The 134,497-nt window shown below is 38.8% G+C and overlaps 6 protein-coding genes, 3 long non-coding RNA genes and 1 pseudogene across 11 annotated transcripts; 2 read left to right on the plus strand and 8 right to left on the minus strand.

The window, feature by feature from the left end:
- The first annotated feature begins 428 nt into the window (after positions 1–428).
- On the plus strand, positions 429–7,368 carry LOC112431602 (uncharacterized). The gene is made up of 4 exons (XR_003022587.2): positions 429–559; positions 2,244–2,276; positions 6,324–6,483; positions 7,323–7,368. It is a non-coding gene; the product is annotated as an uncharacterized LOC112431602 (long non-coding RNA).
- Positions 7,369–8,855: 1,487 nt separating this feature from the next.
- LOC143416661 (uncharacterized) lies at positions 8,856–19,412 on the plus strand (annotated as a pseudogene).
- A 455-nt stretch (positions 19,413–19,867) lies between these two features.
- Positions 19,868–22,134, minus strand: LOC112431598 (low affinity immunoglobulin gamma Fc region receptor II-like). Its single transcript, XM_024800263.2, has 6 exons — positions 22,007–22,134; positions 21,631–21,906; positions 21,129–21,428; positions 20,645–20,860; positions 20,158–20,406; positions 19,868–20,010 (listed from the first exon to the last, which is right to left on the minus strand). The coding sequence occupies exons 2-6, from the start codon at positions 21,776–21,778 to the stop codon at positions 19,868–19,870; spliced, it is 1,056 nt and encodes a 351-aa protein (XP_024656031.2). The 5' UTR covers positions 21,779–21,906; positions 22,007–22,134.
- Positions 22,135–39,129: 16,995 nt separating this feature from the next.
- Positions 39,130–42,368, minus strand: LOC143416960 (uncharacterized). Its single transcript, XR_013097198.1, has 5 exons — positions 42,273–42,368; positions 41,073–41,186; positions 40,929–40,944; positions 40,766–40,845; positions 39,130–39,185 (listed from the first exon to the last, which is right to left on the minus strand). It is a non-coding gene; the product is annotated as an uncharacterized LOC143416960 (long non-coding RNA).
- Positions 42,369–49,334: 6,966 nt separating this feature from the next.
- Positions 49,335–55,041, minus strand: LOC112431603 (uncharacterized). Its single transcript, XM_076879545.1, has 10 exons — positions 54,932–55,041; positions 54,645–54,680; positions 54,008–54,310; positions 53,633–53,902; positions 51,580–51,822; positions 51,279–51,387; positions 50,990–51,081; positions 50,752–50,814; positions 50,551–50,620; positions 49,335–50,409 (listed from the first exon to the last, which is right to left on the minus strand). The coding sequence occupies exons 1-10, from the start codon at positions 54,966–54,968 to the stop codon at positions 50,403–50,405; spliced, it is 1,230 nt and encodes a 409-aa protein (XP_076735660.1). The 5' UTR covers positions 54,969–55,041; the 3' UTR covers positions 49,335–50,402.
- Positions 55,042–56,055: 1,014 nt separating this feature from the next.
- On the minus strand, positions 56,056–96,144 carry LOC112431599 (Fc receptor-like protein 5). Its single transcript, XM_076879540.1, has 19 exons — positions 95,900–96,144; positions 95,106–95,372; positions 87,088–87,351; positions 86,687–86,965; positions 83,152–83,415; positions 82,752–83,030; positions 79,185–79,451; positions 75,840–76,139; positions 75,204–75,461; positions 69,181–69,429; positions 68,879–68,998; positions 68,751–68,766; positions 68,581–68,648; positions 67,896–67,958; positions 67,741–67,800; positions 64,192–64,257; positions 63,041–63,103; positions 57,709–57,771; positions 56,056–57,289 (listed from the first exon to the last, which is right to left on the minus strand). Exons 4-19 carry the CDS (start codon positions 86,760–86,762, stop codon positions 57,282–57,284), a joined length of 2,220 nt encoding a protein of 739 aa, XP_076735655.1. The 5' UTR covers positions 86,763–86,965; positions 87,088–87,351; positions 95,106–95,372; positions 95,900–96,144; the 3' UTR covers positions 56,056–57,281.
- A 4,658-nt stretch (positions 96,145–100,802) lies between these two features.
- On the minus strand, positions 100,803–104,507 carry LOC112431600 (putative high affinity immunoglobulin gamma Fc receptor IC). Its single transcript, XM_076882110.1, has 5 exons — positions 104,423–104,507; positions 103,672–103,704; positions 102,144–102,401; positions 101,495–101,761; positions 100,803–101,089 (listed from the first exon to the last, which is right to left on the minus strand). Exons 1-5 carry the CDS (start codon positions 104,457–104,459, stop codon positions 100,803–100,805), a joined length of 882 nt encoding a protein of 293 aa, XP_076738225.1. The 5' UTR covers positions 104,460–104,507.
- A 4,780-nt stretch (positions 104,508–109,287) lies between these two features.
- Positions 109,288–111,104, minus strand: LOC143416961 (uncharacterized). Of its 3 annotated transcripts, none has more exons than XR_013097201.1 (5): positions 111,003–111,104; positions 110,688–110,750; positions 110,548–110,607; positions 110,157–110,219; positions 109,288–109,937 (listed from the first exon to the last, which is right to left on the minus strand). It is a non-coding gene; the product is annotated as an uncharacterized LOC143416961 (long non-coding RNA). The 3 variants fall into 3 exon arrangements; XR_013097200.1 differs by having other exon boundaries at positions 109,288–109,763; positions 109,875–109,937; positions 110,548–110,750; XR_013097199.1 differs by having other exon boundaries at positions 110,548–110,750.
- A 154-nt stretch (positions 111,105–111,258) lies between these two features.
- LOC143416662 (sialoadhesin-like) lies at positions 111,259–116,588 on the minus strand. The gene is made up of 7 exons (XM_076882111.1): positions 116,421–116,588; positions 116,146–116,178; positions 114,029–114,301; positions 112,810–113,091; positions 112,184–112,474; positions 111,781–112,041; positions 111,259–111,530 (listed from the first exon to the last, which is right to left on the minus strand). The coding sequence occupies exons 1-7, from the start codon at positions 116,458–116,460 to the stop codon at positions 111,259–111,261; spliced, it is 1,452 nt and encodes a 483-aa protein (XP_076738226.1). The 5' UTR covers positions 116,461–116,588.
- An 8,115-nt stretch (positions 116,589–124,703) lies between these two features.
- On the minus strand, positions 124,704–128,804 carry LOC101476424 (uncharacterized). Its single transcript, XM_076882112.1, has 7 exons — positions 128,726–128,804; positions 128,073–128,324; positions 126,328–126,444; positions 126,217–126,232; positions 126,046–126,137; positions 125,870–125,920; positions 124,704–125,409 (listed from the first exon to the last, which is right to left on the minus strand). The coding sequence occupies exons 1-7, from the start codon at positions 128,802–128,804 to the stop codon at positions 125,282–125,284; spliced, it is 735 nt and encodes a 244-aa protein (XP_076738227.1). The 3' UTR covers positions 124,704–125,281.
- Positions 128,805–134,497: the final 5,693 nt, after the last annotated feature.

A 134,497-nucleotide genomic window follows, 5' to 3' on the forward strand; every position in this document is an offset into this window, starting at 1 on the left:
AACCAGAAATAATTTATATTTTCTTTGAACTAGTGGAAAGGAGAGGGAATGGGGTCTTTCAAGCAGTCACACTTCAACTGTGAAACTCCCTTGTCCTTATGGTGTATTGACACTATTGAAACTTTTCAAAACCAGTCTAATGTTAGAAGAGCTTTTAGGTAAACTGTTATTCTTCTTCTTATCATTATTATATTTTTATTAATTATATTTTTATTATGATGTTGATTTGGGTGACACTTTTTGATAAATATTATATATTACTTTTTAAAACATATTAACCATCCCTATGCTTAAAAAACTTTTAAAAATAAAATTGTTATTTTAAACTTGTGCATTGTTTGACTTTTAAAATTTTTGTATCAGGTGTAAAACGACTTTTTAAATAAAGTTGTTTTTAATGTGAGCAGCTCCTATTGGCTCGTTTAAAAAGAGGGAGGAGCAGATTGCACCGCCTAGCGTCTAGTCTTCGCGGTCTTTCGTCTGTTGCGCCTTTTCTCTCCCTGGTGTTTAAGAACGTGGAGGACAAAAGGATACCAAAGAATCGAAAACTATGACAAAGGTAAATACTTAAAGTTTGATACGTTTTCATCAATGGTTATTTTAGTAACTTTCTATAGTCGTCCTAAACGGTATAAGGGGGAGAAGCATAACATCTTTAGCTAGCAGGTAGAACTGGGTTAATTTGCTGCATTGTCTTTGGCAAACATAATTTAAAGTTAATTAAAAAACTCTTACTGCCTATATTCTACTCAATAAAGTTCATCTTATCTAATTCTGTTTTCATTGCACCATTCTCTCTATACAGTTTTTGAATTTACACACTATAACGTACACGGCAGTTTTTTTCTGTGCTTCTGCAACTGTTTCTTGGGTTTTCCTATAAGGTTTTTGTAATTAATTTAAAAAATTTATATTATTTTTTTGGCTTTAGTGGATTCCTGCTCAGCTAACTCGGCCTTAAATGTCTGAACATGAGCTAGTCATCCCATGTTACGTAATATTCATGTGCAGTGTAGCAAGGTGATTGTTTAAATTACAGGAGTAGATGCCTGCAGCTGAAACGGTTTTCTGATCTGAATACGGTAATGTTACCAGATATGCATTGTACTATGGGAAAACGGTGGTGGATCAGTGTGTAAAAAGCCCCCAAAAGAAACACACAGCGTCTTTAGCTCAAACACTGTCTGATCACTCTCTTAGATACTGTGCTGTTCCATCTAGTTATTGGTTACTGAGAAATGTTAGGTCATTAATTAATTAAGAGAGTGCAGCTGTTCAGATCAGATGGTGAAGTAGGAAAATGCAGAACATGTTATTATAGCTGAATGCTGTGTAAAATACTAGTAATAAATCTAACTCCCATTTATGGCTTTTACTACTGTGGGGCTAAATAAAAAATTACAGACATAATGAAATCTGCTACAATTACAAAGCTTAAGTTTAAAACAATTATTATATATTAAGCATTTTTTTGCTCTTTTTTTTTTAAATTCTTTTTGCTAATAATGGACTCAATTTTATTATCAACTTCAAAGACCTATTAAACTTTTAAACCATTAAATCCAGGAAATTAGATGCCCGTAAATGTACGAGACCCTCTTTATGTCTAGTATCCCCAAATATTTAATAATCCTTTCTAAAAGTACACAAATTTTGTTCTTTTCAATTAAATATTGCATGTTCAATGTATTCTTGAGCAGGTAAAAATTCCACTAAATTAGTTTTTGCATATTTTTAAGTATAATCAAATTTTTATAGTTTGCGAGTACTTTTAATTTGGAGATTTTGCCACTTGATTTGAAGTTTGGATAGTGCTTTATAGTAATTTGTAAATGTTTTGAACTCATCTGGCTTCTTAATAATTTAATAAAAAATTAACAAGCCATGTAATAATTTGAAAACCACTAGGGACCACTTATAAAAAAGTAATTCCTTTTTTACTTAAAGGAATTTAGGATTTATGTCTGTCAAGTCATTTGTTCTGGCATAAGTCACCATTTTGATATATCTTCCTGTGACTTTAAAGTCTGTCAGCTAGTTAGATACATTTTTGCACTGCTAGTGTTTGCTGCTTGAATTAGTCAGTTTATCATATAAACACATGCAGTGCCTTTCAAACTTTTAATTACACTGTTCATTTTGTGCATTAGTAAGAGAATCTTTTTTTATTGAATTATCCTGGGAAAAAACAAAAATGTTTGTATTTTCTCATGCACTTTCTTTCATTTCCTTATCACATTTAGATTCTTCAAGATCACAAGCACCATCTTTGACATGTAAGTAACTTTCATATTATTTGTATTACTTATTATTATTATTATTATTATTTTTGAAAAGTGATGGTCTTTGGGGCATCCTTTTTTTTTATTGGTATTAAGTATATATATTTATTTAGGCACAGGAGGCAATGATCTATTTTAAAATTTAACATTTATTTAATTTTCATCTTTTATGCTAACAATAATGCCAACAGTGTTCTCTTCACTTGACCCACAACTCTGACAGTTTTGGTCCTCTGCTCTCCTCACAATTGGCTGATTTCCATCTGAGCTGCTACTGTCAACTGCATTAAACTGATTTTACATTGCCTTGTTATTCTAATCTTTATCTGCGTTTTGGACTCCAAACATTCACACCTGCTGTTAGTAACCAGAGCTCACAAGAGTGTAAGGCGTGTAGTTCAATAAAGTGATCGATGTGTTCACTAGCTGATTTCAATAAACCGGTAACTTATCAAATCCATATTTTATAGGAAGTACATTACTGATAAAAGTGGTAATAAACACGGTAACCAATAAAAATTTAAATTTCCTGTTATAAAAAAAAATACTGCAGTGAGCTCGGTTTTCTAACACCAGGTGTGAACATCTACAGTCTTTAAGCGCTGGTAAAGATTTAAAAATAAAAGCATTCAATAACATAACATTAAACAGTAAATTAGTTTGATGGTGTTGACTGCAGCAGCTCAATGTTAATCAGCTGATGGTGATGGAAGCAGATGAGCGTTTTTCATCATGGTTGTTAGTGATGTGTTGGTCAAAACGAAACGACTCTTTGAAGTGAACGACACAAGCGTGTTTTTTCTCTCTCTCTCACCCTCTCTCTCGCACTTTTTTTCCGCTTCACTCTGCACGCGAGCCTTGTGCTTTGCGCTGGGAAGAGGGGGGAGGGGCGGTTGTTACACACGCAGTAGCACAGTAACAGAGCAGGAGGGAGAGAGAGAGAAAGAGAGCCAGGGACAACAACGTGACATTAGAAAGGTATAGTAATCATCCACAACTATTTTCAATTGCGGATGATAAAGGATTCAGAAAGTTTATTCATGCAGGCCCATATGACAGAGAATGTGCATCTTCTGTTTGTTTTCATATTATAATTTATATTTAATTGTGTTGTGGTTTGCAGTGTTTTGTGTTGTTTCACTTTAAATTTGTTTAAAAGGAAAAAGCTGAAAATTTAAATAGTTAAAAGTTGAAATGTAAATAGTTGTTTTTTTTGTATTATATGATTTATTTATTACATTTTATGTGGAGAGAATAAATAAAAGTATATTTACGGTGGCTGCTAGAGACAAAGCACGTACAAACCCCAAAACACGTAAAAACTCCATAGCACGTACAAACTCCAAAGCACGTACAAAACACAACAGAAGTGCTCCAGGATGCTAGGCACAGTGTTGAGATTTTGTTACCTAGTGGCTACAGAAGCCAGGAAGTACCAACGACCGGATTTGGTGTGTGGTAGTAACAGGTAAATGAACAGCTTTTGGAATTTTTTATGAATATATATGAGTGCTTGTGTATAAATACACAAAAAATACACATATGATTTCAATTGTGTAAATTAAGTGATCTAGATAGCTCTGTTTTGGAAGTTCAGTTGACGCTAGAAATGGGTTTTGGAGTTTGTACATGCTTTGTCTCTAGGGGCCACCATATATATTTATATATAAACATATATAAATAAAACCACATTTCTTTTTTTACATTAGTAATTCCTTTTGTTCATAATTTTATATTGTTGTTAATAATAAATTAATTAAAGCAACAAAACAACCTGAAGAGCCGGTTGGGAGCCGAAAGAGCCGGCTTTCTAAAAAGAGACGAAAATCCCATCACTAGTTGTGTAATATGCTGGTATTGATATGATCAAAAATGAACTGAGTTGTTTCGTATTCTATAGAAATTGTACATCTAATTAATAACAAGGCTTTCTGCTGATGTTATTAATTAAAAATTTATTGTTTTATTTTTAAGCAACAACTTTTTAGCATGCAATCAGTCCATGCTGTACAGGACAGATTTGTAAACTGTGCATACAAAAATAGACTATTTTACAAAATTGCTCTTTCAACAAATGTAAATCACAGCAGATTTTTTTTGTTGTAGGTGCACTGTCACAACTAGAAATGTGGGGGGAAGTCCTCAAAGTTGAAGGCAGAACAGGAAAATACATGGAAATAACAATTTTCCTTTAAATGGTAAATGGCCTGCATTTTTATAGCGCTTTTCTAGTCCCTAAGGACCCCAAAGCGCTTCACACTACATTCAGTCATTCACCCATTCACACACACAATCACACACTGGCGATGGCAAGCTACATTGTAGCCACAGCTGCCCTGGGGCGCACTGACAGAGCACATCAGTAAAGGTCGATCTGGATACTTGATAACTGTTGGTATAGGTATGACATGAATTTGAATCTCCATTATCACAGGTTTTAATTGGGAGGGAACATGCAGATATACAGGAGGACTATAAACAGCAATTCCTATTGCATACAACTGTTTTAGAAAATACCAACAACACTGTTAATTTATCACTTGCTGGTCTATAGACTTTACAGTGTGGATGGATGGAAAATCCATCTGGCTCCACTCTGGCTGAATTGGTGCTACAAACAACTCTGCGCTCGGCTTTCCTGGCTGTGTGTGGATTTATACTTACACATCCAAATTTTGACCCTATTTTTCTTCCTTTCAGCTGATTGGTCAATTTCATGTCAATCACCAATTAAACAATCCAATCAGAGAACATCTCCAGAAGTTGATTCTGTTCATCTGGACGTAGCATTTTCAGTGGGAGAAAATGCTGCAAGCGCTACGTCCAGATGAACAGAATCAACTTTTGGAGATTTACTTACCTGGATGATTGAGCATGCATCAAGACAATCAGAGAACAGATAGGTTTGGCTGTTGGAGGGCTGCATTATGGAGCTTCAGGTCCTGGAAGAATAAATTCCCTTTTACATACCAGACCAGCATTTTTCTTCATTAGCACGAAGGAAAACAGTCTGTGCGTGTCAGAGTTCTGTGGTTTTTGTGTCACAGGGCTTATAATATGTGTAAAAATCTGGCCAGGGACCATCACATCACACTGCTATCATATTTTTCTGTTGCTATCATGTTTCTTTTCTGAGATGTTGTTACTTTTATGACAGATGTAACGAGAAATCTTCCAGAAAGTTAAATTTTTTATTCTAATCAAATATTTGATTCTGATAACAGATAAAGATTTTTTTTTTTTACTTTTGTTCTGCTATTTCATAGTTTATACAAATTTTGGCCAATTCCTATTTATTTTAACCCTTTAGCCCCCAAAAAGTCGCCAGCGACAGGTTTTTCCAAACCTGTCTCGTCAAACCTGAACTCTGCCAGGGGCCCAACACGCCTGGACTTTTAGAAGAAAAGAGATGTCCGAAAATAAACCACAGGGTCAAATACTTAATTTTGTTCAGTGTTTTAGAGTTATTAATTTGAATTGACTAATTTAAATATTTTATTCATGTACATTTTGATTGCCTTTAGTAAAAATGGCAAAATTTCAATTTCTTTTTTCTTTCTGTTATTAATCCTTGATTACATTCATATAGTATACAGTAGAGGAAAAAACCTACCAGACCTACCAGTTATCCTGCGTAACATTATTGGGGATAAAGGGTTAAGGAAGCGCAATTAATTTTTTTAGTTTAGCTTGTGTTTACTACCATTTTTTTTTTTATCACCACACAGTAAACATTAAGTAATATGTAAAGTGTCCATTTATCCTCCATTCCAGTCCATTATCTTAAGCTTAGGCTGCTGCCCCTCGACCCAATCCGGTACTAAGTAGAGAGGCCCAGACTTCGCTCTCTCCAGGCACTTGGCCCAGCTCTTCCGGGGGAATCCCAAGGCATTCCCAGGCCAGCTGAAAAACATAGTCCCTCCAGCATGTCCTGGGTGTTCTGGGTCTCTTCCTGGTGGGACGTGCCCAAAACACCTCACCAGGGAGGCATCCTAACCAGATGCCAGTATCTAATCTGTCCTTTTTGTATGTTCCCCTCAGGTTGCCATGGTAGCAGATACAGGGGAAACAAGTGTAGACGATGCCACAAGAAGGATGATGAAATTCCTCATATCACCTGAGCTGGCTGTGGAGTACAACATGCTTGGCCGACATGGGGAAAAAAAGTTCAGAGATTTGCGTCTTTTTAATGTTGTGTATGGTAAGTTAGTTTCACTTGAGACATTTGAACTTTAGAAAACTAAACTTTTTTAATAAAGTGTTTGAAAGTGTAACTGAGATTGGTTATCATGCAATTTGTATATATTTTTTGAGGCAATAAAGTAGGGGTGGGGGAAAAAATCGATACTGTGTAGTATCGTGATATTTTGTTTGCTAATAATGTATCGATACAGGGACAGCAGAAATCGATATTTTGTTACAAAAAAGTTTTTGTGGACTCTGACTTCAGAGCATGTTGATCCTTTTTCTGAGCAAGAACCCTGACATTCCTTCACTGTCCAAATGTGTTTAACTTTTTTTTGGCAGCAATAAACATGTTTTATTTTAATTAAGTTTAAAACTTTTTTATTTAATGTAAAATTATATTTCGTTTTAATTTACTTTCAAATTCTTCAGTTGCTGAAGGGGCTGCATAGTTTTCACAAATTGCATAGTTTAGAATAGCTATAATTGTACCAGATGGTTGCATTCAGTTAAGTTGGACTAGACTGTAATACAAACCGTTCAGTTTGTCAACAATAAAACTGACTGAAATGAGAGAAAGACTGAGTGTGAGACTTTGTTATTACATAAAATGAATATTGATAAAGTTTACCTTTATGTACAGAATCTGAATATTGCAAAATATTTTTAAAAAATTGCAATAATATCGTATCGTGCACTAAGTATTGTGATAATATCGTATCGTAGGATGTATGGTGATTCCCACCTCTACAATAAAGTGAAATAAACATTGTTCTTTGAAAATCATCACCAAATGAAGTAAGCTAAGATTAACTTTACTTTGGCTTGCCCGTTTTTCTTCTTCTTCATTTGCAGAGGCACTGAAGAATTATTTAACATCAAAAGTCAACTTGCAAGAAGCAAGGCTCTGTCCAAGTGGTTCAGTGGAGCTAAAGACAGAGGAGGACCGAGGGCTGCAAGGGTACAAAATAGACTTACGGCTCTGTAAAAAAACAAACCCTGCTGATTCAAGATGAGCTTTTGAGTTTTCCATCTGACTTTTCCCCCATGTTGCTACAGTTCCAAATATCTAAGGAATTTTGCTGTAGTTTGACATTTCTAGTTTTTAAACGTTTACGCACTTTGGAATACAGTTACGTAAAATCACAGTTGTTGGACAAAATAAATGTGAAAAATGTTGTTTTGTGTACCCTCATGATTTTTGAAATGGTTTTATTTACAAACTAGATTTTGTTTGCGGTCAGCTTTTTAATATATTTGGTGTCTTTGTGTCACAGAACCCGTATTAGCCGTCTGAAAAATAGATTTTGTGACTGTTTTACTACATGGGGCCCACTCAGTGCCAGAACTTAGTCAATTCAAACTAGAAATAAGATGCAAATACAGAACCCACTGCTAATGCCATTCCAACTTTTTAGCTCATGTTTTCCTCATGTTGTACCCACTAAGAACTTGAAAAATGGGGCCTAGGTGGGTTTCAGTGTACTTTGCCCAGTTGGGGTCCATTTAGTTCCCAGATTTTACCTATATAACACCGAGATGGGCTTATAAAATGGGGCCATTATGGAACCCGCGGACAATCCCACTTAAAACCCACTTTTTAGCCTATGTGGTACTCACATGGTACCCACAAAACAACTTGAAAGGTGGGGCCTGGGTGGGTTTCTTTGTACTTTGCCCAGTTGGGGTCCATTTAGTTCCCAGATTATACCAATATAACACCGAGATGGGCTTATAAAATGGGGCCATTACGGAACCCGCGGACAATCCCACTTAAAACCCACTTTTTAGCCTATGTGGTGCCCACATGGTACCCACAAAAACTTGAAAGATGGGGCCTAGGTGGGTTTCTGTGTACTTTGCCCAGTTGGGGTCCATTTAGTTCCCAGATTTTACCAATATAACACCGAGATGGGCTTATAAAATGGGGCCATTACGGAACCCGCGGACAATCCCACTTAAAACCCACTTTTTAGCCTATGTGGTGCCCACATGGTACCCACAAAAACTTGAAAGATGGGGCCTAGGTGGGTTTCTGTGTACTTTGCCCAGTTGGGGTCCATCTAGTTCCCAGATTTTACCAATATAATACCGAGATGGGCTTATAAAATGGGGCCATTACGGAACCCGCGGACAATCCCACTTAAAACCCACTTTTTAGCCTATGTGGTGCCCACATGGTACCCACAAAAAACTTGAAAGATGGGGCCCAGGTGGGTTTCTGTGTACTTTGCCCAGTTGGGGCACATTTAGTTCCCAGATTTTACCAATATAACACCGAGATGGGCTTATAAAATGGGGCCATTATGGAACCTGCGGACAATCCCACTTAAAACCCACTTTTTTAGCCTATGTGGTGCCTACATGGTACCCACAAAAACTTGAAAGATGGGGCCCAGGTGGGTTTCTGTGTACTTTTCCCAGTTGGGGCCCATTTAGTTCCCAGATTTTCCTAACATAACACCTATATGGGCATTTAATATGGGGCCATTACGGAACCCGCGGACAATCCTATATGGGGCCCATTTTTCAGCCCATTTCCAAACCATATGGGCCCCACATATAAATGTTGGCTGGGCAGTGATGGTCTTCATGCCCCTCCACACCTCTCTCATGCTGTTCTGCTGGAGTTTCCACTCCAGCTTCCTCCTGTAATTGTCCTTAGCCTCTCTGATCTTGTCCTTTAGTAACACCTGGATCTTCCTCACCTCCTCTTTGTTGCCCCCTCTGAAAGCCCTCTTCTTGTTGTTGAGGAGGGCTTTGATGTCCTTAGTCACCCACGGCTTGTTATTTGGGTAACAATGAACAGTCTGAGCTGGAACAATGGAGTCGGTGCAGAAAGTTATGTAGTCTGTGATACACTCAGTAAGCCCATTGATGTCCTCGGCGTGAGGCTCACAGAGTGTTTCCCAGTCGGTCACCTCGAAACAGCCCTGTAGTTCTGCTAAGGCCTCCTCTGACCACCTCCTGACAGTCCTGGTGGTCACAGGTTCCCTCCTCACAATTGGCACATAGCGGGGGGTGAGGTGAATCAGGTTATGATCTGACCTACCAAGTGGGGGGAGGGAGGAGGAGCTGTATGCATCCTTGACGTTAGCATACAGCAAGTCTAAAGTTTTCTCTCCCCTGGTGGGACAGTCCACATATTGTTTGAATGTTGGTAGTGTATTGTCCAGTGATACATGGTTGAAGTCACCCGAGATCACAATAAAGGCACTCGGGTGCTGAGTCTGTAACCGAGCTATGGCAGAGTGGATAGTGTCACATGCAGCTGTGGGGTTAGCAGAGGGGGGAACATAAACAGCCACCAAGATGACGTGAGAGAATTCCCTGGGTAAATAATACGGCCTGAGTCCAACAGCACACAGTTCAGTGTCCGGGCAACAAATCTTTTCTTTGATTGTTATGTTGGCAGGGTTACACCACCGGTTGTTAACTAAAACAGCAAGCCCACCTCCTTTACGCTTACCGCTAGCGATGCTGTCCCTGTCCGCCCGAACAGTGTGGAAGCCTTCCACGGAAGCATTCTCATCGGGAATGTCCTGGTGCAGCCATGATTCGGTGAAACACATCAGGCTACACTCTCGGTATTCCCTCTGACTCCGTACCAGTGCTGAGAGCTCGTCGATTTTAATTGCCAACGATCGCACATTACCCATCACGATAGACGGCAGACACGGTTTAAACCTCCTCCTTGCTTCGAGCCTCCGCTGTCTCACCGTCACCTTTTTTCTTCTCTTCTGTCCTTGACCTCTGCATCCCCGATGTGTTTTCCTCCAAATTTCAGCTGGTACTTCTGCGGGCCTGGCCAGCGAGCCGGCCGGCATCAGGGCGATCAGCTGATCTCTGGAGTAAACAGTCCGTGAGTGTAAGAGATGTGCCGCGGTCCCGTTCCTTGATAAAAGTAACAGTTCCACGGCCACCAGAAGAACAAAAACTCTCTCAATCCACATGATTGAGTAAGAGATAGAAAACGGAGGAAAATACAAGTCAGAAAAAAAAAGAATACGTAAGAAAAAAGAGCTAAACTAAGAGAAAAGCAGGAGCGACTGTAACAGGCTGCACGCTGGTTGGCGCATGCGCACTAATCACCCTGTGATTTTGCAACTTCTCTTACTTAGAAGTCATGGAGGGGTCTACAATTTTCAGCATAGGTGCATTTCCACTGTGAGAGACAGAATCTAAAAAGAAAAATCCGGTAATCACATTGTATGATTTTCGAACAATTTATTTGTGAATTACTGTGTCAAATAAGTATTTGATCACTTGCTTATCAGCCAGATTTCTGACCCTCAAAGACCTGTTATTTTGCTTTCAAATAGTCCAGCTACACTCTGCTCATGATTCTAAATAAGTAGCACCTGTTTGAGGTCGTTAGCTGTCATAAAGACACCTGTGCACCCCACAATCAACCAAGTCTAAGTAGCAACATAGGCAAAACCAAAGAGCTGTCAAAAGACACAAGAGACAAAACGGTAGACCTCGCTGGAAAGGGCTACGGGGCAATTGCTAAGCAGCTTGGTGAAAAAAGAACAACTGTTGGAGCAATTGTCAGGAAATGGAAGAGGCTAACGATGACTGTCAATGTCTGTCGGCCCCACGGAAGATCTCTCCTCGTGGGGTTTCAGTGATGCCAAGAATAGTGAAGAATCAGCCCAGAACTACATGGGAGGAGCTGGTCGTTTCCAAGGCTACTATCAGTAATACACTAAGACATCATGGTTTAAAATCTTGCATCGCACAGAAGATTCCCCTGCTTAAGTCAGCCCATGTCCAGGCCTGTCTGAAGTTTGCCAGGGATCATCTGGATGATCCAGAGGAGTCATGGGAGGAAGTCCTGTGGTCAGATGAGCCCAAAGTAGAATTTTTTGGTCTTAACTCCATTCACCATGTTTGGAGGGAGAAGAATGATGAGTATCATCCCAATAATACCATACGTACAGTGAAGCATGGGGCTGGAAGCATCATGCTCTGGGGGTGTTTTTCTGCATAGGGGACGGGACGACTGCACTGTATTAATGAGAGGATGAACGGGCCATGTATTGTGACATATTGGGCAAAAACCTCCTTCCCTCAGTTAGAGCATTAAAGATGGGTCCTGGCTGGGTCTTCCAACATGACAATGACCCAAAGCCCACAGCCAGGAAAACCAAGGAGTGGCTCCGTAAGGAGCATATTAAGGTTCTGGAGTGGCCTAGCCAGTCTCCAGACCTAAATCCAATAGAAAATCTTTGGCGGGAGCTGAAACTGTGTTGCTCAGCGACAACCCCGAAAGCTGACAGATGTAGAGAAGATCTGTATGGAGGAGTGGACCAAAATCCCTCCTGCAGTGTGTGCAAACCTGGTGAAGAACTACAGGAACCGTTTGACCTCTGTAATTGTTAACAAAGGCGTCTGTACCAAATATTAACATTTTTTGACTCAAGTGATCAAATACTTATTTGACACAGTAATTCACAAATAAATAGTTCAAAAGTCATACAATGTGATTTCCGGATTTTTCTTTTTAGATTCTGTCTCTCACTGTGTAAATGCACCTATGCTGAAAATTGTAGACCCCTTCATGATTTCTAAGTAAGAGGGGAAAAAATCACAGGGTGATCAAATACTTACTGACCTCACTGTAAATGCTGGAGCTGCAAGCTGTCGTCCTGGCACTCAAGTAAGTTCTGTTGTGTCTGCAGGGGCACCTTGTCATTGTCATAACAGACAGGGCAGAAGACAACCTTTTTCTTTTTTTCCAGGGAGTCAACATTTTCCATCTGTTTGTCTCCCTGCAGAACGATGTCCCTCCCCTTGTGTGTGACAACCTGGCAAACCCTTTTGCCTTCCCTCCATACTCCCTCCTCCAGTCATTCCTTTGCCAGGTCCAGACCAAAGAGGTGCGGTTGATCCTGGTGGCCCCACTTTGGCCCCACATGGCCTGGTTTCCAACTGACCCACCACTCAGAAAGGGACACCCTTTTCCGAAGGTCCTCCTGTCCCAGGTGAAGGGGGTCACTGTTCCACCTTTTCCCAGTAGGGCCATAGCTGGACTGGCCATCGGGCATACCGGGCATTTGCCCGGTGGGCTGCTGGCGATTTTTTGTTTTTATGGGCCGATGGATTTTTTTTTTTTTAGGAAGGGTATATATAATGAAAGGTGTTGGATTGGCCAATTGGTCATGATCGACTCTGGGCTGGACCAATTACAGCCGAGGAGGCTGGATGCACCCGCTCCCTTGTTTAGAAATCACGTGATTTTCGCGCATTGCATGCAGGGAACTCGTGGCAAAACAATCCAAGCACCGCATCAAATGCAAGCGTTTGCAGCACCGCAAAACTTTAATTCTCCGGTTCCAATACCTTCTTGTCTTTTCTTTGCCGCACAAAAAAGGAATGTACAAAACAAAAGGAGAACAATGCCAATCCATAAAAAGACAGACTCAACGAAAAGACAAAGAAAAGATACGAAGAAAAAATCAAAGGAGTGAAAGGGTCAGACCCTTAGGAGCACACAGAGTGGACAAAAGACGTCAGCGTGCTGCCCAACTTTCACCACGCTCAGATTTATAATTATACGGTTCTTGGAGTGAGTGCATACACTCATGAAGTTTAGTAACTTCAGGTCACTGCAACAAGCCCAGGTACAGTTTACTGACAGATGGGTGCAGGACCTTGAAATGCACCGTGTAGAACGAAAGACCATCGTACGAACAAAGGTAAGTTTACCAGTCTCACAAATTGTCGTCATAAATACACATTCGTTAACCGTTTATTAATATAACCTTTGAGCTCAACGGTAATTAATTAGTAGTGGAAATAATTTCTGGTAGCATTACAGAAATGTAGCAGTGACAATAATATTGTATGTTGTAATCGCACTGGACAATTAGTGATACAAAACAACTGTTTTATCCTGTGAATAAAAGTATATGTTTTTGTCAATGTACCATGGTAATAACAGAAGCGAAGCGCAGTATTGTGTCAGGACAATTCACTATTTATGCACAATAAATAAAGGAGCATAGCGCGACAATTTCTGTTCAGCGCCAGACTTGCTTGTAACCTATATCACCAATTATGTTAAGAAAAATGACGTATTAATACTACAAAACTCTGACCTTTGTGGGAATGCTTGGAGCAGACTAACCTGTGAGTTGGAGTGTTCTGAGACGTTATATTTGGTATATCCAGACCATCCGTCGGCTCTTACTTCGGAAACATGGCTTAAAAAATTCTCTTCAACGACGTAATCCGATTAAAAAAACAATCTCTCTACCCGTCGGCTTCCCGTGGCTGTCATGCGACCAGCTATTGCAGTTAATAATATAACAGCTTCTTGCCATTTTTTGGGTTTCTTTTTATCGCTGTGTAACTGAGTTCAATTGAACGCCTGCGTGCGCTAGTACCTCTTGCCACAAGTTCCCAGAATCCTTTGCGGTTTTACCCCTGAATGACGTCACATTTTCAATCTTTATCCTGGTGGGCCGGTCTCTAGTCAAAATGCCCGAGCCGATTTTTTGTCCCAGTCCCGCCCTGAGTAGGGCTCAGGCTGGCAGTCTGTTGTTAGGTGTAGCTATGGGTGGACTCAAGAGCAGAAAACACGGAAGTTCGGAGGTTGCAGTGAAGGAAGTTTATTTACAGTGAAAGGCTACAGGGAAGGAACGTATTTACATTACTGTAAATACTGTATTATCTGAATCTCCGTATAGACTCGGAGAAGATGATCTCCACAAGCTCCGGTAGGCGGGCGAACAGTTACACAGACACCCCTGAAAAGGACAATACTCTGACACTAGACGACCATCGTGCAGCTCCTTAGGAACGCTTCTGATGAAAGCGTCTGAGGCGTAGCAGGTGTGCCAGAGGCTCAGTGAATTGGTGCCCTGCCTACCTGTGCCATAAAAAAGGAGACAAAAAAAACAAAACAAAAAACACAACAATAATCCAGCTCCACAGTTGACATTATCCTGCAGTTTCTGTAGTCCCTGATCCAGCCTGATCCAGAAGTGAGAACACTACAGGAGTCTTTTACACCACCCACCAGGACTACTAATCCTTCTGCTGGTGGCTGTTGGCCTCCTGGTGTGGTCCACCAGCTGGACCCCCACAGTTGACATGATCCTGCAGTTTCTGCAGTCCCAGCTGGAGGTGATAAATGTGCAGTTACCCTGCGAGGCATGGTGGCAGCAATCAAGGCTGTTCTCTTGGGTCATTTAGCACTTAATGAGGCCGACTCCTCCTTAATTTCCCAGTTTCAGATGGACACCCAGTGACTTACAAGTAGAAGGACTGGAATATTTAACAGTCATCCAAGCAGACTAATTCATTGCAATAAATAACTAAATTGCGCCCTCTGTTGAATACCAGCTCTAAACACAACCCAGTGTTTATATTGGAGAGGTGTTTTTGCATGAGAAAGATGGAGAATGACAAGGATCTGACTGTCTGAAGTTACACAAAGATCTGGTTTTGTGGGCAGAGAGAGTGACAGATTCTCTTGAGATTTCTTATTTCAAATATAATTACACTGTTGCAGTGACATGATGTAACCCAGGGACAGGGACCCTAGAAACAGTACAACAGTAAATTATTTCATTTTTCTTTTTAATGAAAATTATTAACCTATGCCCATAAATGTGAAAGAGAGATCTATATGTGCATGCAGCTAAATTTGTGCAGGTCCACCACGACAAACAGTCACGTGTTAGAGAGCACAGCTCATGCAGTGAGAACCTTGTGCGCTGTCCATGGTGCTGAAATTGTAACAGTTTAATAAATTTAATATTTCACTATTTCTGGACGTGTGCAATAAGATGTGTGTGCAAGATTTGATATTAATCTGATACCAAGTAAAATACAAGGCCTGTATCACTGATACTGATACCAGTACCAATACTTTTTAAGTATTAACTACATCATCAGATTGCTAATCCTGAATGAAGGAGTTTTCATGCCCATTAAGTTTTTTTCTTTTGCCCTTTGGATTTTTAATTAGTTAAAACCTGGGACCAAAATAAAAAACAATAATCTAGCACATCTAATAGTATTTTAACTACAGTAATCAGACAGTATCTTTTTCACATTTAGCACAACAGGGTAATTATATTGAATTAAATCTGAGTCATACTATGTTTGGTATATTTGTTTCAATTCCTGTAATTGTTTTCATTTAAATGTTTCAGTCAGATAAATGTATTATATCAATGTTTTAGCATAAATGACACTTTATGAGTAAGAATCAGCCAGTCCCACTTTGAAAATTAAAGTAATATAACTGAAATATTACTATTACCACAGTTATCTACATAGATATTCTCTGCTTACTGCGTTGCTGGACGGTCCTGGTTAGCTGAGCACACTCGATTACTTGTTTGCCTGGCACTGCTGAGTCAGTGACAGTAAAACATAAAACACAAGAGAGGAGAAGCAAACTGTGGCTGCTCTGTGACACCTGAAAACAGCAGCATTTACACAGACAGCCAGGTTGCCTCTTTGATGAAACTGCAGCGGTGCACACAGGAGAACAGAAACTGAAGTATCAAGCTCATTACACTCGTATTGATCAACATTGATACAAATGCTGGTATCAAAATTATCAATATTTGGATCAATCCGCCCATGATTACTATTTATTTGAGTCCAATAAAACTTTATTAATGAAACTGTATTTTTAAAGTTTATTAATGTAAATGCTTTGATCACTATGACATCCATCCAAGGCCTGATTATTTTCATGATAGGGTCCAAAGTCAATATCATTCCTCTGTTCTGTCTGTTCTTCAGTCATATCAACTCTTCTCACTCCTTACAATAAATTATAAATGGATTAATGTCTCCCTCTATTGGCCACCAGCTGTAAGCACAGTCCAGTGATTGGACTTGGAAGCTGTGTTCAGAGTTTGACATGGGAAATATGGGACAAGGAGCTATAACTTTATATCCACACTGACACTTAAAGCCCGTCACAGGACCGACCTTGAACACTGATGTCTCTCTGATGTGGAGAATAGATGACTTCAAATGTTCTGTTCACAAGATTTTGGGTAGCAATGAAAACAGAATAACTAAATGAACATATAAATAATGATAAGAACAGCTGTTAGGAAGCTGGAGTTCATGGAGGAAACCCACACAGATGCAAACTAAAATGAATGTGCATCTAAAAAGTAAAATATGAGAACTTACATTAAACGACTTGATGGTTCTTTGATAATAAATAAATAGCTTCAAATGTTCGAGTAACACATGTAGCAGTAAAGTGAACACAGAAGCACTAAATGAACAGATCAAACAGCTGCTCATGAAATTCCCGCTGTGATCTTTGTCTGAACTCCTTGTTTCCTCTCTGCTGTGTGAAGTTTGATGAGAACATGAATCAATCATAAATCTGCTGAAAGGAAGACTTGTGGCTCAAACCACAGGCTGTGTTTCCTCTTCTCTATGTGGCTCAGTCAGAAATCAGGAGCTCCTTTAATTTCAGTGCATAAAAAAGTCATGAAGCAGGAGAGAAAGTTAGAAACTATATTTTAAGTAGTTTAAAAGCGATTTGATTTTGATTTATGTGTCACACAGAGTTATCATGGTCTTGCTGAACATGTGATTGACACTATCAAAATGAATCTGGAAAAACGGCTACACAGTAAAAAGGCTGCTGAGCATCATCAGAGCAGTTGTTACTTCCCATCACGTTGATAGCTTTAGTTCATTTTGGAGGGTTTGAAGCCGTTTTAAATGACAATGAGTGCTTTTAAATGAAAGCTCTCTTTCAGTGGATTCATGCACAACACTGAACAGCTGTAACATGTACTCTCAGTCTGACACACAACACACTTTATTTATATCACACTTTTATTAACAAAGTTGCAAAGTGCTTCACAGAAAGACATTTATAATATATTACAAAAATAAACAATTAAAAAGATAAAAAAAAAAAAGATCTACAGTACATTAAAGTAAATAAAAATTATTATCTAAGGGGAGAGAAACAAGTGAAACACACTAAACGATTCTTTCTGAAGGAAATATAAACTCAGGCATCAGGATCATTGCTTTGAATTCAAAACCTTCTCCTTTTCACTCAAAGTGACTTAAAGCATTTAAGAGACTTTAAAGAGAAACAGCTAAAGAGCTGCTGTTAAGACTTCAGAGCTGTGGCTGAATTTGGATTTTGTCACAATCTGTGGCTGCAGACTCTGTGGCTCTTTGTAAGGATCCAAATGCAGACAACGAGAGACAAAATCAAAATTTTAACAAAAAAACGTTTTTCATGGCCAACAAACATGAACCAAATCAGGTTAACCAAAAATAAATAAAGAAAAAAAATAAAGAAAAAAAACTAAGCTGGGAAAGCTAAAACTTAAACTAACAGAAAATGTGGAACACTGGGAATACCTTGAAACACCTTGGAAGGATTGAGAGATGATCAGTGAAGTGGAAACACATTGGAAAACAGCTCTGATGAATTGAATATAACGAGACAGGGAAGCCAAACCAAACACACTGAACACGGGATGAAATGCTGTCAAACTAAAACAGGAAGTACACGAACGCACGAGCTTGATGCAGAAATGGGGATAAACAAACAGAGAGACAAAACACACTGACACTACTAAGACACACGGAGGGCGAGTGAGCAGAGACATGGATGACACGACAGACTCTCACAAGCGACACAGGGATGAGGCAAACACACAAGTGGAACCTCACAGACAACAAACCATAAACTGGAAATACAAGAAAACTCAGAAACACAGAAAGAACTAAACTCCTGCTTAAACTGTATAAACTTAGACCATCTTCACACTTTCACAGAGAGACTCACAAAAGCAAAATAACCTCAGAATCTTTGGTCAACGACCCAGCACCCTGACAGATTGACATTATTGTAGTCAGAGCTCTCCTCTGCGTCACCACGTTGCCCTGTTGAGGTGATCAAATGAAAGCATTTCAAAACAAACACCTTCTGTTCTCTGCTTAAATACATTTATTATCAGTGAGAATAATTACCAATGTACATTTTGCATTTAAAATCTCACATTTTGTGCACTCACTTGTCTTGTTAATGACTTTGAGCTGAATCACAGATGCGACATTGGCAGCAATGAAATAATAATCTTACTGATGTTAATGTTCCCTTCCGTGAATCTCTAAATTATTATCTTGGAGGGGTTTGTGTGTCCCATGGATCCCAGGGGCTGTGTTGTTGTTGGAGGAGGGGGGGGGGGGCTCCTGGTAGGGTCACCCATGGCAAATTTTATCCGGTCCCTCACCCAGGACCAGACAAAGAATAAAAAAAAAAAAAAAAAACCTGAATGAAAGGAACAGTTCACTCTGCCCTTGAAAGGGTTAATGGGGTCCCATGAAGCAAGGCCTGGGGAGGGTGCCTAAGAGCAAGCACCTGGTGGCCAGGCATTGGTCCATGGAGCCCGGCTGGGCATAGCCCAAAAAAAGGACGTGGGTCCACCCTCCTATAGGCCCACCACTCACAGGAGGAGAGGGGAGTAGATTGGCGCTACGTCCACTGTACCGGTACGTCAAGATGAAGAGAGAACTGACCGTAAAAGTGAAGCTCTCAGTTTACATCTCTACCCTCACTTATGGTCACAAGCTCTGGGTTAGTGACCCCAAAGAACGAGATCGTGGATATAAGCAGTGGAAATCAGCTTACTTCGAAGTTTGGCTTGCTTCTCCTTTAGAGATAGCGTTAGGTGTTTGGCCATGTGGGAGGGGCTCAGAGTAGAACCACATTTGAGGTGGTTCAGGCATCTGACAAGGATGCCTCATGTGTGATGTTTTTCAGGCATGTCCCACTGTGAGGAGACCCTGGGGCAAAACAAGGAAATGCTGAAGAGATTATATCTCTCGGCTGGTGTGGGAAGCCTTGGTGTTCCCCCAGACAAGCTGGAGGATGTGGCCTCTCTGTTTAGGATGCTGCCCCCACGACCTGGTCCCCAAGTGTAAGAAAATAGTTGGACACATGGACTTCAATGTTAAACACAGTTATTATATAATCATCCAGCGTCCACAAGCTCAATATTAATGAAAGTTTATACTTTACCATTTTCAGAGTTTTCAGACCTTCTGATTATCTCATAGCCACAATGATCACCTGCAGGTCAGAGAAAATCAGTCACCTCATGTCTGTGATGCTATTTTAAAAAACAAATATTGAAAATAACATTTATATTAAAAGCTGCAGCAGATTTAATAAGTACAGTCTTGTTGCAAACATCAGGCAAAATATTATAACTGGATGAAAAACTAACCAGCAAGAAGAGAGGAGTACACTTGCTGCTGATGGTGTTGATTAAACATCTGCTCATTAACAGCACCTTTATTAAAAATGTAGAATAAGACTTTTGCTTTTAAATGAACCTCGTGATGGATTTGTGTCTTTGAAGGATAAAGAGTTTGTGTTAAGTAAAGGAAAAGGTCTCACTGTTGGTTGTTGTGCAGCGATACAACAAGAGCAGGAGAATAATAATGAGAGAGACTCCACAAACCAGTCGAACAATCAACCACACAGGAGACGAAGAGCTGTCAGCTCCTGACACAGTTACTGTGACAACAAACAATAAAGTTTAATTATACTTTATAATTCATAAAATCATTTTAGGAAAGTTCTCAGAAAATAAAGCGAGGTGACTTCAAGCCTTAAAACAAAACTCATTTATAAAAATCCATCAAATGTTTTGCTCCTGCTCACCTTTAACTGACATCCAGCTCTGTGCTGACTCTCTTCCTGAGTACTGACACTTGTAGAAACCTTCATCAGACTTTGACACTGCAGAGATCTTCAGCTCCCCTCGGGGATCATTTTGAAGAAGTTTGTCATTGTGATAGAAAAACACATTGGAAAGTATTTTTTGTGTTCTCAAACTGCAGCTCAGACTAACAGAAGCTCCCTCAGTCACAGGATGAACAGGACTCACCAGGATAGGACCATCACCATCATCTGTGACACAATCACACACACAATTGTTTCAGTCACATCAGCTGCTGCACACTTTTAGAAAGAGCTGACAGACAATAATAAGAACAGATTGTACAAATGTTTTTCATCATGAAGATCTGATCTTGTACACTTAAAGACTACGGTACAAATACTGTATGCCACAAAAAAAATAATGGGAGAAATACACATTTGATGTCTAACTCATTAAAATCCAAGTAGTAAATGTATAATAACATACTCTGTACAGTGATGTTGACTGCACTGCTGAACTCTCCTGATCCAGACTCACACCAGTACACTGCAGTATCTGACTTTGATGTGTTGATGTCACATGTGGATCCAGTCATTCTCCTACAGTCAGAGAGTCGGCCGTCCTCAGAGAACTTCCTCACTCTCCACTCAGTGAAGTTTCCCTCACAGGTCAGTGAGACAGAGTCAGAGGTGAAGTGTTGCACTGTCAGGACTCACTGTGAGAGACGCTGCTGAATGAACATCTGGAAACAACATGCAGTGAAGAGACAAAGCTCACAGATGTTAGCATTCAAAATATCACAGTGAAAATATTCCTTTGCTTTAATGTTTAAAGGTCAGTGCTAAAAGATGCAATGTTCGTATAATTTTCACCTTCAATGCTACCCCCCCCCCCCAAAAAAAAAAACCCATCAATTTACATTTTTTTGCTGTTGCATTACTTGAAAAAAGATAAACAGAATCACACTGACCTGCAGACCAGACAAACTTTGGTTGACTGTGATCAGTGTGATACTCTGGGTCTCCTCTTCCAGCTCTGCACACATATCCTGCTGTGTGTGTCTGTCCATGAATGATGTAGGAGTCCTGTGCAGTCCCACTGCCATCAGGTAGCAGCTCATAACTGGAGGATTTCTCTGATAGATCAGGAACAGCTTTATACCAGTAGAAGCTCCATCCTGCAGACGGAAGTTCAACCTCACAGTTCAGAGTTACTGAGGCTCCAGGACTCAGCCATGATGGAGACACAGTGAGGACAGGACGGGGTTCATCTGTTCAACAAAGATTTTCTCTCAATGTTTCGTCTCTTAACTCTGAATTCAATGTCACTAAAATGTTGACTCACAAATATTTATGATGAACTTTAAGAGTGAGACTATCTAAACATGTCAAATATCTCAACATGTACTAATAAAAACACATTTTTACAAACTGTTTCTATTTCCAGGTTAAATGAACTATGACTCTACTTACTGTCAGAAACTGTCAGTGTGACTGAATCACTCCACTCTGTTGTTTTATGCTGTGAACTTTTCATTCTGCCCTTACAGCGATAGTTTCCACTGTTGGATGATGAAGCAGATCTAATCCTGTATTCATTTTGATTTGGAGCTTTTATCATGCTGTTTGTTTCCCACTCACAATCCCACTCAGTGTCTCCTCCATGGATCTCACATCTGACAGTGATCGTCTCTCCTCTGTATATCTCAGACCAGTTTGGATACAGAGTCACAACAGGCCTGATTGGGACTGTATTCAGGAAATGAACAAGTGAATGAGAAAAGGGGTCAATTTCCATCAGATACTTTTCATCAGGTAGTGATTTGGGGTTCATTAAGTTTGAACTCACCAGTTTTCCGAATCCTGACTGACTGGCTGTCCTCTGTGTAGTAAACTGGGTTTCCTCTTCCTCCTCTGCACCTGTAGAGTCCTTCCTGTGAGACACTGATTTGTCCATTTGAGTGGAAAACTGTCACAGTCTGGCGAGAGCAGACTGTATGAATTGAGAAAAGGACCCAAAACGCAGACTCCAAGGAACAGGGAACAGAACTTGAAATGTTAACAAAAGGCGAGCCGTTTAATATGGCTGGTAGAAAAGGTACAAACAAAGGGCAAGGCAAACTGAAGCAAAATTAACACAAACCTAAACTGGGGAATCTAAACAAACAATAAGAAAAACCTAGACAAGAAACTTGGAAGCATGGCATGAACAACAGACGACCTGACAATCACACACTGAAAATAGAGGACTTAAATACACAGCAGGTGATTAGGGGAAGTGGGAACACATGGAGGAACAGCTGACTGACATGAGCCTAATGACAGGACAAGGGAAGTGAAACTAAATACAATGAACAAAGAACACACGACTCCTTCAAAATAAAACAGGAAACATGAGACAGACATGATAATACAAACTTGATAACATAAGACACGCAGCATGAAACACGAAGGTTGAGGGGAAACTTAAATACAGGGGAAGAAAACACAAGGAGTCTAATAACCAAATGAACTTAGATAACCTAATGAACAAAATAAACTCAAACTTAAAACGCTGGGTCAAAAGACCCAGGATCATGACAAAAACTGCATCATGTGTGGTCAGGGCTTCAGAGGATTTCTCATCTCTGTACCAGTAGTATTTCCATCCAGATGATGATGATGGGTTCACAGAGCAGGTCAGGGTCACACTGCCCCCTACTGGAACAGCTGTGTTATCAGCTCTCAGTTTGGCCTTTGGTTTATCTGCAGTTCAGTTTAGAAAAAGTTGCATTAAAGACAGCAATAAAAGTAAATGTTTATTTTTCCCTCCTTTAGATGAAACTTACATGACACAGTCAGTGTGATGATATCACTCCATCCTGTTAAGAGATAGTCACTGCTACCCCGACATCTGTAGTCTCCACTGTGGGACACTGAAACTCTGCTGATCCTGTATTCACTGGATGTTGGAGGGCTGTTTGTGTTGGGTGCTGTCCATTCATATTTCCACACCTTTCCTTCACCTCCCTGAATCTCACATCTGGGAGTGATTGTCTCACCAGTGAATATCTGAGACCAGCTGTGCTGCAGTTTCACAGCAGCCCAAACTGTTCAACAAACAAATAAACACAAATATTCATGAACAAACCAACAGTGAACGAAATAAAATCAAAGTTACAAAGTTCTACTTTAATTTAATCATGAATTTTTGTTTTACTGTGTTTCACAACAAAATTTCACCCTCACGTTGTTTCTGAATTGTAACTGGAGCACTGTACTCTGTGTAGAAAACTGGATCTCCTCTCCTTCCTCTGCAGTAATAGATGCCTCCTTCTGAAATACTGATAGTGTGCTCTGATGTTCCAGCTCCTATTTTCTGAGCTCCAGAAAACTCTGAATCACGTCTGAACCAGTCAAACTTCCAGCCAGCAGAGCCCTCCACAGAGCAGCTCAGTGTCACACTGCCCCCTGCTGGTATGACTGAACTTTGTGCTCTCAGTGTGGCTCTAGGTTTATTTGCTGTTGAGTTAAAAGAAATAAAATGAATGTTGCAGAATATCTCATCCAAATTAAAACATGACTCACACTAGAGTCATGAGATTACAACACATGGATGTATATGGAGGCTATAGTTTCACATATTAATCTAAACATTTTCATTTAAGTTTCAGAGACTTTTAAAAGTGAGTTTGTGAGATAATCACTACAAAGAAGAATATGAAACTGTCTGTGTTTGTGGTTGTTCTCATATTCTCAGCAGTGGCTTATTCTGGATTACTATTGGAATCTGCTGAGACAACCAGATGAATTCACAAAAAGAAAACTGATCTGCATGAAGTACAAAACCAGAGAATTAGCCTCATGGGTGAGTTTAACAACATGTATGTAATATCCCAATGTTACACACATAATTAAGTATATAAAACTATATAATTTTATCAAATATAAGAAAAAAAAGGAGCTGCAAAAAAGTAAGTACTAAACACATCACACAAATGGAAAACAAAGAAAACAATTTCTCACCTTCAGCATTTCCTGAGAAGAATGTACTGAACACTAGAATAAAGATTAATATCCACACTTTATCAATCATAAACAGATTTTTCAGATGCCCCATCAACATATTTGTACCCATATATTATGTGATAATAAACAGGCTCGAAACATCACAAAAACATAATTGACTTTTTGTAATTTGTAAAATAATGAAGAAGTAAAAGAAACTCAACTCAGAGTAACTTTAAAAAATGTTTAAATCAATAACAACAACAACAACAAAAAAAAAAACCCAACTGGATCTAATCAAACTCTCAAAGTAACAGAGAGATTTTTTTTTCTCAGTTAGTGGCACACAAACAGAGAAAATCAGTGTACTTACAGAATAATGCCAGCAAAGTATTCCCCATCATCACAGTCCTGCAGCTCTCTCATCCACAGATGTTCTACTTTGAAGAAAGAGAAATCACAGTTAATGTAAATTAAATTTGAGATCCCACTCCACTCTCACCTGCCAGCATGTCCTTGATGTAAAGTGAACAGTGTACCAAGGGTCCTGGAGTTATTGTCATGATCATGGGTCTGTGAACCAGTGTTATGGTTTTTAAAATATTGGAGTAAATGGAACTGGAAAATGGATTATTAATGAAATTAGTCTAAATAAGTTAAACATTTTGAAGCCTGCTCATTAAATTCTGTACATTAAGCATTTTGGGTGCTCAAGTCTAGCAGAGATGGCTGTACAACAATCAGTCCACATTGCATGTCATAATGACTCAGGCTACAAGTCAAATGTAAATGGTAAATGCATTGGTTCTTATAAAACTCTGCTCTATTCTACCTGAGGACTCAAAACACTTTATACAGCAAGTCTCAATTATTCAGACACAGTTGCAAATGACCAAGGAAGGTATGAAGTACATACCAGATGCCAGAAATGATTGAGCTAGGCGGCAGATCTAAATCTGTTAATAATGTTTCTTTAAATGTTTTCCATGACTGTTTTCATGTTGGCTTGAAATAAAATGTCTCCCTCTGCTGGCACTGCAGTTTACTGCAACCTATTACATCCATAAAACGTGTGACATCCACATGTAGAACTGTGTGTCTACTACATGCTTAGTCGTGTAACTGTGTTGCAAAGTGTTTTCAGTCTAACATTGACACAATGATGAAAGCATCAGGAGCAACTCTGGACCAGTATCTTGCCCAAGGATACTGGAACATGAAGCCTGGAGCAGCCAGGGATTGAACCAGCAACCTTGTATTAGTAGCTGACCCGCTCTAGATGACAGAAGCAAAAGGAACAGTGTGTCATTTATAACCCCTGTGAGACTGAGGTCACTATCTGTTTTTCAGCAGTGGAGTGAACTTTGATGGCATCATTTTAAAAGGACGGCTCTAATTAGCAGTACTAAAACTCATAATGTAGCCTGCTTTCTAATTACTGTAGAGTCTATTTCAGCTGACTTTTAGTTGGCGGTTGATCTGATTTCCAGCTTTTTAACATCACACTGTCAGATGTGCAGTCTGATCTTGCAGCTCAGCCTCAGCACAGAGCTATAAATAATCTTACTCTGTGGTTCTGAGCTTTGTCGTGAACACAGGCACAGGAAAAAACTACCTGTGATGGTTAAACTGCGAGGGATTTCTTTGTTTCACAAACTAGATGTTAGTAGTTAGCAGGAAGTTAGCTCGCTAGCTTCCACCAAAACATGATATCTAGACTTTAAGTGAAGACGTGATGAATCTTGCTTTCGGGCCCAAACTATTCTCCGTTTAATAAGGCTGTTGTGTTTTTAACTTGTTTTAATACTTTGTATCTTGTTCTGTTTAATCTCAACAAACAGTCAGTGATCATTGTCAGCCTCTCTCGGCAATGATGGTTTGGCTTTGGGATCTGCAGCAGAGTTTGGATCCAGACATGGCTAATGACGTCAGACTTAAGACCGGATGCCATGTTCTGACTGAGAGATTTCTGAAAAAACTAAAACGTACAACTCTGTTATCACTTCCAACATAAATTAAGACAGAAAACTAAACAGCAGTGACGTTGGTAGGGTTACTGAAGATGGGCTAGCTGGTATATATTGATGTCCTATGTGATCGCTAGCAAAACAGCTACGTAAGCATAAGATAAACACTAAAGCTCGAGGATGAATTCTAACTTTTTTCCACTCTATAAAAGTTAACTTGAGGTTTCCCGATGGTTAGGGACAAATGCAGTCGCATGGCAGGATGCTGTAAACAGACCAAACTTCAGTCAGAAGAACAACTGAGATAATCCATCCACAATATGAGGTTAGTCATTAATATACTGCAACAACATGGGAATAGAGCAGCTGTGAGAAAATTCATCATTATTGAATCAATGGTACAGAATTGGAGGAATTAAGAAGAATGAGTTGAGTAAAGTTTGACTTATCTGACTGTTTTGTTTCGCTTAATGCGCCTTATCATTCTGTGCACCTTATGTATGAAAACTGACCTGTTCATCGACAGTATGCCTTATGGTCCGAAAAAAAAAAGGTACATAAATGAGACACATCTACACCATCCTGCCGTCCTGCCCTGTGTTAGCAGATAACGCTGTAAAGCTCTGTAATGTCATAACTGACAGCTATTGAACTGTTTTGCAGTAACAGTTGTGAACCAGGGCTACTGCAGGATTCTTATACTTTAAGTTAATCTGCAAATGGACATAATTAATGATATGATTCATTAATAGATGTGAGGAAAAAGGCAGTTGATAATTCAGGTATTCATTCTATTCTGCTTGAATATTAAATAGTGACTACAGACTGGGTGTTGCAGCACTCACAGCAGTTTACAAACAGGAAGAACATGATGTAAAGTGAGACACTTAAACTGTTTATATAAGAAACAGAAGAAAAGTCAGACCTGCCTGATCCATATGTGTTAGCAGCAGCTGTACTTTGATTGATACTGAACAGGAAGCACATATTTTTTAAATATCATGAAGCACAAGACTGTGTCCACATACTGTGTATATGTCAAGTAATAATAATAATAATAATAATAATAATAATAATAATAATACAGACCAAATTACTCTGTGTTAATCACAGATAAATTACTAAGAGCACTCAAAACTTGTTCACAGCTTTCCTCTCTGACATTCACAAGCTGCAGTTCACCTATCTTTAGATCTATAGCGGTCAACCACTAAATGACTGTGCTACCACTGTTCGATTTTTTGCTCTGTGGCCACAGTAAAGGAGACAAAAGAGCGCAAAAGCATGCAAGCTAGTAGATATACTCTAGAAGTAGCTGTAAATTTACAATCAAATATAAACAGGTGGAAATTATCAACAGGATATTCAATAAGCATCAGAGGGGCTACAACGCAGCACAACATCAGATGCAGAATCCCCAGCAGCTGTTTGGAGGGGATTCTAACTTTCAGTGGTGTCTGATAACAGTAAAACTCACAGAAAGAAACCTTTATAGAAGTGGAAAGTAGAGCATTTAAAAATAAATCAATGGCTGACCTGTACAATGGTTTTGAAGCACCTCATTTATAAACAGTGTTAATTTAACCAAACCATGCGTAAAAAACAACAACCAGGTATTCAGAATAAAACACTGGAGCATCCTACCTTGTGATCATGATGTAGCTTTGAAGAGTTAGAAAAAGAAAAAAAGTTTTTAAAAGTCACTTTTGAGTTTTCCTTCTGCCCACATTCAGTTTCTGTTCACATCTGCTGAAGTTGTAAAGCTGAAAGATTTCACAGAAATGCATGCTGTTCACTTCTGATCAGAGAGCATATAGTCCACACAGCTGTCACATCCAGTGGGCAGGCAGAAGATAGTAAGGGCAAAACTCATTCAGTATAAAGAAGCATTGTAAAATTCATAAAAATCTGCATGTATATATATATATATATATATATATATATATATATATATATATATATATATACAATTATGGAGATGAATTATGAAAAAGTCACCACAGTAACACTTATATAAAAATAAAAGATTAGCCTTTAGGACACCATTCATCTGTAACATATATAAAGTAAAGTCAGAGCAGTTTATCAGGCTTGTCAATACAATATAGTTATTAATAGTTATATTGATGTGTAACTGCTGATTACTGATCAATTTAGATTTAGATTTTAGATTTAGACCTGACTAGAATCTAAACTAAAAGTGACAATAATGAAGGGACTCAAATACCTGAACTGCTATCACTGCTGCACAGTTTCATCAGCCAACAGCGCTGTGGTTTCACTGGTCTCTTGTCATGTTAATGTGACGGAAGTGAGAGAACACTAGCAATGTGAAACTCAGTGTGGTTTTTCTGAGCGAAACACCTGCGTGATGCATGTATGTTACCTACGTACACTGTTACTTTTTGTGTCTCTTATTTACTTAAAGGAACACCTCACAAAACTGTGACAGCCACATGGTTTGGTTGCCAATTCATAGAGACATCTATATTTTTTTAACTGAAATCTTAATCGACAAGTGAAGTGTTTCCATAGTTTATGTTTTTACATTCATCGTTAGCGTCATTTTAAACTTGATCCTTCAGCAAAACAAACTGTTTGACTGCTGAAACGATGAAATCTAAAACACGTTTGGTTATATTTACAAATAAGTGATGCAGTCCTGAGCAATTCTAACTGAGCAAAGCAATTCTGACCAGTCAGTCATTAAAGAAACAGAACCAAGACAGACTAGATATGCTTAATACGCACTCTGAAAATCCTTTTAAAGATAATGCTCCAGTGCAGAGTTGAATCATGTATATCAATATATCTTGCAATAAAGTTTCCACCAAGTTATATTTATTGTAATTATTGATTTCTGCAAAATGCGCTCACATTATCACAAAAAGACCAAAACAACACCTGCAAAGCATGTTTTTCGACTGATATGTTGCTATTCGCATTGTACCCATACATAGATTAATGGAGCACTCTTGCTTGCACTCACAGAAGCATCTACAATTATTATTTAGGTCAACAAACCACCAAGCAGAAAGTAACTAAAGTATAACCACAGGAAATCATCAGGACGTAAAAAAAAATGCAATCTGTTAAGTAAGCCGCTGGGAACTAAATACAATGAGAGGAGAAAATGCCCAGAACAAAAAACACAGTGAAGAAAGAACAATGTATAAAACTCAAATAAGAAACTCCACAAATATTACACTATTAAACCAAGACACCAATAACACAAACAAAAAGACAGGCAGGAACCCAATATGGAAATACCAAAAGACAAACAATACCACAAGTCTCAAAGACAACATTTAAAATTCCATACATTTCGAATGAAAACTTATATTTCCCAGTTGATGCCTAGACAGTAGAGGCAAAAACAGGAAGACACCACAGCCAAGGACAGTCAGAATGAATGGGTGAAGAACTTTTCAGACAGGAACCTCACTGAACCTGAAAAGAAGGTGCTGGCCAAAGGACTCAATGTTGCTATTTCTTTACAATAGCTGCCCATAGTGTCACAAGTTTTCATGTTAGTTTGGTTATAAGTTTGTGTGTTATTCTTATTTAGGGTTTAGTGGAGATTGAGGTTAGTGATTTTTTTATCATCTGTCTCCTTGGTTTCTGTGTTTGGTTCCTTGTCTAGTCTGTCATGTGTGTTAGGTCTGTTAAGCGTGTGTTGTCGTGTCTAAATCTTCATGTTTCCTGTTTTATTTTGGAAAGGGTCTTGTGTTCTGTGTTCGTGTGGTTAGCTTTACTCTCCCCTGTGTCATTATGTTTCATTCTAGTCAGCTGTGTCCTTATGTGTCTCCACTTCCCCTGATCACCTTATGTGTGTATTTAAGTCCTCAGTCTTCCTGTGTTCGGTGTTGCGTCATCTGTGTTATCTCTCCTACCCATTGTTACAGTTTCCCAGTCAGATCACAGTAACTCACAGTTGTTATCTTGGTTAATCGTAGTATAAATTCACTGTGAGTCCTAGTCATAGTTTCTGAGTTTATGTTCAGGTTTTCCTTCGGTTTTGCCTTTTTGTATTTTTGTGAGTTTTCTGCCCTAAATAAAGGCTCGCTTTTTGTTAAGTCCAGTTTTGTCTCCTTGCCTTTGTCTACGCTTGGGTCTGCCCCAGCAGCAGCAACAGCGATTAGGATAGGAACTAACAAATGAACACAACCTGTAGCAGAGCTATCAGGATAAAGATTTCGGCCACCCTCTCTAATGCAAAAAAAATTAAAAATCCTCCATCTAACCTCACAACACAAGAAAAGAAGCCCTTCAAATCCCTGAGCAAACACCAAAACACCGTAAATCACCATATCACCAGCTGATGACGGGGAGGTGCACTGTTGTCTAAACACAACTGAGAATCAAACAAAACTCCACATAGTTTGTTTTTGTTTTTGTTTTTTTCAGTGCGCATGCGCCAACCAGCGTGCAGCCTATTACAGTCGCTCCTGCTTTTCTCTTAGTTTAGCTTTTTTTTCTTACGTATTCTTTTTTTTTCTGACTTGTATTTTCCTCCATTTTCTATCTCTTACTCAATCATGTGGATTGAGAGAGTTTTTGTTCTTCTGGTGGCCGTGGAACTGTTACTTTTATCAAGGAACGGGACCGCGGCACATCTCCTACATGCACGGACTGTTTACTCCAGAGATCAGCTGATCGCCCTGATGCCGGCCTAGTTCGCTGGCCAGGCCCGCAGAAGTACCAGCTGAAATTTGGAGGAAAACACATCGGGGATGCAGAGGTCAAGGACAGAAGAGAAGAAAAAAGGTGACGGTGAGACAGCGGAGGCTCGAAGCGAGGAGGAGGTTTAAACCGTGTCTGCCGTCTATCGTGATGGGTAATGTGCGATCGTTGGCAATTAAAATCGACGAGCTCTCAGCACTGGTACGGAGTCAGAGGGAATACCAAGAGTGTAGCCTGATGTGTTTCACCGAATCATGGCTGCACCAGGACATTCCCGATGAGAATGCTTCCGTGGAAGGCTTCCACACTGTTCGGGCGGACAGGGACAGCATCGGAAAGCGGAAAGGAGGTGGGCTTGCTGTTTTAGTTAACAACCGGTGGTGTAACCCTGCCAACATAACAATCAAAGAAAGGATTTGTTGCCCGGACACTGAACTGTGTGCTGTTGGACTCAGGCCGTATTATTTACCCAGGGAATTCTCTCACGTCATCTTGGTGGCTGTTTATGTACCCCCCTCTGCTAACCCCACAGCTGCATGTGACACTATCCACTCTGCCATAGCTCGGCTACAGACTCAGCACCCGAGTGCCTTTATTGTGATCTCGGGTGACTTCAACCATGTATCACTGGACAATACACTATCAACATTCAAACAATATGTGGACTGTCCCACCAGGGGAGAGAAAACTTTAGACTTACTGTATGCTAACGTCAAGGATGCATACAGCTCCTCCTCCCTCCCCCCACTTGGTAGGTCAGATCATAACCTGATTCACCTCACCCCCTGCTATGTGCCAATTGTGAGGAGGGAACCTGTGACCACCAAGACTGTCAGGAGGTGGTCAGAGGAGGCCTTAGCAGAACTACAGGGCTGTTTCGAGGTGACCGACTGGGAAACACTCTGTGAGCCTCACGCCGAGGACATCAATGGGCTTACTGAGTGTATCACAGACTACATAACTTTCTGCACCGACTCCATTGTTCCAGCTCAGACTGTTCATTGTTACCCAAATAACAAGCCGTGGGTGACTAAGGACATCAAAGCCCTCCTCAACAACAAGAAGAGGGCTTTCAGAGGGGGCAACAAAGAGGAGGTGAGGAAGATCCAGGTGTTACTAAAGGACAAGATCAGAGAGGCTAAGGACAATTACAGGAGGAAGCTGGAGTGGAAACTCCAGCAGAACAGCATGAGAGAGGTGTGGAGGGGCATGAAGACCATCACTGGATTCAGGCCAACCAACAGCAGGGGAACTGAGGGAGGTGAGAATAGAGCCAATGAGTTGAATCTGTTTTTCAATAGATTCGACACCACAGTGTCTGCTCCCACCCCCACAACCTCACCTGTAGTCAGCCTGGAATCCAGAGCCACACCACTGTGCCAGCCTCTCTCTTCACATGTTGCCTCCTGTGAGATTCCTGACACCCCTCCCCCACCCATCACCTTCACTCAATACCAGGTTGAGATGCAAATGAGGAGACTTCACTCAGGCAAGTCTGCTGGACCAGACGGAGTGAGTCCCCTTGTCCTCAAGACCTGTGCCCCCCAGCTGTGTGGAGTCTTTCATAAACTGTTTATGCTGAGTCTGAGTCTGCAGAGGGTCCCGGTGATGTGGAAGACATCATGCCTCGTCCCTGTACCAAAGACACCACGTCCCAGTGGCCCCCAGGATTACAGGCCCGTGGCATTGACCTCCCACATCATGAAGACCCTGGAAAGGCTCATCCTGGACCAGCTGCGACCCATAGTAAGACCACACCTGGATCCCCTTCAGTTCGCTTATCAGCCTCGTCTCGGAACTGAGGACGCCATCATCTACCTGCTCAATCGTGTCTACACCCATCTGGACCAGCCGGCGAGCACTGTGAGGGTCATGTTTTTTGACTTTTTCAGTGCTTTCAACACCATCAGGCCGACCCTCCTGGGTGATAAGTTAGCAGCGATGCAGGTGGATGCTTCTCTGGTGTCCTGGATTGTTGATTACCTGACAGGAAGACCACAATATGTACGTCTCCCACAGTGTGTGTCTGACAAGGTGATCAGCAACACAGGGGCACCACAGGGGACTGTCCTCTCCCCCTTCCTCTTCACCCTCTACACCACAGACTTCAGCCACTGCACAGAGACCTGCCATCTTCAGAAGTTTTCTGATGACTCTGCGGTGGTTGGATGCATCAGCAGGGATGATGAGACAGAGTACCGGGCTGTGGTCGACTCCTTTGTCACGTGGTGTGAGCAGAATCATCTGCAGCTCAACGTGGCAAAGACCAAGGAACTGATCGTGGACTTCAGGAAGAACAGGAAACACTTGACCCCTGTTTCAATTCAGGGGGTCAGTGTTGACATTGTGGAGGACTATAAATACCTTGGAGTACACATTGACAATAAACTGGACTGGGCTAAAAACACCACAGCACTTTACAGGAAGGGCCAGAGTCGTCTCTATTTTTTGAGGCGACTGAGGTCCTTCAACATCTGCCAGAAAATGCTGAGGATTTTCTATGAGTCTGTTGTGGCCAGTGCGATCCTCTATGCTGTTGCATGCTGGGGGAGCAGGCTGAGGGTCGCAGATGCCAACAGACTTAATAAACTAATCCGTAAGGCCAGCAATGTTGTGGGGATGGAGCTGGACTCCCTCAAGGTGGTGTCGGAGAGGCGGATGCTGTCCAAGATAAAGACAATGTTGGATAACACCTCCCACCCACTCCATGACATGCTGGTCAGTCACAGGAGCACGTTCAGTGAGAGACTGAGATTACCAAAAAGCACCACTGAACGACACAGGAAATCATTCCTGCCTGTGGCCATCTCCCTGTACAACGCATCCACTTAACACACTGTTTGCTGCTACAACTACATATGTTTCTTTTCCAACTATTTATTTATGAGTGACTTATGTATGTATGTATGTATGTATGTATATATATGTATATATTGTACTATTCTTAGTTAGTGTATTGTCTGTCTTTTCTTAATGTTGGTTTAAAATGGAGCACTGTAACAAAAAATAATTTCCCCCAGGGATCAATAAAATATTCTGATTCTGATTCTGATTTTGTTGGTTTTTGGTTTTTGCCCTTTATCACCGTCCCTCTTCCCCGCTCTTTTCCTTTCCCTCTTTCTTTCTCCCCTTTCTTTTCCCCAGTCAAGTCTGTCCCGTATTTAACAAGTGAAAATAAAATAAACAATAAAAGCAAAGGTGAATCAAATAGACCAATACGGCAAGGCTGGGATGGTCCATTTGGTAAAGTAAATCTGTTGAGCATCTTTCTTTGCCTTTAGACAATAATTCTGATGGCAAAAGAACCATTGTTAGCAGCATAAACTCAGCAACCTAAAATATTGCCAAGAAGCTCACCAGCATCCTAGTGCCTCTTGTGGGGGACACACCACATCACATCTAAAACTGCCTTCACCAACAAGGTCCATAAACTATCCCTGGATCCAGATGAAACCGTAGTGTCCTTTTATCACTTCGCTTCCATACGTACAAGTGAGGCAGTAGATATTGTTGCAAAAATTTGTTGCATTGTATCATGTGCTGGTTCCACTCTTCACATTAGCTCTGAGTGAGTTTCTGTAATGCTGTCTTTCATTTGTTCCTTCTTAAATTGACCTGTGGACTCCTTCCCACTTGATGTGCCTTGAATTATTATTTTATTTTTTATTCTTTACTTCAATTTAAGCACAATATAAGAGCTGCTTTTAAGATTTTATAGCTGTGGCTGAATTTGGGTTTATATCAGGGGGGCGGCAACTCTGGGCATGCGTGCCACAGCTGGCATGCGAAGGGTTAACTGATGGCATGACCATAGCTGGACTGGCCCAGTGGGCCAATGGTGATTTTTCGTTTTTATGGGCCGATGATTTTTTTTTTTTTTTTGTAACGGTATAAACAATGAAAGGTGATGGATTGGCCAGATGCTGGCAGATGTGTAGAAATAACTCAGTTGTTTGGTGGTGGCTATGGCGGAGCTTCCACAGAGGCCAGCAGGTGGGTAAGGGAAAGGGGAGGCAGGAGGAGCAGAGACCCGAGGCGGTGAACTGAACTTCAGGTAAGAAGTTATGACCTGCAGTCTATCTGGGTCAGATATAAACCAAGTTTAGGTGGAGTTTATTTTCGTTGTGCTGACTTTTTACAGTCAGTTACAATAACTCCTACTGCGTACTAGCTAGCATGACGGAGTTTATATACAACTGGGTGGGTGCTATGATGTTACTGATAGTGAACTTTATTTTATTCATAAAGTTAGTTAGTAGAGTTGCCAACTGACCCGTAAAAATGGAGAGAAATATTACGCGTTTCGTATTGAGCTGAAAAGGAACACAGTTTGTCCCGTACTTCAGCTAGGATGGAAAAAGACACAAAGGTGGAGTTATTCTGTCTTTATGCTGTCAGCTGTCTCTTCTTCTCTCATTCAATCATGAAACTGATCAATGATCAGCTGATCGGCTTTTCTCTCTTGTTTGTTTATCGCCCACTTTGCGCCAGAAACAGGAAACAGGCGGATGTCGCGCTAAACAACAGCAGCACATTTAAGCTTGATCATGTGTTGTTAGAATTTATTTAATATTAATTTCTAGTATCAGCTGATGTTTGCTGGAGCCACAGATGTAAAACTGCTGGTCATGATATCGGTTTGGATATGTGGTGAGAGGGAAACATGAAGATGAAACCAGGAGATGTCCTTACTGAATCATCAGAGCTGAACAGGTGATGGAGAAACAGGTTTACCTTTTAGGTGACATGAATGAGTTGACGTTATGAACTGTTTCTGAGAGACAAATAACACCAGGATTTAGAACTAGATTTTAGATTCAGACTTAACTAGAATTTAAACTTAAAGTTACAATAATGAAGGTACTCAAATACCTGAATTGCTGTAAATGCTGCACAGTGTCATGTCATGTGAATGTGACAGACGAGTGAAAATGCTAGCAAACTGAAACTAAGTGTGGTTTATCTGTGTAAAACACATGTAGACTGCATGCACATGAATTTTACTTTTTGTTGCGTGTGTTTCTTATGAACTTCATGTGAAAGCCACAGCAGACTCGGGTGTGCATTCTTGCTGTACGCACTCAGCTGCAGCTATGCCACTGCCAGCCACACACATCAACAACAACCACAAACACAGAACCTTACACAGCTAGCGCGGCATGATTGTGATGCAGCACAGGTGCATCTGCCTTCCCTGCTGTGTCACCAGTGATCACGCCCCGCCAGAGTAATATTCCCAAATAAGTGATGCAAAGCAATTCTGACCAGTTTGTCTGTCTTTGAAGGTTCTCAGTCATCCGGGTCATTGAAGCTTAACGAGCTTGGAAATAAAAGAGTCTGGACTTCTTGAAGTTGCTTGAAGATGTTTCACCTCTCACCCAAGAAGCTTCTTCGGTTCTAGGGTCAAATGGTGGAGAGTCGACACAGAAAGTCATAAAGTCAAACATAACTTTTAAAAACACCAGCATAAGCTCATGAGGCCTTGATGGTAAAAAACTACATTTCCGCGAAAATGACGTCACTTCCGGTTTCGGGCAGGTCATGGCGGACATGCGATAGTTCGTGCTGATGGACGTAGGAAGTGTTATGAACAGCTGATCGGATCGGCAAAGCGTGTTTCTGGAATATTGTGTTTTTGTTGCTGCAAGCGGTTTTTATGCAGTTTTTGCAAAGCTATATGTGGAAGGAAACTGTGACCTAGGACAAGCTGATGGCATAAGATGTAAGTACAACTCCTCCGGTTTCATATGCAAAAAAAAATATTGCACTAGTTTACGTGGTTGCAGTGCTACCGGGATTTAAAAATAGTTACGCAAAACAAAGCGTGCCTGCTCCGACCGGCTTTACAGGGAGTGCAGAATTATTAGGCAAGTTGTATTTTTGAGGAATAATTTTATTATTGAACAACAACCATGTTCTCAATGAACCCAAAAAACTCATTAATATCAAAGCTGAATGTTTTTGGAAGTAGTTTTTAGTTTGTTTTTAGTTTTAGCTATTTTAGGGGGATATCTGTGTGTGCAGGTGACTATAACTGTGCATAATTATTAGGCAACTTAGGCAACAAAAACCAAATATATACCCATTTCAATTACTTATTTTTACCAGTGAAACCAATATAACATCTCCACATTCACAAATATACATTTCTGACCTTCAAAAACAAAACAAAAACAAATCAGCGACCAATATAGCCACCTTTCTTTGCAAGGACACTCAAAAGCCTGCCATCCATGGATTCTGTCAGTGTTTTGATCTGTTCACCATCAACATTGCGTGCAGCAGCAACCACAGCCTCCCAGACACTGTTCAGAGAGGTGTACTGTTTTCCCTCCTTGTAAATCTCACATTTGATGATGGACCACAGGTTCTCAATGGGGTTCAGATCAGGTGAACAAGGTGGCCATGTCATTAGTTTTTCTTCTTTTATACCCTTTCTTGCCAGCCACGCTGTGGAGTACTTGGACGCGTGTGATGGAGCATTGTCCTGCATGAAAAGCATGTTTTTCTTGAAGGATGCAGACTTCTTCCTGTACCACTGCTTGAAGAAGGTGTCTTCCAGAAACTGGCAGTAGGACTGGGAGTTGAGCTTGACTCCATCCTCAACCCGAAAAGGCCCCACAAGCTCATCTTTGATGATACCAGCCCAAACCAGTACTCCACCTCCACCTTGCTGGCGTCTGAGTCGGACTGGAGCTCTCTGCCCTTTACCAATCCAGCCACGGGCCCATCCATCTGGCCCATCAAGACTCACTCTCATTTCATCAGTCCATAAAACCTTGGAAAAATCAGTCTTGAGATATTTCTTGGCCCAGTCTTGACGTTTCAGCTTGTGTGTCTTGTTCAGTGGTGGTCGTCTTTCAGCCTTTCTTACCTTGGCCATGTCTCTGAGTATTGCACACCTTGTGCTTTTGGGCTATTTGCACGAAGAGGATGATGTGGACAAAATACTCATTTGCCTAATAATTCTGCACTCCCTGTATAGTGGAAACTGAGGAGCATGATCCACTGAAATGCTTCAGTCCCTATTATTGAAGAGGGGAACCACCACCCCAGTTCACCAATCCAGTGTCCCTCTCCCCAAAGTGCACACTATATTACAAACATGAAAAGAAAAAAAAAGGGACTGATAGTTTTAAAAGTTTAGCACTGCCACTTAATTTGGGGTATTTTTAGGTTTGGGGGATATTCTGGATTAAATTGGTTAGGGTTTAGTTGCTCTTTTGTCATCATTTCCCTTGATTTTGTTTATACAGAACTTTTTATTGAGCTGGAAAAAAAGCCAAAAAGATTCCTCAGTAATTAATGGTAACTTGCAGATATATTTATTTTGTTTACAATACATTCTAATGTGTCTAAAAGTACATAATTACAGTGAAAAATCTCTGCTGGGGCTTGGTGACTGCTGTACAATCACCAAGTTATTTTCCCGGTTTGAGTCCAGAATAAACCATTTCATGGGCTGTGGCAGGATCTGATTTTCCTAAAAAAATAAATAAAAATAGACAATTAATCAAAAACATTTTCCCAGCAAGATTGTAATTTAAACTGGATCAGTACGTGTTTATAAATTTTATTCAGGATTTATAAATTGTAGAAGAGAAAGTGCTAGAAAAAATTATCTGATATATTACTTTACTTACCTTTCCTTGTCTTGGCTATCGATTTAATATTCGAGACCTGTGCGTACAACAGGCTAACGTCTAAAACAAAGTCTACCACTGAATTCATAAGTAGTCCTGCTCCTAATCACATCCATCCAACCTTCACTTCTTTAGGGCTTTCTTGGACTTTACTGATACAGGTCTCATAACATTAAACATTAGCCTTGTCACAAAGATTTATGCTTCAGTTGGCACTTTTTTCTTCATTTTTGTTAAGACGCGATAATCAACAGATGATATGACAACACTTCTACTGTAGAAGTAAGGGGTGAAAAAATTGATTGCCTCTGACTGACCAGCTGTCAAAAACAGTCCTAAATTTCTCCTAACTGTTCCCAGATGGGTTTCTCCAGGAATGTCTTACTGCGACACCAAGGAATAAAATACAGATTGCTGATTATTCTTTATGTGATATTAAAAAAAGAAACATTTAAAAGCAGGATTGTTGTCACTGACTGTACTGTACCTGTGGAAGGTCGTATTTTAACATCAGAGTAAACACAACTCTCCTCTGGTATCTTGGGCTTCTCTGTCAGAAGGATAAGACAAATGTCAAAAACCAAACAAAAAAAAGAAAAAAAAAGAAAACACAATTTTCTTTATTTTCTTTAAATATTGCTCGCTTTAAAAACATCTAAACCCCTAAATGTTTCCAACATAAAGTACTTACTCCTTGGAGTGGTGTTTTTAAGCTCCACCAAAGAATATGTGACATCCTCTGATTCAACTGAAATAGTGAAACAGTTATCCATTAATTAATAGATTATTAAAGGTCCGGGCGGGGTTACCTGGACCTGGGATATAGAGTTTGGGGAGTGCGACTGTCTGTGCAGTGTCTATTTGTGTCTGTCTACACGTTGGGTGAGTGCCGAGTATTTGGTTGTGCATATGGGGTGGGAATGCACGTCTGTGTCCGCGTGTGCCTGTTCGTCTGTGTCTATATGTCAGGTTGGGTCTTAAACCCAACCTCTCTGGGTACATCTCAGGCCCTCTAAAGTACGGAGGCCTATCTCCCCTCACCACACTCCCTGCCGGTGACTGATGCCCTCAGATGTTGGTGTGTTGGTGGTCCTTGTCGGCTGGGCGCTCATATATGTACCGGCTCACTCCTGGTGGCTGATTGGCGGGGCCGGGTGCCTGTGGCCCGGCAGGGGTGGGATGCCCTCAGGCCTCTGGCCTCGAGGCCTGAAGCTCGGTCCTCTCTGACACAGCTGGCTGCCGGCAGAGCCCGCGGGCACGCCACTGCAACCCCCTCTGGCCTCTGCTCCGTAGCTGCGGGGTGACCTCTCCTTTGGGGCTCTACTCAGCTCTTCCCAGGAGGGTGGCATGGTTCCCCCCCCTTTGGTGGTCCTCCTTGGGTCCTTGTACTCTGGGGCCTCTGGATATCTGGGGCCTGGATCTCCTCCATACCTGCTTCATACCCTGGGAGACGGGGCTGTGGCTCCCCACACTCCCTAGCAGATCGTTACATGGAGAAACCTTTGGAATACAAGCATGCTGATCCACACAGGTGTGCACACAGGTGTACACACGGGTGTTCACAGACGAGGACTACAGCTTTCTTGGCTGCTGCCTCAAAGCACATTGTGCGCTGTCTATCTTGTGTGCTGCACAATATCGTTTAATATTTAGTATCTACTGTTATCTACTGCTAGCTAGTTTATTGTGATGGTGCTGTTTTTTTATTATGTTGCTCTTTTTTTTTTTGCTTTCTCTTCTGTTTTTTTTCTCCATACATGTGATCCAGGTGTTTTGTTTGTTTTTCTTTCTTCCCCCCTTCTCACCGTCTCTTCTCCCCTTTGGTTTTCTTTCTCTCCCTCCCTTTCTTTCATTCTTTCTCCCTGTCCTATCCCCAGTCATGTCTGTCCCGTTTGTAGCAACTGAAAATAAAATAAATTCATAATTATAATAAAGGTCAATCAAATGGACCAATATGGCAAGGCCATGATGATCCACTTGGTAAAATAAATCCGCTTGGCATCTTTCTTGGCCTTAAGACAACAAGTCTGATGGCTAAAGATCCAAACGGGACAAAAAAAAAAAAAAAAAAGATTATTAAAAGTCCTACTCATTTTTATTTTCCATGGTACATACTGTGCCTTTTTCTGTGTCATTGATGTCTTTATTTGATTTGTAGAAAAAGGAATCACATACAGAGTAAAATCAAGCCAATGGTTAAATAAATAATACAAAATAAATAGTCATATATAGCAATTTGAGCATCTTCTAATACATCTAATCAGGACGTAATGTATTAAGCTCAGAGTTTACAATTTGTCAAGAAAACAATGCAGGGTGAAGGCTGACCTTGAACAGGAGAAATGTGTTGAGTTTCATCTTGCTTGGTCATGTGGTTTGTAGCAGAGTGCTGATTTTTGCTCTGAGGCCTGGAGGAATAAAAATATAACATAAATTTGTAAATGTAACAATTCCAGAAGGTTGAAAAAGGGGTGGGAAGGGTTGAACCAACCTCTTAAAGCATGAATCTGTAAAACAACAAAAAAGAAAATAATTTCAAACTGCTCTGGTGCAATGACAGTACATCTACTTCAGACTAGATGCATGAATACTTAGATCACATAATAAGGCAAAAACAAGATGGAAATGGCCTCACCCTTTGACAGTTTGAAGCGACACAACAGCAGAAGAAGAATAATCAGTAAAATTCCACAAACAAGTCCAACAATCAAAGGAGTGAGAAACGAAGAGTTTTCAGGCCCAGGCTCTGCTGTAATAAATGTTAGGTTCTAATTAGATTTATGTATAAAGATTCTCCAAAATGATTTAGGGTTCTTTAATGGCACAAGAACAACACATATTCCTAATAACAGTATTTCTGTATAAACCTGAAGGTTACAAACATATGCTAGAGCCCAACATTCTTTTCCTGTATATTGACACCTATGGAAATCTTCTTATAATTATGTCACTGCATGGCAGGAATCATCATTTCCTCTCCTTTACTTTGTGTGTGTGTGTGTGTGTGTGTGTGTGTGTGTGTGTGTCTGGGGGGGGGGGGGGGGGGGGGGGGGGGGGGTAGATGCTGCAGATTTGTTATCGTCACATGCATGATGTAAATCTCCTGTTCAACCATATCCATAAGGTGCCCCACTGGATTGAGATCTGGTGGCTGTGAGTACACAGAGAACTCATTGTCATATTCGAAAAACCAGTTTGTAATGACTTTAGTTTTGTGACACGTTAACCTGCTGGAAGCATTCATTAGAAGATGGGTACACTATGGTCATAAAGGTGGATGGACATGGTCAAAAACAATACTTAGTACTGTTTTCTGCAGTAGTATTCTGTGGTATTTAGACAATGCTCACTTAGTACAAAGGGGACAAAAGTGTACTAAGAATATCTCTCGCACTATTACACAACCACCAGTATCCTGGACTGTTAATACAATACAGGATGGAGCTGTGCTTTTGTGCTGTTAGGTCTCCACTGACCAAAAACATCTTACTTAAACCACAATATGTCGATGTGATGGTGTAACTTCTGTCAACAATTAGCAAAATTACATGTACTAAAAATCAGCCTTAGAGGAAAAAATATATATTATTGCATATTTATACTTTAAAGATGGCTCTGTACTACTGAACCTTTTAACCTATAAATAATGTTGATGTTTTCAAAAACTATGGTATTTCTACGCAGCTAAAGTCAATTTGTAACAATGACCCAGTGGTAAACAAGAGCTATTCAAACTTTAAATATTATACAAATATCATATTGAATATTGTCAAATTGAAAGGCTCACAACAATCTTTTGAAGGTTGTATACTCATTAACTTTCAGTCAAACTCACTGTTTTTATCAATGTTGACTGGATCACTGTAGTCTGTGTAGTAAACTGGGTTTCCTCTTCCTGCTCTGCACCTGTAGAGTCCTTCCTGTGAGACACTGATTTGTCCGTCTGAAGGAGCAGCATCTTGTGTAGTCAGGGGTTCAGAGGATTTATTACCTCTGTACCAGAAGTATTTCCATTCAGATGACAGGTTCACTGAGCAGTTCAGAGTCACTTTGCCTGCTACTGGAACGTCTCTGCTGTTAGTAGTCAGTTGGGCCTTTGGTTTAACTGCTGTTGTATGTAGAACAAAGGCAGGAGAAAAAAGACATATTATTTAACATCACAATTTACAGGTCAGGATCACACTGCCCTGGTCTGTGCTACCTGAGGCATGCAAGGCTATTATCTGCCTTTAAATTAGACCTTGACCTTTTCTTCAGTGCATGATGCTCTAGCAGTATTACTTCCATTTCCTGTGACCACACAGTTAAAGGTTCCGAGCAGCTTTAACACTGATGGCTTTACGTCAACTCACTCTTTCATCATTTCTGTCTTTTTTATTATCTAGTAAGTAGCCACATAATTCAATAATTATAGCATATGCATTAATACAGAAGAAGAAGACGCACATGATGTTTCATCAAGTAGAAACAAAAACACATTAACAGCAATTTATGACGTTATGGTTTCTTTATGATTTTCTTTATGATATTTAATTAAGTATTTTTATGTCTTTAAATTCTCTGCAAAGTGCAACACTTTGTTCTTTTTAGGCTTTTAGATCTTATGTTACGGTTGGATTGAGTTGGGCCCAGCTTTGGATCCTTTTTCAAAAATACAAGTCGTGGTTTTCCTTCTGGATAAACCTTCCAGTATTCATTATTGACAAAACTTCACTTATTTAAATTTCAATACTCCCATCCATCCATCTTCTTCCATTTATCCAGGGCCGGAAGAAGATGGATGGATGGGAGTATTGAAATTTAAATGAGTGAAGCTTTGTCAATAATGAATACTGGAAGGTTTTCAGAAGAAAATCATGACTTTCAATACTTCCAAATATAAAATATTTTAGCTTATATAGTTAGGTGGTTCAACTCACTAGATTCAATTGCCTTAAAATACTACAATAATAATAATAATAATAATATTGTATATACACACACAAACTTACTTGATGCTGACAATGTGAAGGCTTCACTCCACTCTGTTGAAGAATATGAGTCATCTCTGCGTCGACTCTTACACATGTAGTCTCCACTGCTGGACTCAGAAACTCTGAATGTCACATCATTATTGTGTGTCCACTGTGTGGGTGTCCTGGGTCCTCTCCATCCATACTCCCACTCAGTGGTTTCACCTCCTTCCTGCACCTCACATGTCAGAGTGATCGTCTCACCTCTGAATATCTGAGGCCAGTTGGGTTGTTGTTTTACAACAACTTTACTGGAAACTGTTTACACATATTAACAGTTGAGATACAAACAGAAACATGAAATCAACACAGAAAACTTAACATTGTATGTTTGATAATCATGAGTGAATGTATATTTCAAACTAAATGACTGAACTCACAGGTTTTCTCAATGGTGACATCATCACTTCTATCAGTGTAGTAAACTGGGTTTCCTCTTGTTCCTCTGCAGCTGTAGATTCCTCCTTGAGATACTCTGATATCTCTGTTTTGTTGATCTCTGATTTGAACTTCAGAGGTTGTTTGGGTTCGTCTGAACCACTCATATTTCCATCCATCAGAGCTCTGCACAGAGCAGGTCAGTGTCACACTGCCCCCTACTGGTATGATTGTTGTTCCTGCTGTCAGTGTGGCCCTGGGTTTATCTGATGTTATAAAAAAGAAGGGAAGGAAATATGCATTTTGATCCATTAAAAAAAATAAAAATAAAAATAAAAATCTAGATTTAAACCATGTTTTAATGTTCTGCATTTCTCTTAATAAGATCAGTATAACTGTTTGTCTATTTTCTGGCCCGAAGAAGTCCCACTATAATCTAATGCTGAATGATACACACTGATTCGTGAAGATTCCATTATTTGTACCCACAATGGTACATCTAATGATGATGGATTAAACAGTGAGGGAGTATTTAGCATTATGTTAGCATTGCATGGGCAAAATAACCGGTAAATACGGTGGTCCTGTTTGAAGCTTCACATTTCATGCATCAGGAAAAAAGTTTCAGTAGCAACATTAATTAAATCTACATTATTATTCAGATGAGAATTTGAACAGAACAATTCATGCTATTGTTCACAGAGGACTTACCTAATGCAATTATAGAGACAGTATTACTGTTCTTTGTTTTATGTGAGCTCTTTTTGCGACCAGAGCACTGATATTCACCACTGTCACCCTTAGAGCTAATTTCTAATGTATAGTCTTTGTGTGTGTTGTAGGGGATAAATTCTCGCCCATCCTTGTTGATTTTGTATTCCCAGTCAGCGTCTTCACCTTCATTCATGTCACATATGAAGGTAACAAACTCTTGAATAACAAAACTGGACCAGTTGGGTTCAATAGTTAGCACAGCAGCTAGAATCCAACACAATCACACCATTAGAAATCTGAAACACTTTTATGCACGAAACAATCTGTGTTTGTGTTCATAAAATGTTTTTTTTAGTTAAAATGTCAGTTCTAAATAAATAAAGACAGAATTACAGAAAGATAAAATGCTAAAGAGTGATGCAGTATGTGGAGATAAAAAAAATCATAAATAAAATAAAACAACTGTTCAGTCACCCTGAGTGTGTCCAGTGCAGAGGAGCATACAGAGCACTACAATAAAGACAGAAACTTCAGACATTGGTTCAAATAATCTAGTATGGCACACTTGGGGTTTTACTAGTGTCTACTATGATTGGTGACATTTTATATTATGATTTTAAATGCATCAAATTACCACTGATGGAGAAACAAACCTTTGTTAGATAAACTAAAGCAGCTCCACTCTGATCTGAGTCAGTGCACTAAAATCTAATCCAGTCTACAAACAACCATGTTGGTAACAAACATGAGAGTCCTCTGATCACATGACCTGAAATGGTACAAATGACTGATGCTCTGTTCTTCTTACTAAAACATGTTTATGGATCAGTATGAATCAAACAATAGGAGTCAGTGATGTACTCACAGAATAGGCCCAGCTCACAGAGCAAAGTGGCTCCCATCCTCACATCCAGCAGTGACACGTCTGAAAACTTCTACAACTTTCTGTAAAGAGAGAGAGTGAAGCAGCAGCACAGCATATACCAAAGAGCTGTGAAGGAAACAAAGAGGTTTTAACACTTCTTCTTTCTGCTTCCTTCCCTTTTTCAACAGAACTAACACACCTTAACAAGATCTGTCCACAGCATACTGTGACATGTTTATACTGTCCTGGTGCTGCACAAACTTATCAAGCAGTTTTTATCAAATGACCTGTCATACAAATATAGTGAAACTAAACAATACAAATACACCGATGATAATTTGCATTACGAAAGTTTTTTTTTTTTGACCAGCACTAAACCTTGTTAAGTAATTAAACAGCTACAGATAAAATGACTTACATTAAACTGTGATGCTTTTTTGCCCCTGCTTATTTTAATGCACTACGCAAATACATTTAGTTAAACAATGACTGACAAGGGTGGGGTGGGTTCTAACGTATGTTATAAAAGTGTTCCAACACCCCCTTCCCCAAAGTATGAATAGTTTATTAATTTTGCATATACTTATACTTTTACAGCATACCTAGAAAGTGGAAAAGAAAGAATGATTGAGGTGTGCCTGCTGATATTTAAAACAAAAAAGCATCTGATGAGGTCTCAAAGAAGGGCGAGTCAGTTAAATCAGTGACTAAAGAACATGTGATCTGCCACATAACACTGAGCTAATTCTACAAATCATTGCAAAGGCTGACAGAGTCACAGAAAAAAATGCAAAAAGAATGTCTTAGGAAAAACTGAAGGCAATCAGACGAAAAAGAAAGAGAAACCTGTTAAAGAAATGAAAACTAACGCTAAAGACTCTGACCTCAGATGATAAAAACCTTTGTCTGTATGGAGCCATTTGGCAGCCCAAAGCCGGAGGAAGTTTGGGTAAAATTTGTGCAGTCATTGGGCACACCAAGGCTGCACTATAGGGTTACATGCACACTGCTATTGTATTTTTGATACAGATAATATATAAGCTTTAAATGAGACTGTAGCAAGTATGACCCATGCTCAGCTACCGGTCTCCACTTCCAGCCCTGGCAGCTACCGTAAAAATAGGGGATGCATGATCATAATGATAGGATCCAGTGACCTCCAGTGACACTACAGCCTGAACCCACTGGTCCACCCATCCCCTGCAGCCACACTGCAGACCACACCCCATCACAGAAACTTATCTTTTTCGCATGGGACTAATAATAAAAAAAATATTTATTAAGTATTTGCGGTGTTGTGAAAGTTTTTTCTGTTAAACTAATTTGCACACCCACACAAAAGAGTGAATTTGGATTATGGTCAGTCGTAGGGAAATAAACACAAAAACCTTTATTCCACTAAACCACTTCTTGAAGTACTTTCTCTGGTGTGGATTCAGTTTTTGCTTCTTTTTTCTAATTGTTACAATTCTCTGTAGCATGTGTTACAACACACCCCAGTAATGGGGCAGGTTGTAGCAGAGGAACGCCATGTATTTAACGTTAACACACAAGGTCTGCGGTATTCTTTGAATAGATGCAATTTACAGGAAACAAAATTGGATGCTTTTCGTGTAAAAGTTTGAGAACTTTATTGCAAAACTCTTTGGGGAAAAAAAGCAGTAAATACCAACAAATATCTAAACAGTAAAAAAAACAACAACTCTGTTCTACCTGCATGCTGTTACTCTACTGGAACTTATAAAAGGTATTCGTGATCCCTGTAAATTAATTTAAGCATGCTGGGAGATGAGGAACAGGCAGACGTAAGTTTGTGAAAAGTTTTTATTTTTTTCCTGTAGACTCATATGTGTCTTCAAATTATTAACAAATATCAAGCTAACACCAAGTTATAATGTTATAAGTTAGTAATGTGATTATTATGGCTGCTGAGAGTCTCATCGATGGACTCTTTTTCTTTGTTAGTTATAGTTAAGGGTTTTAACATATCGAACTTTAAGGCCAGACAAAACCTTTGAAATGCACTATTATCTCTCTGAAAACTTCACTGAGAACATTTTGTTGTCTTTGTCTGCTACTTGTCTGCATGTTAGGTTTGGTACAAGCTTTACCAGCAATAATAATTACTCTCACAACCATCATTGGTGATTGTAGGCATAACTACTGTACACTCATTGCTGAGGGCCACAAACCGTTGATGACACACTAAAGAAAAATATTAAACTGCTTGATTAATAAATGCACCTTTAAACTTTTATTTCCTTTTAGAGTATACAAAGTAATCTCAAAGTACTTTGTAACAAAGTAACAGGGTGTACACAGTACTTTTCACATTAAGACATCCGGGCCCTCACTACCAGACTACAGAACAGTTTCTTCCCCCAAGCCATCAGACTCCTGAACACTCAGTGATTGGACTGACACACACATGCACACTTAAATACGCGTCACTACCAAGCACTTATCTGCAGTTTCTCTCTCTCTCACACACACACACACACACACACACACACACACACACACACACACACACACACACACCTACAGACACCAAGTTACTTTTGCACAATACTCAGCATTTTGCTTTCTTCCATTGCACTGTCTTGTGTCTGTATCGTCCTGCTCTGTCTAGTGTTGCACTGTCTTGTCTTGTTTATTTTTGTTTACATTGCACTTTACGTAGTTCTGTGTTTGTCCGTTATATTTGAGCAGCAGGGTCTCGGAGGAATGCAGTGTCATTTCACTCTGTACTGTACAAGTGTACATGGCTGAGACAATAAAAGCCACTTGACTTGACTTGAAGACAGCTGGGAGAGACTGCAACAAACGAAATCAAGTTTTATAAGCACTTTAAAAAATCATTAATAGATGAATAACGTATCAAATTATACTGATAAAGAGAGGTGCCATACATACCCGGGCTAAATTTTCACGTGTTATTGATCCTGGCACTTTCACAACAGTGAAATGTGTGTCTAAAAAAGTGAAATTTTTCATGTTAACTGATAAAGCTGAACTTCACTAATGTGAGGTATCCCATTACATCAATGCAGACTCTTTTAACGTGTTTTTCCATTATGAAGAAATTGTGGTTTGGTCATAAATTCACCCACAAAAATGAAATCTCCATTTAATACACACTAAAAACAACAGAATTAAATGGTAAATGGCCTGTATTTGTATAGCGCTATATTTAGTCCCTAAGGACCCCAAAGCACTTTACACTACATTCAGTCATCCACCCATTCACACACCCATTCACACACACATTCACACACACATTCACACACTGGTGATGGCAAGCTACATTGTAGCCATAGCTGCCCTGGGGTGCACTGACAGAGGCGAGGCTGCCGGACACTGGCGCCATCCTTATCATATGTTGCTGCAACAGGTAGTGCTCTTGCTAACTCACATGACACAGTCAGTGTGATGATATCACTCCACTCTGAGAAGAAATAGTCCCTGCTGCCCCGGCAGCTGTATCCTCCACTGTCAGACTCAGTAGCTCTGATGATTCTGTATTCATTGGATGTTGGAGGTGTGTTTAACTTGGCTGCTCTCTATTCAGGCAAGTTAACAACATACATAACTGCAACAAAATGTAAAAACTGAAGGCAAATTTCACATTTAATTTACTAATTAATCAGTAAATTAAATTTCAAATTCACCAAATCACATAATTTGGCTTTGTGGTGAGCAATATTTCCCTAGTGTAGAATGATCCTGCCTTGAGTAGTGCTGATGAATGCAGTCTTAACCTTGAGTCCCCCTCTCACTCCCCAATGTGATTAAAAAATTATGCAAAGATCACATTTTAGCAGTAGTAGTAACGTTAAATGAAAATTTTCTGGAGCACACTATTACACATGCATTTTGTTAATGATGACCACATTTTTTTTAATTCGTCAAATCAAGTAAGGTTTATTTGTATAGCACATCACCACATGTGATATTTATATATATTCTTTATGTGGTGCTAAAAAGGCACAGAAATTAACAGTGACACATTTATTGACAGTTTGGCAGGTTTGAACAGAATATGATGACAAAAGAGGAAATAAATTTCATACAGTCATGCCAGGCGTATTTCTTCTTTCTTTATGATTATTATCATTAAATTTTCTGCACACTGTTCTTTACACAGATAATGTACTGAAAGTGTAGTTATTTTAAATTGCAGAAAACATTTAAAATCATGGTAATGACTTCTTTAATAACCACCACAATAGCTATCAAGCCAAAAATGACACATGAAATGAAATGTAAAGTCTCCTGTAGCAGTCATATCACCATTCACCATTCCTGAGTTACTATTTATCACATCATGTGCTGAAAGGGAACATGTACAGTATATACACACAGATACTCACGTGTGCATGTGTACATATATACATATACACATACGTGCACAAATAACACAAAGAACCAAGATAAACTAAGACAGAACAGACCCATAGCCGGTTTCAAAGGGACCCAAAAGCCTGTGAAAATAGCTAGGTCTTCAAGATTGATTAAACAATTTCCAAACAGGAGGGGGACTTTACAAAAGAGGGGAGACTCAGAGAAAGACCTCTCACCTTTAGATTTTAAGTGGAAGTGTGGACAAGACTGAAGGACAAGCAGAATTCAAGTGGAAAAGTGCAAAAGTATAAAAAAAAAATGAAAGAAGCAGCTTTAACACCAATCCAGACAACTGTAAGGGCTACAGATGCAAAATATGTTCAATTACAGAGAAAATCTTCCTGGACCCTCTCCCAGCTGTCACAGGGAAAAAGGTGGGATACACCCTGAACATTTTGGCTAACACAGTCAGATGACTTTGGACATTCACAAACACAGTTAACCTAACATGCATGTCTTTGGACTGTAGGAGGAAGCAGAGTACTCTGAGAGAACCCACACAGGCACAAATAAAATGCAAGCTGCACACAGAAAGGTCCAACTAGGTCGATTCAAACTCAGGAAATTCTTGCTGTAAAGCTGAAGCTTCTTTCTATGAACTTGGATGAAAATATATATACAGATGATGTATATTGTACATAGATGAAACACACACACACACACACACACACCTACAGACACACACACACACACACACACACAGACAGACAGACAACAGACTTAATATGTGCCTATATTACCAAGAGCTGTTTTCCTGTAGTCTGACTTCAGAATAGATAGCGCCATCCGCTGCTGCCTGTGATGGTCTACCTGTAAATGGAGAAACCAGTTAAGGTCCAGATTATGTGTGTTAGATGTTACATAAATTACAAAAACAATCAATCAAGTTTAACTAACATGAACAGAAAACTGAAATTGAATTGAATGCTAATTTAAAATACCTGCATTGTTCTGGGTTTCACCTTTGTTTTTGTGCATTACCAGGGCATACAGCAGATTATCATCTAAAAGATGACAGAAAACAGACAGTTTAATGATATTTCAGAAACTGAAATGCTGCAAAAGTGGAATCTAATTTGAAAAATATGTCCGTACATTTAAAAAAGGGACATTTTAAAGGTTTTTTGTCAGCATCTTTTAAAAACTTTTGAAGATTTGGGTTAGTTAATCAAAACTGACCATGGACTTCAGAGTAGAGCACTTCAAGCTGACATGCATTCTGGCTAACCTCAGAAACTGCAGAATCAACATGGGTTTGTTTGCACTGTGTTCTGTAAAATGTAGTAAAATAATTGAAAGAAAATAATGTTAAGAATATTGAATAAAAAAGTGAATAGAAATAATTGATAACTAAAAAACATGTATGCTCTTTAAGATGATTACTCAATAACTTTTATAAGGAAAATATATTATTTTGCATTTGAAACTGAAGGCAGAATCAGATTTTAATCAATTGAAAAGGCCTCACCCTTTGACTTTCAGATAAATCACGAGTAGGATAGCAATCAGTAAAATCCCACAAACAAATCCAATAATCATCTGCGCAGTAAATGAAGACTTTAAAGGCCTGGATACCGCTACAATAAAAAACAAATACATTTTATTTTTAAGTTTTATGTTCAGTTGTTTTCACAAAGTATGAATACTCACTACTATTAGTACATTAATGTGATTTAAAATGATCCATATTCACATAAAAACACCAAAAGTGTTGTTGCAGGGAGTATTTGCAAAAAGAAGGGCTGAAGAAGAGTTTTAAACAAACGTACCCTTTACTGACATCCAGCTCTGTGGTGACTGTTTTTCTGAATATTGACACTTGTAAAAGCCTTCATCTGATTTTGACACTGCAGGGATATTCAGCCTCCCTCTGGTGTCATTGCTGATGAGGTTATCATTTCGAAAGAAAAGCACAGAGGATTTTAAAGTTTTGTTCCTCAGTTTGCAGTGGAGCGTAACAGCTTCTCCCTCAGTAACTGGGTGGACCGGGCTCACAAGTATTATATTGCTTTCTGTAAAACAGTCAGACAATGTCACATCAGAATACGTACTAGAGGACGGCCCTGGTTACAAAAGACTTGTAGAAAATTCAGAGCATTGTCTGACAGATGTTAAAAGACCTCAGTTGCCTCACAAAATAGAGAGAGCTCTGGTCCATCCTGTAGAGTGGAGTTGTGCTTTTAACCCAGTCCAGTTTATTGTCAGTGTGTACTCCGAGGTATTTATTGTTCTCCACACTGTCTACACTGTCGACCCCCTGCATAAAACAGGGTTTACTGGTTTCCTGGTCCTCCTAAAGTCCACAGTCACTTCCTTGGTTTTTGTCACATTGAGCTGCAGATTATTCTGCTCCCACCACGAGACAAAGAGTGAACCACAGCCGGATACTCTGTCTCATCATCCCCACCGATGAATTCACCCTTCGCAGAGTTATCAGAAATCATCTGAAGATGGCAGGTCTCAGTGCAGTGGCTGAAGTCTGTGGTGTAAAGGTACCAGGACACAAGAGAAGCATCCATCTGCATTACTGTCAGCTTATCACCCAGGAGGGCTGGCCTGATGGTATTGAATGCACTGTAAAAGTCAAAAAGTGTGACCCTCACAGTGCTTGCTGGCTGGTCCAGATCGGCATAAACACAATTGAGAAGTTAGATGATGACATCTGCTGATGTCCGAAGTGGAGCTACTAAGATAAGTGAAGAGGTTCCTAATGTGGCCTGACTATAGATCGGAGCTGGTCGATGATGGAGGCACAGCCCTTGATGAGGCAGGGACTCGCCCCATCTGTCCAGTAGACTTCCCCAAGTGGAGTCTTACTATTTGTCTCTGAACCTGGTTGTGAGTGAAAGTGAAAGGTGGGGGAGAGGTGTCTGTTCTTTCATACTAGATTATGGTGCAGTGAGGAGACGGGAGAGAGTTGCATGGCTGTGGGTTGCAGGCTGACTACAGCTAAGTGAGTAGAAGGGTGAGCATTAACTACAGTGTCGAATCTGTTGACGATTTGACACTGCTGAATGTAACTGACAAGACAGAGGAAGTAAATTGAACATCACATCACATGAAAAGAGGGACTGTCAGAGCAGAACAGGAAGTGGCTAACAGAGACCATAACAATGTACTAATATTGCAAAGAAATTTAAAAAAAACAACACTTAAACACAAGAAACCAAATACTACAGAAAACTTAAAATACTGTGTTGGAGACACAGGACCATGACAGGAACAGGAGACTACTAAAATAAAACAGGAAGTGACTAAACAAAGAAGCACCTAAGACAGGAATCTAAAGAGCTTGGAAAGGTTTTGGGTTAACCTCGGCCGATTGACAGGGACAGAGATTTAATAACAGATTTAATACAGGGAGGCAAGGAGAATTGAAACCAATGAAATTTGCAAAAGTCTAAAGACAAAATTGAGCAGATATCCATAAAGAACCAAACCAGAAATAAATAAAATTCAAAACTCAAAAACTCAGAACAATTAAACATAAAAGGTAAATACAAAAATTCAAAACTCAGGCAGAAAGATTGCGGCCTGTGGTAATGTAAGGTAACAGAAAGGTCTGATGACTTACTGGAGGCATGTTTTCACATTAATGACAAATTGAATAAAAAATAATAAGATAAAGGTGAGGAATGAGTATGTTGCATTTTTATATTTACAGAAACATAACTCTAACACTTTCAAAAGTATAATCTTATTGACTGAAAGGATGCTTACTGTGACACAATGTGGGCAGAACCTGCAGAGTCATACAGGAAAACAAACAAACAAACAAACAAAAAAGAAAAAAAAAGAAAAAAAGGATGTAAAAATACTTACTTTGCACTGTGTTGTTGACAGCATTGCTGAAGCCACCCAGTTTAGACTCACACCAGTACACGGCTGGTTTGGTTGTAGCATTTTTGATCGTGCAGGTGGATCCACTCATTGTTCCCCAGGCAGAACAGTTTGCAAGGTAGCCTGCTTCACTCAGCCTCATCACTCTCCACTCAGAAGGTTTCCCCTCACAGCGCAGTGAGACAGACTCTTCAGAGAAGTGCTGCACTCTGTCAGGAGTCACTTTGACAGTTGCAGTTGCTGAACTAGAATCTTAGAAACATGTAATGTGGGATCAAAACAGCCACTGAGATATTATGAAATTAACAGAAGCTGTATTGTTATGCATCATGGCAATGATATTACATTCACACTTACCTGCAGACCAAACAAATACAGGTTTGCTGTCCGAAGTGAAATGCTCTGGCTGTTGTCTTCCAGCTCTACATGCATATCCTGCCGTCTGTTTCTGTCCATGAACAATGTAGGAATTTTGTGCAGTTCCATTTTTACCACCTGGTAGCAGCTCAAAGTAGTAGCCCTTGCTTGAATTTTTGAAAAAAGCCTGATACCAGTAGAACCTCCATTCTGCAGAGTGATTTCTAACACTGCAGTGTAGAGTCACTGATGCCCCAGGACTCAGCCATGATGAAGACACACTGAGATTAGGTTTGGGTTTATCTTTCAGAAGGAACACATGCATGTCCACGTAAGTAAAGCAAACAATACTCAGCAGTTCTTCAAGATATTTTTGTCATTTTCTTACACAATCTTTAGTAACTATGTTAGTTTTGTGTTCCTTGTCCGTAATACATTGTCAAAGAAACTGCTCAAGTAGCAAAGATGAGTAATCACAGCACGCATAAGTAGTGTTTGTGTTAAAGAAATAAGATTTTGCAGAATTACTGCCTAAACTGGCAGTAATTCTGCAAATAAAATATGGTTGATGGTATTTATGTGATATATATCTATCTGAAGTGATGCAACAGAAACAAAAGAAAAAGCATTCAATCACCTTCAGTTTGTCCGCAAGACAGAAGTGTGTTCAGCACTGAAATAGAAGTTAATACTTATAAAACTTAAAATTAACCTTGCATTTAAAACTTCCTGGTGGTTTACTGATGACAGTATTGTGTGTAATTAACAATGTCACTACTAAGTTAAGTTAGACCTGTGCCAGCTACCCTGCATTAACTAAAAGGTGATCAAAGTGAAGTGGATAAAAATACCATACTGTCTGCGCTCTTAAAGAAACTAATATAAAAATAGACATTGCATAATGTAAATATTCTGTATACTTACAAACCAACCCAGATGCACAGAAGAAAGCATGTCCCATCCTGACATTCAACACTGAAAATGGTGAAAATGTCTCTGTACTTGTGAGAAATGTTTCCACTTTGATGCTCTGATGCATATGAACAAGATAAAAAGAGAAGTGTGGGTGAAAGGAAGCTATATCTCTTATCAGCGTGAGCACACTTGCTTTCTGCGGAGTCCTTTTCTCAGGCCACACCATCTCTCCTCCCTTTCCTGTTTTAAATAAAGCTCTCACAACTGCAGTTACTTCAGTTTTGAACATGTCCCCTGTCAACACAATAATGATAAATAGTAACTCATGAATAGTGACTTGACAGCTGCATGAGGGTTTACATTTTATTTCATGTGTCATTTTTGGCTTGGTAATTATTGTGGCTGTTATTAGAATAAGTCATGAGAATAACTTTAAAGGGTTAAACTAATGTTTTCTGCAATTAAACTAATGACATTTTCAGGACATTGTCTGTGTAGAGAAAACATGTTAGAGCAAAATGAATAATATACCGTATTTATGAAATACATTTCTACATAATATATGTAGGAATATGTATGAAACAGTAGTTTTGATTGCTATTTTTAGTCCCTATTTAGGATTACAAAAGATGCAATTTGTACTAAGCTGTTACTGTGATACTGCAGGGTTTAGCAGACAGGTTGCAGTCAAACACTGACTGATAGGTCTTGGAACCATTTCTACCAAAGGTTAACATAGATTCAATAAATTATAAATGACATAATATCACCCTCTAGTGCCTATCTGCTGTAAACACAGTCCATCATTGTACTGTGCTTTGTGTTATAAGATTGACGTAGGAAATATGGGACAAAGAGCTAGAGCTGTATAGTCGAGTAGAGTGAGTGATTTATTTATGTTTTAGGTTTATATTTCGGAGATTTCTTCCTATTAAAAAGGAGTTTTTCTGGAGGGGGTGGTCTGACTTTTTTTTGTTCCTGTATTATTATTTTTGTGATTTTGATGCTTTAAAAGTAAAACTGAATTGAATTGCGTGTAAAGTTAAATATTTCATTGTTTACATTTTTTACAATTTTGATGATTACAGCTTACAGCCTAAAAAAATACATCTAACAATTACAGACATATAAACTCAAGTCAAGTGGCTTTATTGTCATGTCAACCATATACAGTGGTTCAGTACACAGTGAAACGAGACAGCATTCCTCCAAGACCTTGGTGCTACATAAAACAGTAAATCAATACAGGACTACATAAAGTGCACACTACATTGGATCAATACCAAAATGTTGTTGCCCATCGTTAATGCAAGATGCATAGCAAAGCATGTAGAAAGCAACAAAAAATGACTCAAGAAATCATGCTACATCCTGGCTTGTCCAAGTCAGAAGGCTTTAAACAAAAATCCAGACAGAGAGCAATGGAGAGGTGTGACTGCAGAAAGGAGGGCACTTTCATAACCAAGCTCACTCAGAACAGGGGTACCTCAAGCCCAGGTGTTCCAACATTATATGCAGAGATGAAAGGATAAAGCTGTTCAGTTGGTCTCAAAATTGCGAAAAAAAAAAAAAAAAAAAAAAGTTGCTTGGTTGATTTTTGACCAACCCAGATTGCCAAAATTTTGAGATTTTGAGTCTTTGTCTGAAAATAGTATTTTCCCATTTTCAGTGAAGATCGGAAGAAAAATGGTGCATGAGCAAATTATTAGGTCCAATATAGAGGAAAATTTTTATAGCGGAGAATTTACTCTGATTGGATTTTCTAAACACTCATTTTTCAAAATAATAGAACCCCAGTACTAAATGTCTATTAACTTTAAGCTGTCTCTGTGATTTGATATTCATATTGTATACATGGTCATTTAGTTGAAAGTTACAAAAGATAAATCCTTTACATTTTTACAATTATATTGTAGAGCTATATCATGATAGAACAAAAACACTGCTCAGGCCAAAATAAAAAAAAGATAAAAACCCAAACTATAACTGCATACAATTTCCATGAAGAAATGCATTTATTCACACATTTAAATCCATACAGTATTATATCAGTCCTCTTTTAGGTAATGTTCAAAAACTTTCAATACATGCATTTATAGTATTTCTTTGTACCCATAGAGGAACCTATCTTATGTTACACTGCAAAAGCTAACTTTAAATCATGTTTTATTATTAAATGAATACAGATAATATGAACACTAAATGAAAACACCTTGTCTGTACCATATATTATATATATTGTATACTGTATATTATAATGATGATGACTATCACTAAAAAAAACTGTACAAAATACTGAACAAGCTACAGACATTTCTGTATAAGAAGCTTGAGGTTGGTTTTACTGCTACAATTCGGTTCAATGACCTGTAAAACAGCCACAAAAAGGACATAGGGATTATCATTTAGTAACAATATTATGAGCTAAAGAGTACAAATAAATCACTAAATATAACAGTCATGTTAGCTTAATTACAGAGGGCACTTCCTAATTTAACTTCAGAATAAACTGCTTCATCAGCTGATGCATGACTCGAGTTTACTGTGACTGGAGAGAATATTATTTAAAAGGCTTAGCTGTAAACTCATAATAAAAAGTAAGTCTTTAACTCACAGGTCAATTAAGTTAGTTCTCAATTGTATCTGAGACAAATACAGAGTATGACATATTAGTGATACAAACTAAAATGTATTCAAGTAAAAAAATAAGTAAAGCAGATTTTCATGTTATTTATTCCAGTCAAATTTTAAGATCATCACTGGAGAGGATGGCAGGCTTTACTTACGCTGGTTGTTCTTGGATGCTCTTTTATTGTGACGGTTGACCTGGGCATACGTTGGACTGTCTTCTAAAAAATAAATGAGATCTCAGGATGCATTTATGCCGCAGAAAACAATGATATACAGCTGCTGAACTTGTGGACAGCCTTAGAAGTTGACATAAATCATATGAATTTCATAATATTCTTTACTATTATTATTATTATTACACAAAGCTGTGTGTTTGTTTGTTTGTTTTAACCCCCCTGTGTGGCACCATTCCAGGAAGCATATTCATCAAACTCTGACTTTAAAAACAAACAATAAGTTGATTAACTCTGAAATTGGCAACTCTGTGTCTTCTGTTCCAGAACAGCTGATCAGAGTTAGTTCAGTCAAATCTGAATATGTTCACCCGATGCATGAGCAGAGAAAAAAGCAATCATCAGTGGATCCCCAATACTGCAATTCAACATGCCAATGGGTAAAAAAATATGGAACGCCAGGACTGCCATAATGAATTAATTAAATACACCATTAAATAATTAATTAAATGTGGCAATAATTAATCAAAATTGGAATTAATTAATTAAATAAATAGTTATGACACATGTAATTAATTAATTATTGACACATTTAATTAATTATTTATGTAGTTCACGTTTTAATTAATTATTGACACATTTAATTAATTAATTATTGACACATTTAATTAATTATTTATGTATTTCACGTTTTAATTAATTATTGACACATTTAATTAATTAATTATTGACATATTTAATTAATTATTTAATGATATATTTATTTATTTCATTTTGGCAGTCTTGGCGCCTGGCTCTCATCATGAAATAATTTTATCTGTCAGCCTCACCCATCAAACTCAGGGGGCGGGGTTAACGCTGATCGAGTCAAAACCATTGCTTTGGCCTGGTGGCCATTGTTTCTAGCACACAACAACCGGCATGTGGAAGCTAACAGAACTGAGCTTTGAAAAACCCTGTTTGTGTGTCACCAAATACCGTTTTAATATTTTTTAGCCGAGAATGTAGTGGTTTAATCTTCATGTGTCTGGTCGGTTTGTCAAGATACAGCCTCTTTGCAAAAGTGTTTCGATGATTTCGGAGATGTCGTCCCAGTCTCACGGCAAAGCGTGGGATAGACCCGCTCGCCTCGCAAGCAATCCCACCGACAAAGCGCAGGCCCCGGTACACAGCTGTAGTAACCCCCGCTGACTTCTTTTACTGAGGTTATATTTATCGGTGTTTTATTTCCTGATGTTCTTATGTGTCCTACGTGTTTCAGTCGCCAATTCTGAATTATAACTAACATTAAAAACATGTTTAAGGAGGAGAGAGAGCAAATAAATCTGTTTAACATCTGATCTTTGGGTTTTTGTTCAGTAATCAGCGTGACCTGTGTATAAACACATAAAAGAGATAACGTTGGTGTTTCCGTCATGTAGTAACTGCTGGCTTTAACTGTACAAAGGTTGTTCGACACTATGAAACACATACAGACTTCATGATGTTCGGCTAATATTTTTATTGTGAATATTAATCATGCTGACCTCGCTCTGTACACCACGCAGCGAGGTCAGCATATCCACGATATCCTCAGCTCCATGAGTTAACACAAAGTTTCCCAGCTGACTATCTAACTGCCAACTATTCCAGAGACGTGAAAATATACAGCATAAAGAAAAGTGTAAGAGACTCAGCAGCAGATTAGAATAACAGTTATACATTTAATAAATCACCAAATGAATCCAAGAAACGAGCAAACCTGTTCCGACAATTTGAATTTGTATTCCCTCAGCTGCAGACTCGCTGCTGTTTAAATGTTTGAAAAGGAAGATTAGATATAAACAAACGTCAAACATAGACTCAGTCTGCCTTCACATTTGATATGAGGCCAGCACGTATAGTGGCCTCAGCAGGCTATTACTGAAATACACGTGCTATATCATAAACTATGATATAAACAGGGAGGTCCTATTAACATGTTTAGTTTTAAAGGACACCTTCCTGCCTTTAGTCTCATTCATGAGCAGTATTCGTTTTCTTCTAACATCCAGAAGTCTGCACAATGTGTTTCATAGTTTGTAACAAGCCTTTGACAGGTAAACATAACATGACCGAAAAAGCAAAAAAAAAAAAAAAAAAAAAAGAGAGAGAGAGAGAGAGAAAGAGAGAGTGTTGACATAAGAAGAGAAAATGCTCTCAATTATGGAGACAGACAAATGGTTCATTTATGTTTGATGTGTGTTTATTCCTCCCTAAATATCGTAGGTGAAGTTCGCCATGCACGTCAGATTTTCCTGCGCATTTTTATACCTCTGCCAACAGAGAGAGAAAAAAAATCACATTCTAACAGACAGCTGGTGCTTAGAATACAGTTGAATAACTATTAAAAAACAGATGATATTTAGATGATAGTTCAGTCTAACACATGTGCCAGTGAACCATTAAACGTCTGTGAAACTATGCAGTTATGAAACGTAACTTTAACCTCAGCCAAACCGATTTGCTCAGTTGTAAATAAAACAGCGAAGTAAACGTGACCCGACAGACAGAACCTGAGTGAATGAAGTCCAGCGTTTAACCACTGAGAGCTAAAACTCAGCTGAGGTTTGAAAGCTGTGTGCCGGTGATTGGACATCAGCCGCTGATAAAGCTGGCTCGCCTATAAAGTGCTCTGTAAGGAAACAAGCTCCAGCAGCTCTGCGCTCGGGGAAAATACTATATTTACTTATCTTGTGCAGAAAAATGCGCTGACATTGCGTTATATCGAGCACCGGCTGCCCAGTTAAACTGTGACTATCACCAGGTAACTAGGCGTGTTTCTTGAATTAGCAGCAGGTGTTAAACAGCTGACAGATGAGGAGGAGGATGCATGCAGGTAAACTGAGGGTCTGCTGAGCTGATCGCTGGTTTCGTGAGAAAAATGTCAGCTCGTTCTTTATGTTACAGAAGCACAGAGACACAAGACCAGGCGGAAAGAGACGATCGTTCGGTGAAAATGAGAATCTGCGAATGCAACATGTGGAACACGGAGAGTGGAATATGTAAACAAACCGGTTAATGTACCCCCTCGGTGCGCTCTGCATGCTAACTGTTAGCAGAGCTAGTGAAATCTCTGAAAACATCTGAGCACTTTTGCAAGCATGTTCTATGTTGACAACCTGACCAGACATACGTCGCGACATTCACGGCTAAAACACCATTAAAAGTGTAGCTGGTGACAGAAAAACGGGGTATTTTAAAACTACACCACCACCATTGCTGCCTGTGATTTGATCTGCATTCTGGGATAACTGGCTGCCCCAAGTCTACACAAGCAATCGATTATCTAGGATCGACCTGTTTTGACTTACTTTGCACGGCAACCAATCAAATGTTAGAGAAGCTGCATGGGCAGCGTTAACCCCGCCCCCTGAGTTTGATGGGTGAGGCTGACAGATAAAATTATTTCATGACGAGAGCCAGGCGCCAGGACTGCCAAAATGAAATAAATAAATATATCATTAAATAATTAATTAAATGTGTCAATAATTAATTAAATGTGTCAATAATTAATTAAAATGTGAAATACATAAATAATTAATTAAATGTGTCAATAATTAATTAATTAAATGTGTCAATAATTAATTAAAATGTGAAATACATAAATAATTAATTAAATGTGTCAATAATTAATTAATTACATGTGTCATAACTATTTATTTAATTAATTAATTCCAATTTTAATTAATTATTGACACATTTAATTAATTATTTAATGGTGTATTTAATTAATTCATTATGGCAGTCCTGGCGTTCCATAAAAAAATAGCAGACCATTCATTTTAATACAGAGGACCAAGAAATAAGATATGACAAGAGATTGACATTCACAATATGAATGTCAATCTTTAAAAACAGAAAAGAAGACAACAGTATATATATTTTTTTCTTAAGCCTATCCTGTCTGGCAGCGTTTGCAATCAATGTCATATCCTCAACAGTTGACCTGTCCTAAGTGGCTCAGTGCAGGGAGTGAGCACTGCTGTAAATAAGTCATTTTGGATTAATCTTGCACTACGGATCGGGAGGAGAGCACTGCACAAGAGTCGGGAATTTTGCCACGGAAGAAATCGCACTGTTTGTTCTAACACTGTAAATAAATTCACTGCCGCAACCAGGAAAGTCCTCCATTTGGGTCCAGTTCCTAACTAAATGTGATAAACTGTTGTTCCAAACACATTTTGGTTTTTCAAGATCAGCTCTATAAATTTGCTATGGGCGCTTCCTTTTCAGGGTTTATCTGTTTATTTTGTCACTTTTATCCATGTTATTTCAATTATTACATTGTATATGGTACACAATATGACAATGTCTAAGACAGGACAGCCGGGCAGGGGAGGGGGACCTAATAAAAGGAAAGAGTACAAATAGAATTGCACAATGTATCACCGACTGCCACACCGGTAAGAAAAATGAACATACAGCACCTGGAACACAAAAATTCAAAAAATGCACCTATACTTGGTACTAACTAAATGAATGTGGAAGCAGTCATGTAAGTACACAAAATAGCAAACTAATTCAAGTCTAGGATTTCAGTTCTTGTTAAAACATAAACTTCTGCAAATTAATTCACTTGTCAATGCATCTTTATGAATGAGGAAATGAATGTGTCAGTCAGCTGGTTCAAGTCTAGAAGGAGAGGAGGAGTCAGAGAAACTCAGAGTTTATAGAAGAAAACCTGCCAGTGAGCAGGTTAGGTTTACAGAGACTGTCACCCCAGAAACCGACTAAGAGTTGAAGTTAACACTCTTTCTGGAACAGAAAACCCCAGTTTCACTCATTACAACTCAGAGCTGTTAGCTAACCCTGCTTCCTAGAACAGGACAGTACAGACACTAGATAATGCAGAAGATGGACTATAAGACAATCTATGGGTGCACCAACTCTTTGTGTAAGGTACAGATAGAAGAGAAACTACCAAACAAATCTCTTTGAGACTCAGAAGGAACTGATGCATACAGTTGGCCAAAAATTGAAAGGAAAAAAAAAAACCCTAAACAAAAAAACAACACACATCCACAACACAAAAAGGATCAGGCAATTGACAAAGGCAAACAAACATCAATATCATAGCTTTTGTTAGTGATTTAAACTGTGAGTACATACAAACAAAAAAGTAAAACAGATTCACAATTTTAGAATTCACAATCATTAATTATGACAGTAAATTATTAATATAAACTAAAATGCATACACAAATAAGAAAAAAGACTTCATTTTTAATCAGAAATTATTATTTTTATGATAATTATCAAGTTCAACACTGGAGATTATAGCAGGCTTTACTTACCCTGGTTTTCCTTAGCTTTTGCTTTATTGTGACAGTTGATCTCGGCATATGTTGGAATGTCTTCTATAATAAGAAAGGAGATTTGAGAATATATTTCTATCAGTGGCTCACTGGCTTACTAAGAATTTTGATTCCCTTGTAGTTGGAGCACACCCTCTGGCCCCCTTTCTTAGAAAGGGGAACCACCAACAGTGAGTGTCCCAGTTCAGAGGCAATGCCCCTGATGTCCATGCAATGTTGCAAAGGAATGTCAACGAAGACAGCCCTACAACACTGATGTTCCTCAAGGAACTCAAGGTGAATCTCATCCATCTCAGGGAACCTGCCACCAAGGACCTGTTTAACTACTGACTCCGCCTCCAGTGATGGGTGAGTAATCCCCCTCGCCCCAGACTCAGCACATGATGATTTAATCTTTTTTTTTTCTTTTTTCTTTTGGGCCTTTAAATAAAGAGTTTTGTTTTGTTTGGGATTTTCCCCAGTTTACACAAATGTGTACATATGGGGTCAAAAGTATACATACACTCTTACAAATAATTTGGTAAGAGGTCCTTCAGCAAGTTGCACCTTGATCAAGTGCTTTGGGTCACAATAAGCAAGCTTCTGGATTAATTTTTGAGATCAAGCTTTTGGGAAAGCCATTCCAGAAGTTTACTTTTAGCCTGCTTTATCGATTAAAAAAATATCTTTGATCTGTGGTTGTTATCATTGTCCTGTTGAAACACTCAGTTGTGCCCAAGTTTAAACCCTCTAGCTACTGAGTAAGGGTGACGTTTAAGAATTTAGAGGTAGTCCTCCTTTCATTATTCTAACCACTTCCAGACCTTGGCAAGGTGGTGAGAAATTTGAATAACTTGTACTTACATACAGTTGTTTAGGACTGTCCCATTGGAAAGTTCATTCCAGAAGCTCAAAGTTCTGACATTAGCCCAATTGAAAATATGTTGACTACACTTAACTGTGTCAAAAGAAATTAATAAAAGCTGAGAACTACCATGATACTCATGCCCTTGATGAGTGTATGTAAACTTTTGACCACAGCTATATGTGTATGTGTATATATACATGTATGTATGTTTATATGTATGTGATTAAATGTGAATGCACTTCTATAACTTATAGATTTTTATATAGACTTATATATTTATTACCGAGACTGCTTTCTAATCTGACTTCGGAGTAAAGTTCCTCATTAGATGCTGCAGGACTTGATTTTTCTGTGAATGGAGAGAAGATCATTTAAAGCACTGATCTGCAGTGTTATGATTACCAATTATAATGTACTTGAAAGGAAGACAATTGATATCTCTACTAAGGAAAAGAAAGAAGGAGTATGATAGCATCAACTGATTTACAAATCTTGATGTAAACTGTGACTACAGACATAAAAATGCATAAAAAGATTTATATTTTCAAGAAAAGATAAGCATATTGAAAAATATTCAGTGGGACTGATGACAGATGTTGCCAGTTATTTCCTTTCTTTACTTTTTTGGGTGGTGTGTGACCTCAACATAAATCAGACTCATATTAAAAAAAAAAAAAAAAAAGTCAGATTTTTTTCATCCAAAATGTGATACAGAGCTGTTGAATTAATAGACAGATTCAGAGGTGGACTAAAACTATTTTTAAGACACTGAAAAGAAAATCAGCTTTTTGTCACTGACACCGCAGCTAATGCATGCTTATTGATTTTATATATAAGATAAAACAATGTAACAAAAGATTTCTTTGTTGTAAAAATAATTCTCAGCAATAAATATTATACCATTGTGAATCCTGTTTATTTCTCCTTTAATGGTGTCACATTTGTAAGGAAAATGTATTTGTGAGTTGAGCAGCAGCAGAGCTGGGGTGGCTGTAGCTCAGGTGGTGGAGCGGGTCACCTACTCACCGGAAGGTTGGTGGTTTGATCCCAGGCTCCTTTAGTCTACATGCCAAATATCCTTGGGCAAGATATTAACCCCATTTTGCCCTCTGATGCATCCATCGGAGTGTGAATGCGAGTGAATGTTTGATAGAAACACTAAAAACCTTAGATAACGCGCTTGTATGATTGGGTTAGAATGCAGCTTAGAATGCACGAGTTGTATAAAGTGCTTTGAGTGCTCAGTGAGAGTAGAAAAGTGCTATATAAGAACCAGTCCATTTACCATTTAGTTGAGTATGTGGCCTGCGTCCATGAAAAAAATCCATGCCAAATGTTCTCTGCCAGTGTAATGGTAAATGGACTGACTCTTATATAGCGCTTTTCTACTCTCCAGGAGTAAGCACTCTTTACAACATGCCACATAACCCAATCACACCCATTCTCACAAGCACTTTCTCTAAACTCAGTGCTTCCTACATTCATTCACACATTCATACTCCGATGAATGCATCGGAGAGCAAAGGATAGGTACTAGTTGCACATTCTAATCTTGATATCTCTCTTCAGTGAAATGACCGCCAATGATGAAAAGACTTGTTTTTCCATTGAGGGAGAGGTTGCTCCCAAACCGTCATACTAGCTCTACCCTGTCAGTCCAGCATATAGCATAGTGCTCTTAGTGTCTTCTCCACACTTTGACTCTATAATCCATAAGTAGAATCTTGACTCATTGCTGAACACAACTTTCCTCCATATGTTCAGGTTCTAGGGCACAAGTTGCTGACACCAGTATAAGTGGGCCTGATTGTGAAGAACAATTATGGCAGGGCCTCCTGGCAGCTCCACGAGACTGGAGATTTGGTCTGTGAAATTTATTTTGGGTACAATGAGCTATCAGCTATATCATTCTGCAAACCTTAACTGCAAATCTGTAGAAGATGTTTCCTGAGTGCTGACAGGGTGAGGAAACGGTCTTCTTGTGGTGTGATCTTTTTGGGAAGACATCCTCCATTACAAGGATCTTCCTCTTCAATTTGGAGATGGTACCAGGGCCAAATCTGAATAACACTGGAACATTTTGTGGAACTCCAGCTTGAAGTTGACCTATTGCATGGGCAATATCAGTCAAATGGTATCTGCACCAAGCATGTCACAACTGACAGCTGTAGCAGTCTATCCTCACAGGCGCTACTAATCAGGCCCCACTCAGTCACCGGACTGCCAGCCCCTGTAGTAGTTTTTCATGGGCACAACCAGCATACTCAGCTTTATTGCTCAAATGCAATTTCCTTACAAATGTGGTACCATCTAAGGGACCATTTAGCAGACTTAATTGCCAAGAAGCCTTTTACAACAAAAAATAATCAACCACATAAAAACGTCCTCTTTTTTTCTCATATATATATATATATATATATATATATATATTAGGGGTGCAACGATACTCGTATCAATATTGAACCATTCGATACAGTGCTTTCGGTTCGGTACGCATATGTATCGAACAATACAAAATTTGTAATTTATTTCATCAACTTTCCTTCTGACGATGCTGTCTGTGTTGAGCGTTCAGTGGATCTGCGCTCGACAGTGCAGCCTAGGCAGAGCAGTCGAATGCAGATTCACTGAGCGCAGGGCAAGCTAGCGAGACAGAAGTTAAGCTCTCCTTGCAACATGGCAAATTGAACCTCCCCCACCCTCATTCAGATGTGGGTTTGGAACTATTTTGGTTTTCATGTGAAGCATGACCCTGAAGGTAAGCGTGTCATGGACTAAAGTAAAACAGTATGTCGGATGTGCCACGCAATGCTCAATTACATGGGTGGGAACTAGTGTGTTAGCGCAGTTAGCTCGTTAACGTGTTGGCCGTCCAGCCCCATGCACGGGGCGATCAGGGGTAGCTCGTTAACGGAGATTTGCCGTGTTGTGGCGTTAACGTCATTTCAGATTAACGCTGACAGCACTAGTGGGAACACAACGCATATGACTGCACATTTACGCCGACATCATCCTAGTGCAAAGACAAGTGGAAGCAGACAAAAACAACAAGCAGCATGCTACAAACTTTACCCGAGTCATTTAGACAGCCGTTAGCACATGATTCTCCTGATGGGGACCTGATATGTTTAATATGCTGCTGAGAATATAGCCCATAAGAAGCGTATAGTATAGCTTTTATTTTGGAAAGAGCCATTTCTCTGTAATAAACTCTCTTTTCCAAAGATGAGTGATTCCTCAATCAGATATTTTTTTTTTTTTATTACTTTGTTGTTTCAGCAGCATAAAATTTAAAAACTATACTTTTGAGTTAAAATATATACTTATAATTTTAATAAATGACAAATTAAAAAGGCATGAACAATTTTTTTTTTGTATCGAAAAAATATCGAACCGTGACACCAAAGTATCGAACCGAACCGAATTTTGTATATATATATATATATATATATATATATATATATATATATATATATATATATATATATATATATATAGCATACAGTATGTATGAGTTCATGTACAACCTGAATGGTGGAATATGAATATGGAATATGAATAGAGAGTGAAAACATAGGAAAAAGCAATTTATCTGTCATGCATATATCTAAGAAACAAATGGAAAGCAACTATAAATCACAAATTGGTTTAAAAATACTGTATATAAAGCAGGCAAATGTAATAATATCCAATATATCCAAATGATCTTCGATGTGTGCAAGATTCAACTCTGGTAATATTTATTAATCCTATGAAAGTAGCCAAGCTTGGTAACTGCTAAGCTGACCTGAAACTGCATGCAATGCAAACAATGAGACTGTTATGACTTTACCTTCATCTCCCACCTTCACCTCTGAGTAAATAGTATGCTCCTGTGATTTATGATGCTTCCCTGTTTAGATAATCATATGAAAAACTTTAATAATTTGAACTTTCTCAATTATGAAAAATTATATATTCATGTTCAATGTTTTTTTACATACTCACTCTTTTTTCCAACATGTTTAAGCTGAATTACAGAGTATGTAATATCTTGTATTTCACCTGCACCTGAAATGCCAACATATCACACAGAATTAGTTTCCTTAAATTAAAAAAACAAAAATAAAAATACTAACAACAAGAAAATAGCTTTATTTGTAACTACTGTATATATTAAATCATCTCCAGTTTTTTTCCCACATGGGTTACTGATTCATAGAGCTTAGCAGTACCTAAATTAAAAAAAATAAAATAAAATAAAATAACAAGCCAAGAGTTATTTTGTGCCAAGCTGATATCAGTTGTTTTTAAAGGTAATTACAAAGATAGAAAATCCTGAGGCCTTTTTTAGAGATTAATGAAGATTTTAGATTCATACTGTATAAATAAAAATAAATTTTCATCCATTGAAGTCATAATGATGTTGTAGTATGTGTAATTAATATACAACAATAACATTTGTAGATTCTTTCAATCAAGTAATAAAGGATACAATCAGGTATAAAAAAAATCTGGTTTAACTCCGATCTGTTATTGTCATTTTACTTTAAGTTCAACTGAAAAAGTTTCATTCTCACAGCTTTTGATTTTTAAATATATATTTTAAATAACATTCTTTTGAAAACAGATGACCAAAAACTGAAGCAAAGAATTACAGTTAGGGTAAATGAAAACTTAAAGAAGAACTGACCATGGTCAAGACAGTTGTGTTTGTGAATTTCACTCTGGTTGACTACATGATTGGTGGTGGTCATTGGACTGTATGGCATAATAAAAACATAACAATTACATGCAAAAAGTCTGATAAACGCATGCACTGCAGGTTAATAAATATATTTACTACAATAAAAAAATACCAACCTGATGAAGCCTGAATCTGTAAAAAAGACAATTGTTTCGCTGTTAATGTAAATACAATTCCCTGTTATAAATGTCACAGTTATCGTTACATTTAAATTTTGAAATTTGAATCAAGGAAAAGGTCTCACCCTTTTTTTTTCTATAGTGATAAAACGAGATTAGGACAATAATAAAGACAGAGATTCCACAAGCCAATCCAACAATCAACCACACAGGCAAAGAAGAGCTTTCAGGACATAACACACCTACTGCAAAGATAATTGCAAAAGTAGAATCAAATGACTTCAAACTTCAAAACACCCAAAATTCTTTATGGACAGCACATCACTTTATTCTTTATGATGACTGTACTTAATGATAATCATGCTAGTTCTCAAATATCAAAATGGTTTACAAAAAAACATGCGTCACATGTCTTGATCCTGCTCACCTTTAACTGACATCCAGCTCTGTGCTGACTCTCTTCCTGAGTACTGACACTTGTAGAAACCTTCATCAGACTTTGACACTGCAGAGATCTTCAGCTCCCCTCGGGTATCATTTTGAATAAGTTTGTCATTGTGATAGAAAAACACATTGGAAAGTATTTGTTGTGTTCTCAAACTGCAGCTCAGACTAACAGAAGCTCCCTCAGTCACAGGATGAACAGGACTCACCAGGATAGGACCATTACCATCATCTGTGAAACAATCACACACAATTGTTTCAGTCACATCAGCTGGTGCACACTTTTAGAAAAAAAAAAAAAAGAAGACATATAATATAGTAAGAGATAAGAATAGATTGCACAAATGCTACAAATGGCTTTTAAAATCAATCTCTGATTTCCAATCCTGAATATTTAAAAACTATTTTCACAAACCAGTACAAATTAATTGGGTTAGGTTATAATAGTAGTTTTTAATAGTTAAAATAGTTGCGAGTGTGTTAACCCTTTGAGGTCCACACCAAGAAAAAAAGCAATGGAAAAACATTTTTCTTTGCATTTCTTATTGACTTGGGTGAGTAATAACCACAATCAATATTTTTTTTCAATAGACCCTGTAGTTTTTCACCACACTGTGGTTGAAGGTGGATGGTATCATGAGTGTCATGCCACAGGACCATGTGATTTTTAGCCATATAATTGTTTAGCGTCCATATAGTACTTATTAAACATGAAATTATAATTTTGACTACTTAGAAAAATTAATTTACCAGTTACTGTACTTTGGTTAAAGGGTAATTAGTTGTGATATTTGTGATTTCCACATGTTATTCTTGATTTTTACAGTATTTACTAATATTAACTCAGGAAGTTACAAAAATTACTTACTGAGGAAATTATTTCAGCATATTCTTGCTGTGCTAACACTTAATGGGATTTATCAACAGCAATGGATAAACAAAATGGGTCTAGTGGTCTGATATTATGGCAAATAATGAATATAATAACATTAAGTTTTGTTAGCATTAGCACCATAAAGTGACAAATCAGCTGTTTGGTTGGGCAATCATGTTTAAATGATTAAACATTTAATTTCACATTTTTAATGCTGTCAAGTGACATACATCTGTTTAGTAAGTCCTCTAACACTATCATATATCAAAAAATTATATCTTCCTTCCTTAGTTTCATCAAAAACACTCAAAATATGTTGGATGATTTTTTGTTTCTGACTTCCTGGTTGGGAGAGCGATAAGAAGAGCCAACCGTTTACATTCACAGTGTCTTCTGGTGGATTTTTTGGCATTACAGATGTAAACCAATTGGTAGAAAAGATTCAATAAGGTAGGTCAATTTCAGTGAAAGCCTCCGTTAGATATAGGGCCTGAAAATGTACTCTACCAGTTGGTTGAGCAAAACTCTAAAGGTTAAGAGAGGTTTTATAAATACTTTGTTAATTGTAAGTCATGGTTAAAGATATTTTAAATCAGGGGTGTCAAACTCAAATACACAGTGGGCCAAAATTCAAAACTGGAACAAAGTCGCGGGCTAACATTAATATTTATTTTAAAAAAAAATCTTCCTCCAGATATAGGAATGAATCTTTTCTTATGGACTCAAATAAGTTTTGCTGGAAAACTGAATATGGAACAAGCAAAGCTTAATACCAAACAATATATATATTAGCTGTTTAATACCAGTAGGCCAGCTCTAATAGTAATTTGGTATGGCTTCGCGGGCCAAATGTAATTAGGCTGCGGGCCAAATTTGGCCCGCGGGCCAGAGTTTGACACCTATGTTTTAAATCATAACACTAGATGTACCAAGTGATGCACTGTCATTTACGCCAGAATTTAAAGCTAAACACACATGTAAGAGCTATATTAAAACAGATATTGTTGCTGTTTTATGATCATAATCGCTGATTAAATAGAAGCTAAAAAGGAAGTCACAATACATACAAAAAGGAGAAAATTGTGTGAGAATTGCTGCACTAAAATGGCGTTATATTAATCTACAGATTTACTAACGTGTTAGAGTAGTATTTTGAGAATTTTGATTTCATATGCATTATGGCCATTGAATACTGGTATTTCTAGATTTTAAGGAAGTAACATTTTTGTTTTACACAGACAAAGATTTTGATACTCTGGGCTGACAGACTCTGCTTTTTCCTCCAGGAGCACCCACCCCTACCCGGTGGAGCTCAAGTTGTCTTCAGCTTGTCCTGACCGCCCATGCCAGTCTTGTCCCTCACCGGGAAAGCAGTCAGTTTTGTCAGTTCTCAGGCGAAGAATAAAGTTGGAGTGAGAAGTGAGGTCTCTTATGTCATGTTTGTTTACCTCCACATTACTATAAAATAATTTTTACAGCTGTTTTTAGGATCTTTAGGCCTTTAGGATCACGAATGTCAATTAAAAAAAAAAAATACAAAATCTGACGTTACAGAAAACATAAATGGGTCAATGTTGTTGCCAATCATTCAGCCAACTTAGGACCTAATGAAAATAATAACCAAAGACTTCTTGAAATGTAGTTTATAGAATATGTCTATGAAGGTTCTCAGTCATCCAGGTCATCGTAGTCTAAGCTTGGAAAGAAAAGCGTCTGGACTTCTTTAAGTTGCTTGAAGACATGGGATGGTGGGACTCTCCACCATTTGACCCTAGAACTGTAGAAGCTTCTCGGATGACAGGTGAAACGTCTTGTGGAGATCAGAGAAATATTTTACTGCTATTATTCATAGTCATCATCATTACCATTGCATTAATAACATTAATAATATAATCTACAGCATTGATATTGTATTCAGATGTTTAAACATATTGGCACCCAAATAGCCTTTATTACAGGTGCAGTTATAACCACTTTAAACTGTTGAGTTAAATCTATAATCTTAAATGCTTTGGAATGCTTTTTATAATCTTAAATGTTTATATGTAGATTACATTGCATTATAAAAGAAAGGCCTAACTGAGTACACTCTGTGCCAAAGTAGACAGGAAGCGCAGGCTTTTGCAGAGCGTGCTTGTGAAGGTGAAACTAAAGCAGAGTCTAAGTGTAAGTTACTTTGAGGAGCTGTTGGGAGGATGCTATTTGAATAACCAGGTTATTCATTATTGTCTTTTATTCATTTATATCTTTTGATTAAGCTTTTAGTAGAGGTTCTTGATTAAAACATTTATTCAACATATTACAGATATAGTTTCAGTTAGGTTATTATGCACATGAGAATTGGCCTCTCTTCTCATACAGTGGGGCAAAAAAGTATTTAGTCAGCCACCGATTGTGCAAGTTCCCCCACTTAAAATGATGACAGAGGTCAGTAATTTGCACCAGAGGTACACTTCAACTGTGAGAGACAGAATGTGAAAAAAAAATCCATGAATTCACATGGTAGGATTTGTAAAGAATTTATCCGTAAATCAGGGTGGCAAATAAGTATTTGGTCACCTCAAACATGGAAAATCTCTGGCTCTCACAGACCTGTAACGTCCTCTGTAAGACACTTTTCTGTCCCCCACTCGTTACCTGTATGAATGGCACCTGTTTGAACTCATCATCTGTATAAAAGACACCTGTCCACAGCCTCAAACAGTCAGACTCCAAACTCCGCCATGGCCAAGACCAAAGAGCTCTCGAAGGACACCAGGAAAAGTATTGTAGACCTGCACCAGACTGGGAAGAGTGAATCTACAATAGGCAAGCAGCTTGGTGTGAAGAAATCAACTGTGGGAGCAATCATCAGAAAATGGAAGACATACAAGACCACTGATAATCTCCCACGATCTGGGGCTCCACGCAAGATCTCATCCCGTGGGGTCAAAATGATCATGAGAACGGTGAGCAAAGATCCCAGAACCACACGGGGGGACCTGGTGAATGACCTGCAGAGAGCTGGGACCAAAGTAACAAAGGTCACCATCAGTAACACACTACAACGGCAGGGAATCAAATCCCGCAGTGCCAGACGTGTTCCGCTGCTGAAGCCAGTGCATGTCCAGGCCCGTCTGAAGTTTGCCAGAGAGCACATGGATGATACAGCAGAGGATTGGGAGAATGTCATGTGGTCAGATGAAACCAAAGTAGAACTTTTTGGTATAAACTCAACTCGTCGTGTTTGGAGGAAGAAGAATACTGAGTTGCATCCCAAGAACACCATACCTACTGTGAAGCATGGGGGTGGAAACATCATGCTATGGGGCTGTTTTTCTGCCAAGGGGACAGGACGACTGATCCGTGTTAAGGACAGAATGAATGGGGCCATGTATCGTGAGATTTTGAGCCAAAACCTCCTTCCATCAGTGAGAACTTTGAAGATGAAACGCGGCTGGGTCTTCCAACATGACAATGATCCAAAACACACTGCCCGGGCAACAAAGGAGTGGCTCCGTAAGAAGCATTTGAAAGTCCTGGATTGGCCTAGCCAGTCTCCAGACCTCAACCCCATAGAAAATCTGTGGCGGGAGTTGAAAGTCCGTGTTGCTTGGCGACAGCCCCAAAACATCACTTCTCTCGAGAAGATCTGCATGGAGGAATGGGCCAAAATACCAGCTACTGTGTGTGCAAACCTGGTAAAGACCTATAGTAAACGTTTGACCTCTGTTATTGCCAACAAAGGTTATGTTACAAAGTATTGAGTTGTATTTTTGTTATTGATCAAATACTTATTTGCCACCCTGATTTACGAATAAATTCTTTACAAATCCTACCATGTGAATTCATGGACTTTTTTTTTCACATTCTGTCTCTCACAGTTGACGTGTACCTCTGGTGCAAATTACTGACCTCTGTCATCATTTTAGGTGGGGGAACTTGCACAATCGGTGGCTGACTAAATACTTTTTTGCCCCACTGTAAGACAAAGTTCGTGTGAGGTCGAGCCACACACACCCACACAGTAGATGGACTCATTTATAGGTGAAAGTTTAATTATAGTTTGCTTGTGACTGCAAAATTGTGCCTGCAAAAGAACAGTTTGTTGCAGAATGTGTGCCTGATGTTCCAGATGATAAGTGGGCGTCCGGCAGCGACAGGAAGCACCTGCCGCGGAGACGGAGGTGATGTTCTTTTTTATTGTGTCAAAAGTCGTCACCAGAACATTTGTGGTTTTGAAACTTATGCATGTGATGACGCATGAGGGGGCGTCATAAATTTCCCTGACGATATAAAAACAATTGCTTGTGTATTGTTAGAGAGAGATCGATGCTGATTGTGTAACAGTGTTCATCTCTCCACGCATGTGTTCATTAAAATCTTCGTTTGACCTAACCCTCCTGGATCAGTGTTGTTTCTGTATCCCTCCTCAATATTTTAACCCTTAACAGTCTTCAATCAACTTAAAGAAGTCTAGAAGCTTTTCTTTCCAAGCTCCTTAGTTTATAGAAATTATTTTGTTTTTGTTTTTTTTTGTTTTTTGATTAAAAAAAAAAAAAAACAGTGGACCTAAATAAACATACTTTAGAGTTTAAATAAAAAGAATTACAATTATTTTTTTAAATGTATATTTTAAGCTAAAGTAATTTTAAAAGACGGAGTCATTTAAAGTGGAAAAAAAATATTACTGTACAATATTTTTACAGCAGTTTTTGGGAAGGTCACATTTTTTTGTTTATAGGGTAAAAAGAGTCAGATTTTTTAAGGAAACATGTCTTTGCTTACAAAAAATGCTGTGAAACATATATTATGTAACCTTATTATTAAGTAAGACTAAACCATTTAAATTCGGGTTTTTATATGACATGCTAAAGGGCTGAAAAGTTGTGTAAAAATGGTGAATGAAACATTATTGTATGTTAAAAGATGAAAAAATCTTGAAAATGTAAAATCTGGCACTGGCTAAAATTTGGATGTAATTTGTTTCAATCAATAAAATTACTTTGTAGATATAACTAAAACTGCCATTTTGTCATGCAGAATTCTGTTACATTCAGAGGGAAAATTGGATAAATATTCACAATATGTGTCTTCTAAATGGTTGAAATGAAAAAAAAAAAGCAGTTAAGGAAATGTGTGTAAAAACATACCATGAACAGTGATGTTGACTGCACTGCTGAACTCTCCTGATCCAGACTCACACCAGTACACTGCAATATCTGACTTTGATGGGTTGATGTCACATGTGGATCCAGTCATTCTGCTACAGTCAGAGAGTCGGCCGTCCTCAGAGAACTTTCTCACTCTCCACTCAGCGAACTTTCCCTCACAGGTCAGTGAGACAGAGTCAGAGGTGAAGTGTTGCACTCTGTCAGGACTCACTGTGAGAGACGCTGCTGAATGAACATCTGGAAACAACATGCAGTGAAGACACAAAGCTCACAGATGTTAGGATTCAAAATATCGTGATGAAAATGTACTTTGTTTATCCAAATCCTATGTAAGAAATAATGACTATGTAAATAAAATGAATTTAAATATCCAAAATAAAAATACTCATTGCAAAGAAAAAACTAATTAAAAAAATAGTTGTTTCCATATTATCACATTATACAAGTGCAAAAATAATGAAAAGAAACAAAATCAGTTTGATCATAAATAAAAATGGAAATATTCAGTATACACAGACATTTAATTGTCATTATTGAATTTTAATGAGCTGATATTTGGTGAAAAGAGTTGACATAAAATTGGTTTATTGTGATGATAAACAGAATCAAACTGACCTGCAGACCAGACAAATTTTGGTTGACTGTGATCAGTGTGATACTCTGGGTCTCCTCTTCCAGCTCCGCACACATATCCTGCTGTGTGTGTCTGTCCATGAATGATGTAGGAGTTGTTTGCAGTCCCATTGCCATCAGGTAGCAGCTCATAACTGGAGGATTTCTGTGATAGATCAGGAACAGCTTTATACCAGTAGAAGCTCCATCCTGCAGACGGATGTTCAACCTCACAGTTCAGAGTTACTGAGGCTCCAGGACTCAGCCATGATGGAGACACAGTGAGGACAGGACAGGGTTTATCTGTTGAAAAACAATTTTCTCAGAAAACATGTCTAGTAGCATTTCTTAAGACTAAATTCAACTTTTCACCATATATACATACACACATATATATACTAGGGGTGCAACGATATTCGTATCGATATTGAACCGTTCGATACAGTGTTTTCGGTTCGGTACGCATATGTATCGAACAATACAAAATTTGTAATTTATTTCATCAACTTTCCTTCTGACGATGCTGTCTGTGTTGAGCGTTCAGTGAATCTGCGTTCGACTACTCCGCCTAGGCTGCACTGTCGAGCGCAGATCCACTGAGCGCTCAACACAGACAGCATCGTCAAAAGGAAGAGCGCAGGGCAAGCTAGCGAGACAGAAGTTAAGCTCTCCTTGCAACATGGCAAATTGAACCTCCCCCACCCTCATTCAGATCTGGCGTTTGGAATTATTTTGGTTTTCATGTGACGTATGACCCTGAAGGTAAGCGAGTCATGGACTAAAGTAAAACAGTATGTTGGATGTGCCACGCAATGATCAATTACATGGGTGGGAACTAGTGTGTTAGCGCAGTTAGCTCGTTAACGTGTTGGCCGTCTAGCCCCATGCACGGGGTGATCAGGGGTAACTCGTTAACGGAGATTTGCCGTGTTGTGGCGTTAAGGTCATTTCAACGACATTAACCTGAAAGCACTAGTGGGAACACAACGAATATGACTGCACATTTACGCCGACATCATCCTAGTGCAAAGACAAGTGGAAGCAGACAAAAACAAGCAAGCATGCTACTAACTTTAGCCGAGTCATTTAGACAGCTGTTAGCACATGATTCTCCTTATGGGGACCTGATATGTTTAATATGCTGCTGAGAATATAGCCCAGAAGAAGCGGATAGTATAGCTTTTATTTTGGAAAGAGACATTTCTCTGTAATAAACTCTCTTTTCCAAAGATGAGTGATTCCTCAATCAGATACAGGGCTCGCAATATCGCTAGCCCGACGTCCCGGGGCTAGCGATTTTTCCAGTCGGGCTACCAAAATCTATCTCTTCCCTGCCCGTCGGGCTATTGTAGGAAGGAAAAATATATGTCAATGCTTTTGCATTCTTTCAGAAATGTAGCTGGGTAATTATGTCATTGGCATCGGTGAGCCACTGTCAATATGTGACATATTGAAATCGCGTTTGAATTTGCGCTTGTTTTTTTGCTTTCACTTTGCAATCGCGCGAACTGTGTATAGAGAGCGACAGCACTGATCTGTGAGTGATGATAATTTGTGCACCAATTCCTCTGACATCGTCTTATTAATCGTTAGCTTACTATGCAAACATGACAAGTGAAATCTCCCGCAGCAAGCTTAAACATGTGAGAGGTTGATCGCGCAGAGAATCGCTGAGCTTATGTGAGTGCGTGTGTAAAAGCAGCAGGATATATATTTCAGTTCTGCTGAGCCAAATAAGACAGGTCAGGGTGAAGAAGTGACAGCCAAAGAAAAGCTTACCACAAAACGGAAAAGTAATGACAAATCAGACTATAAGGCAAAAACAAAGTGCAGCTTTATGGTTTCATGGACAAAAGAATTTCTGTGGCTGCAATATGACGAGGTAAATAACCAGGGCTGCACATAAGTGGTCCGCAGGTGCGCATTCGCTGTCAAAATAAAAAACACGCACAAGGATTAGGGTTAAATTTAAAAACTGTACTTTTGAGTTAAAATATATATTTATAATTTTAATAAATGACAAATTAAAAAGGCATGAACATTTTTTTTGTATCGAAAAAATATCGAACCGTGACACCAAAGTATCGAACCGAACCGTGAATTTTGTGTATCGTTGCACCCCTAATATATATATATATATATATATACATACATATATATACATATATATATATACATATACATATTTACATATATACACACACACACACATAATAATAATGCCAAACAGGTTAAAGAAATATTATGCTGTTGTGTCTTCATCTAAATGCTGAATCGTGAATTCAGCACGATCGTGAATTTATTCTACATTGTTCTTTAAACCCCAAATCAAAACTTCACTTATTCCCTGTTGTACTCTGTGTGGTAAAATGGGTTATCCTCTTCCTTCTCTGCATGAAGGAAGAGACCTTCCCGTGGCACACTGTTTTGTCCACTCGAGTTGAAAATTGCAAGGCTTAAAGGATTTCAAGTCTCATTACAAGTAATTCTATCATGACTCACAAAGATCAGTCAGTGTGACCTCCAATGTGAATTTTTTATATTTAATTCACTGTTTTAGGAATATATTTGTTATAATAATAGTAAATGTTATACTTGAAGTGTGACATAATTTACTGATCACACTCTAGAAGAATCAGATGTTCTACTGCAGAGAAATGAACACTTTCTAATCCTAAATACATTTAGTGGATACATTTTATGTACTTTGATTTCGTCTAAGAGTTAATGTCAATAATAATAATAATAATAATGTAAATGGAGAAAAATGATAAATCATATCAGCACCAGCCAAATCTTTAAATAAAATTAGGCCATTTTACAGTTTTAAATCACAGCTAGACTTTTTCCAAATTTTCTATTTAAAAAAAAGTGTGTCTAGCAATCCATTTAAAAATAAATTTAGACTAAAAAAAACTGAACTAACTACACCATAATACAGTAAGTTGCTGGAATAGGTAAAACTCCACATGTGGAGCCACAGGAAAAATTCTCAGATACTCAGAAGACAAACCAGTGAATATAGAAATGGAGGAGAAGAAGAATAAAAGGAAGAAGAAATAAATAATAAATTAAGACAAATACATATTTTTTTCTTAGTGGATGTGCTAAGACAGGTTCACCATCTGTACAGTAGATGTTGACAGGGCAGATAAGAAAGATGATGCTGTGATACACATTGTTCTGTACTGGATCTTTCACTGTGAATACTATTATTCAACAAAGAAAAAAAAACTACTTTTATTGCCATCTGAAAGTTGAGCAGCACTAAGATAGCTAGAAAGCTGTATCATAGAATAAGCCTTTTTTTTTTTTTAACCTATTATAGATGAAACATCTCGAACTTACACAATACAGTCAGTGTGATGATATCACTCCACTCTGAGAAGAAATAGTCCCTCCTGCCCCGGCAGCTGTATCCTCCACTGTCAGACTCAGTAGCTCTGATGATTCTGTATTCATTGGATGTTGGAGGTGTGTTTAACTTGGCTGCTCTCCATTCATACGTCCACTGAGCTCCTTCACCTCCCTGAATCTCACATCTGACAGTGACTGTCTCACCGCTGTATATCTGAGTCCAGGATGGCTGCAGGGTCACAGTGGGCTTACTGAGAACTGTTCACAGAAAAATATTCATAAAATAGAAACAAAATCAACAGAGAAATATTAAGATATGTATTTCATAATAATGGTAAATTTGTTGTTTTATAGTTAGGAATGGACCTGCACAAAAATAAAAAGATCATTTTCTGTTCATTTAACAGATGGAGAAAAACAGTGAGACCGTGAGGAGAGACTGTATGACTATATGACTGCCTTTTCTGGTGCCACTGTGGCTGTGGGTTTATCTGCTCTTATGAAAAGGACATATACATGTCATGAATCGCTGTGCGGCAGACAGGAGTTGGACCCAAAATGCAAGACTCACAGACTCAGGGGATGAACTCAAAAATCACAGCTTTATTTGCTGGTAAGACAAACATACAAACTAAACTAAACTGGGGAAACAACAAACTAAGAACTCACAGAGAGACACAGGGAGATCCACACAGCATGAGGGACAACGCGACACTGACTCAGAGAAACACAGGGTTAAAATACACTGGGAAGTAATGAGGGGAATGAGACACAGAAGGAGGGCACAGCTGGGAGAAATCAGGACTGACGAGACAAGCAAAGCAGGACACATTCACATAAGACACGGACCTTCAAAGTAAAACAGGAAGGATCACACAGAGACGCGAACTTGACACAGTGGAGACAGCGACTAAGAAACACAGAGACATAAACCATAAGGCAGAGGACTCTAAGAACCGAAAGACACAGAGGGGAACTCAAACATGCAGACACAGACTTACACAGAACAGAGGGGACACAGAGAAACATGAAGGGCAAGGGATCGAAACTAGAAACCATAGAATAACTCACACAAGTACAATAATACAAACATCACAAAGAACTAAAAACGCTGGGTCAGGAGACCCAGGACCGTGACAATACATACATACACACACATATACTACCAGACAAAAAGTTGGACACATGTTCTTATTTAAAGGTTTTTTCTTTATTTTCACGACTATTTACACTGTAGATTCTCACAAGACATAGCCACCCCTCGCTTCAATTACTGCTTTACACACTCATTATCTCAATGACCTTCATGATGTTGTCACCTGAAATGGTTTTCCAACAGTCTTGAAGGAGTTCACAGAGATGATGAGAAATATCAAACAATCAAACACCAGTTTTGGTCAAGTTACTTGAAAAAAGTAATCAGTAACTAATTACTGATTACTTCCCCAAAAAAGTAATCCCGTTACTTTGCTTATTACATATTTTCAAAAGTAATTATTTACTTAGTTACTTTTTAAAAACACGATTTACAACCTGAAGAGGTGAAAAAGCGATAGATCTTTCAGCCCAATTCTACTTTTTCTGCATAATCCATCATACAAAATGTAATCAAATGGAAAAGTCCCTTTTTAAAACTTGTTTTATTAGTTTTAATCTTTTAACTTTATGCATCAAGCAAAAATTTAATTATATGCACCATTCTCTGACTGGAAGAAATTTGTTTAATATTTAAACCTATTTTCTGCACATTGCAGCACATAAAATATTTTTTTGTGTGTGTTAACACTCACTCTTTCAAATAGATGCAAGTAAAACACAGCAGAAAATAAATAAAATCAAAGACTAGCGGTCCTGTTGCTCTATTTTCACCTGTAAAGCAGGAGTGGGGTAGGCGGAGGTTTACCCTGGTGCAGGTGTGCCGCAGCGGTCAGTGGAAGAATCCGCAAGTTTCTCTGTGAATTTCCCATTACATCGTAGCGCACTCGGTGCTTGCTTGGAAGTTAAGGGGTTTTTTTCGCTATAAAAAGAAGTTTTCTTCCCACTCACAATGGACACTAATGTTTTTGTCACTTTTTATGGAATCAAACTCAAAGTAAGGTCAGTACTTCCACGCTTTAACCACTGCACGCTCATACTCTCTCCCGAACTCGATATATGATCCATTGTTGATCTGCACACAGCTGTTGTCACGAACGTCGCACTCGCTTACGTCAATGTCGTGAGACATTCTCGCAAAAAAATCACGGTTTTAGTAATGCAGTAACGCAGCGTTCCTACGGGAAAGTAACGGTAATCTAATTACCGTTTTTGCAATAGTAATCCCTTACTTTACTCGTTACTTGAAAGAAGTAATCGATTACAGTAACGCGTTACAAGTAACGCATTACTGTATATTTCTGTCAAACACAAGAAACACAAGCCGGATGGGATAGCACATTGCTGCACAACTCTGTGATAACCATGCTGGTTCAGCGTGTCTTCAATTTTGAATAAATCCCCAACAGTGTCACCAACAAAGCCCCACACTATCACACCTCCTCCTCTATGCTTCATGGTGGGAACCATGCATGTAGAGACCATCTTTTTACCTTTCCTGAGTCGCACAAAGACACGACAGGTCGAACCAAACATCTCAAATTCTGACTCATCAAACCAAAGCACAGATTCCCACTGGTCTAATGTCCATTCCTTGAGTTTCATTGTCCAAACAAATCTGTTCTGCTTGTTGCTTTTCCCTAGTCGTGGTTTCTTAGCAGATATTTGACCATGAAAGACCGATTTGCGCAGTCTCCTCTGAACAGTTGATATAGAGATGTGTCTGCTACTGAAACTCTGCGTGGCATTTATCTGGACTCCGGGCTCCTGTCAGCTGTGTACCAACCTGACTTCTGCACAACTGATGGTCCCAACCCCATTAAGAAGGCAAGAAATTCCACAAATAAACCCTGACAAGGCACAGCTGTGAAGTAAAAACCATTTCAGGTGACAACATCATGAAGCTCATTGAGAGAAGGCCAAGGGTTTGGAGCACTGTAAACAAAGCAAGGGGTGGCTACTTTGAGGAATCTAAAATATAAAACTGTGGCGGAGGTGTGGTCCGGGGCGCGGCTGCAGGGGAGGAGTGGTGCAGTGAGCTCAACGGGGCGGTGCTGGTAAGAACAGCTGATGGCGATTTTGGACTGATGGTGGTTTTCCTTCCCTTTATATAGTGAGGCGGAGAGGAGTGGAGACAAGAGACGCTGGGGAAACCGACCGCTGTCAGACGGTGTTCTGTTGTAATTCAGTGCACACTCTTAATAAATGTGGGATCTGATGACAACGACCTGTGTGTGGGTGTATCTGTGCCTAGCGTGTGTCACAAAAACATATTTAGAGTTTTTTATGATTTTTTTCTTTGAATTCCATATACCTTGCTTCATAACTTTCATATCTTCAATTGTTTGAATCTACAGTTCTGTCTGACTAACAATGTAACATGCTTTGTAGACCATTGAATTCATCCTGTGCTGACCATGATGACATTTGTCAAATGGAGATCACACAACAAACATGACTTACTTGATCCTGACAATGTGAAGGCTTCACTCCACTCAGTTGAAGAATATGAGTCATCTCTGCGTCGACTCTTACACATGTAGTCTCCACTGCTGGACTCAGAAACTCTGAATGTCACATCATTATTGTGTGTCCACTGTGTGGGTGTGCTGGGTCCTCTCCATTCATACCACCACTCAGTGGTTTCACCTCCTTCCTGCACCTCACATGTCAGAGTGATCGTCTCACCTCTGAATATCTGAGGCCAGTTGGGTTGTTGTTTTACAACAACTTTATTGGAAACTGTTTACACATATTAACAGTTGAGATACAAACAGAAACATGAAATCAACACAGAAAACTTCACATTGTATGTTTGATAATCATAATGAATGTATATTTCAAACTAAATTACTGAACTCACTGGTTTTCTCAATGGTGACATCATCACTTATATAAGTGTAGTAAACTAGGTTTCCTCTTGTTCCTCTGCAGCGGTAGATTCCTCCTTCAGATACTCTGATATCTCTGTTTTGTTGATCTCTGATTTTACCTTCATAGGTTGTTTGGGTTCGTCTGAACCACTCATATTTCCATCCATGAGAGCTCTGCACAGAGCAGGTCAGTGTCACACTGCCCCCTACTGTTATGATTGTTGTTCCTGCTGTCAGTGTGGCCCTGGGTTGATCTGCAAGTAATTTACAGGAAAAAGTAGAATAGATTGTCACTTGTCTCAGGAAGAAATTTCTTACAGCACTGATAACACTTTAAATATTCACTTTTAGTAGAAATGACTAATTACTCTGCATGTGACATATTGGACTATGTTACAAAATCAAACTCGCTCTGATTTATTATTTATTGAAAGAGAAATATCGGATATAACAGCTTTAAATTTCTCATCATATCTGTTTCCCTTTTCATTAATATTTTAATAGTTTCAGTACAGTTTCAGTATTGCTGTCCCCACACCTGTGTCCCGTGGATGCTTTACAGGACAAACGTTACACTGGTGCCAAAACCCTGGCGCGATGTCCAATCCCCAGCCCGCTCCGCCTGCTCTCCCGGCGGCTCCGCTGTCCGCCCAGCCACCCGCCGAACCGCTGCAGATCTTGGGCCAGATGATGTTGGACATGGCGGCGATGGCGGCTCATCAGGCTGCCACGCAGGACCACCAGCTGGCGTTGCTTCACCAGCAATCGGAGCAACAGACCACGGCTCTGGGGCAGCTGCTGGGGACTGCGGCCCCCCTCCACTGTCAGTAACGTTGCACCGGATGAGGGATGGGGAGGACCCGCTGGTGTTCATCGAGGCTTTCCAGGCCACGGCGGTGGTCTGTCACTGGCCGGAGGAGGAACGGGCCGCCCGGCTGCTGCCGCTTCTGTCGGGCGAGGCCCAGACGGCGGCGCTGAGCTTGCCCCCCGGCTCACAGGGGGTGTTTGAGGATGTGTGCTGGGTGGTGCTGGATTGTCTGGGCCTCTCCCCGGAGGATTACCGTCAGCAATTCCGGGCCAGCAGGATGACGGGAGGGGAGCGGCCATTTGGATGGGCTCGGCAGCTGGAGGATACGGCAGCGAGGTGGCTGCGACCGGGCCCCTCGGCTGGGGAGGCTCGGCTGCTAAATCTGATCATCCTCAAGCAGTTCGTGGGGGGCCTGCCTGAGGCAATGGCTCATTGGGTCCACTGCCACCGCCCGGCAGATCTGACAGCGGCGATTATCTGGCGGCCAACCCGGGACCCAGCCCTGAGGAGCTGCGGCGGAGCGCCTGTAGTCACAGCAGAGGGACGGCGGCCCTATGGGAACGGAGCCCCAGGAACCCGTTCCGGCCGCTGCTGTCCGCCGGAACCCCGGCGGCCACCGAGGTTGCCCCGGAGCCACGGGGAGCCGCACAGACGCCGGGGCTGGACTGCTGGAAGTGTGGGTGGCTGGGGCACCTGCGCTTAGAATGTCTGGGCAGGTGTTCCGTGTTGCCGGCGCTCCAGCGCCCGCCCCTGGTCCAGGAGGGACGTACTGCGTGCCGGTAAGATGTCAAGGGTGTATTCGCCATGCGTTGATGGACACGGGCTGCACGCAGACCCTGGTCCACCAAAATTTGGTTCGCCCAAAAATAACTTGAACACCAATTTTGAAAACACAACTTTCTTTTTCTTTTTTTTATAAAGCTCTGACTTGTAATATGAGTATGAGTCTGTGGTCTGGGAGAGAGTCCTGTAACTCTCCGTATGCAAAATACATTACATAATGACCAATGTTGGGCAATTAATTATATAGTTACTTCTTCAAAAAAGTAACTGAGTTTTGCAAACACCAAAGTTTTTTGCAGCTGTTTACCTAAAAATGCAGCCAAGGTAGTTTTTAAAACAAACATTTAAAACAATTTACAGAAGAATCAGGTGTTCTGCATCAAATTTGATGCCACACAAATTATTTGTGCCACTCCAAAAATAATTTCTGTCCACTATGAGATAAAGGAGAACAACAGCCTGATACCTGCAGGCCTGACAACTGGAGCTGTATCACTCCTGTAACACCTGTAACATTCAGCAGTTGCCTCATTGTTCTGACACACACAACAAAACTATTGACTACACTACACACTAACTTTAGACTCCAAACACACTAAACGTCGCAAATCTCTCACATCTCAAAACACCACCGTCACTCCTAAAAATTACCAACTTCCTACACAATTAAATGCCATGTTGCTGTATCATTTTTTGATGGGTCGACATGGTCCATTTTTCCACCAATAGGAAAGGGTGGGGTTTTTAGGGGGATTTTTTGCTCACAGGCGGAGAGTGCTTTCGAGCGTTTTCCTTATAAAACTCTGTTTTTAGCGTTTCTTCCCGCAGTAAATATAAACAACAATAGTATTCAGGAAAAAAAACGAACATTGCATATATTTTTTATTATAACTCTGCTTTTACGTGGCCTATTAACAGAATTTAAAAACTGGTATAAAGTCCACACTTTGACGGTCAATTGTTCCGTCTGTCCTCCTCACATCCCCAATGGTTGTACACGTTGTCATTAACGTGGCTTCACTCCACATCAGCCACGCCGCTTTGCTAGCTAAAACACCGGTATCGGCACATAGAGACGCTGTCATAGCCTGTCAGCGACATTGATTAGCTGCGTATATACGAATGTGAATCGCATCATTGACTGGAGCAGCCAGTCACCGGTCACTTACTGACTCACACTGCAAAAGAGAATGAATTGTTAACGTATTTATTTTAATTACAATTTAGATTCGATTTTTTTTTGTGTGCAACGCAGCTTTTCTGTGTGCAGAGACCGGGCCAGCAGTGCGCAATTGTGCACGCGTGCAGCTTAGAGGGAACATTGGTGGTTTCCCATTTTGACCTCAGGGCTTCCAGGCCATACTTGGCGCAGATGTTTCTATATACTATGCCGGCCACTTGGTTATAGCATTTCATGTGTGCCCTGCCTGCTAACATCTTGCACCTCGCTGTTATGTGCTGGATTGTCTCAGGAGCATCTTTACATAGCCTGCCCCTGGGGTCTTGCCTGATGTGGTAGAGCCCAGCCTCTATGGATTTTGTGTTCAGAGTTTGTTCCTGTGCTGCCATGATTAGTGCCTCTGTGCTGTCTTTCAGTCCAACTTTGTCCAGCCACTGGTAGGATTTCTGGATGTCAGCCACTTCCTCTATCTGCCAGTTGTACATAACGTGCAGATACTATACTATATTTTCATCCTGTTTATTTATGTTATTATTGTCCTCAGGTGATGGAGCAGCAGGTCAGCATTGGTGTCTCTATACCAGTTGAAAGTTCATGACACAAAGTGGTGACAAACTGTCTACAATGAGGCTACTATCAGCTGCAGCTCTTTGTCTGACTAACAATGTAACATGCTTTGTAGACCATTGAATTCATCCTGTGCTGACCATGATGACATTTGTCAAATGGAGATCACACAACAAACATGACTTACTTGATACTGACAATGTGAAGGCTTCACTCCACTCTGTTGAAGAATATGAGTCATCTCTGCGTCGACTCTTACACATGTAGTCTCCACTGCTGGACTCAGAAACTCTGAATGTCACATCATTATTGTGTGTCCACTGTGTGGGTGTCCTGGGTCCTCTCCATTCATACCACCACTCAGTGGTTTCACCTCCTTCCTGCACCTCACATGTCAGAGTGATCGTCTCACCTCTGAATATCTGAGGCCAGTTGGGTTGTTGTTTTACAACAACTTTATTGGAAACTGTTTACACATATTAACAGTTGAGATACAAATAGAAACATGAAATCAACACAGAAAACTTTACATTGTATGTTTGATAATCATGAGTGAATGTGTATTTCAAACTAAATGACTGAACTCACTGGTTTTCTCAATGGTGACATCATGACTTATATCAGTGTAGTAAACTGGGTTTCCTCTTGTTCCTCTGCAGCGGTAGATTCCTCCTTCAGATACTCTGATATCTCTGTTTTGTTGACCTCTGATTTTACCTTCATAGGTTGTTTGGGTTCGTCTGAACCACTCATATTTCCATCCATCAGAGCTCTGCACAGAGCAGGTCAGTGTCACACTGCCCCCTACTGTTATGATTGTTGTTCCTGCTGTCAGTGTGGCCCTGGGTTGATCTGCAAGTAATTTACAGGAAAAAGTAGAATAGATTGTCACTTGTCTCAGGAAGAAATTTCTTACAGCACTGATCACACTTTAAATATTCACTTTTAGTAGAAATGACTAATTACTCTGCATGTGACATATTGGACTATGTTACAAAATCAAACTCGCTCTGATTTATTATTTATTGAAAGAGAAATATCGGATATAACAGCTTTAAATTTCTCATCATATCTGTTTCCCTTTTCATTAATATTTTAATAGTTTCAGTGCACTAAACAACAACCTTTATTTCTGTTGGAGTCTGGTGAGTGTTATCATGAATTTTCAATGTAAAATGTTATTTAGCAGTTGTTGCGCGTCTATGAATTATTTAAAATGGAAACATTAAATCAACGTAAATAACTTCCAGTCAGTTTCAATGTGGGAATTTTGCCACTGATGGCCGACCATAAGTGTTCAATGCAAAGTGGTTTATCTTCCTTTTCCCAAACAATTATTTTAAAAACGTTTTTGATAGTAGTTAAAAATAATAAAACACTACTATTAATAGTTCTATTTTAATATAGTACTATTAAAATAGTACTATTTAATAGTAGTACAATTACTTTATAAACTCTGATAAGGACAAATAGTCTGGGTACAAGAATGATAAACCTCTCCCACACTCCAAAAGAAATAAAAGATGCCAGTTAGTGCACTGTAACTATTGAAATATGGTTTTCTGATTTTCACTGATTCAAATAAAGTCTCCAATAATATGATCTTGGTGCACTTTCTCCTTCTCCCTTTCCCTTATCTGTCCTGCCTGGCCCCACATAGCAGACAGGCATCTGCAGCTGGCCCGTGGCTGCACAGAACTTACACAAATGCCCGGTGGGCCGATGATAGTTTTTCGTTTTTATGGGCCGATGTTTTTTTGTTGTTGTCTTTTTTTTCCATAACGGTGTAAACAGTGAAAGGTGGCGGATTGGACAGATGCTGGCAGATGTGTAAAAATAATTCAATTGTTTGGTAGTGGCTACGGTGAAGCTTTCACAGATTCAGTAAAATTAGGTGTTGGAGGTCAGCAGGTGGATGAGGGAAAGGGGAGGCGGAGGGGCAGAGACCCTAGGCGGCCGAGTGTCAGGTGAACTGAGCTTCAGGTAATAAGTTATGACCTGCAGTCTATCTGGGTCAGCTATAAACCAAGTTTAGGTGGAGTTTATTTTCGTTATGCTGACTTTTTACCGTCAGTTACAATAACTCGTACTGCGTGCTAGCTAGCATGACGGGCAGGTGCTATGATGTTACTGATAGTGAACTTTATTTTATTCATAAGGTTAGTTAGTAGTAGTGATGGGTCCTGCAACACTGACGCACTGACGCATGTATCAAGCTCACAGAGCGATGCCTGTATCGGTGCGTGTGTCGCTTTAAGAAAAAGTCACGTGATTGATACAGCCGCTGTATCGATCATTGCCAACGCGCCAAACTGTGTTTAAAAGGTACCGCATCCACATCTGCCAACGGAATGAGTCGCGACCAAAAAACCCCACAAAATTACTCTGGTAAAGATAAAAAAAAAATAAAAAATACACATCTCTCCATAAAAAAATGGAGCCCGAAAGAAAAAGAAATGTTTCTGCTGTGTGGGTTCATTTTGATCTTTTAACTGCAAATAAGGTAATAGTTTGTCTGTCTTTGTTTCAGTGTAATCTATCAGAATAGGAAAAACAGCAATGTGACTTGAAGTGTAAATTATTTATTTCATTTTATGCAGGTTAAATGTCGCATCTGTTCTGCGGAGCTTTCTTACACAAACAAAAGCACCTCTTCAGTGTTTAGGCATTACAGAGCCAAACATGAAAATAAGACAAACACACCGAGAATGAACACAGGTCGGCCTATATAGACACTGAACAGCTTTATCATCATTTTTTTTATTAATATGTGTTTTATTATTTTTAAATCAAGCATCTAGGAAGACTGCTCTGGACCAGACAGTCCTGAATTTTATTATAAAGGACTGCCAACCCCTTAGTAATGTGGAGAGTGTCGGGGAGAAAAATTCCAAGATCAGAGGATGCTTTAACGTACTGAGGGAATAGGAAGACATCTTATCCGAACCTTTTCCACCTGGCTTTACAGCTTTTGTGTACCCCAGCTTCATCTGTGCCTGTGAGATTTACAAAGCTGGGGAAATGGTGTAAAAAAATAAACGCAATAGACTGAATGCAAAAACATTGGACAAACCTATTTTTCTGAATAGAAATTTATAATAAACTGAGTCAAATGGGTAATATTACATTCACAATACTTTCATTTTAATGTTCACTTAATGTCAGAAGATGCATATTCTCTGTCATATGGACCTGCATGAATAAACTTTCTGAATCCTTTATCATCTGGAACCGAAAATAGTTGTGGATGATTACTATACCTTTCTAATGTGACGTTGTTGTCCCTGGCTCTTTCTCTCTCTCTCCCTCCTGCTCTGTTCCTGTGCTACTGAGTGTAACTACCGCCTCCCCAGCGTAAAGCACAAGGCTCGCGTGCAGAGTAAAGCGGAAAAAAAGTGCGAGAGAGAGAGAGGGTGAGAGAAAGAAAAAGAAAAAAACCCACGTGACGGCTCGCGTCGTTCACGTCAAAGAGCCGGCTCTAAGAGCCATTTCGTTCGCGAACGACCCATCACTAGAAGTCACTGTGCATTGGCCGGGAAACTGTGTCGACACAGTATCGATACAGTTCGGGAAATGTGCTGAAACGCTTCACGAGGCCTCATCTACCCATCACTAGTTAGTAGAGTTGCCAACTGTCCCATAAAAAACGGAATCCTCTGGTATTCAGAGAAAATTTTACACGTTTCGTATTGAGCTGAAAATAGACGCGATTTGTCCCGGACTTCAGCTAGAATGAAAAAAAAAGGACACAAAGCTGGAGTTATTCTGTGTCTTTGCCACACAGCTGCCTCTTCTCCTCTCATTCTCTCCCCCTCCCTCTCCTGTTTCTACTTCAATCACGAATCTGATCAATGATGAGCTGATCGGCGTTTCTGCCGCAAGTCCCGTCTCTCTTGCTTATCGCCCACTCTTGCTTTATCGCCCACTTTACGCCAGAAAGAGGAAACTAGCGGAGGTCGAGTTAAACAGCAGAAGCACGTTTAAGCTTGATCAGCTGTTGTTAGAATTTATTTAATATTACTTTCTAGTGTGTGAATGGGTGTGTAAAGCGCTTTCGGGTTCTCAGGGACTAGTAAAAGCGCTATACAAATACAGGTCATTTACCATTCTAGTATCAGCTGATGTTTGTTGGAGCCACAGCTGTAAAAGCTGCTGCTCATTGTTAGGTTTAGTCTGCAAAGACTTCGTGTGCATTCCAGAGTGCTCTGGCATTCACACCCACACCCTGGGAGCATGGGAGAGGTCATACCTTCTCTTATTGTTTCATGGTAGGATAAACATATCTATGTCAGTTTTAGTCTAAGTGCCTTTTGTTTAGATGAACTGCTGGACTTCCAGACCAGGGAAGTCGTTTATGGGGTCATACTCTGACCCCCCCCCCCCCCCCCCCCCCCCCCCCACACACACACACACACACACACACGCACACACACTTACACAGTATTCTTTGTCCACATGTGTACCTATATGAAACGTCATATGTTAATGAACCTATGCATATTAATGTAACCTCAATAAAAGAGCAGTGTTACGGGGGAGTGGATGAGAGTCTGACGGAGGTCAAGTGGGTGGAACGACACTTGGCTCCAGGCAGGCCTCCCTCATGCATGAGTAACACAAAGAACTTTGCCTACTTGCGTCTTGCTTTTGCTTTGTAGTAAATTGTTCTTAACGTTCCAGCGAATAGGTTTATGCTACAAACCTATCACTCATGATATCCGTTTGGATATGTGGCAAGAGGGAAACATGAATGTGAAACCAGGAGATGTCCTTACTGAATCGTCAGAGCTGAACAGGTGAAGGAGAAACATGTTTACTTTTTAGATGACAAGAAGGGTTGAAGGAAAGTTATGAACTGTTTCTGAGAGACAACTAACACCAGGATCCTTTTCTATGTAGCTGAAAGCTGGTAACTGTGCAGGGGCGGATCTAGCAAAGTTTTGCCAGGGGGCCAGGTTGGGCATTAACAAGAAAAGGAGGGCACAAAAAATACTTTTCTTTCTTATTCTCATTTAAAATTTCTAGCTTTTAACAAATAATTATCCAGATCTTACAACCAAAGTTTTCATCTGATGTCAAATGTATAGAAATCCATTATTGTACATAGTAATTTTTATTGAGGGTTCCATCATAATTTCTTCAGAAGTAAGTACTGTATATGATGCCAGTATTTTCCCACATTTTCTAGAAACTTCAATTAAGTTTTATTCTTTCTCACCTGTCTTTCTGTCTCCTTTCACTTTTTAAAGGTTGCCATGTGTAACAGAGTTAGAAAATAGCTTAATGAATTTCCTCAAAATTGATGTGCTTTGTGAATAGTTGGACAAATATCGCAACTGCAACTGTTAAGGTTTCAAATTGCTGCACAGTGCATGCCTCAGCAAAGGAAAATACTCCCAAGCTGGTGGTAGGTGCTTGTGAGCGATACTGTTGTCAGTTTTGTATGTGTATTAATGAAAACGTTCTTATAGTGGTAATTGTCAATGTGTATTTTGATTGTAAGCAGTACTTGCATGTAACCTGAAAGCTACAGGCATTTTGATGCATGGGTAGTAAATTTATTCACGAGTAGCATTTTTAGTTAGCATGCTAAGCTAGTACTCGTTAGCTTTTTGACTTACACTCAGCTTTAATGTTTCTCTATGAAATTGTCATTATTCTAATTCTTTTCAACAGAACTGAATGTTGAAGTTGCTTTGCACACTGTTAATGACGACTGTGTGCTGTTTTCTTTGTACCAGGTAGGCACTGTTAAGTATAAGTTTTAATTGATGCTGTTGTATAGGAAAAAAAATGATGACAATGATGATTGTTTTATAATAGAAAAGCTGTTTTTATATGTTATTGTTGTTGTTGTTGGTTAGGAAAAAGGAGATATAATGTCTCTTATCACTCATTTACCACAAGGAGAAAAATAAATAAATAATACTGCTACTATACAATCACAGGTTTGGTTTCAGCTAGAACTTTTAAAAGAAAGACTTTGTTGATGTTGTGTTCTTTAAATATATCTTGTTAAGTGTTATGTTTGGAAAGAAAAAGGAAAATACTCCCAAGCTGATGAACTGAATGTTGCAGTTGCTTTGCACACTGTTAATGACGACTGTGTGCTGTTTACTTTGTACCAGTTGCCAGAATAAAGAGGGAGCCCAGAGTAAGGGCAAGTCCAGCGTTGCAGTGCCGTCCTTTCTACATGGGCATATCACACCACTTGCACGATCGACTCACAGAACAGCAACAGCTACACATGTTAGACAAAATATTTTGCCCTGCCATGCTGTTTATTGATGTGGTAAATGAATAATTTATGAAAATATCACTAAGTCTGTCATTTATTATTTTTAATATTCAGTAATGATCATGTCTCACCTCTAGTCTTCTCTGGCTTAATTTTAGGTTTCCACCATGTGTTGTAGATAGTTCAGGAGGTTAACTCGACCAACTCTTTGGGTTTCGGCTAAGTACTGTTTAGAATACCAGAATAGGGAGGATGGTGTAGGTTTAAGTTTATTAGATTGATACATATGTACCAACAAGACAGTGTACATCACTGTGACAACAGCGTTTGTTTTCATTCAAAGGCTTTATGGTTTTTCCTATAATACCTGGTGGGCCAGTCTCTAGTCAAAATGCCGGAGCCGATTTTTTGTCCCAGTCCAGTGCTGCACATGGCCCACATACCGCAAAGAATGACGGCCCTTTGGTGGCCCAGAACAGGTTTGCCACTCTCGATAGAGGACATTGAGTGACATCTACCAATTCGGAACCACGATTATAGAGTTCTGGCTGATTGGAGCTGGCTCGGACCTGGAATTAGCGAAGAACAAGAAGTGGCTACAGCTATGGTAAATGGTAGATGGCCTGTATTTGTATAGCGCTTTACTAGTCCCTAAGGACCCCAAAGCGCTTTACACATCCAGTCACCCACCCATTCACACACACATTCACACACTGTTCACAGCTGTTCAAAATCCCACAAGGCTGGCTGACATGATGGGCAGGGCTGTGAGTACTGTGAGACTGCGTTTATTGAACACAATATGGATAAGATCTTGGAGAAGAAGAATGGGAATTGAGACACCTGGTGACCAGTGATGGTAGGACTGCACGATTTTGCATGAAATGAGAATCACGATTTTTTGGCTTAGAATTGAGATCACGATTCTCTCACGATTTTCTTTTCCAATATAAATATTTATTGCACTTATTAACTGCACATCAATTTCGTAACAGTTGAGACTGAACATAAAAACAGTAAATGAACATAAAAATAAATGTCTCACATTTTGTTGTTGCCGCAAAATGTTGTAATGCTTGTAATTCCGCCTCCACCGTTGCTCGACACTGCGTGTATAGAGCAGGTAGTGCAACATTTGAAAAATAGCTGCGGGACGGCACTGTGTAGCGTTTGTCTAGGGTGTTGATCATTTTCCCAAATCCCTCGTTTTGCACAGTGTTGATGGGAGCCATATCTTTAGCCGGGTGATAAGTGATAGCCTCCGTAATTTCTTTGTGCCTGCGGGAGTTCAACGGGTATGGGGAAGCGCTGTATAAGGTTCCTGTTATTGATGTTTGGGTGGTTGACCGGGACGGATTTTCTCCTGTGACTTTCTTGGCCTTTCCAGCTTCGTGATCTCTCACGTGCTCTCCGTTGTTTTTACCCTGCCAGCTGGCTTCTGTATCACGTGGTATAAGGCTCCGCTCCTGTCATTTGTTGAGCAGGAAGAGTGAGCGCTTGTTGTCATGCAGAATATGTCCCGGATCTAAATGCGGTCATCGTCAATCGTCATCTTTTCTTTTTCTTTTTTTAAATCGTTGTCATTTGGAAATGAGATCGCACATAAGTATGAATTGAGATCGCGATTTTCTAACGATTAATTGTGCAGCCCTAAGTGATGGACATTAGACCAACTGTAAAATTGGATGCAGTTTGTTCGCACTAACCAAAACAACTATCATCTTCATCTCATGCGCCCCCCCAGCGCCACTGGATGCTCAAGGCAAAAGCTGACGGGAATAACAAAAATTCTACTTAGATAACAAGACTGTTGTTGTGACTTTCTCCCCCCTCCTTGAACACTACCTACGTCGACACAAGATTGTTGACTTTTGCCTGACTGAGTGAAGGGACACTTTCTCTCGGCTGAATACGGAACACACACACATAAGCATGTACACTGACACAGACCTACACTCAACCCCACCCCTCCAAACACCTTCAAACCTTATGTCTTCTATGTTGTGAGATGTGATGATTCTTATGCTTTGTGCTGAGGTGTTTTTTTCTGTTCTCAAACTGTTCTCCCTGTTGGAGCTCAGTCTGGGGGGAGTTCTTTTTTCTCCACGTCTATCACCATGTTGTGCATTTTCCATTGTTATACCTCTCTGACCTGTCTTCCCCGTGATGTTTGTGCAATGTATGTATGGTTGGAAGGGTGAGATGGCACTGGCAAGGCTGGCAGCCTTAACCCAATTTCCCTTGGGATGAATAAAGTATTATCAATCAATCAATCAATATTACAGGCTGTGCTTGAGTTTTTAAATCAGCTGATGTAAATGTAAACATTAAAACATGAAATGTCAGCATGAATCATGGTCCAACTCACATGAAACTGTCAGTCTGAAGGCATCACTCCATCCTGTTAAGAGATAGTCACTGCTACCCCGACATCTGTAGTCTCCACTGTGGGACACTGAAACTCTGCTGATCCTGTATTCACTGGATGTTGGAGGGCTGTTTGTGTTGGGTGCTGTCCATTCATATTTCCACACCTTTCCTTCACCTCCCTGAATCTCACATCTGAGAGTGATTGTCTCACCAGTGAATATCTGAGACCAGCTGTGATACAGGGTCACTGCGATCCTGTTACGAACTAACAAAGAAAAACATGCAGCAGCAGGTTTTTATCATAATTATTTGAATGCTGATTTGTTTGCAGGAATGTTTAAAAGCAACTAAAATATTATATAGTATTTGCATAATATAATATAATATTATATAATATTATATAATGATTCATTCAGTGTGCAGACACTCAGCCGTTTGACCCAAGTACTTAAACATTTTGATAGACCTCTGTAGCTGACTCTGCTTTGGTTCCCTCGCAAAATGAATGAAAAAAAAAGAAAGTTTCTTTTAAAATCCAACCTAAAATCTTAATTGTAATTTTACTTTTCTGTTCAGATCAATAACTTTTGACATAATTTCTCCAGTGATTAGACTGCATGACACATGATTTAATAATTTTCAATAACAAGCACTCACATTTTTGGTAATCACATTTTTCAAACACTGTAATATTAATTAGAAGAAGAAGAAGAAGAAGAAGAAGAATGAACTCCTTACTCTATGCCTGCGCAGACATTGTTGTTTTGTTCCAAATTAAAATTTTAAACTCACCAGTTCGCTGAAGTATGATGTCATTGCTGTCCTCTGTGGAGAAAACTGGATCTCCTCTCCCTCCTCTGCAGTAATAGATGCCTTCTTCTGAAATACTGATAGTGCGCTCTGATGTTCCAGCTCCTATTTTCTGAGCTCCAGAAAACTCTGAATCACGTCTGAACCAGTCAAACTTCCAGCCAGCAGAGCCCTCCACAGAGCAGCTCAGTGTCACACTGCCCTCTGCTGGTATGATTGAACTTTGTGCTGTCAGTGTGGCTCTGGGTTTACTTGCTGTTGAGTTTAGAGTAAAAGTAAAACATTAGATCATCACTTTTTTCACGAAGAAAATTTCTTATAGTAGTGATTAAACTTTAAACACTCGCTGAGTAATTTATCAGGACTAATTACTCCTGTGGTTTATTATTCGTTGACCGAAAGACAAATATCAAATAAAACAGTTTTGAATACTGCATCATCTCAGTTTCCTTTTGATTCATATTTTAATCATCACAACGCACAGAATTGCTTCTTTTCTTTCTGCTGGCGTGGGAGAGTGTCATTATTCTTACACCCAGACTATTTGTCCTCATCAGAGTTTATAAAGTCATTTTACTACAACAACTATTAAAAACTAAATACCCTGTGATTGTTTGGGAATGGAAGATAACAAGCCTTGCACTAAACACCGATTGTCAGTCATCAGCAGTGCTGGGACTAACGCGTTATTAAGTAACGCGTTACAGTAACTACGTTATTATTGTGGTAACGAGCACGGTAACTAGTTATTATGCCAAAATCAGGAACGCGTTACTCGTTACTGGGATTTAGATAGGCTCGTTATTCGTTACTTCATGTGGTGGCTATCGCGGAGCTTCCACAGATTCAATAACATTAGCAAGTGGTGGAGGCCAGCAGGTGGATGAAGGAAAAGGGAGGCAAGAGGAGAGACCCGAAGCGGCCGCTGGTCCGAGAGTGTCAGGTGAACTGAACTTCAGGTAAGAAGTTGTAACCTGCAGTCCATCTGGGTCAGATATGAACCAAGTTTAGGTGGAGTTTATTTTCGTTATGCTGACTTTTTCGTAATGCATGCTAGCTAGCATGACGGAGTTTCTATACAGCTGGGTGGGTGCTATGTTACTGATGTTGAACTTTATTTTGTTCATAAGGTTAATTATTAGAGTTGCCAACCGTAAAAAACGGAATCGTCTCGTATTCAGAGAAAATATTACGCGTTTCGTATTGAGGTGAAAAGGAACAGTTTGTCCCGGACTTCAGCTAGAATGGAAAAAGACACAAAGCTGGAGTTTTTCTGCGTCCTTACGCTGCACAGCTGCCTCTTCTTCTTTCATTCTCACTCCTCCCTCTCCTGTTTCTACTTCAATCATGAAACTGATCAATGATCAGCTGATCGGCTTTTCTCTCTTGTTTATTTGTCGCCCACTTTGCGCCAGAAAGAGGAAACCAGCGGATGTAAACAACAGCAGCACTTTTAAGCTTGATCAGCTGTTGTTAGAATTTATTTAATATTAATTTCTAGTATCATCTGATGTTTGCTGGAGCCACAGCTGTAAACCTGCTGGTCATGATGTCGGTTTGGTTATGTGGTGAGAGGGAAACATGAAGAAACCAGGAGATGTCCTTACTGAATCATCAGAGCTGAACAGGTGATGGAGAAACAGGTTTACCTTTTAGGTGACATGAATGAGTTGAAGGGAAGTTATGAACTGTTTCTGAGAGACAAATAACACCAGGATCCTTTTCTAAGTAGCTGACAGCTGGTAACTGTGCAGGGGCGGATCTAGCAAAGTGTTGCCAGGGGTCCATGTAGGGCATTAAAAGGGAAAGGGGGGCACAAGGAAATACTTTCTTATTCTCATTTAAAATGTCTCACTTTTAAAAAAATAATTATCCGAGTCTTACAACAAACAATTGATAGATTGATACATATATACCATCAGAACAGTGTACATCACTGTCACAACAGTGTTTATTTTCATTCAAAGGCTTTATGATTTTTCCTATAATGGTGGGCAGGTCTCTAGTCAAAATGCCCAGGACGATTTTTTTGTCCCAGTCCAGCTCTGTATGCAGCTCATCTGCAGTCTGGTGTTACCTACATCTTCCCATTCGGAAGGCAGAATTTCCGAGTTCTGAGTACAATCGAAAGCACCATGACTGCAGTTTTTGTGTTGGATGTAAAAAGCAGGCTAGGATAGAATCAGGTGTGGGATTTCTCTCGTGGAAATGTGCACATTATCTTTTCCTTTCTATTGGTAGGTGGCACAGTGCACTTGTGGCAAGTAAGCAAGCTAGAAGACTGGCAATCTTGCTGGGTATCCAGTTATGGAAGCAACACATTAACAAGAGAATTCTGAGTAAAACCAAAGTTACTCTCCCTAGTAACTAGTTACTCTGAAAGTAATGAGTAACTTGAAGTAACTGAGTTACTTTTGATAGAAGTAACTAGTAATGTAACTAAGTTACTAATTTAAAGTAACTTACCCAACACTGGTCATCAGTGACAAAGAAGGTATTTACAGTGATTTAATGTTTCCATTTTAAATAATTCATAGACTTGCGACAACGGCCAAATAACATTTTACATTGAAAACTCATCACCTTCATCTATCTGTACCAACTTTTATAAATAAATAAATAAATATATAGGTGAAGATCTGAGATAATCTGACTTCTCCTTAAATTACAGATTGGTTTTCTTTTCCTTTTCCAGATGTTTCATTGTAAGTGTTGTTGTTTTTGGAACCACATTCAAAGCTATTTGTAAGCTAAAAAACAAAACAAAAGCTGCAGTATTGTTGAAAGACAAAGGATATTATCACAATACACTTCACAGATTCATTTGTTATGAATTCATATGTGTTCAACTTACATGATACAGTCAGTGTGATGATATCACTCCACTCTGAGAAGAAATAGTCCCTTCTGCCCCGGCAGCTGTATCCTCCACTGTCAGACTCAGTAGCTCTGATGATTCTGTATTCATTGGATGTTGGAGGTGTGTTTAACTTGGCTGCTCTCCATTCATACGTCCACTGAGCTCCTTCACCTCCCTGAATCTCACATCTGACAGTGACTGTCTCACCGCTGTATATCTGAGTCCAGGATGGCTGCAGGGTCACAGTGGGCTTACTGGGAACTGTTCACAGAAAAATATCCATTGACAAGAATCAAAGTCAAGAGAAGTGCATCATGATTTCTGTTTCATATAATAATAAGAGCACTCGGAGATCACAGCTCCCTCTGAAGGGCAAGAGTTGTACTAAAACTTTAACGTTTTATGCTGATGTCAGCATTAGTAATATGGAAATATAGTGTAGCATATAAATATATTGTTGTGCCATTGTGACGTCATATTATGTTGTATTGAAAAAGAAAAGTGGGACCCTGACCTTTGACCTTGATGCATTATACAGAAAATTGTGTATTATTCTTTACCCAAATAACTGCAGCAGAATTGGCTGAAGTCTGTGGCTTCTGTAAAAACTTGAGATTTAAAGATATATTCATGCAGCATGTGAAGCTGCAAAAATGTATGGGGTGGTAACAGGGTGTTGTATTAAAAAAAATTATAGTGTGTTGTACAGCTGTCTCAATGCCGTTTCATATTATATGTTACTAAAAATGGTTTCTAGATTATTTTTTATTTATATATTAAGGACAACTTTGACATTGGGCCCAAAAATGAATTTCAAACTCAAGTGCTTAGCCAACCTATGTCCCACAACGCCAATACATTGTTGTGAAATTTGAAGACGATCCACAAAATTTTACTTTCACATTAAAGAAAAACAAAGTGTTCATTTAACAGATGCAGAAACAAAGAGGGTGATCTTTCAGTCATTGAAATAATAGAGGGAACTCACGAGTTTGCTGAACTGTGACGTCACTGCTGTCCTCTGTGTAGTAAACTGGATCTCCTCTCCCTCCTCTGCAGTGGTACAGACCTCCTTGTGAGACACTAATAACTCTGTTTGCTTCATTTCCTCTCATGAGCTGAGCTTTAGAAGAGACTGAATCACGTCTGACCCAGTCAAACTTCCAGCCAGCAGAGCCCTCCACAGAGCAGCTCAGTGTCACACTGCCCCCTGCTGGTATGACTGAACTTTGTGCTGTCAGTGTGGCTCTGGGTTTACTTGCTGTTGAAGAAACAAAACCATTAAAAAAATTAAATCATCATAAAAAATACATTTCTTATAGCACTAATCACACTTTAAACATTCACAGATTAATTTATCTACAAACACAAAAATTAATTAGTTTCCCTGCATGTGACACATTAGACTGTTTAACAAACTAAAGATTTCACTGATTTATCATTCTCTTATCAAACTGTCATCTCTGTACATTCCTCTTTAAATTGCTGATATTTTAAGAGCCTCCATGGTGTCTCTCCTTTCTGTTTGCACAGTGAGAAAAACTGTTGTCCTGAGCTGCCTGCAGACAGCTGGATCATTGTTGGAGTTTTCCTGTTAAGACAGATGTAAACATGAAAACATTAAATGTCAGCATGAATCATGGTCCAACTCACATGAAACTGTCAGTCTGATTGCATCACTCCATCCTGTTAAGAGATAGTCACTGCTACCCCGACATCTGTAGTCTCCACTGTGGGACACTGAAACGCTGCTGATCCTGTATTCACTGGATGTTGGAGGCCTTTTTTTGTTGGGTGCTGTCCATTCATATTTCCACACTTTTCCTTCACCTCCCTGAATCTCACATCTGAGAGTGATTGTCTCACCAGTGAATATCTGAGACCAGCTGTGCTGCAGTTTCACAGCAACCCGAACTGTTCAACAAACAAATAAACAGAAACAAATCATGTGGGAGCAAAAATACATTTAAATATATTAAGTCTTACTTTAATTTAAACATGAATTTGTTGCATTTCAGAAAAAAACTATAAACATTCACCTTGTTTCTGAATTGTAACTGCAGCACTGTCCTCTGTGGAGAAAACTGGATCTCCTCTCCCTCCTCTGCAGTAATAGATGCCTTCTTCTGAAATACTGATCGTGTGCTCTGATGTTCCAGCTCCTATTTTCTGAGCTCCAGAAAACTGTGAATCACGTCTGAACCAGTCAAACTTCCAGCCAGCAGAGCCCTCCACAGAGCAGCTCAGTGTCACACTGCCCCCTGCTGGTATGATTGAACGTTGTGCTGTTAGTGTGGCTCTGGGTTTACTTGCTGTTGAGTTTACAGAAAAAAAGTAAAACGTTAAATCTTCACTTGTCTCAGGACCTAATTTAAGTGCTGATCACACTCTAAACAGTTTTTTAATAATTTATCTACAAACACCAAAAAGGAAATTAGAAATTACTCTGCCTATTCCACATTACACTGCCTACAAAACGTCACTATAGGTTTCACTGATTTATCATTCTTTTATCAAACTGTCATCTCTGTACATTCCTCTTTACATTGCTGATATTTTAAGAGCCTCCATGGTGTCTCTCCTTTCTGTTTGCACAGTGAGAAAAACTGTTGTCCTGAGCTGCCTGCAGACAGCTGGATCATTGTTGGAGTTTTCCTGTTAAGACAGATGTAAACATGAAAACATTAAATGTCAGCATGAATCATGGTCCAACTCACATGAAACTGTCAGTCTGAAGGCATCACTCCATCCTGTTAAGAGATAGTCACTGCTACCCCGACATCTGTAGTCTCCACTGTGGGACACTGAAACTCTGCTGATCCTGTATTCACTGGATGTTGGAGGGCTGTTTGTGTTGGGTGCTGTCCATTCATATTTCCACACCTTTCCTTCACCTCCCTGAATCTCACATCTGAGAGTGATTGTGTCACCATTGAACACTTGAGACCAGCTGTGCTGCAGCGTCACTGTGATCCTGTTACTAACTGAAAAAGAAAACCATCACTCTTTTCAGTAGCAGGTGAACAAATGTTCTTTTTTGTTTGCAGGAATCTAAGATAACTCAAATATCAATATAATATAACAGTCTTGAATCTGTGTTGGTGTCTCAGCCAACTGATTGAAAATTAAAAGAGTTTTAATATTTAAACTTGGGATCTTAAAAACAGATGTGGCTATCTGCAATTAGTATGTTTTATATTTGCTTTCATATTGAGATGAAGAACATTAGTAATCATTTACCCACTGATTACACTTCTTGAGACATGATTTAGAAATGGTTAATAAATACGCCACACACTGCTGTTACATGTGTAAATGTGTAAAAAAGAATTTGTTATTTTATTCTGTTTAAATATTCAAACTCACCAGTTTCCTGAATGGTGACTGAGTCACTTTCTGTTATGATGACATTTCCCCCTGCAGGTTTGCAGGTGTAGTTTCCTCCTTTCAAGACAGAGATAACTCTCTCTGAAACATTAGACATTGCTGACGGTTTTTCGGATGAGGTTTCTCTGAACCACTCATATTTTAAGTTGGCAGAGTTCTTCACGTCACAGGTCAGTGTCACACTGCCCCCTGTTGGTATCGTTCTGCTGTTTGCTATCACAACAGCCTTGTCATGTTCTGTAAGTTAGAAATACAACAAAAGGAGAAAATTGTTCCTAGTGTAACAATTGGGTTGAAACTGTGTGTGTGTGTGTGTGTGTGTGTGTGTGTGTGTGTGTGTGTGTGTGTGTGTGTGTGTGTGTGTGTGTTTTCACCTGATGGAATTTGAATATGCTACTGCTGTGATGGAGATGTTTATTTTTATTGCTTTTCATAAAGGGAATATATTTAATTGTTTAGGACATTTTTGTCTTAAGTGTGAGCTATAGCTCAGCTTGGTTTGCGTGTAAGAAGTTATTGCTGTACCATTGTATTTTTTATGTTTGTAAAGATGTTTCAGTAAAGTAAAATAAATGTTTTCTTGTGTGTATGAGAGGTCATGTGTGTTCACACACACCATAAAATACATTTGTGAAGATAATTTATATTGGAATATGGGTTAGTACATGATTGAATATACAAAATAAGTTAAGTAGTCATAATTTATGGTTGCAATACTGTAACCATTGCAAAACAGAAATGGTAATTAATTCGTTTAAAATGTTTCATATAGCTAAAGTAGAAAGGGTTAATACTATTTCTTGTTTGAAATAGTATTAACCCATGGTGTTTAATCCTTGTTGAGTGGATTCTGCTGGATCACTAATTTTATTTGTAAAGGTGATGAAACAAATGCACAGAAAGATACACATTTGTATCAGTTAATCACACTCTTTGGCTCTTACCTGGCATTTCCAAGACTGAAATGTGTTAGGAAATTTTAAATATATTTTACATTTGCTAGTTCAGCTCCCTAAGCCCCATCCATCCTCCAGTACAGGTACAGCTTCAGATGTGCTGGGGCCACTGGAGTTTCAGCCCCAAATACTGGGAACCTGTATCTCCACACTGCCACATGACAGATTCAGGTGTATCTGATTCTCTCTGGCTCTCACTGAGCCTTATCTCTGTTTTCCTGGATATTCTTCTATCATCATGTGCTGGGCAGCGCTCGCTCCTGCTTCCTGTTAGTCAACTGAAAGCAATTCTAACTCACCCTGTTCCTGGCTTTGTTCACCAAATCAGAAAGCTGGTTCTCTCCTGATGGATAATCAGCCCCCTACATTTACCATAGACACCTGTTTCTCTCAGCTACTGATGTCTGTGAAAGTAAACTCCTGATAAGTTTGTCAGTTCTTGTCTGTGTCTGGATTTTGATTCAGCCGTGACAACACATAAACAGAAAGATACAGGAGATACATCAATGCTGTTCATACTTTGTAAACAGGAAGAAAAAAAACTGTCGTACCTTCAGCATTTACATCGAAAAGTGTACTGAGCACTGAAATCAAGATTGAAACATCATCAAAACAGCAGCAAATCAACTCACTATGAACTAAAACATTTTTTAACCTCCTAGGACCTGGCGTCCACAAAATGTGATGGGTCTAAATAACCCATCACATTTTGGGTTATTTAGACCAAAATACTCAATTTTGCTCTACAAGGGCCTGATATTCACTTACGATATTATACTGCTACTGTTCTACCAAAATTTTAAACTAATATCCTCATAAGTGGCTCTTATTTTTATTAAAAACAAAAATAAGTTAAAAAAAATCTGGTAATTCTTTGTTTTTACATTCATCTGGCCCCAATGTAACCAAATATCAAAGAGAACTTTAAAATGCATGCTGTGGAAGAGTTCGGGTCTTAGAATCAGAATCAGAATCAGAATCAGAAAGGGTTTTATTGCCAAATGTTGAGCAGGTTTACAACATTAGGAAATTGCTGCGGTGCTTCAGTGCAAACATACTGTCATAAAATTAGGAGGTTAAAGTAAATTTTCAGATCGGAGACTCATCCTCAAATTTCTTTGCTTATATGCTCTAAACTAGTAATGTAAAACAGCAGTGTTTCCAACGCAATACCCTGATTTAAATGGACACAAGGTAATACCATTCGAATTCTCAGAGACTTGTTAACCACCTCATACACTTTAATTTACACCAATATAGTTTCTTAAATTGGTCACAAGAGAAAGTCAGTGATGTACTTACAGAATAACTCCAGCATGCAGAGCAAAGAGCGCTTCATCCTCACATCCAGCTCTGCAGCTCTCTGATGCACAGCTAAGCTTTCAGTGTTTTACTTTCACAAATAAGCAGAAGAAAGAGATGCTGTGCTTAATATAGATGAGACCATAACTTCTTCTTCTCAGTGGCTTCCATGCTTCCTTCCCTTTTACTCTGAGCTCAACCATCTGCTATAACTTCAACCGCATCAGTGTTTACGTTTCCTGTCCATTCAGAACATTCAAGCTTGTTCTCTGCATTATAAAGTAACGGTTCTGTTACTTCAAGTCAGGCAAAGCTTTCTTTTAGGTTTAGTTTTACTTCTGTCTTCTTTAGAAACTCACTTTTTTCCCATACAAAAAAAGTCATACAACCCCATACATTTGGATTGCTATAATTCTGGAATATTTGTCTGGGTTTTTGAGACTGTCAGTGGCCGGATGGCAGCATATCATTTATTTCTGCCAGTCCTGAGCAGGTTCATGCAAAACATGCTGGGCCATAGTTAAGGTGAACAAACTTGCTTTGACATAATTAGACCAAAGAATATGCCTATAACAGGGAACAAGGTTAAGATACTCCCTTTTAAGTTGCAGGAAAAAAATAGACTTTTAGCTTGTTTTTTGGACTATTACAATGGAAAACATCCTTTCACTTCTGCTTTGATATGTAAATGTTTTCATCTTGTGGTTGAATTTTGGTTAGAAGGTGGTTGTGACCGGATTATTTATGTGGCTGAACTGATGGAAATGAGATGCAGTTTTTACAAACCAGAGGAATAAATGAACCAACGCACAAATTCATTTTCTTGCTTGCTAAATTGCAACGGTACAGATGCACACAGACCTTATTTGGTGGGTAAATGTGCCAAATAAAATACCAAAACACACTAATCAATATCTTTGTGCCAAAAACTATATATTTCTTAACTGAAAACAAAGCATGGCACTCAGTAAAGTAAGCCATTGCCATGCTTCTTTGCTATTCTACCATGTACCATGTGTTCACGTGTTCCTTGTTTGCACTTCTAAGGTAGTTTCTAGTACCAGGTTCTCGACTCTAAAGCAGCCACCAAAAATCAGGATCTTATAGATCCAACACTATTAAAAGATTTGAACTTTATTAACAATTTATTGAATAGTATGTTTTTGAATTTTATAGCAGTACTAACTTTAAAAGTTGAAATCATATTGAGAAATACACAAAGCAAAAACCATGTATTGCCTCATTATGCTAAACGGTTGACTGAATTTTCTGTTCCCCTTTACACAAAAAAAGATGTGATATGTCAGGGATAAGATGCCACCATATACTCACTAGAGGTTATGTGCGAGCAGACGACAAATGTGTTTAGTGCATGTGCAATCAGTTTTTATTTTGAATTATATAGCAGACATTATTGGCATTATTTGGGGCGACCGTGGCTCAGGTTCAAGGTTGCCGGTTCGATCCCCGGGCTCTCTGTCCTAGTCGTTGTGTCCTTGGGCAAGACACTTTACCCTACTGCCTACTGGTGTTGGCCAGAGGGGCCGATGGCGCGATATGGCAGCCTCGCTTCTGTCAGTCTGCCCCAGGGCAGCTACAACCGTAGCTTGCCTCCACCAGTGTGTGAATGCGAGAGTGAATGAATAGTAGCATTGTAAAGCGCTTTGGGTGCCTTGAAAAGTGCTATGTAAATCCAATCCATTATTATTATTATTATTATATATAGTAACTAAAGCACATCATTTGCAAAATAAAACAGAAAAAAGGGAGTGGCTAGTCAGTAATTAATGTCTGCAGCAATGTGATGACAGATGAGAGTGGAGTTTTAAAAACGTGGTATCTTGAGTTCTGCCTATGATCTATCTCTGCTATCAGCTGTCAGGGCTCAATCGTGTTCTTTGGAAGGCTGTACAAATTCAGCTCAAACTGTTCTTCCTCTTTTTGGTTTAGTAGGCCTGAGAAAAAATGATAAAGTCACTGTGTTTTTTACTTAGCAGATACACAATACACAATTACTTTAAGTTGCACTTGAATTTATTTTCACAGGCATAATAACTCTGTGAAAGGCCTGTACCAAATAAGCACATTCATTTATAAAATTCCTCAGCCAACAATTATGTTCAGTGGAATAAGTGGTAGCAAAGTTTCAGTCCGTGGTGGTTGGGTGTGGTTTGTGGTTCAGCTGCAGGGAAGGGGTGGTGCAGTGGGTTCAGGGGGAATGCCAGAGGAGGCTGACCAGCACAACTGCTAGGCATCCACTAATATTCTATCCTGTTTTACACAGTAGCAGGCCTGGAACTGATATGTGTGTGATTTCTGGAAGGAAACTGTCTGAGACTGTATGTGTGTACAGTGGGAGATGTGCTACAAACAGACTGATTATAATCACAAGCAAAAGAAAGCTTATTCACCACAACAGTAATTCATCACTCACTATAGCAGCTTAAATAAACTCAGAACTTTCTACTAACCACACACAGAGCCAGGCTGATGTGTGAGCTACGGCTGATAAAAGACAGAGTACATGCTTACTGTATTGCTATGATGGTTTCTAGAGCATGTATGACTTTTGTTGCCATGGAAACCCTGGCAACCCTGCCAACAAGAGAGGGAGACTGACCGAGGTGATAACTAAGTAAGAATAGATTAATGGCAATATAAATAAAGAAAACATGTTTGCCAGCAGGTGAGTAGTGTAAAGCATGCATGTATGTGTGGCAGAGTGTAAAAATAGCAAAATAACTCATCAAAGAAATCATGCTGCAGTTAAGCAAGATCAAGTAAGGATGTGGATGCCAAAGTCAGGACAGAGAGAAGCCTTCATAGCCAAGCTCACTGGGTCCAGGTGCAGCTCATGCAGGTAGTTAGCCTCCAGCAGAACAAAGCACAATACAAACAACATAAATCTAAGACTGAGGGCACAAAAGGCCAAGGGGTCATCACACTTCTAAGGCATGTGCTAAATTTAAGTGAATAAGGAGATTCAGTTTTACAGACTCATCTGCAAAAAAAAAAAGGAATGCTGCATGGAATGTAAATTCAAAAAAAGAGAGAATTGTGATTTGAAAATCTTATAAATCCATATATTATTTACAAACAAGCATGCTTAAATGTTTAATTGTTTAAAGTGATATATTTCATTTAATTTTACTATGTTGTTCAAATATTTGTTATGATCTCTATGTCTTGGACACAGGGTTTAGATTTTCATAGGATTTTTATGGTTCATCTAGTTTTGTATTTTTTATAATCTTTGTATAATGGTACTATGTTCTGCATGATAGATATATTGATAGTCTTTAGTTTATAATGATAGTTGTTGTTTTTTGTTTTTTTTTTTGGGGGGGGGGGGGGGGGGGTTGCTTTCCTTATGAGTTTGTTATCAGTGCCTTTAGTTCCTTGACTTCTTTATTTAAATGATTGTTTATCCCCTTTAGCATTCCCATTCTGTCCCTCCAGTCTTGTCTCCTTGTTTGTTTATCTTCTGTCTCTATGCCAAGCTTGTATGTCTTTTTCTGGTCTCATCTTATCTTCCTGTCTTATTTTGATCTCTTGTGTCCATAGTGCTTTGTGTTTAGTTCTACTTCCCCATCTTGTCATCTGTGATTGGTTTTAGCTGTCCTCCCACCTGTCTTCCTTATCCTTTGCCATGTTCTCTTTTATGTTTGTGTCTGTCCTTGTGTTTGTGTTTTGTTGCAAGAGGTGTAGTTTCAGATTATTTGGACCTGACCTGCTGTTTGTTGTATTTATTAAGGAGCTCAGCAGTAAAGCTGTTTTTGACTTTTACTTCTTGTCTCCTTAGATATGCATTAAGGGAGAATATTTAGAGAATATTTAAGTGGCAGAGTTTCACCAACTTGCAGAAAACTATATCTACAAAACGCAGAACCATTCCAGAATAATTTTTGTCAGCTTAAAATTGTGAAGACTGTGAATATATGATCATAAAAATACATAATGTCTAAATATTCACAAAGACTATAGAAACTGCATACAAGGACAAGACTGAAATCTGGCATGAAAATCACAGTATGATTGTATTAACAGGAAATTTTCCAGGTTAAAAGTAGAGACACTTCATATAAGATAGATTCAGTTTGCATTTCACTGTGGTGTTCTTCTTTGTCCTTTTCAAACACAAATTCAAAATGACTTAAATGCTGTCTTGCTGGCATAATAATAGCTGAGCTATCTGACACAACCTGCAATCCAGCTGCCAGCAAGTAGGGGAGGGAGGGAAACATACAGATTTTCCAAAGACTGATTTTTGCTGTTGGTGATGTTTGAGTTTGTTTGTTGGCAACAATAGAAATGGGGAAATACACTAATGTAACCTGCTGTTTATGGTATATTATTTGTTGTTTATATACTGCCTATACAAGTTTCAATAGCTATTCAGCAGGGTGGCTTTGACATATAAAGGTTTGAAAAAAAAAACATGGGGAAAATATTGAAAAGACCAGATTTATTTTTATTTTTTAAACAGACTCATACAGGCTGTTTCAGTGTGAGGAGTTTCAGTTTTACGACATGTCACATTTTTTGTTGCTTTTTTTCCACCTTCCATGTCTCAGCACCACAATGACCACAATTATTTTTCATTGCTTTTCACAGTGTCATGCATTCTTAAATGTAACAGTGATAATTATCAAAGTGATTTTTCCACTGTGCTTTTTGTCTGAACTCCTTGTTTACTCTCTGCTATGTGCTGATACCATGAAAAAAGACATCTCATAAACAGAAGGCTTTTCGTTGAAACCACATGCTTAGTTTCCCCATTTTGGGGAAATCATGAGGCTTTTCGGTTGATAAAAATAAGCCAGAGGCAAAATAGAAAGTAACCAATAAAGGCCTTTTACACCCAAAAGAGTAGCAAATAAAAACATTTATTTTATTCACAATATATAAAATGACTCTAAAAAGAGGTAAAAGATAAATCCCTCTCAAATAGATATAATAAAACTAAGACAGGACAAACAAAATAACTAAAGTAAAATGGACAGAGCAAGCTTGAAGTCCAGCAGTATCCTGTTTTCATGGCAACAAAAGTCATGGCAAACAACTCTGACTTTAAGTTGCGCTATATAAGAAACTAAATATATGATCACATATTTCAAACTATTTTTTTTTTGCAGCTGTTGGAACAGGATACATTCAAAGTTTTATACAAAACCTTTAACAATGAATATATATATATATATTTTTTTAAAAAGTATATTTTAAAAATATATAATCTTCATAAAAATGAGAGCATAGATTTAAATAAAAAATATCAGAGGAGCAAGAGTGGCTTCATAACAAGCTTCTTCTTGGCTTTGCTGCTACAGCTCTCCTCACTGACCTGTAAGACAAGCACAAAGAGACAAAGTGATTTCCAACATGTAAAGATATTATGAGCTGAAGACATTTAATAATGTGAAGAATAAATCAGCCTGCATGGCAGCAGAATTACTGAGAGAGCTTCCTGATGTGACTTCAGAATAAACTGCTGCATCAGCTGCAGGACTTGATTTTCCTGTGAATGAAGAGAAGATCATTGAAAACAATAATATCATTAACCAGGAGGAAACTGGATGTCTCCACTGATGCAAAGACAATTGAGTATGATAGATTTTAATCAGCTGATGAATTGTGAATACATAAATATAAACTGTAAAATAAACAGATTTACATTGTAAGAGCAGATAAACATGTTGAACAATATTCAGTGGAGATGATGGCAGACTTTGCTCACCTTTGTTTTTCTTGGCTTTTTCTTTTTTGGGCTGTTTGACCTCAGCATACATCAGACTGTCCTCTAAAAGAGACGTCAGAGCTCAGGACACATTTGTTCAGCACATATATGATACAAAGATGTTGGATACATATGAACTTTAAACTTTTTACAACTACAGTGAAAGAAATCTAAGTGAAATCATTTGTTGCCTGTGACACTTCAGCTTTGCATGTGTGTGTTTTGTGATTGAGGTCTGAGTCAGAATCTGTGGATGCTGTGATTCAGTAAAGCTGAAACACTGATCAGTAAGTGAATAACTAAACTCCATGTTGACCTATAATTACCTGCAATATAATGATGTGATGACACATTCAAGTACAAACACTGAATGAGACTGTTGTGACTGTACCTGCAGCTCCCGTCTTCACCTCAGAGTAAATAACACACTCTTCTGGTTTGTGATGCTTCCCTGTTAAGATGATCAGATTAATTCACAAAAGAAAATAATTAATACAATTTTTTCCCCCACACAATGTGTGCTTTGCATACTCCTCTTTTCAAAATCTTTAAGCTTAATGAGAGAATATGTGACATCTCGGGTTTCATCTGGAACTGCAATAAAAAAAAGAAAAGACAAAGAAAAAGTTAAATGTTTATAAACATATCACGAGATAGTCTTCTTAAATTTCACACCTTTTTCATATCTAGGTGTTGCGTGCTTTTCAAACTGGAGTACACCAATTTCACTGTATTCAACTTGTGTGATTACATAAAGATAACAGTAGTATTAGTATATGTGTGAATAATTAAAGTGTGTGTAGTAAATAAACTCTGTAATACAGCATGAAAAGAAGAGGCTCTTACACTTGGACTGTCTGCAGCGATACAACAAGAGCAGGAGAATAATAATGAGAGAGACTCCACAAACCAGTCCAACAATCAACCACACAGGAGATGAAGAGCTGTCAGCTCCTGACACAGTTACGTAACAAAAAACAGAAATTAATTAATAGATTATAATCTTATAAATAAATACATTCATAAAATGGAGCCGAGTGACTTTGAGACTTAAATCAGACAATCTAACGTTCCTTCTCAGTCATTGGTTTATAAAAATCCATCACATGTCTTGATCCTGCTCACCTTTAACTGACATCCAGCTCTGTGCTGACTCTCTTCCTGAGTACTGACACTTGTAGAAACCTTCATCAGACTTTGACACTGCAGAGATCTTCAGCTCCCCTCGGGGATCATTTTGAATAAGTTTGTCATTGTGATAGAAAAACACATTGGAAAGTATTTTTTGTGTTCTCAAACTGCAGCTCAGACTAACAGAAGCTCCCTCAGTCACAGGATGAACAGGACTCACCAGGATAGGACCATTACCATCATCTGTGACACAATCACACACAATTGTTTCAGTCACATCAGCTGGTGCACACTTTGAGAAAAAGCTGACAAACAATAATAAGAACAGATTGTACAAATGTTCATCATGAAGATCTGATCTTGTGTATTTAAAACTGCTGTATGTGTTTTATTTTTCCCACATGAAATGACTTCACATACAGCAAAGCTGGGACAAATGTTCATGTGACGTCTAAATCATCCAAATCCAAGTAGTAAATGTATAATAACATACTCTGTACAGTGATGTTGACTGCACTGCTGAACTCTCCTGATCCAGACTCACACCAGTACACTGCAGTATCTGACTTTGATGTGTTGATGTCACATGTGGATCCAGTCATTCTCCTACAGACAGAGTACAGTCGGCCGTCCTCAGAGAACTTCCTCACTCTCCACTCAGTGAAGTTTCCCTCACAGGTCAGTGAGACAGAGTCAGAGGTGAAGTGTTGCACTCTGTCAGGACTCACTGTGAGAGACGCTGCTGAATGAACATCTGGAAACGACATGCAGTGAAGAGACAAAGCTCACAGATGTTAGGAACAAAAAATGTCAAATTAGTATTAGAAAAAAAATAATGAGCTGAACCTTCGTGGATTACAGTGATGACACAACTTATTAGACAGAATCAAACTGACCTGCAGACCAGACAAACTTTGGTCGACTGTGATCAGTGTGATACTCTGGGTCTCCTCTTCCAGCTCTGCACACATATCCTGCTGTGTGTGTCTGTCCATGAATGATGTAGGAGTCCTGTGCAGTCCCACTGCCATCAGGTAGCAGCTCATAACTGGAGGATTTCTCTGATAGATCAGGAACAGCTTTATACCAGTAGAAGCTCCATCCTGCAGACGGATGTTCAACCTCACAGTTCAGAGTTACTGAGGCTCCAGGACTCAGCCATGATGGAGACACAGTGAGGACAGATCCTGTTGGAAAGTAATGAATATTATTTCGTCAGGCTCACTCTCCGTTTTTTCTCAATGCTTTTCTCAGTGTTTTTTTCCCCCAATATGTTTTCCTTTTTTATGTTCTGTTAATCTGTGATATTTATGTTTCATATTTGTATTCTTGTGAAAATTAATATATTTTACTTGACTAGAGAGCACTTTTAGTCAGTTCCCATGGACTCTACATTTTACATGACTGTTCGTGTTCAACAATTTCCAATAAGAGCCGTTACCGTGAAATATAATTTTGTTTTTCCTTCATAGTAATCCTCAGTCATCAATCTATTTAACATTGTTGGTGAATACAAACTGACCAGTTTTCCCAATCCTGACTGACTGGCTGTCCTCTGTGTAGTAAACTGGGTTTCCTCTTCCTCCTCTGCACCTGTAGAGTCCTTCCTGTGAGACACTGATTTGTCCATTTGAGTGAAAAACTGCATCTTGTGTGGTCAGGGCTTCAGAGGATTTCTCATCTCTGTACCAGTAGTATTTCCATCCAGATGATGATGATGGGTTCACAGAGCAGCTCAGTGTCACACTGCCCCCTACTGGTATGATTAAACTTTGTGCTGTCAGTTTGGCTTTGGGTTTACTTGCTGTTGAGGTGACAGGAAAAAGTACATCAGTACATCACAAAATACAAATGTTGCACAAACAAATTGCTTTTAGATATTTTGTGTCCTGTGTTGGATTTTTCCTGCCTTGTGAATAGCATCTGATGCAGACCCATGTATTTATTTATATATTTGTATAATAATAATAATAATAATAATAATAATAATAATAATAATAATAATAATAATAATAATAATAATAATAATAAGAACAAAGTTACCATTAATAGTCAGAGTTCACAGATAGTAACTTTCACATTTAGCTCAAAAGTGCAGCTTTCCAAGTCTTAATGCAAATTTGCATCAGACAAACGTGTTAAAAGAAGGCCCTTTCCATTGTGATGCAGACCCAGTTTTCTGTTCCATTACAGAGCCTATAACACCTTCAGACAGACCTGGATCAGTGTCACAGTTATGTGGGTTGAGACACTGATATAGATGATTTTCAGTGAAAACATGTTCAGATTCTGAATTAATGTAAAAGCACTTAATAAGTACACAAAATGGCAAATTAATATTGAATTCTGATTTTCACGCTTTTAAAAACACAAACTACTGCAGATTAACTGGCTCCACTCTGAGGTTTCATTTTGTGAATGAGGAACTGAAACCCAGTGTTAGTCAGCTGGTTCAACTGGAGCAGAAGAGGATGAGTCAGGGAGAAACTCTGAGTTTGTTAAAGAAAACCTGTCAGAAGCCTGTTACCATGGTAACTTGGTAACCTAACTCAGAGTTAGGGTAAGTTAACTGTCTTTCTGGAACAGAAACCCAGGGTCTCACAGCTTACAGAGAATGTTGTTAGCACAGATCACATAATGATCCATTTCAATTTAACAGAAAACTAAAAATTCAACTCAGACCACTCTAGAAACAGAACAAACAGATTCAGGTCTTTCAGTTTGTTACTTTTGGAAATTACCGGTTTCAGTAATGGTGACTTCATTGCTCTCTTCTGTGAAGTAAACTGGATCTCCTCTCCCTCCTCTGCAGTGGTACAGACCTCCTTGTGAGACACTAATAACTCTGTTTGTTTCACCTTCTCTTATGAGCTGGATTTCAGAGGAGACTGAATCACTTCTGAACCAATAAACATTCCAGCCAGCAGAGCCCTCCACAGAGCAGTTCAGTGTCACACTGCCCCCTGCTGGTATGACTGAACTTTGTGCTGTCAGTGTGGCTCTGCATTTACTTGCTGTTGAGGTTACAGGAAAAGAGAAATATCAGATTTTCACTTGCTTCAGGAAGAACTTTGTTATAGAAATAATAATAATAACTTCTTTTTAAAAGTGCCTTTCAAATACCCAACAACACTTAACAATAGAATAAAACACATAATAGAACAATGACAAAATGAAGAACAACTTCGAGACAGAGAGATTCCCACACCCTGGGAGCAGATCAACTGAAAGCTCTGGTTTCCATGGTGCTGAGATGGAAAGAAGGCACAACAAGTTGGATGTGAGCAGGCAGAAGAGGTGGTGCTTATCAGGTTAGAAAGTTAGGGAGGAGCGAGGTTATGACAGGCCTTGAAGGTGAGCAGAAGAATTTTGTTTACTATCCGGACATAGGACATAGGACATAATCGGTTAATGTTGCGTAGATGGAAATGGGCAGAACAAGTGAGATTATTGATGTGAGATTTATAAGATAATAAACTGTCTAGGATGACACCAAGGCTCTTAACTTGAGGTGAAGGGAAAAATGTGGAGTCATCAATAGTGAGTCAGAATAAGTGTGTCAGAGATGCCAAGAGAGGAAAGTCTGTTTAGAAGGATGGCATGAGAGATAGTGTCGAAGGCTGAGCTCACATCCAAAAGGACAAGAATGTTGAGAAAACAAGAGTCAGCTCTGAGTATTCTGAGAAAAGATCACACTTTACACATTCACTCAGTCATTTAGCTTCTAGCACCAAATAGAAAATATTTACTTGCATGTGACACATGTCTTCATGCAAAAACTACAGATTCCCTCTGATTTATTCTTCATCTATTCAAAGACAAATGCTGCACAAACAAATTACTTTTAGATGTTTTGTGTCCTCTCTACATTATCCTTTAATAACACTCAAAGGTAACATGACACTGAATGGTGTCTGTTATTCCTGTGGGGGCTGCATCATATTTACACAGAGCCTACTCTCCCTTTGCCTTTGTCATATGGAAATGACAGTAACATCACATAAAATACAAAAACAGTATTTCACACACTGTTTGAAAACAGGGAGATTCAGAACACTGTAGGTACTATTTCTGTTATTGGTAGAGCATGTGACCATCAGTGTTACTGCTCTATCCAACAGGTGTACTACAAGCTGACATTGGTGGATTAGAAAGCAATGTTGATCTTAAAGTCAGTTTTCTGTGTCATCACATTAGTTAGACTTTCTATTATTCTAGGGTCTTTACCTTACTGACTGTTAACTGAGCTGAATTGATTTAAGTGGTCTATGAATAGACGAAGAATAAATTAGAGGGAATCTGTAGTGTAGTTTTGTATGAAGACACTCAGTCTAATGTGCCAGAAGCACCAAACAAATCACTGAGTGAATGTGTGATAATTTCTATAACAAAATTCTCCTTACAGCAAATGTTCACATAAAAATATTCAGTTACAAATCCAAATAGAAGCATAAAAACTTTGTTGCTTGTATTTATTTATCTGTGTGTTATGTGTTTTATTTATTTCCCCACAACTAAAGAAAATACCGAAACAACACTGCACAAGAAAAGTTAAATATGTAATATTTATGAGCCTGTTGAAAAGGGAATTTAATTGGTTCTGGACGTTTAAAGTGTTCCAACATTTTAACATAATGAAAATTTGTATTTAATATTATTTGTTATCTGTCCATCTCATGTATAGTCTTTTTTTCCGACAATTTTGGCAACTGCATCAGATTTTAGTATTTTAAAATGTTATATAAACTGTATAAAAATGTGTTAAGAAATAATTTAGAGTGGTACAGGAGGTGTGAATCTGGAAAGCAATGTCATGCATATTCTATAAATGCAAAGCAAAGAAAAATAAATTTCTCACCATCAGTATTTATGTAGAAGAGTGTACTGAGCACTAAAATAAAGATTGAAACATCAGAATCAAACTGTCAGAAAATCAAACAAGACAAGCAATGAAAAACAACCATGTATCCAACATAATGCTCCAGATTAAACTGAGCAAAGGCACCAGCAACATTTTCCTTAAGGATCATAAAATTAAACCGTTTTAACCAGTTATAGACTATAATGCTCACAGATTAGAAGCTTTTTTTTTATTAACTAGTGCCATTCAAACGAAGCTAGAAATGTACTTACACAATAATAAGCCCGTTATGCAGTGCAAAGTGTATCCCATCTTCAAATCTAGCCGTGCCCCACTTGGATCCTCGCCAATCTCAATCTGACTGTTTACTTAATATAAAATATATTTATTATAAATAAAAAATGCAGAATGATGAGAAGCTGCATTTAATACAGACAAGAGCAGAGCTCTCAGCTTCTTCTGGCTGTGGCCTCTCTGTGCTTCCTTTTTTTATACAAACCTCACACAGCTTCTGTAGCTTTGACCACAGCAGCTGTGTGACGTGTTTGCATTTCCTGTCTATTGTAAGCATAAACATTTGTTTCTTGTGTTGTTATATTTCTCTATTTTTGTGTTGCCAGCTGACATATTTCTTGTCTGACCTGACACTTTTTTTCCCTAACACTGATAGATTAGTCTGAAGTTTTCTCTCTCTGTTTCAGAGCTGGATTGACCTCATATTTACATTGTCCTTGGGTTCATTTCATGAGTATGGCGTATTATTGATATACCACCTGATTTGCTGTTAGTTGTTCACAAAATGCTTCTTCTTTTTTCCATCTTTCTGAAATGTGTCAATCAAATATTTCAGTTATTTGGAATAACAATAACAATAGCACCTTTGCTAGACTGAGTTTCTACTTTGGAGCCTGTATTTTCAGTGAAATATGCAAATATGTATGCTTATATTGTGTTTCACTGTGAGCTCAGGTATTATCATGCAGTACTATAGTGAGCAAAGCTCCCTTAACCTCAGCATAGATCTGTAAATCTTATCATGTTGTGGTTGAGTTCCTGTTTTAAATTTGTTTGTCACCCCAATCGCAGGAAATAACAATTTGTGTGGTTGAACTGAAACAGCAGACTTTCATATTTCACAAACTAAAGGCAACATTTAAATTCATTCAATTTCTAATTTCTAGTTTAACTTATTGGCATTAAGACATAAAATCTAAAGACAACCTGAAAATGACATGAAAAAAGTCCAAAAAACGTTACAATTGGCAGATGTTTACACACTTTTATATACATTAGCATGACTGTGATGGTAATTTTGTCCTTTTAATGGTTTATGTGAACTGTTCTTATTCCAGGGTGAAATTGTACAGCATATATCTTTCATGACTAAAAAACAGGAACTTGGTGCACATGTATGACTTCTTGATTAGAGACAATCCAAGATTCAGATATTTGCATCACAATGGTAAACATGGCTCTGTCCCAGCTTTGTGAGAAATTCGAAACAGGTCAATATTTTTTTTCTTAAAAATGGTACATTTAAGATGCTTTCTACATTTTATTTTGAACATATGGATTTATGAGATTTGCAAATTACAGCATTATGTTTGTTTTTGTTTTTTTTTTCATTTCTATTTTAAACAGTGTGCTGACATTTTAAGAACTGTGTTTGTATTTTGAAGCTAAGAGTTGTACACTAACAGGAATGTGACACAACATGAATGTGAAAGCAGTTTTATGTTTACATAAAAGCAGTTCAATCAATCATCAATATTGTGAAAATAATTTTGACCATAATCATGCAACCCTAATAAATGAGAAGACAATTCATATAACATGTTTTTAATAAAACTACTTGCATGCGGGAATGGTTGGTTAGAGTTTCATGTGTACAGCAGTTGAGCTCTCTCTGATAACAGTTATCACTCTGAAGCAAGTTATCTGATTTTTTTTGCCTAGTGAAGAGATGGTACAGATAAGCTTGTAGGTATGTGGTAACTTACAGTTATACCACACAAAAATATTAGCACATTAGTTTATTTGGGTGATACTGAGTGTAATTCTCACCATCTTATCATGGTTTCAAAACTTGTGAATCTGAAAGGACAATAATGTACAACAAGGGTCTATTTTCATGTTCATAAATTATTCAGCAATACTTCTTGTTTTGATTTCATTAGTTCAGTTAATAATTTTTTAATAATAATGTAAACAATGAGAACAAAGCATAAAGAAATATTTTTTTTTTTACTATTGCTAGAATACTATACCTATACCTTTATTTTTTTTAAAATAAAACAAATCATGATTGAGTTTAGATATTAGTTTCGATTGAATTATTTATGTTATTTACAGTTTTATTTCCTAATCACACTACTCAATCTCTTTTTTGGGACCTTTGTCCAAACTCAAATAAAAAACTAGTCTTTGTGGTTTCAGAGCTGCAGCATCATTGTCCTGTTTAAAAGTAGTTTAAAAGTAGAGACATTTCATGTCAGCCAGGCTCAGTTTACATTTCACAGTCAGTTGTTTTTGTCCTTTTTAAATATAAATTCAGAAAAATCATTAATATTATTCAAGTACAGGCAAATCATATACAAATGTGCACAAAAAGCAAAGTCAAATTTCCACTCTGCTCTTGGCTTGCGTTCCTTGTTAACTCTCTGCTGTGTGCTGATAACATAAAGCATGACATCTGCTGAACGGAAGACTTTTGACTTGAACCACAAGCTGCATTTCCTCTTTCCTTGGTGGCCCGCCCAGAAATCTTTCAGTAGATAAAAACAAGCCTGTGACAAAAAAACAAAACAAAACAAAACAAAACACGTAAGTTCTACATGTAAGTCTTAAAAGCTACTCGGGCCAATATAGAATTTTTTTTATTCCTTCTTGAAATTTATCAGATTTTTTTTTGTTTGAAAAATGTTTTCAAAGTCTTACATCTGTCAGAAATTGTACAACATTCTCAATTTTCAAAGAAGTTTATTCAAAGACATCAACATATGTCAAAAACAATCTGCTGGGCTTCATTCAAGAGCTTTAAAGTTACCAAATCTTCTACTGAGGTTTTTGTTGAGTGTGCGAGTTGATATCAACAGCAAATTTCTCCATCATTCAAAATATGACCTCACATTTTAAAAACCCTGATTTTGTTCCAGATTTGTCTTTAACTCTTTCAAGTTTGAATCATGAAATTAATTGCCACAAAATTATTTTTTATTTTAAATGGAACATTTATTGAACCTTCTGATATATTTTTTTTAAAACTTAAACATTAATTTGTATTTAAGTTTTATTTTATTTATTTTTATTTTATTTTAACATTTTTTGCAATTTATTGCTTAAAAGAGCATTACGACATTTATTGTGTTTACTGTTTACTGGATTTACATCTTGATTAGTTGGTGAAAGGATAACAAATAAGAATAAAAATTAGAATTATAATCATCATTATCTGGTGGCTGATCATGAAGGAGAGAGGAGTAAATCTGAGAGTGGCTTTGGATCTCTCTTTTGTGTATAGCCGAGCTTTGATTAATGTGCAGAGACTGAGTGAGACCAAAACATGAAGGAAATACTGTCGGTTTAATAAAGAACATGTAAAGTGAGGTTTAATGTTCAAAAGGAGGGATGAGTGCTGCTGTACCAATGTGCTAAATAATGGATCAGTAAAGATAAAAAGGTTAATTTTATTCCATTGTTTTGTGCTCTGTTTATTAAACATGTTATGAAACAAGATCAAGTCTCATCCTCTCACTCTGTGTATCAACACAGCAGGAGAAAAAGAGTAAATAATACAATTCTCCAAACAACTGATAGAAACTGCTTTCAGTTTGAAGCACAGTGCTGATCAGGCAGGCCACAAAGCTAACCTCAGGCTTTGTGTTGCGGATCTCGATGTCATCCTGCACCTGCAGATGGCGGACCTGAAACTCTCCTGCTGTACATATCCGAACGTGAAATTTTATGTGCTGTTTAACCTTGTTTGGCCTGCCAGCACCTATTTGTATCTTTACGCTAATTTTGTCTCAGATTATGTCATAGTGTTTGTCGCTGCTGTCTGTTGTGTTGCTGCTGCAGGTTTCCCATGAATGCATGTCGTTTTGTGTTGTCAAAACAGCAACACACTACTGAATGTCAATAGCTTGAGAGTGTCTAATCTAGGGCCTCCATCCTCAAATCAATTTATTTTGTATGCAGTTATTAAAATGCTGCCTTTAGACTGTGTAATTAAATATATCTGATCAGAAGATATAGCCATACAGCCAAAACATAGCCGGTTACATGCAGACTTAGAGGATGAACTGTACTGTGCAAGCCTTTACAGTATATTTATCCACATACTATTGAATCCACAGCACACATGACAAGCACAGTGGTTTTAAGAACACTGGACATAATCTGAAAATAGTTACAGAAGCATAATAGGATATGGTGTTTGCGGTGTACAGCTGAGTGTAGCTTGTAGCTGCTGACTTAAGTTTAAAAGGAAGGAAGCCCAGAAAGGGTGTAGTAAAAAAGAAGACAAACTGAAGAAGAGCTTCAGTTATGAACCACACTGCCTCCTACTAACCATTCTTTGCATTACACCAGTGACAAAAAAAATCTCCATATTGCCTGTATGTATGTGTTCAGCCCCCTCTCAACAAAAATTGTTGTGCAAAAGCTTGTCTATACACTTAGATTCAATCATGAGCCCTCAGTTTCTCACAGACATTGAAAATATGTTTTACCTCCTCTAATACACTCGCCTTCATTTTATACTCGTGGCCACCTTTTAATGTCACAGATGGGTCGATACTTTCTCTTGATGAATCAAACTGCAGTGAAGAGGTACAAACAAACTCCGTACAGTGATGTTGGTGCTCACACAGTCCAATCATAACCATTCTGTAAGGATTCAGTGATACTCTGTCAAAATAATACTTCACTTAATAGACTTATCACATGGCAACATGCCATGATGCAAATAATACATTCTGAAGTCAAAGTCTTTATCACTTACCATCAGAGGTGTGGGAAATATTTAACACCCAGCCAAGTAGATGAATTTATTATTCCTTAATCCACGCATCCATCCAGCCTCTTCCACTTATCCAGGGCTGGGTTGCAGGTGCAACAGCACAAGCAAGGATGCAAAGACCTTCCTCTCACTATCTTACAATGCTGTGATTGCAGCCATTCTCCGACTCTCGGTGAATGGTACTGATAGCCATTGATCAATGGTCTTTGATCAGTGATAATTGATCAATGGTCATGTCAATTTGCATATTAACGATCAAGGAACTGACCTTATAGCCCATTGTTCATTCAGTGGGCTGGTTTCAGGCATTCTGCACATGTACTGTTTATAATGTTAGGGAAACCTGGTGTCAGCTGAGACTGAAGACGCCACTTGGATGAATGACCAATGACCAAATGTTTCTCCCACTGAAAACATTAGATCCAGATGAAAATAACATTCCTCTCCCCTGGCTACCACCTCGAGCTTAGACAAGACTGCTAACATTTTTTGATATATTCTTTATAGATTTTAAATCTATCTTAGAAACTACAAAAAACATATACATATATATATATATATATATATATATACCAGCTTTTTCTAAATTCCTTGGTTAAAATCTTGGTGTCACCTTTTACTACTGTTGCAGTAATGGGATAATATTCGAATGAAAGCAAAGCAATAAATCAGATACTGCTTCATTGTATAAAACACTTTAAGAGTGAACTGGACCAAAGCTGGCCTATAAGTGGCCAGCAGAGGGAGTGTCTGCTTCCCCTATAATCAGAGGAAGCCCAGACAGCAGGACATTGACTTTCTATCTGTTTTCACACTGTGTCATGCATACTTAAATGTGCCAGTGAGAATTATTACTATTATTTCAATATAGGCAGATCATATGAGCATTTGTCAAACACAAACAGAACAAAGTCAAAGTCTTCTCACTGTACTCTTGTCATCATTCCTTGTTAACTCTCTTCTGTGAGCTGATAACAGAAAACAAGACATCTGCTACACAGAAGACTTCAGGCTGAAACCACAGGCTGCATTTCCTCTTTACTAGGTGGCCCAAACAGACATCGTGAGGCCTTACAGTGATAAAAATAAGCCCGTGGGAGAATAGTCAGTAACCACCAACAGTATTTTACACACATGTAGGCTGCTTAAAAGAACAAATACTTAATTCTGTAATGCCATCATTGCAGTTTGATGTTGTGTTATTCTTGCTTAAAGTTGCTTCATGGTGAAAATTTATCACTGTATTTCTTTGCAGATTTGAATAGAATATAATTTTCAAGAATGTTTTACATCTATCAACAATGCAATATAGGTCCCTCTACCATCTGGCAAATTTTCCTTTTCACTCTTGCTGCAATCCTAGCCTAGCTTCAACAACTCTTTTCCATTTCTTTATGGTGGCTCATCAACCGTATCTTTGTGGAGGTATCAGAACTATGCACATCACCCTTTTCTTCTCCATTCTTCATACATCCCCTCACTCTCTAAGATTGTCTAAACTATCATTTTCCCCGATTTGGTCGATCTAAATTCTTTATTAATATGGGTCAAATGTGACCTGGAACAACCTCAATATATCTAAATTTTAACAGGTCAAAAATCGGTCAAATTTGAACTTAACAATATGTTAAAAGCTACAAAGCACAGAGAGTTTATGTTAAAAAAAAACAAACAAAAAAAAACAACACACACATATGATCTTACTCTTACTTAATTTAAAAAGCTCTCTAAACTGTACATTTTTTCTTCTTTTGCTTTGTACTGATGTCAGCTCATGCAGCAATTTACTTGATATGGTTATGGTCATCAAATAGCCATCTGTGTGCCCAACCCCCTCACAGTGTGTGGGTGTGGGTGATGCGTCGTTCACTTTGTGGTGGTTTTTTAAGGTTTGCTGTGACACTAAACACAGGAAATGACCCTTTAGATGGTTGATCTTAAGCAAAGCAAAACCCTTTAAATGAAAAAATAAACTCTAAAAACATGTGTTTATTTATTTATTTATTTTCACCAGTAACTCTAAGTGAGCTCAGTTTGACAAGAGGATTTTGCACAGACATGAGATTCGAGTTGTGCCTGTGCCTCCTCCCCCCTGCAATAACAGACCAGCAGATGTCTGTGCCTGGAGATTAGAATTTTGTTGCATATAATTAACATAAAAGTAAATAATAATATATATATATATATATATATATATATATATATATATATATATATATATATATATATATATCTATACACATATAAACATACATATATTTTGTATTGTATGTTTCGGAGTTAAAGCTCCTGTTGCTCCTATTGCTGCTGAGACTACTTTCGACTTTATATTCCACATCTACTCCAGTTGCTCCTTCATGCCCGGGTATTTCTCTGTTTTCTCGTGCTCCTTCTTCCTACTGTTGCTGTCTGCTGGGTAGCCACATCTACCACAACTGCAGTCTACTGTTCCTTGTCTACCACCACAAAACTCCCCCATAAAGTGCACTGATGATTCAGTTCACTTATTAGCCTATTAGCTGTGACAAATAACAAACACACACTCATATAATATCAAATTAATTGCATGTTTACTCCTACAGAACTGTTCATATTTGGTCATTATCCATGAATATGTGACTAGCACTGTAAAAGAGGTTGTAGGATATAATATAATATAATATAATATAATATAATATAATATAATATAATATAATATAATATAATATAATATAATATAATCTTAGTCTATCATGATAAATAAATGAAGTCTCTGCACATTGCTTTCCCCCCCAATACCTACAGGAAACACAAGCAGTATATTGCCGCTTACAATAAGTTTTGAAAGGTTCTATCACATATTAAATTCAGTTTACAAGGTCTGGTGTCTACTGGTGTTTTTTCATCTTAACAAAAAAAATAAAATCTAGTATAGCCTGAAAAAAAATTAGCTGAGCTGTCAAGAACATGTCAAAACAAAATGCAACTAATGTCTCAATTATACAGTCTCTCTCTGTGACGGTACACCTTCACTTTATTTCCATGGCTTCAGATCACACCAAAAGTGTTACTGGGAAACTTTTTTTCGCACTAAATTCTATTAAACATTTGAATGCATGACCTCTGCCCCTTTTACCTGCTCTGTGCATCTTGACAAAGCTTGAGAGAAGAAGAGAAATGAGAGACTAAGATGCATCTGATGTATTTCAATAGTTCCCTAAAACAGTGGTCCTCAACCCCCGGGCCTCGGACCGGTACCGGTCTGTGAGTCGTTTGGTACCGGGCCTTGAGAGTTGAGGCTCAGGTGTGAAATGTATAGTTTTCAGTGTTTTTATCATTAACTCGGCTTCCCTGGGTCTTTTCCCATGTTGTAGTTGTGTGTCTTATTTTGAAAGAAATGTTTACGTGTTACCATAGTGACCAGAGAGCCTTAAGGGGCAGAGAGAAGGATGTTACTCTAAATGTAGTTGGCACATTTCAGGAGGATGCTGCTGATAAAGTTACACAATTACACAGTGAATTCATGTTTATTATTATATTTACAAAATGCCACAGTTTTTGTCTTGGTCGTATCATTTTATTTTGTTGTATTTATCGGCGACACCTTAATTGCAGGTCCGTGAAAATATTGTCTGACATTGCCCTAAAACCATTGTTGACCAATCAGAAGCTTGAAAGGAGATCATGTCTTATGGAAATCTGAAACACACTTATGTACATATAACCAGGTTTCTTTGTTAGATTTATTAAAGTAACCAGTAAGTAACAAGTAATCAAAGAAGTAAAACAGACCATCAGATAAAGGCAAAAAGGAAACCTTGTGCTACTCTAAGTGGTCTGATGTGAAATCAGCATCATACTTAAAATTTACAGCATCTAATGAAGTAAACATCACAACACACATTTCTATACATGCATATATATATGTTCTCACCCTATTTAATATACAAACTACATTCAACAAAAATAAAAATAATATGGACTAATACAAAGGTAGACTCTATTAGTTCAATAAGAAGTATAACTTGGAGGAATTGAACATAATTTATTAAGATTGAGAAATGAATTAATGCCTTTGGCAATTCAACTTCAATGACCCATCATGGCAGAACAGAATCCAAACAGTGATAGGACTTAGGAGAGTTTCCCCTGGAGTCTAAACTCTGGTGGTGGTGAAGATGAAGACTGAGGCTTGGATGGAGCTCTGACTGAGGTGTTAGTGAGGTGGAGATTGGGAGGATGTGGGTGACGCGAATGAAAGTCTGCAAGGGAGAACGATATAAGAGCACTGACATCCAAAGCATGCACACATATTTTACTTATCATCAGTTCCTATTTCAATTTCAGAATAAAGGCTTCGTCAGATTTAGGACACATGTATCCAAAGCTCTGTAGCTTTAACAGTAAAACGATATCTTTTTCTCTAAGTATCATTTTATAGCATCATTGACTGGGATTCACATTATTGTGGTCAAAGCTCTCTGTAGTGTCACATTTCCATATAAAGGTGATGGTATTAGTACATGTACTAACCCATACACTCTGTTTCCTCTGACACTGCTGATGAAAAGTAAAAAAAATAAAAATAAAATAATTATATATTTTATTTTATGTACTTACTTCTCTTATCAAGAATAATAGTAGATGCTACATTAATGTATTCATGTGCTGGTCTCTCTACACCGTTAACCTCTAAGAAGTCTATTAAAGTTTATACTGTACCACTTCGAGTGATTCCAGAGTTTCTGATCGATTCATAGACAGAAAGATCACCTACAGAAGAGTAAAATACAAGAAATAAAGTAAAATTAGTTTTCTTTTGTTTGTTTTTGTATGTCTGTATCTTTAGTGCTAAATGACTTTTAATAGTTACAAAAGTTATCATTTTTAGCGCTGACCGTGGAGAAGAGAGGAGTAAATCTGAGTGTCACTTTGGTTAGGAGTTTGGGGTGCAGCAGAGGATTGATTGATGTTTGGAGACTGCATGAACCTAAAACATGTCGTGTAAATGTAAAACTCATGTGTAACATTGTCATGCTTAAAAAGAACAGAAACAGTACTGTACAAACCTGTTTCTACAGCGATCTGTCAAAAAAGGGAAAGAAATATATACTTTAATCCCTTTAAAGCACCAGAATGTATAAACCCTTCAGTCTAATATAAATATGTGGTAGTCTCACCTCTTATCCTTGTGTGGCAGCATATACAGCACAACAACACGGGAACAGTGAGTAAACTTCCAAAAACAAGTCCAATGATGAAAGGCACAAGAAACGAGTGGCTTTCACATCTGAAACCTTAAATTATAAAATATAAAACAACATAAACGATGGAATAACATTTTGGATGTAGAGAGCACAAACTCTGAGTGGTCAGTGACAGAAAAGCATAGATTACAGCTAAAGTCAGACTAAAATGAAGAAGTCAAACTACATGTATCTTTTAAAGACAAGAAATGTGATAAATACTACTGAGTAAGAGTAAGTTGGTAAATTAAAGAAATATGAACATAAATCCAAGCAGGATGTCCTTAAAACTCCCTGAAAAGTCTTCAGTTAATCCAAATTGCTGCAGCAAGAGCAGCAATCTAGGGACTAGATTACTGACAGGGACTAGAAAGAGAGAACATATTTCTCCTATATTATTGGCTTCCCTTCATTGGCGTCCTGTTAAATTCTGAATTGAATTCAAAATCTTGCTCCTCACATACAAGGTCTTAAATAATCAGGCCCCATCTTATCTTAAGGACCTTATAGTACCATATCATTCCATTAGAGCGGATCGCCCCATGCGTGGGGCTGGATGGCGCTAACGCGTCAACGAGATAACTGCGCTAACACGTTGATGCCGTGCACCCCCACGCAGGGGGCTAGATGCTAGATGTTTCTTACTGTTAAAAAGGAGTTTTTCCTTCTCACATTTGCTGAAGCACTTGCTCATAAAGGGTCATATGATTATTGGGTTTTCCTCTGTTTTCTTTGTATTATTGTATCGTCTTTACCTTACAATATGAAGCACCTTGTGGCAACTGTTGTTGTGATTTGATGCTGTATAAATAAAACTGAATTTTAATTTTTACAATTTTTTTGAAAATATATAAAATGATTTATTAAATTAGGAATTTATATTAGATGCCTGAGTTAGCTTTTGTTGCTTGATATTTTTCATGGCTGGGCAAAAATTTTCACAAGCAGGAAGTTGAGGAAATGCAATAGCATGCAAGGACCTGGAGCCACACATATGGAAAATGCTGCAGAGACAGCCATCATTGGCTTTGAGGTATGAACCCCGAGTTGGTTAATGTGTTTCACCACACCAGACGGTCATAGCATGGTTTTGTGTGCGTACACCATGCCAAAATAAATAAATAAATAAAAGTTGTGAGATGCCAAATTGACTCCAAACCCACAGGTAGCAGGACCTGGCTATCGTTGGTGTGTTAAAATGTTGAGCGATAGTAATTGATAAATAAAGAAGAATCAGCCCCTTCATCAGCAGTATGAGCTGCTGGCATCTAAATATTGTTTTGTTAACAGATTACTTTTATTTATTACTTATTTCTTTTGTTGGTAGTACCTATATTCATCTTTTGAGAGCGATAAACAGAAAAGTTGTATCTGGTGTTCTATTGCTGTCAGGATTTTGCTGTAAATCGAAACAAAAGTAATTCAGATCTATTGTACAACAAAATATAACAGATTCTCATTTTGGCTCCCCAGGTTTTGAGAATTTTAGCAGTTTCACAATCAATTTTATATATATATATATATATATATATCCCTTCTTTTGACCAAGTAGTTTAAGACATGGGACAAAAATAATGAATAATGAATGAATCAATAGCAAAGAAAATTGTGTCAGCTGTTAATTTGATGTTAATTATGGATTTCATTTGTTTTATATCTGAACAAAATACAACACTTACCATTTGTCTCAATTGTGACTGAAACACTGTCCTCTGTGAAGAAAACTGGGTCTCCTCTTCCTCCTCTGCAGTAATAGATGCCTCCTTCTGCGACACTGAAAGTGTGGGATGATGTTCCGTTTGTTATTCTCTGGGCTGCAGAAGACTCTGAGGTACGTCTGAACCAGTAATATCTCCATCTTGCAGAGTCGTTCACAGAGCAGTTCAGGGTCACGCTGCCCCCCAGTGAGGCCTGAGGTTTTTCAGTTTGTGCTGGTCAGTTTGGAAAACACAAGTAAAGCATTAAGGTAGAAAAAATATGGTTACTTTATTACATCTTAATAGAAAAGAATGCCAATATTGTTAATTATTATACATGTAATCCATAACATGGACATAAGATAGAAAACCTATCAAAATGTTTAAAGTGATAACATGTACAATTTAAATAAAAATATTTGCTAATTACTTATCCTTATCAAGGTCATAGGCGGGCTGAATTTCTATCCGAGTTACCACAAGGCAAGATGCAAGGTACACCATGGAGATGTCGCCAGGCTGATGCCCTGGAGACAGACCTGGGGAGGGTGCACAAGTTGAGCACCTACTTGCTGGGCCTTAGCACATGGGGCCCAGCTGGGCGCAGCCCAAAAAAAGGACATGGGACCACCCGCCTGTAGACCTGCCATCCACAGGAGGCAGGCAAAAGGGCGACTGCAGTGTGTGCTTGGTGGCAGTCAATGGCATAACCATGGCAGACAGATCCCTGGCAAACCGATGGTTTGTTCTCTGCACCTTCAGGTTGGGGATAGGGTCCTGACTGTGATCTGCAGTTATGCACTGAACAACAGTACCTGCCCTTGTTGAAATCCATGGGTGGCTTGCTTAAGAGTGCTCCACCTGGGGACTCTGTCGTCTACTGGGAGACTTCAACACTCATGTGGGAAACTACACTGAGACCTGGAGGGGTTTGATTGGGAACAATGGCCTGCCTGACCTGAACCTGAGTGGTGTACTGTTACTTACTTTGACAGCATTCTGAGGGAGACTGCGGACATTAAGTCTGAATGGACCATTTTAAGCACCTCCATTGCTGAGGCTGCTGCACTGAGCTCCGGCTGCAAGGTGGTTGGTGCCTGTAGTGGTGGTAACCCCCGAAACAACTGGTGGGCACCAGAGGTGAAGCGAGCCATCAGGCAGAGGAAGGAGTCATGTTGGGCTGTTCAGCTGAGTTTAAAGTGGCAGAAATAAGAATCAGCACCTCCAAGTCTGAGGCCTGAGGTCCTCAGCTGGAAAAGGGTGGCATGCCCACTCCAGGTCAGGGATAAGTTGCTGCCCCAAGTAGAGGAGATTAAGTATCTTGGGGTCTATTTCACGGGTGAGGAGAGGAGGAGGTTTGGAGATCTGCAGTTATTGGTTTCCTTTTATGCACTCCACCTTAGCACTTTGTGACTTTGTGTCATGGTATCTGGTCAGGTGTCCCAGTATTCTGAGTTTTAAATGTATTCCTTCCTCAGGATTCCTCCCTCGAACATACCCTGACCATTATTCTCATCACAGCCATCTGTTATGTGTTTTTTAACTTTTTGAGTTTACTATTAGCCATTTATCATCACCTTATCTTTATCAAAAATAAAACATATACTGATAGATTATGCTATTTCAAACATATGAGTGTACTGGTTTGGAAACAACTAGCTAGTTAATAAACAAACTGGAAGACTGAACAACAAGATAGAATCAAAATATAATGGAAATACATTCAATTGGCTTTGAAAGTATTAAAGTATAGAATGACAGACAAACAGCACAGATCACAAATACAATGAGTCACTGTGCCTTGTCAGAAATACTGTAACAGTTAAACTCACAGGTTTCCTCCACAATGAATTCACTGCTGTCCTCTGTGTAGTAAACTGGATCTCCTCTCCCTCCTCTGCAGTGGTAGAGACCTCCTTGTGAGACACTAATAACACTGTTTGCTTCATTTCCTCTCATGAGCTGAGCTGTAGAAGAGACTGAATCACGTCTGAACCAGTCAAACTTCCAGCCAGCAGAGCCCTCCACAGAGCAGCTCAGTGTCACACTGCCCCCTGCTGGTAGGATTGAACTGTGTGCTGTCAGTGTGGCTCTGGGTTTATTTGCTGTTTAAGATACAGAAAGAGAAAAAACAGTAGATTGATGTCAATTTTCTTTAACAAGAATTTTGTTATGAAAACAATCACACTTCATACATTCAGTCAGTCATTTAAATTGTAGTGAGCTCCTACGTTAAGAAGTGGCTCGGACTTCCCAAATGCCTCATCAGCTTTGGACTCTATAGCGACAGGATACTGTCATTGCCTATCCCTGGCCTGGTAGAGGAGTTTAAATGTGCCAAAGTGAGGCTTGAGATGTCACTCACAGAGAGGCACTGCTCCCACCCTAACAAGTGGGAGAGTGTCAAAAAGAGGAGACTCTTCTGGGGAGTTTCATCATCCGAGCGACATACGATGTGCTACCTTCCCCAATAAATCTGCAGCTGTGGTTTGGAAAGGACCCATCCGGCCCCTTTGTACAATCCCAGCCACACTCAAGCACATCTTGGTTGGTTGTAGGACTAGCCTTACTCAGGGCAGATACACATGGAGACACAACCAGGTCCTCAGTTGTTTAGCCGAGAAAGTTGAGTATAAAAGAAAATCCATCAAAGCTCAACCTTTCACAAACCAAGAGGAGCGTCAGTTTTCATCAGCATTTATCCGGGAGGGAGACAAGCTGAAGCCAAGCCCCTCAACCCCAGACCTGGGCCCACTGAAGGTTGCCAGGGATTGGCAGATGCACGTGGACTTGGATCAGAGGCTAATTTTTCCCACCGAGATCGTAACAACTACTCGTCCTTTGGTCTAACTCCCCAAAAATGGTACCATGGGAGGAAGCAATTGAGGAAGCTTTTGAGCTTAAGAAGCTCAAAGTACAGAGGCTGGAAGATCAAGGTGTGCCCAGTGGAAGTGGGGTGCAGGGGCTTTGTTGCCAGTACAACAGCAAAACTGCTTAGAGAGATTGGGATCAAAGGACAGGTGCAACGGCAGGCTAAACGGCCGGGTAAAAGACTGAAAGTGAGTGCCGCTTCTCATAACAGCCATTCCTCAAGATTTTCTCCATTTAAAGCAATGCATTATCTGGGACTGTAACATCTAGTCCTTTTACTGAACCTGATTTTTCAAACTGTTTTTGGAGTTTATTATATATATTACATCTCACCACTTTATAGGGTCATGTATCTTTGCAAAGTAAAAAATGACCTGTGCTCATATAAAAAAAAAATCAGATTAAGCACATGATAGACACATGGAATCATTATAAAGCTGTTTTTTTTGTTTTTTGTTTTTTTAGTGCTGTTGTTAAGAATACTTTTTTCTGGAAAGTCATAATTTTGGAAAGTGGGGTGGGGTGAAAGTCATTAGGTCCCTTTACCATCACCGTCACCACCACTGCCTCAGACTCGGTATTCAGACTCGGTGCAATCTAAACATCCCCTCAGTATTTTAGCTACGTGACGTAGAGGCACACATAGACTGACTAAAATTATCAAAAGATTTTACTGATTTCTTACCACTGTACATTCCCTTTTGAGAAATAATATTAGGTCTCCCTTTCCTGTCTTTCACATGTGTACATTAAATCTATTTTTTATGTATGCTAGACAGTTCAACTCACACAAGACAATCAGTGTGAAGGGGTCACTCCATTTTGCTAAGAGATAGTCACTGCTACCCCGACATTTGTAGTCTCCACTGTGGGACACTGATAATCTGCTGATCCTGTATTCACTGGATGTTTCAAGGATGTTTGGGTTTGGCGATTTCCATTCATATGTCATCTCCTTGTCTTCCCCTCCTTGGATCTCACATTGAAGGATGATTGTCTCACCAATGAACATCTGAGGCCAACGGTGTTGCAACTTTACAACATACAGGACTGTTCCCAAAAAACAAACACAATGTGAAGAAAAACACAAATATAAAAAGAGAAAAGAAATTAATAGGTAAAAGGTTTATGAAGTGTTACTTTGATGTCAGTGATTAATATTTGTTATTTCAAAATGTAACACTCACCCCGTTTCTTAATTTTAACTGGAACGCTGTCCTCTGTGGAGAAAACTGGATCTCCTCTACCTCCTCTGCAGTAATAGATGCCTCCTTCTGAAATACTGATCGTGTGCTCTGATGTTCCAGCTCCTATTTTCTGAGCCACAGAAAACTCCGAATCACGTCTGAACCAGTCAAACTTCCAGCCAGCAGAGCCCTCCACAGAGCAGCTCAGTGTCACGCTGCCCCCTGCTGGTATGACTCCCTCATGTGCTGTTATTAAGGCCCGAGGTTTACTGGCTGTTTAAAGTAAAATATAAAACAAGTAAAACACAAAGATATGACTTGGAATACATTTGTTATAGAAATTTTTAAAAAATCATTATCTGGTTTGTTAGCTATTATGGACTGAAGCTATTAAGTTTTCCTTAATAACTTATTAAGGCAGTAGAGTTTTATGTGATATCAGTCAGCCATATAGGTAATTTGTGCTGGGAGCATCTGGCAGAGTCCCCAGTTATTCATTGTTTTTTTATTTATGCAGGTAAAAGCAACATTGAGATTAGAGATTCCTTTTTTCAAGAGAGACCTGAATGTCACAAATCTCCCTGGTATGGATATCCTATCTATTCTCAATATGTCCTGGGATTGCTCTGGGGCTACCTTCGGTAGGACATGCCTGGAACACCTCACTGAGGAGGCTCCCAGGACATCTGAACCACCTTGTGGTTAATGCCAGTGTGATTGAGGATTTCTTTAAAGTATTACTTCTATATCCAACTGTATCCTGAACTAAGGTTGCCATATTTCCATGGTTGCACTGCTTTGCTTCCTGAGTCACAAGGTCGTTTGCCAGGATCACTTTTAAGTCAACCAAAGGTTTTGTGACATGGAACCAAACTTCTACCACACCTGAGTTTGTAATTAAGCGATTGCCAGAGTTGCACTCCCCTTCATTTATTGGAACCTGTCAGGTACAGGCTAACCAAGCACAATAGGACTGCTATTATTTTCACATACAAGAGTCTGGTTCTGGAATTACTGCAACAACAGGCAACAACCATCTTGTTTTCCCCAGCTCTATATATCCACTCCAGCAATGGAGGTGCAGAATAACAGCTAAATCCTTCTGTGCATTTTAAGGATCTTTTCCACCTCTTCATACCTTTCTTCACTTCCTCCACCTGTCCTCGTCTCTCATTTTTGATTTTCTTTGTTATGCAGATGATACACAGTCCTACCTCTCCCTAAAACCAGGCGTTGATAGCACATTGCAGAAAGTTTCAGATTGTCTTAGTGACATAAATTGCTGGATGTCTTTGAACTTTCTCAAACTAAACCATGACAAAAGTGACATTACAATTTTTGGCCAACAAGACTCTGTTAGTCTCACAAGAAATGACTTGGGCCCACGATCAGCTAATCTACATCCCCATGTTAAAAATATTGAGGATTCTACCCTCAAGCTGTACAAACAAATAAATTGAGTTGTTGTTGGCAGTTTCTTCCAGCTCAGGAGCATTTCTATCCTCAAAACTATCTTGTCATCTAAAGATCTGGAAACCGTTATCCATTATTATTATTATTATTATTATTATTATTATGCCTTCATTTCATCATATCTTGATTTCTGTAACTCTCTCTATTTACGCGTCTGTCAATGAAGCCTGTCCCGCCTGCAACTTGTTTAAAATACAGCCGCAAGGCTCCTGACGGATGCGAGAAAGAGAGACAGTATTACTCCGATACTCACATCTTTACATTGGCTGCCAGTTAAATACCAAATTGATTTCAAGGTTTTATTATTTGTTTTTAAAGCCCTCCATGGCTTGGCTCCAGCTTACATTTCAGATCTCCTTAGCCTGTACCTACCCACTCGAACTATGCATTCCTCCAGTCAGATGTTTTTACTGGTTCTACGCACCCAGATAAAATCCAGAGGTGACAGGGCTTCCTCCATCGCTGCTCCGAGACTCTGGAACAGTCTTCCTCTTTTATAAAATTGTCTTCCTCTTTGGAAATCTTCAAATCAAATTTGAAGACCTATCTATTTTCAAAGACTTTCGGATCTGATGCCGCTTTTGTTACATTTTAGCTATTCTGGTGTTTTATCTCATTGGATCATTTATACACGTGTATATGTATACATGTATTTATGTCCACGTGCGTACTCGTGTGTGTGTGTGCATATATGCATGCATACGTATGTGCATATGTACTGGTACATATATACTTGTATAAACAAATGTATATAAGAGTCTGCTTGGGTGTGTGTATATATTTGGATGTTTTGTGATGTTTTTAACTCATTTATGTTAATTATTTCTTTTATTTGATTACATCATCCCTGTTCAGCACTTTGGCCGATACTTGATG

Source organism: Maylandia zebra, linkage group LG3 (assembly GCF_041146795.1).
Source record: "Maylandia zebra isolate NMK-2024a linkage group LG3, Mzebra_GT3a, whole genome shotgun sequence".
Classification (NCBI taxonomy): domain Eukaryota; kingdom Metazoa; phylum Chordata; class Actinopteri; order Cichliformes; family Cichlidae; genus Maylandia; species Maylandia zebra.

What these genes read in the sequence shown, in the direction of transcription:
- LOC112431598 (XM_024800263.2), bottom strand. Translation starts at nt 21,778, where the DNA reads ATGATAAAAGCTCCAAATCAAAATGAATACAGGATTAGATCTGCTTCA. An exon ending in CACACTGACAGTTTCTGACA is followed by an intron (nt 21,429 to 21,630) that starts GTAAGTAGAGTC and finishes TTTGTTGAACAG; the next exon opens with ATGAACCCCGTCCTGTCCTC. An exon ending in AGTCAACATCACTGTACAGA is followed by an intron (nt 20,407 to 20,644) that starts GTATGTTATTAT and finishes ATTGTGTCACAG; the next exon opens with ATGATGGTGATGGTCCTATC.
- LOC112431603 (XM_076879545.1), bottom strand. Translation starts at nt 54,968, where the DNA reads ATGGGACATGCTTTCTTCTGTGCATCTGGGTTGGTTT. An exon ending in GAGCTGGATGTCAGTAAAGG is followed by an intron (nt 51,388 to 51,579) that starts GTACGTTTGTTT and finishes TTTTTATTGTAG; the next exon opens with CGGTATCCAGGCCTTTAAAG. An exon ending in TGAAACCCAGAACAATGCAG is followed by an intron (nt 50,621 to 50,751) that starts GTATTTTAAATT and finishes CTCCATTTACAG; the next exon opens with GTAGACCATCACAGGCAGCA.
- LOC112431599 (XM_076879540.1), bottom strand. Translation starts at nt 86,762, where the DNA reads ATGTGTAAGAGTCGACGCAGAGATGACTCATATTCTTCAACAGAGTGG. An exon ending in CTTCACATTGTCAGGATCAA is followed by an intron (nt 79,452 to 82,751) that starts GTAAGTCATGTT and finishes TTCTGTGAACAG; the next exon opens with TTCTCAGTAAGCCCACTGTG. An exon ending in CAGATTAGAAAGCAGTCTCG is followed by an intron (nt 63,104 to 64,191) that starts GTAATAAATATA and finishes TTCTTATTATAG; the next exon opens with AAGACATTCCAACATATGCC.
- LOC112431600 (XM_076882110.1), bottom strand. Translation starts at nt 104,459, where the DNA reads ATGAAGCGCTCTTTGCTCTGCATGCTGGAGTTATTCT. An exon ending in CTGCATGCTGGAGTTATTCT is followed by an intron (nt 103,705 to 104,422) that starts GTAAGTACATCA and finishes TCTTGATTTCAG; the next exon opens with TGCTCAGTACACTTTTCGAT. An exon ending in CTTCAGACTGACAGTTTCAT is followed by an intron (nt 101,090 to 101,494) that starts GTGAGTTGGACC and finishes TAAACTCAACAG; the next exon opens with CAAGTAAACCCAGAGCCACA.
- LOC143416662 (XM_076882111.1), bottom strand. Translation starts at nt 116,460, where the DNA reads ATGGGATACACTTTGCACTGCATAACGGGCTTATTATTGT. An exon ending in AGTCAGGATTGGGAAAACTG is followed by an intron (nt 112,475 to 112,809) that starts GTCAGTTTGTAT and finishes ACTTTCCAACAG; the next exon opens with GATCTGTCCTCACTGTGTCT. An exon ending in AGTCAACATCACTGTACAGA is followed by an intron (nt 111,531 to 111,780) that starts GTATGTTATTAT and finishes ATTGTGTCACAG; the next exon opens with ATGATGGTAATGGTCCTATC.
- LOC101476424 (XM_076882112.1), bottom strand. Translation starts at nt 128,804, where the DNA reads ATGGTTATGCCATTGACTGCCACCAAGCACACACTGCAGTCGCCCTTT. An exon ending in AGTCACAATTGAGACAAATG is followed by an intron (nt 126,445 to 128,072) that starts GTAAGTGTTGTA and finishes TTATAATTTAAG; the next exon opens with GTTTCAGATGTGAAAGCCAC. An exon ending in TTACTCCTCTCTTCTCCACG is followed by an intron (nt 125,921 to 126,045) that starts GTCAGCGCTAAA and finishes ACTCTTCTGTAG; the next exon opens with GTGATCTTTCTGTCTATGAA.